At 39.8% G+C, this 128,739-nt stretch overlaps 7 protein-coding genes across 8 annotated transcripts; 2 read left to right on the top strand and 5 right to left on the bottom strand.

Moving 5' to 3' along the window:
• Positions 1-19,834: 19,834 nt before the first annotated feature.
• On the top strand, positions 19,835-31,535 carry acanb (aggrecan b; the record flags this gene model as incomplete). Its single annotated transcript, XM_080028510.1, has 18 exons — positions 19,835-19,907; positions 20,343-20,726; positions 21,300-21,474; positions 21,832-21,959; positions 23,385-23,678; positions 23,983-24,183; positions 24,579-24,753; positions 25,069-25,196; positions 25,594-25,887; positions 26,571-26,681; positions 26,856-26,972; positions 27,431-28,525; positions 28,839-28,943; positions 29,461-29,619; positions 29,931-30,013; positions 30,092-30,236; positions 30,558-30,740; positions 31,444-31,535. 18 exons carry the CDS (start codon positions 19,835-19,837, stop codon positions 31,533-31,535), a joined length of 3,942 nt encoding a protein of 1,313 aa, XP_079884636.1.
• A 3,975-nt stretch (positions 31,536-35,510) lies between these two features.
• Positions 35,511-40,684, bottom strand: hapln3 (hyaluronan and proteoglycan link protein 3). Its single transcript, XM_080027828.1, has 5 exons — positions 40,637-40,684; positions 39,743-39,889; positions 38,824-39,222; positions 37,520-37,822; positions 35,511-37,023 (listed from the first exon to the last, which is right to left on the bottom strand). The coding sequence occupies exons 2-5, from the start codon at positions 39,876-39,878 to the stop codon at positions 36,746-36,748; spliced, it is 1,116 nt and encodes a 371-aa protein (XP_079883954.1). The 5' UTR covers positions 39,879-39,889; positions 40,637-40,684; the 3' UTR covers positions 35,511-36,745.
• A 10,417-nt stretch (positions 40,685-51,101) lies between these two features.
• Positions 51,102-78,871, bottom strand: LOC307250677 (lactadherin-like). Of its 2 annotated transcripts, XM_080027823.1 has the most exons (11): positions 78,696-78,871; positions 68,093-68,215; positions 67,663-67,794; positions 66,554-66,586; positions 60,180-60,293; positions 59,122-59,303; positions 58,526-58,681; positions 57,976-58,120; positions 56,084-56,268; positions 55,494-55,649; positions 51,102-54,802 (listed from the first exon to the last, which is right to left on the bottom strand). In XM_080027823.1, the coding sequence occupies exons 1-11, from the start codon at positions 78,763-78,765 to the stop codon at positions 54,659-54,661; spliced, it is 1,440 nt and encodes a 479-aa protein (XP_079883949.1). In that variant the 5' UTR covers positions 78,766-78,871; the 3' UTR covers positions 51,102-54,658. The 2 variants fall into 2 exon arrangements, with proteins under 2 accessions (XP_079883949.1, XP_079883950.1); XM_080027824.1 differs by lacking the exon at positions 66,554-66,586.
• A 5,469-nt stretch (positions 78,872-84,340) lies between these two features.
• LOC307251247 (monoacylglycerol lipase ABHD2-like) lies at positions 84,341-99,242 on the top strand. Its single transcript, XM_080028567.1, has 11 exons — positions 84,341-84,407; positions 85,082-85,154; positions 86,416-86,648; positions 88,455-88,630; positions 89,502-89,669; positions 90,025-90,208; positions 90,768-90,860; positions 91,151-91,252; positions 91,376-91,445; positions 93,146-93,230; positions 96,335-99,242. Exons 3-11 carry the CDS (start codon positions 86,437-86,439, stop codon positions 96,538-96,540), a joined length of 1,296 nt encoding a protein of 431 aa, XP_079884693.1. The 5' UTR covers positions 84,341-84,407; positions 85,082-85,154; positions 86,416-86,436; the 3' UTR covers positions 96,541-99,242.
• A 2,000-nt stretch (positions 99,243-101,242) lies between these two features.
• Positions 101,243-106,314, bottom strand: rlbp1b (retinaldehyde binding protein 1b; the record flags this gene model as incomplete). Its single annotated transcript, XM_080028148.1, has 7 exons — positions 106,229-106,314; positions 104,579-104,707; positions 104,037-104,241; positions 103,084-103,262; positions 102,393-102,551; positions 101,798-101,908; positions 101,243-101,371 (listed from the first exon to the last, which is right to left on the bottom strand). The coding sequence occupies exons 1-7, from the start codon at positions 106,238-106,240 to the stop codon at positions 101,243-101,245; spliced, it is 924 nt and encodes a 307-aa protein (XP_079884274.1). The 5' UTR covers positions 106,241-106,314.
• Positions 106,315-110,613: 4,299 nt separating this feature from the next.
• On the bottom strand, positions 110,614-115,451 carry LOC307250972 (apoptosis-enhancing nuclease-like). Its single transcript, XM_080028257.1, has 4 exons — positions 115,395-115,451; positions 112,813-113,475; positions 112,121-112,321; positions 110,614-111,571 (listed from the first exon to the last, which is right to left on the bottom strand). The coding sequence occupies exons 2-4, from the start codon at positions 113,443-113,445 to the stop codon at positions 111,368-111,370; spliced, it is 1,038 nt and encodes a 345-aa protein (XP_079884383.1). The 5' UTR covers positions 113,446-113,475; positions 115,395-115,451; the 3' UTR covers positions 110,614-111,367.
• Positions 115,452-116,612: 1,161 nt separating this feature from the next.
• pdia3 (protein disulfide isomerase family A, member 3) lies at positions 116,613-126,530 on the bottom strand. The gene is made up of 13 exons (XM_080027274.1): positions 126,191-126,530; positions 124,955-125,033; positions 124,722-124,839; positions 124,346-124,450; positions 123,550-123,679; positions 123,328-123,444; positions 122,080-122,205; positions 119,535-119,717; positions 119,042-119,150; positions 118,560-118,688; positions 118,041-118,120; positions 117,624-117,681; positions 116,613-117,430 (listed from the first exon to the last, which is right to left on the bottom strand). Exons 1-13 carry the CDS (start codon positions 126,322-126,324, stop codon positions 117,314-117,316), a joined length of 1,485 nt encoding a protein of 494 aa, XP_079883400.1. The 5' UTR covers positions 126,325-126,530; the 3' UTR covers positions 116,613-117,313.
• Positions 126,531-128,739: the final 2,209 nt, after the last annotated feature.

Raw genomic sequence — 128,739 nt, 5'->3', positions numbered from 1 at the left:
CTGCTATGAGTACTAGGCCCTATGGCTGAGCTGGAGTTTTACTCTATAGATACCATGCGAAGGTTGTGACCTTTAAACTATGATGGCGGCAGTAGAAGCCGACACCGCACAACACGAGAAAATGCTGAGTGATGGTTAGAGACACCTAAAGAATCTCAGATAAAATGTCATTCCGGGCGCCCTTAGCTCAGTTGGTAGGGCACCCCCCCCCCCCCCCCCCCCCGGGCCGGGCCCAGAAGGAGACCCGGGTTCGATTCCAGCCCACGGTCGTTCTCTGCATGTCACTCCCCTCTCTTCCCCATTTCACCTCTGACTCTCTGCACTATCAATAAAGCATAAAAATGCCCAAAAAGAAATCTAAAAAAAATTAAAAATGTAATTCACTGATTAAATGGTGTCATGATTGGCTTTAACACGCTCGTCCTTTAAAAAGGTAGAGTCAGCAATTCTGAAGAACGATTGTTATCCAAATCACTTTGTCAAAATCAGTGAAAATATCTCCTCACGATCCACTACCTGATCATACTGTGTGTGCTGAAAACAATTATGGTGTTAATACACTGCCTAGGCTCTGTAAACTGGTATGTAAACAAAAGGGGCCCACTTGTAACTAGAAGCAACATGCCAGAAAATATGTAGAACGGGGTAATATGTCACACGGGTTGGTTGTCACAATCGTTATATCTCGGAACCAGAAGGAGGTGTCTTTGAAATTTTGGTATGTAAATATCCAGAATTGGGGATCAGAGGTCACCTACATAGTCTTCCTTGGAGTTAGACTGCTGAATTTGAGGTGAGAGGACTGTTTGTGTTTTTCATGTCAAATTGAAAATATTTAGCTCCTAAGTATTTTTCTTCTAGGCTTTTACACAATGGGTTTATAACAAAACACTTGTTACCCATACAAAGTGTGAAGGGTAAACTATAGTTTAGATTGTGGTTAGCAAGCTAATTAGTTGTCAGATGGTTGTTGGCCTTGATGCTAGCAAGAAATTCAAGTTAGGGTTGGTCGTCACATTTTTTGGGGGGTTGGTTGTCACATGTTATCCAAACGCTGCAGCCACAAAAGGAACCCATTAACGAAAAAAATTGTCAAGCTGTATCCTCACTGACACCTCAGAGAAGGAAATAATAGAGCAGGAAAAGGCAGCTAGCATGCAAAAGAAAAAAGGGCAACAAAATAAAAACAACCCAGTGCATCCCAAACTAGACCAGCTGCTAAGGCTACAGTAAGTTATGTAGGCCTATTTGTCATCTTGACAATGCAATTAAACTTTCAAATTTAGTTCTGCTTTCTTGCCTTCTTTTTAAGATTATTCCCATTAAGATAACATTGTGACAAACAACCCCATAGTGTGTGACAACCGACCCCTTGATGGGGTTGGTTGTCACAATGTGTAAGGGTGTCTTTGATGATTAATTTCTTCTTTATTACAATAAGATAGAAAAAGTGAGGGGTACACATATCAAGCCAACACCTTAAGCTTCAATTTAATGTAGGAATGAAAGGTGTTTATGTGATGAGCAATTCTCACTAGAGTAAAAAGTGTGCCTACTTACCCCGTTCTCCCCTACATTAATCTAGCAAGTTAGTGCTCTCTGCCCTTCTGTTAAAGACACTAAACTGTACTTGGTTGTCTCAGTACTCTGCGCAATGACAACAAAATGTGCAATATAAAAGAATGACTTTCATAGTCCAAGCCTTGGTAGAGATATTTTTTGGACTCAAATTTGGATCGATGCGAGTCATAAAATACTGAATTTCCCTTTTCAGTGAGGACACGACAGAGCCGAGGACAAAAAGACGGTAGACATAGGAACCAGATGCAGTCATCGAGTCACTGTTCTGTCTTCTGTCGGCTTTAATGTTCCCCCGCAAAAATAATAAACTTTGGCATCACCCATGAATGAATTAGAAGCCTGTTTAGTAACCCCCGCCCTCCCCCCCAGCTGTCACCTGCAGAGCTGAGTTGCTTGCGTCATCAGTGCAGGGCCAGATATCGCCAATAAAAGGCTTTTAACCTTTGAAACTGTCTGCCAGAGCGAGCCTGTGTGTGTTAGTTTTATGACTATGAGGGAAGAGCTGGTCATTAGCTGCTATTCACTATCACATCTCTGATAAAGATGGAAAATTAGATAGATGACGACAACACACGGTGCAGAAGGCAACAGCTTGCCTGTAAAATTATGGATTTTTACTGTGTGGATTGATCGAATAACAGTCATTTCTAGGAAAGAATTAATTATTGACATTATGATTTGATTGTGACCTTTATTTTTAAAACCCGATGATAAAAAGGTAATGCATTCATGTAGCTTAGCCTAGTTTCTTATCAAGGTCATTCTGCACAGGTGAGCAGCTTGTTATCTGAAGAGAGAGTTCAAGACCAAATCATTAACTCAAATGATAATTATTATATTTGATAAAAACCCTAATGCTAAAGTGCACAAGTTTGTTGAGTTTGGACACAAACACCAGCAAAGAAATAGTACCCCCAACCTCTCACACCCCTAACAGATGCTCAGATAACTTGCAGGTGATAATATTAGTGCAAATGTTACATAGCTATATGACATAAACTTTTCTTCAACGTTGTGATACATTTTCGTAATGTCCAATGGTGATGTTGGTGCTGCATCAATGTTTTTCTTGTTGTCCCATCCATCTAAATCAACTGTTTCAATATTTTAAGTAATACAAGTTCATTTTTTTTGTACACCTGGCATGTTTCCAATGCAAAACGTGCTGCAGTCTTTGTCAGCTGTTGTTGTGACAGTCACCATGTCAGCTGATTTTAAACAGGAAGTATAGCAGTCACACATGTCAAGGTACTAAATGGTAGCCTGATATCAGGACATTTTAATACATAGACAACAAATAAAACACAATAAAAATCATTAAATTTTAAATTTCACGTAAAAAAATCTTGTCTGTCGTCTGCGACAAAAGATTGGATATTTTTATAGGAACAAAGCCACCTTCCCGTTGTTCAGTAGGAAAAGGATTATTGAGGCAGTTTTTATGTCTGTCCTTGATTACGGTGATGTGGTTTATAGGCATGCATCTCAATCATGTCTTAAACTCCTAGACTCCGTTTTTCACTCTGCCTTAAGGTTCATTACAGGAGATGCTTATGACACTCATCATTGTCTTTTATATGAAAAGGTTGGGTGGTCCTCTCTTAAAGAGAGACGTGATGCACATTGGCATATTTTTTTATATAAAGCCCTGACCGGAAAGCTGCCACTCTATTTGACAACAATGCTGCATATTTCAGATGGGCTTTATCAAACCCGCTCAACTGAAATGCTCATGTTATATGTTCCATACGCCCGGTCTGACCTTGGTAAAACTGCTTTTAGCCACAGTGCCCCTGACTCCTGGAACAGCCTACAACATCAAATTAAAATAAATACACTCATAACTGTTAACAAATTTAAAGTTATTATTTTGAATCAGCCCCACTCCACTTGTAACTGTTTTAATTAGGCTATTGTTCTGTTTTATTCAATTGATCTGAATGTTTTAATTGTTGTTGTCTCTTTGTAAGCTTGTTGTGTATTCTCATTGTATATTGTGTATCTGTCTCGACGTCATTGTAAAAGAGGGTAACCCTCAATTGATCATTCGAGAATAAATAAAGGAAAATGAATTAAAGGGCAAAAGTAGGCTATGTAGTTATAAAAATATATGAATGCTACTGAGCTATGTGTAGGTGTCACCTTGAGTTTTTGGATTTTATGCGTTGGACCTTTTTTATTTTTTACATAGGCTATCATTTTCTGAGCGTTTATAGACCAAACTATTAATGTCTGTAACGGCCCTATAGAAAACAGCACTGTCAACATTAAGAGAGCATGACAGCCTCGGCAGCTGCAAACTTGCACAATACATCGCACCCACAAAACACGTCACTCTCACTGTGTACAGCTTCAAGCAAGTTAGATGTAAGACCCCTTTCTAAAATTCCACTCAAATCAAAAGACAAAATTAAAATGAACAAAGAATGGACTTAAAAACGTAGTAGCCTCCAAATAAAAGTATAGGCTAAAAATGACAAAAACTTCTGACACTTTATCCGGTAGTGCCTCAAATTTAAATGGATCATTCATTCAATTCGGTGCTTTTTAAAAGACCTCCTTAGCATCTCCAAGCACCCTGTTTTAGCCTAAAAGTATCCTATAGTCATACTATGTGATGAGGGAAGAGAAATTCCCTGCTCTTTTTAGTGGTAAATAGGCTATATACACTATATCATTCCAGCAGCCTGTTTTAAAGCCACAACCCCATTAAAATCACTATCGAACACAATGAATGAGTCAGATGAAAGTTTAGTCGTTAAAGTCCTACAAAGAAAACAGCTCCAGTCCTTAAAAAAAACCGCACTAAACAAACAAATGAATCAGTGCGTCAGCCCGTTCGCCGTACATAACTCCTAACATACGTAGTAAAGATACAAACCCTTATCCATTAGCAAAATAACAAACCAACTTCTCCCCCGCAATGACACACCGCCACGCCGTGAGGAGACAAAGTAGCCTAATCATAACTGGGACTTACCCGGCGGAAAAGCCTTGGAAGTCACTCAGCTGCTCACTTCCTTGTTTCCTCTGACAGAAGAAGACTGCAGCCGCTACTCTAGTTCAGTCGTATTTAATTATCTATTCTCTTTAGACCCTGAGTAAAGTTGTAAATTGTGAGTTGCTTCACGCGCGCGACTTCAACCCACAACCTCCTGTCACCGCGTCATAGCTGGCGGTTAGCTGCTGGCTGCTGCTCTTGCTGCCGCTTCCTTCCCTTTCTTTCTCTTTCTTCATCTTTTTTGTTTTTTTACATAAAGTTTTGTAATTGTTATTTTTTTCTTCAAAGCCGTGTCGTTACTGCCCTCTAGCGGGCGCAGTTGGGCATTGCATCATTGCACGCCTAGATGACCAAAAAAAAAATAGTAAAATAGTGGACTTGGTTACTTGTAGCCAATAGCCTACTTATATGGTAGGCTGCTAGTAAAGAATTGTGCAGGTCCAGCCCTAGACTTTTGGGGGCCCATCATTGGTTTTGACTTCAGGTGCAGTGTGATAAGGGAATTGAAGTTTTTCAGAAGTTTTTCAGAACAGACTTGGTCGATATAGAATCATATAATATTAATTTTTATCCTAGTAAGTGTATGATCGCTTGAAAATAAAAGTAGTTGTTTCTTTGATCACCTTAGATTAGAATGAGCATGAACACACTTGTAAAAGCTGCAAGATTTGTGAAAATGAATGTACTACTTAGAGATGAATGTTTCCCAAATTATTATCAAGTGGTATGATATATATTATTTTGAAATAGTTCATTATGCATAATAAGAACTTTTATTTTTGGTTATTTGAGTAGACCTACTCCTTTTTTGCCTGTTTGAGTAATTGTCCAATATGCAGGGTATTTCTGCCGGTTCAGTAGTAAAATGAAACTTCAGGAAAATAGAAAGCCTTTGTCAGCCACTGTAACTGTACTCACTGTGCTTTTTAATTCTATTTTGGTCTGTACCAACTCCTGAGGGAACTGGCTGTCTCTTCAGCTGCTGAACATTCAACTTTGTCCACCAGCTAGTCCCTATTTTTTATTGTCTGCCGTTTGGCACTAGTCAGGTTACATTCACTGGGACTTTTTGAGTTTTTCTTGATTTACCTGATACACCTGAAAACGACACTGATTAAAACAATGAGAGAGAATGGTAATGTTGTTGCAGTGAAACCCAAATAATGTGAGTCCCTAAGTTCATCACTACTAGATTAAAGTCGGATTTATTTTTGGCTAAAGCAGTTTAGAGGAAAGTATTTAGGGATTTAACTTCAAGCCAGAGTGCGTAACTTCTTGTCGCCCCGATGAGGAATTCAGAATAATTACAACAACAATTTCGGTGCATCTACACGAGGTTAAACCTTCGTTGATCGGGCATGGATTTTATTCCTTCTGCTGTACATTTCTTAGCTGTATAATCAACAATTGAAACATTTTGTTGACACCTCTTAGGATTTTTCTGAGCTCCTGTGCCAGTGTCTGGGGCGACACCAGTTTGTAAACGCTTCAGATAGAGAGTTTTGTGGAGCTGATGGGCTTAATTAACTTTGTCATCTTGTTTGGCGATGGCTTGAATGTAACCTTCATTCAAATATGAAAGTGTTACGCATTACAGCTTTAACAGGCTTTTCATTCCATTAGGTGCAGCAGTTATTCATCATGACCTGTCGCCACACACAGTCAGCTGAGGTATGAAACCAGCCTTACATAGGCCTACTGTAGATTTTCCCAAAATCCCACAGTTCCCCCTTTAACTTCCCATTGAGCCATTCCCAGCATCGGGTCACTGCCAGACGGACGGACGGCCCCGGTGTGGCTGATGTGAGTCTGGCAAACCGTCAAGAATATTTGGAGCTCCCATGATGCAACGGGGCATGAGAGGTCACTCTGTCCTGTGGCATAAGGAAGTAGTGTTCACTCAAAAAAAAAAAACGTTAACCACCTCCACCTCATCTTCTCTCTCTCACCACCAATCCAGCATCCAAAGAAATCTCTTTTTCCCCCATTCCAACACTTAAAATTATGTAATGCATTTAAAGAAATATATATAAATAAATGTTCTCTGAAGCACTCTGTCTACACCAGTTTCAATGGCCGCACTATCTACTTGGCAGCCTGCTGACAAATGCGCCTTTGTCCAATTATTTTAGGTCGCATTCAGTTTACAAGGCGACAGAAACAGAGAGGAAACAGAGGTGAAGAGGTCTGTTTTCAGGGTGCAAAGCTGTAACTTTAGACGTATAAGATTGTCAGCAGTTAAATTAGAATTGACACCTATAGAGAAAAAGCTAGTTAAACTGTGTGCACTATGACTCATTTAGCTAAGTGTACAAAAGTAAATAAAAAAGGAAACTTTCCTTCATGTAGTTTCCATGGATATTGAATGTGCACAGTCCACTTATGATGTACGCTGAGGTGAACGGGTTCACAGAGTGTCTTTCTGCGTTACAAATACCGTTTATTTCCTCCTCTATATCCTACTAACTTTCCCACACCGATTTATTGTAAAATGGGTTAGGGTTAGTATATACATAGGGTTATGTATTCTATAGTACTTCTTCGTCTTCAAACGAGTGCATTTACGACGGACACGCGTAATGTATAACAACTTGAAAGGCCATTAGGTTAGTTTCTGTTCTGTGCTACCGTAGACTCATGTCGGTGCAACATGGCGGCCTCCTCAATCGCTCCTATGTGGAAATTGAACGTTCATTCTAAGTTAATAAAATAAACAACAACACAATAAAAACATACTTGTGAATATTATATTAAAGGTGCTCAGAGGAACTTTCAGTTTGTGTTCATTCTTGCACCCCCTTTGGACAAAAGGGGTAGTGTTTTTACTACGCCAGCTGTTGGAGCGAACCCATGACAAAGGCATAAAGAAAAAACATATAAAAATAGCATTCTTTGCACTGATGGTCTCGTCTGCTGTTACATGTCATTTAGGATCATCAGAGGAAAAATTAGACCGTTTCAGAAATATTTAAAAGTTCCTCATAGCACCTTTATATGTATACAAAGTATATACTGAAAAATTCCAATAAATTTTACACAGTGTTCCCAATTAGATAGTCTACTACAACTCAATTAGATAAAACTTCAACAGTGCCAGAATGATGAAATGCTATCAGTGTGGTTCATATAGTCACACCTATGCACATTTATATATAGGGAGCGAAGCCTGGCAGCCATAAAGCAGCTATTCACCTCTATGAGGACGCTGTTAAGGAAAAATGCAACCCTCTCTCTTGATAGACTGCAAGAGGCTGTGTCAACACACGCACACCCATAAGCACACACACACACACACACACACACACACCCATAAGCACACACACACACACACACACACACACACACACACACACACACAAGCACACACACACACACACACACACACAAACACACACACACACACACACACAACCTCCTTCCCTTAATGGATGGTAGGAGGAGATGGCCACCAGGACTGGTTGAAAGAAGGCCTTATGAGAGGGAACACACACACACACACATGTAAGGTAGCCTTCATTTTAACCACCTGCAACGACCATCCTGTGTAAAAAAGAAAGTATGCATTTGACAGTTGCAGGATGACAACAGAATGATAGTATAATAAACAGTATGATCTCACTTTTATTCTAGTGCATGAACAGAGAAACCCCTCTCCTGGTGCCCTCCACTGGTCAAGGAAAGAAGTTGCAGGATTCTCTGTAAAAAAATATTTCTGCTCAGTGTCTGAATCATTGTCACATATCTCACCTGTTAGATTTTTTTTTGATTCATCCGTCTGTCTGATGACCTGTCTGTGTGTGTGTGTGTGTGTGTGTGTGTGTGTGTGTGTGTGTGTGTGTGTGTGTGTGTGTGTGTGTGTGTGTGTGTGTGTGTGTGTGTGTGTGTGTGTGTGTGTGTGTGTGTGTGTGTGTGTGTTGATTTACAGTCAAAATAAGGTAAAGCCAGTAAGTTGTGGAGATGTTTTGTGTCAGGAACTCTGATTTACAAGCCACTGACATTTATGAAGTAATATATTCTGATATGGAATATTTGCAAGTGCAAATTAGGTGGTTGTGAATAATGTGTGTGTGTGTGTGTGTGTGTGTGTGTGTGTGTGTGTGTGTGTGTGTGTGTGTGTGTGTGTGTGTGTGTGTGTGTTGTGTGTGTGTGCAAACGTTAAAATCTTGAGTTCTGACTTTACAGAGATGTATTTGTAATTATTCATCCCTATAGCTTCTAAATCTGTACGGTATGTGCAAATCTGTGTCTTTGAGTATGTTTTTCTATTCCCTGATTTACGTGTGTGGGTGCCGTCAAGCTTTCTCTGAGAAATGCTGCATGTTATATAAGAAGGAATTAAATTTTTCTAAATAAGCAGTGTTGCCGTCGGCGAAATGCTAAATGTGGATGTGTTGGGTTAAATAACTAAGTACTAGACACATTTAACCCGAGGTATCACCAAAGTCATCATCCTTTTGGAGGGACACGAGTGTCTGCACTGAATGTCATGTCGATTAATCCAACAGCTGCTGTGACATTTCAACCAAAATCATGAAGGTGAACCTCATGTTGGCTTTCAGGGGGAAATGTCAATGTATAAACCAAATGTCAAAACTAGCATGTGTCAAAAAATGTCTTCAAAAGCTGAAAATGTCAAAGTCTTGGCGATGGGAAGTGAAGCGATCAACACAATCTTATTGCCATTTTTAGTCCACCCAATAATAAACAGACAGGCCGACATTGTCATTCCTAGAGCTGTTAGCAAGTTTACAAATGTAATAGTGGCTGAAATTGTATGTTTTGGTTTGAAGAGAGAAGCCCACTAAATCAATTTCCCAGTGGTGTGTGTGTGTGTGTGTGTGTGTGTGTGTGTGTGTGTGTGTGTGTGTGTGTGTGTGTGTGTGTGTGTGTGTGTGTGTGTGTGTGTGTGTGTGTGTGTGTGTGTGTGTGTGTGTGTATGTGTGTGTGTGTGTGTGTGTGTGTGTGTGTGTGTGTGTGTGTGTGTGTGTGTGTGTGTGTGTGTGTGTGTGTGTGTGTGTGTGTGTGCTTGTTTGCCTGTGTGAACACAAGGCGAATCAACCCATAAATCTAAACAGACGCCTCAGCACTTTTCTCGAGCTTGAAAATGTGTCACCCTCAAGAAAAAGCCTCAGTCGGCTCAAGCTGTGTCCAACCGACTACCTGTGTCAGCAATATTTCCAGCGTGTTTGCAGCGTGCGGCCGCTCATATTTGGATCGTTTTTAGGGCGTCAGAGAGCGAAACACAAGCGCCTCTGTGTTGACCTCGCTCGTCCACTCTGTGAGGGCTTTCAGGTGGACACTGCGCTGTGTAGTTGTAAGTCAGGTTGCACTCACACAGACTGCAAATGAGCCACGAGCGCTGGTTTGGGTGTGTCGACACAAAAGGCACACAGATAAATACTCACACTGACTCGAATACAGGAGGATGCATATGGGGTGAACATTTTTGGCTCCTAAGTCAACTCAAGTTAACTCTTAAAAGAAACCTTTTTAAGGACAAAAGGGGCATTCATAGTTAAACTAGCATGGTTTATGGCATAAACTGGTGAGCAACCGGATATAACAGTCATTTACTATGTAATATTATGATATTATTGTGAGTCAGCTCAACACTATAGCAATGCACAGAGTTTCTTTACGACGCAGACTGTGAAAACAGTGAACACACTACCTGTCTAAGGCTCATTGTGGACATTTTAGATAAAGTTCACCCCAACACATAAAGCTTACACAGACTAAACATTTTTAACAACCTGGGTGCAATTTCAGGTCGATGACAGTTTAACATAGTGGAGGGGGTTTTCCTGCTGCCTGCCACAGAGCACAATACACAGTCAGTTCTTCAAGCTCCACTTGAAATAATTACTTTAGCCATTTGTTTAGGGGTGCTACGAGGATCTTTTAAATATTTCTGAAACAGTCTAACTTTTCCTCTGATGATCATATATGACGCAACAGCAAACGAGACAATCAGTGAAAAGAATGCTATTATAGTTCTTTTAAATGCCTTTGTCATGGGTACGCTCACCCAGGAACTACAGCTGGCGTAGTAAAAACTCTACCTCTTATGTCTAAAGGGGCTGCTAGAATTAACTCAAACTGAAAGTTCTTCGGAGCACCTTTCATCAAATTCTTTTATTTCGTTTTCTGGACTTAACAGAGTATGCCACTTTACAAGCAAAAACTAAAAAGTCAAAAAGGTGTCATGAAGGTCACTTCAGAGCTGCTATATGGTCAATAATGGCCACCCATAACCAAACACACACACACACACACACACACACACACACACACACACACACACACACACACACACACACACACACACACACACACACACACACACACACACACACACACACACACACACACACACACACACACACACACACACACACACACACACAGCCTTATTAGTTTGGCTAAAGGTGTTAAAGCAAGCCACTGCAGGTGAATAGGGTCAAATGTATGCTAGCATTATGAATCTTTGCCAGTTAATTAATTACATTAAAACAATGATTTTCTGTATTATACTTTTTCAGGAATTCTTGAATAAATATGCAAATGTATATATATGCAATATCCAACTACTTGTATGTGTGAAGTTATAATATGAAAGTAATTTGTGTCCCATTACTGGCGTCATAGTTCATGGATCACCGAATCGAATTCTTAGTCATACCAGATGAATCAGTATGTGTGTGTGGATGAATAAGTCACAGTAGTTCTAGTTCTTCTACAGCGTATAGAGTGGAAAAAATAAGCCTGGTTCTTGAAAACTCAGTAAACTGTTCCTTTGTCTAACATTTAATATTTCTTTCATGAGCTGTGGAGCAACTGTAGAACTTGGCTGAGAGTCTTGGCTGACTTTTCCTTTAGACATACAAACTCAATATACTTTAAAAAAAAGTGCTCTAGTAGTGAGTAATATGGTTATTAGTGAGATTTTCCAGAGAGTGGCTCGCTCATTGATACGTTGGAATTAGTCACTAACTGTCAGACATCTACAAGTGAATAACGACTTCTGTTGAGCCTTTGGCCTAAAGATGGTGGGAAGCTGAAAGAGGGACATTTGAGAATTCCCAGCCTTTAGGAGAGTGGGAAACACGTCATCCTCGTCACCTGTTGAGACCTTTGCTCAAACATTTTCCAATGGAGCTGCTAAGCCACCTTTACAGAGACAAATTCAATAAGACACATGTGTTGTTAAAATTAAATGGTAAATGGACTCCACCTATAAAGCACTTTTCACTGGTTACAGCCACTCCAAGTTATAACTATGAATGTGAAGTTGGAATGTCCCTAAATAAAGAGTGAAGCTAGCTTTCCTAAAATAAGCTACAACATGAATCTATAAAATAGTTTGGAGGTGGAGTATATAAAAACGTTCTAACTATATACTGCTCTTTCAGATATGTTACCATGCAACAGCTGTTTGACATGAGTGATGGTGAGTAAACTTAATGTTACTATTTCATCTGTGTGCCGCTGCTGGATAAACATGGCGTCTGCAAATAAGCACAAAATTAGAGCAAATCGGGAGCTAATAAGTTTCCCTCTGAAGATGTAGACCAGGGGTGTCCAAACTACGGCCCGTGGGCCAACTGCGGCCCGCGGCCCGCTTTTTATTGGCCCGCGGACGATTTTAAAAATATAATGTAATATGGCCCTTTGAAAAAAAAAAAAAAAAAAATTTTTTTTTTTTTTTTTTTTTGCATTGCAGAAATGTGTCCCATAAAAGAAAAAGAGCACCAAGCCCATCCCAGAGGACCCTGCATAATATTTTATTTTAAATTAATAATATTATGGAAAATCTATGTGTCCTTCTCCAATAGCTTCTAATTCATCTGACACAGTGTCTCAATTTTTTTCATACAAAATTCTTCAGATTTAGCCTCTTAATTTTCCTCTCAAAGTGCACCAGATTCATGCATTTCACTTTAAAAACTTTAACAAATCTCCCGGGGGGGGGCATACCCCCGGACCCCCCTAGGAGAGTCGGGATCTCAGCTGGCTACTATTTTCACCCAGCTGGACATTGGACAAAAAAGCAGAAAACACTGGGTGTATCAATGGCATTTAACAAGAGGGGGAATGTATCTGTTTAATGTGCAAGGAAAGTGTTGCCGTGAAGAAGGATTACAATTTACGAAGACATCAGAGCAGCAATGAAACTAAACATCAGAGCAGCTACATGTCCTGATAAATGTGTTATTTTTGCAAAGTGGCCCGGCCCTTCGTAGATTTTTCTGTATATGGCCCTCAGTGAAAAAAGTTTGGACACCCCTGATGTAGACGGTAAGTGTGCGTCAGTGAGCGCAGCGAGCACACAGCCGGTATTTACACCTCTGAATAGCTAGGGTTCGGTGGGAGACGAACGTGAGACACGCCTTTCCTCAACCTCAGGCCAACATTAGCATGTTTAACTTTAAACTGAATGCACACAGACACCGACGGCAGCAGACACATGTGCCAGTATATGTGCAATTACATTTCTTTTACAATTATATTGAACTTTTTTACTGCATTTGGCATTGAATCACGTTTGCATAAAGCACCTCATTAATTTTACACTGAACAGTAAATCTAATATTTCAATATGATGAAAGAATGAAAAGGTTTTTGTTTCAAAGGGACATACATGATGTTTTATATCTAACTAACAAAAGATAATGCGACAGCTCCGGGATTCATTTCATCATGGCCTTCCTAATTTGTCCAAATACAGAATCAATATAGCCTAATTTGTTTGGTTGCATTTCTTCAGACAAATAAACCACTTACCAGCTAGTAGGATGTTGTACCCTAGCAAATGACTTGTATCTGATTGGTTGGCTGGTGTTGGTTAAAGGGACTATGAGGAACATTCACTTTTTGTTGATTCTAGCGGCCCCTTTGGACAAAAGCATTAGTGTTTTTACAACAACAAGGGCCTGCTGTCCTTAAAATCTTTGCTAACATTTGTTAAGGACACGAGTGAAAGACAGACGGCAGGCTGCATTGCGATGAAGTAAAACACTGTATTTATATGGGACCATGTCGGATCAATAATGGTAATATGACTATGGTGAAGTATTTGGTTTGGGGAACACAAGCTGTTCCTGTCAGCCAACTGTAAATTGTTTTATCCAAGTTTGCGGAGGAATCTTCTCAAGCATGGCATTGATAGAATAAGCAATCTGTTCCCTGAGGGTCTTGTTTGCTGTTACATGTCATACATGACCGTCAGAGTAACGATAAGACCTCATAGTCTCTTTAAATATTGCATTTTCTTCGTAGCAGCAGCAACCAGCATGCAAGCCAGTAACTCCAGAAAGACTGAAATAATCTGGCTTTGGCCTAGAGCAGCAAGTATCTTCTCTCAAGCTATTTTAAAAGGTTTTTGTCAGATTTTATGCTTCAGTTTTGATACCCAAGGCTGTGTGTATGACCTCACCTATTGGCAGGAGAGGACCAGGCCTACATCTCCCAGTCTCTCTTTCTCTCTCTCTCTCTCTCTCTCTCTCTCTCTCTCTCTCTCGGTCTCCCCCCCCCCCTCTCTCTCTCTCCACTCCACCTCTCCTTTTCCAACATCTAAATGTGTGGTGTAGTTTGGATAAAGCTTCTTTTGCTCTCCAACTCAGGCAGCAGTGAGAGGCCCCTGGAGTCGCCGGCACTGGGAGCTTTGGAGCATCAACGGTACGTTTAGAACTCACCACCGGAGTCCTGTGCAAGGAATTATTATTCATTTATGCTTTAGGGGATTTATTTGATACATCTTCTTTTGCTTGTGGGACAGGTAATTTGGTTGAGGTCATTCTTTTTTCTCAGAAGTCAAAGCAAAAAGGTAACCGGAGTTTCTTTGTTCAATATCGAGCATTTTCTGATCACTGGGGAGTTTAAGATATTTGAACTCTAGGTCATTTTTTGTATTATTATGGTCTCTGAGTTTAGACTGAGTTGACTTTAGTGAAGTGTTATGTAATGGAGTCAGGTTCTTCTTACATGTCACTGATTGTTGTCGTTTGTTGATTGTCCTGTGATTTCCATAGTGATTTAAAAAGTATAATGTGGCTAAAATGAGATTTTCTTATAGAAAAATTGTTCAAATTGAATGTGGAGGATGGAAATGAATCATAATTATTGGTCAGTTTGAATTATAGATGGATCTCAGTGTCTGAATTGATCATGTCTTAAAGGGCCAGTTCTCATTTTAAAACGTTCTCTTTTCCGATTGATCCGTGTTGTGGTCTGAACCTTTTACGGCTTGAGACTCGAGCTCTACATAACCCTCATCAGTGCTTGCATATGTCTACTAGTTAAACCATTCCAATCAAAAATTACTTTGTTTTCTTGCTTTTAGTCCAAAAAGTTAAATTACACATAGATGGATCCAAAGATGAGAGGAAAGTCTGAACATTTTTAATTGTGTGTAGCAAAAAGTAAATTCTGCTTCCCTATCTTATAATTTTGCAACCCTTCAGATTCATAGTGTGATCCCTTATAGGGGGTCTGACGTTGCTTGTGGAAACAACTCAGTCAGTCTTTAAAGTCTTAAAAAGAAATAAGGAGCATCAATGTTTCACCTTTTATTTTGAAATAAAATTCTCAGTTGAGCATGTGAGTAATAGCCTATAGGAAACGGTGTTCGATTATTGGGGAAAACAATGTTTCTGGTCGCAATGTAGGAAACTGCTCTCAAGAGTGACATCCTGTTACTATGGTAACATCAGCCGGTGCAAGCGCACGTAGTGAATTGTAATTTTCAGATGTTGGAAATGAAAAAACTATTGACAAAGGGTTCAGTTACTCTAATTTTATTTTGGTGTGTGTGTGTGTGTGTGTGTGTGTGTGTGTGTGTGTGTCTATACGTTAGACACATTTACCTTATGTGTAGCCTACATTCTGCTAGGCTAGTGAGCAGAATCACAGCCTGCTGAGCCTACGTAGGCATGTAGGCTACCGAGGCACACAGAAGCACCTGTGGATATTAATTTTTCCGTTTCACTGTACAAGAGTCCGTGTGTGTCTTCAAATACAGGCCTTACAGTGTGTGTGTACAGAAATATGTAGCCTACACACACACTCCGATGCATTTTCCTTAACCAGGAGCATCGGACATGCGCTTTCACACATCCCCTTGGTGATCTATGAGAGTTTGTGTGTATGTGTGTATGTGTGTGTGTGTGTGTGTGTGTGTGTGTGTGCGTGCGTGCATGTGAGTGTTTAAGTGTGTGTTTGTGTGTGTGTGTACAGTATCAATGTCAACTCTGTTCGTCTAACTGAGTGACTCTGGAGGTTTGAAGGAGGAGCGTGGGTTGTGTTTACCTTGGCAGGGTACCGGGCCCCCCCACCCCCTAACAAGGCCCGGCCCCTGTCCCGTTAGTGGAACAGACCTCGGCCTTATTGCCCTACACCTCAGCTGGGAGCGGAACAAACCACATTGGGCGTACAGGGGAGCAGCACTGCAGCAGGCACCCCACACACTGAATGGGCGCACTGTGCACTATGCGGTCGCCGACCTGGCCTGGCGTGGCTCGCTCATGAATGCTATAGAGAACATTATGAAGTGGCCACAGTTTCAATGATGCATTTTATAGAGAGGGGCCGAGGAGCTGCCTCAATGATCGAATGGTCAAGGTTTTGGTTGGCTTGGCCGAAGTGTTTTCTGGCATTCTATGTGTTAATACATTATGTGAGTGTGGCTACAGTTTGATTGCTAGCTGGTTGTGGCTATACAGAATTCATGAAATCATGGCAATAATGAATTACTTTACATTCTTTACACATAGTTAAAGGTAATCTAATGGCGAAAGTTCTAGCTTGCAAAGCTTGCTTGTCCGGAGAATTTACAGCTACAAGGTGGCCTTCAAGGATGAGAAGCCAGTTACTAAAGATGGCATCATCCACCACCACTGTCTCAAGTTATTTCACAATATCAAGTGATGAGGTGTAGATATACAGTATTTAGTTTTTTATTCTATAGTACTTCTTCTCCGTCTTCCAAGAGACACATTTCCAGCGGACACCCACTAGGCCTATATACGTATAAAAAGGTGTGAAGTCGTAAAGTTTGTCCATTCTGTGCTACTGTAGGAACATGGCAGTGCAACATGGCAGCCCCACTCTTATGTGGATATAAAAGGCTCATTATAATGTATTAAAACAACTTTTATTCTTAAGCGATTATTCATTAGTTAAACATACTTATGAACATTACATTCCATTTCTACCAAGTCGGTTTTTAAAATGCCAATATTACACTACTACACACTGTACCTTTAAGTGGACTAGTGTAGTTGATTGACTGTTGACTTGCTCTTTAATTATTGGAGATATACTTTATATAATGCTTTGGCTGTGAATATTATTATTTCATTGTTTTAGACGTTGTTGTAGGCTGTAATATTGTGGCACAAAGGTTGTCACACAGGCGCAATAGAAAAACATAATAATGTATTAATTAAAAAGTAGCTTTTGGTTTGTATCCCTTAACATCATCAATCATCACTGCGAAACTGTTTTCTTGTTTCTACATTTTAAACCCATTTTAAACTATCATACAAGAATAAATCCACTGTTGAAGAGAAGTACATTACAAGTTGTTTTGGGGGAAGTCATTTGTGGAAAACAGAAATGAAGTAATATTCCAGAAAAGTCGGAAAAAGTTGAGAATAGGCCAACACAAATAGTCAATATACAGTATCTATAAAAGTTTTGAAGCCATGAAGTCAATACTAAATGAGTCAAGATTATTAAAATACAACACAAACGTCAGTGAGTTACAATACGTCATGGCAAGGAGGTTCCCGGGGTGGGGTCTATAGTCGACATCACACACTCATAATAAAAGGAAATCTGTGTTTGATTATTCCACGGAGGATTTGTCCATCGGTCTACATACGGCGTGTGATATTATGTGTTTCCTCCCAAACTGGGCCAAGATTCACACTCAGACATCAGCGCAAATATTAGTTCATCATCTACTGGATGTGCTGGATCTGTGGAACTCCGGGAATGCTAGCAGCCCACGCACACACACACGGCCACACACACGGCCACACACACGGCCACACACACACACACACACACACACACACACACACACACACACACACACACACACACACACACACACACACACACACACACACACACACCACACACACACACAGGGAGAAATCCAGTATAGCTACATGTCAACACAATAATTAATCTGCACAAACTCTGTCATACATTGCTGCCAGTACCCAACAGTTTTTTATGTCTTTATGCTGAGTCACTTCAGCTTGAAAGCTCCCTGTATTTCTCCTCTGGCTTTTCACCAGGCTGCCAACTTCCGTTCAGCCACTGCAAACGTTTTCTGACTACGAGTTTCAGGATTATTGGCCGTAAATGTCTCCGTGTGGCTGCAGCCCGTTACTACAGCACAATGAGGGTTCAGTTGAGGGAATCAGAAACAGTTTGCACTCGTTTGTACGTCACTCAAAGCAGAGGGAGGTTGTGAGAAAATAAACAATGTGGCGATAAGGGTTTGCCATATGTTGGCTTTGTGATACTGAAGTTTCCAGGTTCTGATAGTCAATTATATTCATGCTCAATTTAGATTGTTGTGGCCAAAATTAGATAAAAAATGTATGATTAAAACATATATATGAGCTATATATGTACTTTTGTGTGTGTGTGTGTGTGTGTGTGTGTGTGTGTGTGTGTGTGTTAGCAACTTAAATTGTAGTTAAATGCCAATACCTGCTTGTTGCATGTTCACAATGACAACACTAAGATACAGCATGAAATGATCACCAGTTGGTGCAATCCATCCTGAGAGCTTTTTTTCCATGGCAAATCCTCCATGAGACATTTCATTCCAAACCACACATTTCAACCTCATGTTGGGGAACTCTGGGAACCAGGAATGTCTCTACAAAATGTTTGTACCAATCCATCAGTTGTGGAGATATTTCTTTTAAAGCCAAAAATGTGAGGAAAAAAATATGCTTTATCCTGTGTGCATGGTGTGGCCCATACATGTTTTCACATTAGCAGGTTTTTAAGAGAATTTTAAGTCTGACCTAGTTGTAGGGAAGCCCTGGAAAGACATGCTGTAGTTTTTTTCCAATCTGTTGTCTCGTGATCACGGGATAATGGAATAAAAAATATATATTCAAAAATATAACTTCCGTAGTGGACCAGCCATCCCTACTTCACCATTCCTAGAGCCGTGATATTGGCTTAGCTTAACAGGAACTCCTTCCAATAGAGGCACATATACATTTTAACTTTACAGACTCACTACAAAATGTAATTCCACAATTTTCTATATCAAATACTGCTATTGGCTGGTGCATATTATAGAATGTATGGGATTTGTTTAAGAATATACATATTATATAATTCATTCATAGCACAAAGAGACAAAGGCAAACGTTTAATTATTGATGTGTTATTAAGATGGAAAGAATGCCTCAATTCAACATTCATTTCTTCATTAGTTTTCAGGAACTGGAAAAGCATTTGAGATGAATGAATCATACTTCTTATTTCAGTACTAAAGACATTTCGTGTGCCCAGAAACAGAGCAGCTTTCATTCCTCTACGGGGGCATGTTTGGTATTTCTCCTAAATGATACTGGAGACTCTTGACGACATCCTGTTTCCATCTCAGCTTATTACAAGTCTGACGTAATAACCCAACGCAGTGAATGTACTGGACAACATGGGATATGAATCTAAGCGTATACAGGAGTTAGGAATAAAACACAGTGGCATTCAGGGGTAGTGGGAGGGAAAAGATAACACACCCACCACTTCATACTAACACTCGGTTCACTGTTCATTCACTGAGAACGTTTGTACAATTTTTAAATGACCGTTATATACTCACTTTGTTTATTATTTCGATTTTTCGGAATGTATCCAACTGGTGATCAATGAGAACTGTATTGACAGGGTTGAAAAGGTCAAATATCCCAATGAACATTGCAATGGTTTTCAGCTTTAAAGCTCTAGTGGCGTCACTGGCGCAGGTCAGGAGCTCAAGACATTTTTCAGTTATTGATTCTACTGCTAAGAAAAACCCTTCATGTACAGAATAAGGTATACAATCACAGAAGGCTCATGCAGCTGTGCCGACAGGGATTCTTGTAATTCCCCAGAATTCCTCATGGGGGTGACAGAAGTTACGCACTACAGATTTAAGGTCTTGAGGTCTTAAGTTCATTTCTTTCATTAAATATTTTTTGTGTGTTTTTTTTAATCTTTTTCCAGGTAACGATGACCCCCCTGCTTCTGCTGTGTGTGTCCTTGCCCCTCATCTCAGCAACAATAACGTTTGAAAACCATGACGGTAAGTTTGGTTCATTTAAATCGATTATCTGGCAACACTCTACAATAAGGGTACATTAATAAACTGTTAGTTAATGCTTAATTAAGGCTTAATAAGCATTTACTAAGCATTACCTTACTGTTAAGAAATGCTTAGTAAATGCTTAATAAACATAAACTAAGCTCTAACTAACTGTTATGCTTAGTTTATGCTTAACAAAGCATTACTTAACGAAGCATTAACTAACCCTTAATATCATTAACTTAGCATTAACTAACAGTTAATTAATGTACCCTTGTTGTAAAGTGTTACCGATTATCTTATCTTTCACATTCTTTTATCATTGTACAAAAAAGTAATAACTGCCCCAACCCATACAAAGAGAACAATCATTTTAATCTGTAATAAAATGTAAAAGACTTAAATTTTTTTAACCTTGACTTACCTTGACGTTAGACTTGGACGGCACATTGCGTGTGAGCATTCCCCTGGAGCAGCCACTGCGTCCCCTGCTGGGCAGTAAGGTGGTGGTCCCCTGCTACTTCCAGGACAACACCGTGAACGACCCCGGAGCCCCCACCGTCGCCCCCCTGTCCCACCGCATCAAATGGTCCTACGTCACCAAGGAGAAGGTCTCCACCATACTGGTCGCTTCAGAGGGGAAAGTCCAGGTGGAGACGGAGTATTTGGACCGAGTGACGATGATCAACTACCCGCTGGTGTCCACCGACGCCACTCTGGAGATCACGGAGCTGAGGGCCAAAGACTCCGGAACCTACCGCTGTGAAGTCATGCACGGCATCGAGGACAACTATGACAACGTGGAAGTCCAGGTTCAGGGTATGTCACAGAAATATATTTTTTTTATAAATAATTTTTGGAGATTTTTATGCTTTTATTAGACAGTTTGGAGAGACAGAGGTGAAATGGGGGCAGAGAAGGGAATGACATGCAGAGAACGACAACAGGCCGGATTCGAACAAGCCTCCATGGTGGCAAGCCCTGCTTTTATGTAGAAACAAAAGGCTAAATCTAAGGAAATAAAAGAGAAAACAACTTTCAAATTCAAGCGATTATACATTATTTAAAACACACTTCTGAATATTATATTCCATTTTCTATACCAAGTCTGTACTGAAAAATGCCAATACATTTTACACACTGCACCTTTAAGATCTAAAACAAAATCGTGTGAATGTCGATAGTTAGCCTGCTATCGGTGTATGAATGTGTGTGTGAATGGTAACGTGGGAAAGGAAAACAGGTCTCCTTTGTAAAAGAGTCTTCGGTCTCAATGGGATTTACCTGTATAAATAAAGGTTAAAAAAAAATAAAAAATAAATAAAAATAAAACTTGGTGTAGTAATATGAAATATATGTCAATACAGCGTTTCTATCTCACGTATCTCACAGGTATTGTGTTCCACTACCGAGCTATCTCCACCCGCTACACCCTGTCGTATGAGAAGGCCAAAGCCGCCTGTATGCAGAACGGAGCCACCATCGCCACTCCAGCACAGCTGCAGGCCGCCTACGATGACGGATACCACCAGTGTGACGCTGGATGGCTGTCAGATCAAACTGTCAGGTATAAGGCCTGAGGATGTTGTTTGTTTGTTCAATTAAAAAGGCGGATTGTAATTTCTCTTTGCGATTAGCTGTACATTTGGATGTATATATTGTTAACTGGTGAATAATCTTTGAAAAATAAAGTATACAAAGTAAAGAAGTGCCTATACTTCCGACATTGTTTATTTATACAATTGTTTATTTATTTATTTATCCATCTACTTACTCCTATGTGACTTGTTATTTAATTATGTAAATCCCTTTGTTTTACCCTTTTGTATTCAAAAAGTGTTGTAAGAATAAAGAAATAAAAGTCTTTACCATACACCAGTTACTTGACCCCTGTGTTGACTGACCTCTGTCTTGACCTCTGAAGGTATCCCATCCAAGAGCCACGGGAGCGTTGCTATGGAGACAAGGAGACCTTCCCCGGCGTGAGAACCTATGGCGTGAGAGACGTCAACGAGACCTACGATGTTTACTGTTTTGCCGAGAAGATGTCAGGTACGCTCAACTAGTTTAAGTTAATACTAGGGCTGTCAAACGATTAAAATTTTTAATCAGATTAATCACAGGATTCTGTGGATTAATCACGATTAATCACGATTAATTTTAACATTCGAAATATGCCCAAAAAATTCGAATTTTCTCTGTATATTGTTGTAAAGATAAAGGACAGAAGGTGGATGTACATTTAAATTTAGAATTTTTATTAATTGAAAATCCAAATGATGGTTTTAATACTAAAAATTAATTTAAATCAAACTAAAATATATACCTACCACACCATAATGCAATTGGTCTGTCTCTTTACTATGTCTTTGGGCAAATATAGGCTATATAATGGCATTTATTTGGTGAATCTATAGGTTGTGCATTCTTGAATACAACTTACAGTCCGCGGTGTGTGTGTGTGTGTGTGTGTGTGTGTGTGTGTGTGTGTGTATGTGTACGCGCGAACACGTCCTAGGGGACTGTTCATTTGTGCCAGGAAGCCAACGTTATGTTGATGTCTACTCACACACCCCTCTGAAAACTGCAGACGTTTGTGTCATCGCGGGCTCTGAACAGAGCGGACAATGTTTCTCCTTTTGTTGCTCCCGACATCAACTGTCACCCGCGGCAGTTGATTTTATATACTATCTATGCCCCCGACACAGACGTGACCATTAGCAGTTTAAAACACGGCATGGGCTAGCGTGCTGTGATGTTTGGCTGCGCGCAGCTACTGATCCTGGGTCAGCTGCAACGTTTGAGTGGCTCCGCGGCAGTTGATTTTATATACTATCTATGCCCCCGACACAGACGTGACCATTAGCAGTTTAAAACACGGCATGGGCTAGCGTGCTGTGATGTTTGGCTGCGCGCAGCTACTGATCCTGGGTCAGCTGCAACGTTTGAGTGGCTGTAGTAGGCTACAGAGCCGGTGGGATGTACGGGGCGGATCAATCTGCACATGCGTTAATTGCGATAAAAAAAATTAACGCATTAATTCCAGAAATTAATCACCTTGCGTTAACGCGATAATTTTGACAGCCCTAGTTAATACATAAAAACTCAAATGAAAGTTACAACACATTTGCAGTTATATCCTACAAATGGTTTCAGTTATATGTACTCACTCTCTTCTGTGCTTTCTGCTCATGTTTTCTATATGTTTTACACAGTATTCCAATCTACTCAATTTTATTTGGTAATTCTATTCAATTAATTTACTGAGAAAATATAAGTTAAATTTACTCATTATTTATGATTTGTTTTACTTGATTTCAAAGCAATCAGTGAAATCAACTCAGTATTCATAAAATGTTTCACTATTTAAATTTAATTAAATAAATAAATGAAATGAAAAGCATTCACAGAAGATCAGGGAAGATAAGTAGACATAGTCATCTCAACATGTCTCTCTCCCCTCCTCTCTCTTACCAGGCAGAGTCTTCTACTCCATGTCCGTGGAGAAGTTTACCTTCTACGAAGCAGGAGACCAGTGTGCCAAACTGGGGGCTCGTCTGGCCTCAACAGGAGAGCTTTACCTTGCCTGGAAGGGCGGCATGGATGTGTGTAACGCTGGCTGGCTGTTGGACAGGAGTGTTCGCTATCCCATCAACATCGCCCGGCCCCAGTGTGGAGGGGGGCTGCTGGGAGTGAGGACCGTCTATCTGAACCCAAACCAAACCGGATACCCATACCCAGACTCTCGCTATGACGCCATCTGCTTCCAAGGTATATTCATTAAAAAAAATAAAAAATTTAAATTAGTTATGTTCATGCATCCTGCAGTCTCTCTTTAACTCACTTTCAAAACAAATGCACATGCCACCGACATGCCCCATCAAAGATCTTTATGACAGCAGGCACTGGTGTCATAAAAACACGACCGCTTTTGTCCAAATGGTGCGCTAGAATCAACAAAAACTGAAAGTTCCTCGTAGTCACTTTAAGCTCAACCATAGACATTAAATTAGAGTTAAAAAATCATTTCAAATGGTCATGTAAATCAAGCAATTATGTCATCTCTTCTCCTCAGCTGGTGTGGATGGCGGTATCGTGCCCATGAAGACCACCCCTTTCCCAGACATCATCCGCATGACGCCGTCCCCCGGGCTTTACCCAGGCCTCAGCCCCACAGTCAGGGGAGAGGAGAGCAAGGGAGGGCAGGTCGACATCATCTCCCCACTGCCTGTCCCACCCAGTGACAAGGGCATATACGCTCCCATGGGTCCCACAGGTATGTTGGTTATGTTCTTAATACAAATTAATAATTTATTTTAAAAACTGTAAAAGACAACAGTATTAGAACTGTTGTCTCTGGACTGTGTATCCTGTTGAGGATTGAAATATACCCCCTTCCCAAAATAAGTGAATAACATTTTTCCTAATGTGTATTTTATTATTTAAATATTTCTAATGCCATTTCTAACTAAACATTTCATACTGTAAACAATTTTCAGTATAAATGAATGACCACAATCTGTACAATTATGAAATTCATAATGAGGAAATAAGATGACTGAACTAGTAGGCTAAACTTGAATTAAAATAAATGTCAAAAACTTAGATTTTCTTTCTTCTTTTTTTCTTCCTAATGTGTATATTTTCCCCCTGTCCCGTCTCATGTCCCAGGTGTGGTGTTCCACTACCGCCCCATCACCGGTCGTTACACCCTGAGCTTCCTGGAGGCTCAGCAGGCCTGTCAGAGTGTCGGTGCGGTCATGGCCAGCACTCTACAGCTGCAGGCCGCATTTGAGAAGGGCCTGCACCAATGTGACGCCGGGTGGCTGCGTGACCAGACTGTCAGGTTAGCTGGAGGCATGGGAAGGATAGAGACAGCAGGCCAATATACTGTATATTAATATAATATATGTACCACCACAATAACGTACACTGGGTTGATGTGATTTGTTCTAATCTATTCAGTTAAGTAGTATCATAATATTTTTACCCCACCAAAAAGCTTATTCCAAAACATTTTTTTTCCTATTACTGCCTTTTAACACTCTGATAAGAGCTGAATGCAAGTACTCAGTGGAATGACAATAAAGAAATCTTGATCTTGATATGATGGCAGAGCAAAGCTTTGATACCCTGTACCAACACCCTCTCTCATGTTCAGGTATCCCATCGTGTCACCCAGAGAAAACTGTGCTGGTAATCTGCCCCACCTCCCAGGAGTCCGATCCTACGGCCTGAGGCCAGCTAGCGAACTTTACGATGTTTTCTGTTATGTGGAACGTCTGCGAGGTGAGGAGCCTATCTATCTATCTATCTATCTATCTATCTATCTATCTATCTATCTATCTATCTATCTATCTATCTATCTATCTATCTATCTATCTATCTATCTATCTATCTATCTATCTATCTATCTATCTATCTATCTATCCATCCATCCATCCATCCATCCATCCATCCATCCACCCACCCACCCACCCACCCACCCATCCATCCACCCACCCACCCACCCACCCACCCATCCATCCATCCATCTATCTATCTATCTATCTATCTATCTATCTATCTATCTATCTATCTATCTATCTATCTATCTATCTATCTATCTATCTATCTATCTATCTATCTATCTATCTAATCTAATCTAAACTAAAACTCTTGTGAACCTCTTTGAACGCTTCTCCAGGCGAGGTCTTCTTCACCAGTGACTATGACAGCTTCTCGTACGAGGAGGCGGTGCAGCACTGTCACAAGCTGAACACCAGCCTAGCCACCACGGGACAGCTGTACTCTGCCTGGAACCAGGGCCTGGACAAGTGCCGCCCGGGCTGGCTGTTGGACCGCAGCGTGCGCTACCCCATCACCACCCCAAAGTCCCACTGTGGAGGGGGACAGGTCGGGGTGCACATCATCTACGCCTTCCCAAACCAGACAGGGTTCCCCGACGAGCACTCACGCTACGACGCCTACTGTTTCAAAGGTAGGAATGGGTTAGGTGAGAGGTTAGATTTATGTCTTTGATGTCATTGGGAATAAAAACTAGTAAATTTATAGAACTAATTCACAAAGGGATTTATATGAGAGAGGTATGTGAAAGGGAAAAAATAGATTAAAAATGATAATTGTTTTGCTTCTCTTAAAGGTGCAAGAAAGGGACTTTTAAATATTTCTGAAACAGTCAAATTTTTCCTCTGATGATCATAAATGACTAAACAAACAAGACCATCAGTGCAACAAATGCTATTTTTATGTAGTTTGCTTTTGTATTGTATTGTATTGTAGGCGGCTGGGCGCATATGTATTACAAATATACAACATAACATAATTCTTTTTTTTTGTATAATTCTTTTTATTTTGTTTTTTTTGTAACAATAATCAAACAAACAAACAAACAAACAAACAAACAAACAAACAACACCAGACAATACATACAAACTAAGAAAAGAGAGAAAAAAAATTAAAATAAGAAAAAGGACAAATGTGTATGTTGTTCATTATTGCATGATCACACACACACACACACACACACACACACACACACACACACACACACGTAACATTTAAAGACACAACACATAACATAATTCAGCATAAAAATCTGATAATGTATTGAAACATTGAATCTGTTTGAACTAATCTATGTTCTCATTTTGTCTTCTAAAGCTGACGTTTCTGTTGTCGACTTTGAAAATGAAACCAGTGTGAATCTGACGATAGTGACAGTGGACGTTATCAACAAAACGACAGTCACAGTTGATCAGTTTGCTCCCACAGGTAAGACAATTGCATTAAGATATTGGTCTTGTAGTTTTTAAATATCTTAAGGTGCATTGTGCTAGATATTATCTTGAATTAGCCAAATTGGATTGTTAATTAAATGTATCATTGACATTTCTATGCATCTTTATTTTCATCATCTAAGTTCTGTTTTGTTTTGTTTTTTATCAGTTGAACCTTCTGTAACCACTGTGAGCTACAATGAAACTGAACCCAGCGTAAACATTACTGAAATAGAGGAATTCATCAACGAGACAGTCATCACCCCGCACCATGTTGCTCCCACTGGTAAGATAGTTTGAAAGTGTGAATGGAAAGTGCCTTTTACACTCCCTTACATTTTGTAATATCATTCACATGTATATTATTACTTCAAATTTGACCACACTGATATACAATATTTACATAAAGGTGCTACGTGGAACTTTTAAATATTTCTGATATCTAAATATGTCTAATTTTTCCTCTGATGATCATAAATGACATGTTACAGCAAACGAGACCATCAGTGCAAAGAATGCTATTTTTATATAGCTTTGCTTTATGCCTTTGTCATGAGTACTGAGGAACAACAGCTGGCGTAGTAAAAACACTATCGCTTTTGTCCAAAGGGGGTGCAAGAATTAACACAAAATGAAAGTTCCTCGGAGCACCTTTAGTTAAAAAAACAAATAGTAAAGAATCTAATATACTCTATCTGGATTCTTAATATTCCCCCACAGTGAGAACGGGTCTACCTCCTCCAGTCATTGTTGACGTGTCCGGCTCTGGTGGCTCTGGTTCAGCTGATCATTCGGCCAGCGGGTCGGGGGAGACTTCGGGCGAGTCCGGCACCTCCTCTGGGACCTCTGGTACCTCCAGCGGGGGCGCCTCTGGCTCGGGACAGGGCGTCACCTTCAGCGGACGCCCGGACGTGTTCTCCGGAGACCATTCCGCCTCTGGGGGTCCACAGGAGGCCGAAGGAGGAAGCGGTCATGTCATCTTCACGTCTGGAGAGTCTGGCAGCGCTCCTGGGTCTGGGGAAGGTGGTCTTCTTGAGGGAGGACACTCTGGTTTTGGTTTATCAGGGTCGGGCGCGTCAAGTGGAAGTGGTGACGTCATGAGTGGTAGTGGTGTTGACACAGTAATCATAATGGTGGATGGGAATATGGTGGAAGTGACCAAAACTCACCAGAAAGGCACAGAGCAGGAGTTAGGACATGGAGGCATCGACATCACCAGTGGTTCGGCTTCCGGATCGGGACAACACATGTCCGGGTCCGGGTCCGGGTCCGGGTCCGGTGGATTCTCCGGCATCTCATTCGTGGACCAGAGCGGCGTCGACCTCACCATCCAGCCCTCCGGTGAACAGGAAGTGTCTGGCTATCGACCAATGGGATCAGGCCTCCACCACAGCGGCTATTATCAATCTGGCGTTTCAGCAAGTGGATCTGCATCGGGGGACCTTTTCCAGCAACGTGGTGATGTGGTCTACCTCACAGACATGGACCTGATTGAAGTGACCCACCCGCCACTGGTGCGTCAGCCCGAGCGCGGCCGCGGGGTGGTGGAGGTCAGCGGAGAAGGTAGCACCGGTGGCTCAGGGTTCCATCATGAATACAGCAGTGGAGCTTTGGACCACAACGTGTATCACCAATCAGGAAGCGGAGAGCCCGGGACATACAACGATCACATGACATCCAGTCTGGGCCAATCAGGGCATGAGGAGGAGGCGCAGGAAAGCCGTGCGGGACCCACAGATTATGTGGTCACTCCAGAGGCAGCTTACACCAGCCCAACCACAGCACCGTCAGTGTTGTTAGCGACCCCCGCTATGGTGGAGCAGCCTGCTGTAGTGGAAGGTATGTGGTGTAGGTCTTTTACTTTGATGATATTGTTCTGATTCATTATTCATTATGGATGATATAAGTATATAAGTTATTCTTCTTCTCACCCCTTTTTGAACATGTAAACAAAGTGTTTGATAGTTTTTTAGCAATTTACCAATGTATCAACAAAAAGGCGCAATGTTTCACATATTCAGCACTTTGATGAATACACTAATTTGTCCACTAAAGAATCTTTTCCATGTGACTCAGAACCATTGATGAACTGGAACTACTTGTTGGTCTCATATTCAAAGTGTCTTTCTCTCTGTGCCTTCAGCCTCTGCAGACCCCTGTGATCCAAACCCCTGCAGTTCTGGAACCTGCACGGTGCAGGGAGAGCTCGCTGTGTGTCAGTGTCCGACCGGTTTCACTGGTGAAGACTGCTCCACACGTGAGTCACCAAATTACCACAACAAAAAAGCATGTTGTCATGATGCCATTTCAATGAAAACCCAGAAGAAGTTGCATCCCAGTAACTATTTGCTAAAGTGAATAAAATAATGATGCTTCTGGGGGCGCCCTTAGCTCAGTTGGTAGGGCGTCCCCCCCCATGGGCCTCGGCCAGCAGCGGACCCGGGTTCGATTCCAGCCCACGGTCGTTCTCTGCATGTCACTCCCCTCTCTGCCCCATTTCAACTCTGTCTCTACACTATCAATAAAAGCATTAAAAAAATATATATATCTTAAAAAAAATAGAAATATGCTTCTGCGGTTAACAGCTCTTTATAGTTAACGTTTTTAACCTTGCCTTCTTAATCTTTGTCTCCTAACAAGTGCAGTTAAGAGTTGGATATTGTTATTTAGGTAGCTAAATATTTTGTAATACTTTTAAGCTTTCTATGTATGTAAAACTAAACATGTTGTGTGATGTGGTGTATGTTTGTGTGTGTGTGTGTGTGTGTGTGTAGCTGTGCAGGGCTGTGCGGAGGGCTGGTTGGAGTTCATGGGAAGCTGTTACCTCCACTTTGCGGAGAGAGACACCTGGTCCGAGGCCGAGCAACGCTGTCAGGAGGTCAACGCCCACCTGGTCAGCATCGGCTCCCAGGAGGAACAGCAGTTTGTCAACTGTAAGTAGCTGTGTGTGTGTGTGTGTGTGTGTGTGTGTGTGTGTGTGTGTGTGTGTGTGTGTGTGTGTGTGTGTGTGTGTGTGTGAGTGTGTGTGTGTGTGTGTGTGCTTTTAAACTTTCACAGGGCTATAAATGCTCTATCGCTCCACTGTAAAAAATAAAAATAAAAAACAAGTTAGGAAAACTCAAAATTTTAAGTCAACTGTCTGCACTACATTTTTGGGTATTGAGGCCAACAAAAACTCTTACGTTTGAAGGAAAACTGCGTCTGAGTTGCATCAAAGCTAAAAATATTTTTCCTTGCAATGCAGCCAATGGTCAGGACTACCAGTGGATTGGACTCAGCGACAAAGACGTGCAGAATGAGTTCCGCTGGACAGACAGCAGTCCTCTGGTAAGTCTGGTTACTTAACATCATCTACAACATGGTCTGTTTCTATTGTATCTATCTATATCTGCTTATCTTCTTTAGACCTTTGAGAACTGGAGGCCCAACCAGCCAGATAACTACTTCAACTCCGGGGAGGATTGTGTGGTGATGATTTGGCACGAGGGCGGACAGTGGAATGACGTCCCCTGCAACTACCACCTTCCCTTCACCTGCAAGACTGGACCTGGTAGGTTGATACTGGGAGGAGAAATGTCTGTCCATGAAGGGATTTTACATATGTTCTCAACTACATACTGTTTAATTCATACAGTAGTGTGGTTATTGTGGTTGGAGAAGATAATTTCAATCAATACATAGATATTGCCTTGTAGCTCAATGGATGAACCACACTATTACCTACACATACGCTGAATTCACACCACATCTTCAAGACACTTCAGATTATGAAACAAATTCAGAAAATCTTTCCATGAAAGCACCCAGCAAGGTCCATAACAGTCACTTAAAGACTGTTTTTTAATAAACGGTTTATTTTCTCCTCCACCAGTCATGTGCGGAGCTCCCCCTAATGTGGAAAATAGCCGGCCAATGGGCAGCAGCAGAGAGCGTTACCCTGTCAACTCTATAGTCCGCTACCAGTGTGACCCGGGCTACACACAGCGCCACCTGCCTGTTATACGCTGTATGACAGACGGACAGTGGGAGGCACCACAGGTGGAATGTACAGAAGGTGAGCTTGTTGTAGGGATATGCTAAAATATGAATGTAATGCTCCAGCATTCACACTAATAATGTGTATTTTCACACAAGAGCTACATCAAAGATGTTGGAGAAATACTCACTAGTGTTCTCCCTATGATCACCACTCTGTCACAGGGAACTGATTTAAACACTGGATTCTATGGGTGAAGTCTGAAGTAATGAGACAAGCTGAAATAGAAGTTACCTCAATGGAACTCCAGTTCATTGTTGGTGGCTTAACCCCCTGGGCTACCTGGACGTCCCAGGGAATGTTTTTAAATCACATTATTCTTGATCAATGTGAAAACAAAGAAGGGCCAAGATTAATGTAGATAGATTCCAACCTTCAGACAAACCGGCCATTAATTGTAAAGCGTGTGAAACTCTGCATCAGTGAGGGGTGTGCAATATGTTGTACAAAGAAAACACACCTCCTGCAGATCTAACATTACTTTAGCCACACTAGTCACTCCAGGGTAATTTATAAGCCTTTTGGCAAGGCAAGGCAAGTGTATTTATATAGCACAATTCAAACAAAAGCGCTATTCAAAGTGCTTTACAGGGGGCATAAAAACACATCAAGATTAGACATGTGAGAATATTGAAATTGCCTTTAAGAGATACTAAAAAACAACTTGTGTTTACATGATGTCATCAGTATTCGTACCTTTTCTCCCCCCCCCCCCCCGCAGCCGTTGCCAACGGTAACCGGCTACACAAACGGTCCCTCAGAAGAAGAAGTAAAGGAGTCAGCAGCCAACGGCAACAGAGGAAGCTGCTCTGAGCGGGAATGAATGGGACATACAACAGAGCGCCACAAAGGACCCCTCTTGTACAAGAAGCATGGACACCAATGCAAATGCCCAACCAAAAAGATAACGTTCCCCAACCATGTATATACACACACACTAAAGCACATTTTTTTAGACAGCGGTAGTAAAATTGTTTGAAGACCGACGTTTTGGATCTTTGAGTGTCACTCTGCGCCTTCTAAAGGCAATTTTTCTATGTATTTATATACCGTCTAATTTATAGCTGTGACCCAATATCTGGAAGTATTATCTCAATGCACAAGATGAAAATCAGTTCAGCCAGCACTGCACACAGAAGCAAGGTAGAAACAATTGTTCAAATAGTTGAGAGGGCTTCAGAGTGACACACAAGGTCCAAAACAGCACCATTAAAAAGTGTTTTTGAATGCAGCTGGATTCTCTGAATTAAAACACAATGTTACATAGACTTTTGCGATATTTTAGGGTATTTTTCTAGTTCTGTGTTTCTTAGAGATTCTTTTTATTTCTTTTTATTTGGTCTTACACTCCAAGGACTACAATTGTGTGCTTCAGACTGGTCTCGCATTACAGGCGAAGACAGTGTTTCTCAAAGCTTTTGGTTGTGACCCTTTTCAAAAACACAGGAATGAGTAGACATGCTACCTACCATATGGAGAATGGGAAAATTAGGTTTTGTTTGATTTGAATGATCAAAATTATCATTTGAATACTAGCAGGGGAATAAGAAAGGGAAATAGATTTGACTTTTTAGCATAAAACATCTTAATCATAACCCCAAATAATTTTTGTCACAACCTCAAGTTTCGAGAACCACTGTGCGACGACACCACCACAGTATCAGACATACTGAAAGTGATTGTGCTGTTCCATTCGATGATGAATAGAAATCCAAGTTTAAGGCGTGATAGGAAGTCACAGAACAGACTTGGGTTAAAAAAAAGTCAGCACTCGTGCACTTTTGGGAGTCTTCAGTCACTCCTGTGCTAATCATTTGAATACAGTGCACCTTAGAAAAAAACACACACGAAAACCCAATCTTCACCTATCACACAGGCAAGGAAACCCTATCGAGTAACAAGTGAGATATATGTACAGTATGACATTAAGAAGTCCACTTCATTGGGCCATCTGTTGCAAAAGATGTACACCCAGTTTTTGCAGGGTTGGCGATCATATTAGTGACTTCTTCCGAGAAATCAATGGCATTTGTTGGCACCATCTGATTTGAGAAGCATACTTTATAAGAGTTTTGCTCAAATGAATGAGCTTCTCACTGTAAATAATCTCTCTACAACTTTCTGAACAGCAGGATCTGTCAATAACTTACCTCATCATCAACCTGATGTTGATTTGTTATTTTAAAGCTATAGTGCAGAACTTTTCCATATAAATGAATGTCGGTTACATTCAAGTCATTGCCAAAAGAATTGACAAAAAGTGGATTAAGCCAATCAGCACCACAAAACTTTCAGTTTTTCTCAGTATGGCAGCGTTTACAGACTGGTGTCGCCCCCCGACACTGGCGCAGGAGCTCAGAAAAATCCCAAGAAGCGCCCGAGAAATGTTTCAGTTGATGATTCTAGTGCTAAGAAAAAACCTGGGCGTAGAGCAGAAGGAATAAAATCCATGCACTACTCAGAATCCCTCATGGGAGCCGCAGAAGTTACGCACTACAGCTTTAACTAACTGGCATGTTGCAGTTATGAGTTACCCATCAGGTTGACATGGCTGATTTTCACAGCCAGTGTAACATAAGACACAAATGTCATTTTCTGTACATCTTTGCAGAGGTTTCCGACGATGTTTCATGTGATAGGATCTTATCAACACAAATGTACGTGAGAAATGAGTATGACACAATTTTAGTGAGAAGAAGCTGTGAAAGCAGTAGACATGTATAAAAAACGAAGTGAAAGAAGATGGAGCCGGTTGAGCTGGATGAGGAGATTTAAAAACGTTGACCATGACCTTTTAAAGGTCAAGATTTTCCATATGCGACTTCCCACAGAACAATTCACAAACACTGAAACAGCGACCTAACCTGTACTATCACTGAATATTCAGTAAATATATGACGGAGTATGAGTGTGGATGACCTATATAGCCTCACAACGCCACAAAGTGATACACCTAGCAAGCACAAAGATTTTTAACATTTCGAATGCATTAAACAATGAAATAAGTCGATTGGAGGCTCCTGGCGTGTGCTGTTATATTTGAATATATAAAAGAAAGAAGAAAATCAGCAAAGTACTGGTCCGCCTGTGTCAGTGTTTGTGATCTTTTGATTCTTCAACAAACCAACTTCTACTTTGACAAATAAATCTAAATATGTGTGACGTTGCACACAAACAATTCTCTTGTGACTTCAGATCCCGAATCCTGATGTGAACATGCAGTATACTGTACTGTGCTGTGCCAAATAAAACTTGGAATCATTCGTCTCTGCGAAATTATTCTACAAAAAGTCTTCAAAACTATCCAGCAGTCATTGACATTTTGTATAAAGCAAATACACTGGGCTCTTTGCATTGCACACATTCCACACACACACTGACTTTTTCTGTCGTTTTCTGGGAACATGGTCGCTCCCTTGAGCTGTTAAATTTGAGGTAAACTCTCGGAGCCAGAGGTACAAACCTGGCATTAAGTTTGTTTTTACCTTTTCCTGTGGAACGCTAACCGTGGGCAAACATACAGTAAATAGCTCCTTCATCAGCAAATACAGCGACTACCTTCATCGCTGCATTCACCGCAAACAGATCTGCTCAGTGTGTGTGTGTGTGCCTCTGTGTGTGTTTGTGTGTGTGTGTGTGTGTGTGTGTGTGTGTGTGTGTGTGTGTGTGTGTATTAAGGGGAGTAGCCTTGTATGTATATAAGGACATGTGTGGTTGCATGTTTGTGTATACACATCTATGTAAGTCACACTGCACATGTGTGTGCATTGACCTGATATGTATGTGGCAGTATTTGTCTGTGTGTGTGTGTGTGTGTGTGTGTGTGTGTGTGTGTGTGTGTGTGTGTGTGTGTGTGTGTGTGTGTCCACTAATGTTTGGCCGGCAGGTATAAACAGGAACGTGTTTGGCCATATAATCACTGGTTCTTCTGTTCCCGTGCGGATGCAGGAGGGCGTTGAAACGTGTCCGACTCCACTCATCTAAAAGAGCATCGCGCTCAGACAGAGTGAAGCTGTTTACATACAGTGGGTGTTCTGTGTGGGTCAGTTAGTGACCCATCTCACCTCTTTAACCGGGCATTCCTGTTTAGATTGAAAGTGGGACTGTATCGCACCTTGAGTGCACAGTATTTAAAGGTGCTACGAGGAACTTTTAAATATTTCTGAAACAGTCTAATTTTTCCTCTGATGATCATAAATTACATGTAACAGCAAAAGAGACCATCAGTGCAAATAATATTATTTTTATATAGTTTTTCCTAGAGCCTTTGTCATGAGTCCCTCACCCTGGAACTATAGCTGGCAGAGTAAAAAAACACTACCGCTTTTGTCAAAAGGGGGCGCAAGAATTAACAAAAGATGAAACTTCCTCGGAGCACCTTTAAGTAACTGAACAAAAATCTGAGAAAGTGTTTTGAATCCAGAATTGACAGGACAATAGGCATCAACCAATATTTCTTAACATGTTATTCATAATCAATTTTTAGCTGTGACTCTATGTAGCCTGTTAGTGAGTCCAATACATATCTCTTTATGTACTCAACCTAATCTAACAAACTACTTCGAAACAATTCTAAAAAAACTTCTCGGTTTGGTTTTTCCAAAGCACAATTTACAAAAAATTGGACATCGAAATGATAGTTTTCCTAAATAATCTTATTTCTTCCGACAGGCATATCTCATATAAAAATGTCTTTACAGCGGTATTTTTATTAATTTGTAGAAAATAGTACAAATATGTAGACATATATAATGGAAAAGAAAAAAAAGGTACATGTTTATAACCAAACACTGCTTTCTTCTTCAACGATGGATGTAAACAAGGTACTTTAAATATTACAACAATACAGATACTCACGCATAACTCCTGCTTACTCCAGCACAGACCGCTACCCTTAATCACCCCAGAGAAATGAAAAAGAGATGCATTTTACTCTATAAAATGGGATACACACAGACATTTCAGGAGACGAACAAGGACTCCAGTATATATTTCACAGTGTTACAAGGACAGAAATAGCCTGCGGTGAAAGTAACCTACAGTTACTGAATGTACAATCATGGACTGAGTGGAAAGATTTGATAGGAAATTAATGAGAAACACTCTCCACTCCCTCAACCATCACGGTGCCCTTTAGCAAGGCACACAACCCCAACATTTGTATTTGAAATTTGAAGCTCCCAAGATTTATTGTTTAAATGTTTGTCGTTGTTTGACTGCAATGGGAGGCCACTGCTGAAAAAGACAACATAAACAGTCGGTTGAATAAATACAGAGTAGATGAATAATTTAAGACCATTTTAGAGAGCAATCAACTGAAACAGTAGCCATCCAACTGGGCTTTGTTGGGCTATGAGTATTTGTGAAATAATGTAGACCCTAAAACGTCACAAGTTGCAGAGAATTTGATGCAAGATGAAAATTTGCAGCGAAAATAACCAAAACTACAAACCATCTATGGGAAGAGATGTCTTCTTTTCCTACAGGGTGTCATGGATAACTGATAAACTACACGGCCAATAGTATGTGTCCAGATACTTTCATTGACTTTTTATTATAGTTCTGAGACTGTTTTACATGGCCAAGGTGTGGCCCATTAAGTCCAATTAAGGGTAAACTTTATTTTATTTAGCATAATGAGCTCTGACATATGCCTAGAACAAATTCCTGTAGATAGAGTGGAGGCTGTTATAGCAGCATGTTAATGCCCATTGGGTTTCTGCATATGGGTGTAATCTTCGCATTGTCCACATACTTCTGGCCATAAAGTGTAGACAAGAACAAGTGGCTTCACATGATGGATGTACATAGTTGAACAGTTGTTGACTGGTAGTAAAAGAGACTACAGATAAAATCTTATGGAAGTGAACCCAAAAAATGATTTAACCCAAAAAGTCTCAAATATCTCAGAAAGGAACACACTTGCAAACGGGTAGTTTGCTTCCAGGCCAAATCATCCTGATAGCTTCGGACCGGTGCGCTGTGAGAATGCTTTTCTTTTGTCTTGTGTTGAGCCGAAGCATCTACCGGTAACAGTAGACGCCAAATTTCATGTTCAGAGGCGGGAAACCAAAACTACGCACCCCAGGCTCTGGTGGGCCACAGTTGGCCCGGGCTTTTGTGATTGGATAACGGACACTTCCATCGGCCAGCCAGCCCGCATCACAACGGTCCAACCCCTTCAGCCTCCAGGCGGCGTACAGCTGGCCCACTTTGGCCATGTGACTTCCATCACTGCAACAGGCCTGCACCGCCTCTGTGAAGTTCAGCTTGGTGGCGTTCTTTAAGAAGTACACAGACCCTAAGAGAAGAGAACCATAAGGGATGTTAGTGTCAGGCAGTGATCCATTCAGGTTTAAGGTGAGACACTGCAGGTGAACAGGGTAACATGTTTAACTTATAGATATCATGATGTAACTTTACCAGCTGATTACTTACATTAAAACAATTGTTTTTCAAAAAATTTCAAAATAAAAATGCTAATTTAGCAATGTCTTATTTATTATATATTATAAAACCAGAGTTTAAATCTTTATTTAATTCTTAACAACATACTAGTGTCCAAAGTCTTAGTAACAGATTTGGGATTTTTTTGGCATTTTATGAATCAAAGGATACCATTTGCAGGTCTTAAAAATTCATTTTTTAGCATATTTTTACGAACAAATTGTATCATAAATCAGACAATTTAACAACATATGAGCAAAACGTTCTGTAATAAACTTCCGAATAGTACAAGAATGACTATGGAAAGTTGAGTTGATGTAAGTGCTTTAGAATTTTTTTCTGGTACCGACCCTTGACATTGGCGGAGAAGCAGAAAGCGTCATAGCGGTGTAGGAAGGGGTGTCGTTGTCCGTAGCTTCGCAGACCAGGAGCTAAGTCGACGCCCCCACAGCCGGCACGAGCGATTGTGATTGGATACTGCACGGTGCCGTCAGCCATCCAGCCCGCGTTGCACCAGTCTAGCCCCTCCTCCCACTCTGAGAAGAGCTGCTCAAACGTAGCCAGAGTAGCGTCCTGATCCTGGCACGCTTGTTGGGCCGCAAAGAAGTTATAATGGTAGCGGCCTTTCTGAGAGAAGTAGGGGAACACCACTCCTAAACAGAGAAGAGAAAGGATTTTAAATCAAAACTAAAATTAATAAAAGTTTGTCCCAGCTGTGTTCATTCTTTAATGTCCCATGAAAACAGTTAAAATTTTTGACTGACCATTTTAAAAATGTCCATATTTGATTTTCTTTCATCTTTTTCCTTGTGTTCTCATAATTGCTTTGACCAGTGACCTCATGGTTATGGTCGGCCCTCTTTCCTCTAGTCTAGGTCATCCTACCAACCATATATTGTGCAGCATCATCACAAATCTTTTCAGTTCATGTCCCTGGCCGCTGTTGCTACTCTATTCTGACTCAATAGTTTTCAAAAGGATTTCAGCTTCACTACAAAGAAACTCACAAATGAGTTGAGTGTCCTAGATTCCCAAACTCTTTCAAATCCTCACACATACACACGCCAATATTGCTGATCTGTTTAAACATGGCCGTACTGAGAAATATAGAGAGTTTTGTGGAGCTGAGCTCAATTTTGTGTCAACTGATTTTGCATTGGCTTTTTTTTAAAGACTCATACACTAACCTAAATACTGTGTACACCTCATTCTAATCTGAACCTTAAAACCTAATCTTAACCCTCTAACATCCTTTGAAGGCCGGCCTGTCCCAAAGTGAGAACCGACCAAAATGTCCTCACTTTCTGTCTCTACTCTTAAGGTCTTTCACTGTGACATCACAGTAATATTTACAAAGTACGTTTTTTTTAACCCTATATTTCTCTTTCTGTGATGTCACGAGAAAGAGAAATATAGGGTTAAAAAAAACACTCTTTCTGCCTTTTCTCAGGCTAGGATGAACCGATTTTAATTTTTTTTGCACATTTATACTACATAGGATCTCAGAATTCAATACACCTTCATATTCAAACCAGTGAAGTAGGCCTTTAACTTAAAATCGGTTCTCACAAAGATAGTTGTACAATACTAACACACACAAATACACATACACCGACACGCAGACACACACACACACACACACACACACACTCACCCCTCAGGTCCAGCTCCACCGTCACACTCTCGTCCTCCAGTCCATCGATGACCTCACAGCGGTATGTTCCCGTGTCGTTGAGCTGCAGCTCGTTGATGACCAGAGACATGTCTCCCGGCGCCGAGCGCCGAAGACGCACACGCCCCTTGAAGCTGCCGTAGCTACGGTGACGGGTGCCCATAGCGACCATCACCTCGGTTTCCCTGGCGGAGGCTTTAGTTTGAACAGGTGCAGTGATGGCGTTGGCTGGAATCCAGGACCATTTGACTCTGGTCCGTCTGGGTTTGGCCAGTTCAGGCTCATAGTGGTAGTGACAGGGCAGCGTCACACTGCTCCCTCTGGTGGCAGAGACCGCAGGCTGCTGGGACTCCACGAGGAGACGCACGCCATCGAAATAGACTACACACAAGAATCAGAAAAACAACATGAGCTGAGCAGCAGAATCCCAACTTGTGTTCTTTATTTTGTATTGATGGGGACTCAAATGAACTCATTCATATTCAAAACGCATTTAGAAACAGAAGGGGTGAAAAGTAAAAAAAAAAAAAAACTTTTACTAAAGTTCTGTAGCCTACTTGTGAACGTTCTAGGATGTAGGTCTACTTGTAAATATTGTACATTTTACCATTTAATTTGATGATAGTACGTTGACTCAATTCTAAATGCAGGGCCCTTATGGAATTAGAGTTATCTTGTAAGAATCAAGCAAAATGAATAAACTACAAAAAACAAAAGCAAAACTTAGTGCTAACTAATTATTTGTGTATAACTGTATAGGCTACTGTTGTTTTTTTGCTTGTTGGATAGCCAATATTTTGACAAACACACACACACACACACACACACACACACACACACACACACACACACACACACACACACACACACACACACACGCACACACACACAGATGACTTACTCTCTCCATTGCCGTTGCCATTGCTGATATCCTGGTAGTGAAAGCCGTTGTAGTAGGCGGGGAACCTGCTCTCTCCTCCGGGCAGCAGCAGGTACAGGCAGGCGGCGGCCAGTAGGGGGCGCGGTAGACCGAACATGGCGCTGTCCTCTGTGAACCAAACGGGCAGAATAAATAACGAAACTCTTTCACTCTACTATCCAGTCATAAATACCGGCAGGAGGAGACACTGTAAAGATCTCAGGCTGGAGGCTGCATTGTGTGGATAACACTAATAGTCACCATTCATTTCAAGCCCAACGTTATTTGAGCACAACCACAGAAAATAGTAAAAAATGAATGATTGTCACACCTACAGAAACCAAAATAACTAGCCTGCAATAGCTCCATCATATGGCTCAAGGTAGACTTTTTGGTTATGATGTTATTGCCCATTAATCTAATTTCACAGCATAAGAAAAGCCTTTCATATCTTGTTTTATCCTCAAAAAATGTAAATCGACAAAAGGTATTTTTCTTTCATAGCTGTTTTTTCTTATAAACATGTATTTATGGTAATGAAAAAGATTCTTCTTGCAGACTAAATATAGCGCTTTGTAAACAATCAAATTCTATGACTTACGACGCCTCAGTAGATGGTAGAAAGTCAGAAGATAAGCAATTATTAGATACATCTTAGTATTTAGACAAACGTGAGGAAATTCTCAGGTAGCCTATAACAATGTATAACCCTTTATTTAATGTCTTTCTAACGCGGGTTGTGTCGCCTTCCGAAGCTCTCGCCTATTAAAACTCTATAAAGGTCAAATAAAGCAAACCATCTCCGTCTTAAATCCCCCTTACGGGCGTCTGTTTGACGGGGTTAAAATAAGTGTAAAGTCGTTAAAAGTCACTCACGGTTTAGCAGTTGTCCGCCCGGCGCGTCTTCAACTCATCCTCTGCTCCTCTCCGCTCACCGGAGCCTCGCGACACTCGGGAGGAGCGCGCGCAGTGACGTCACGGAACGAGGCATCCCCTTTGAAGTGAACGGAGCGCCTACTACGGTTAACTCATCATGCACGAGCCCCATCCAAGAGGCATATCAGACAGAGGAGCCAATACTAAATACTGCAACAGCAATAATAGATAACCCACAGCCCAAAGTGATGCCTTCACAATTTGTGTTTTGTCCAACCAACTGTCTAAACATCTAAATGATTACAAAACGGTTTGTTTTACTACGCACTTTCGCACTTGAATTTTGTGAATAAAGTGGAAGTGTCAAATGTTACCTCATTGCATATTTGCTTCGTAAGGCAGACAATGGACTTCAACAACCTCCCTTTTACTGAAAAGAGACTCCTCTAAGATTGACGACTTATATAAATACCTGTACAGATAATAAACCCCCTCATGCACCCAGATGCAATATGAAATCTATTTACATCCTTGTTAAAAGTTTACTGGGGTCGAGTCAAAGCAGTTGACCTCTTTCATGACCTCAGCTCCTCCCATTAAAAGGTGGTAAAGCCAAACCTCAACCTTCTGATTTGATCTTCAACCCAAAAAAAAGGCAATTTAGAGCAGGTAGCCTACATCTGTAAAGCACAACATTTATCCAAACTGAAAATATGAACACACAAACAAAAGAACAAAAATAAAATAAACAACTAACATGGCATACTCTACTTAACAGGTTTCTCAGGACATTGTTTAAACTAAAAGGTGAATGTTAAGCAAAAAATACAAAGTCAAAAATCTAAAGGTGTCATGAGGGTCACTTCAGGGCTGCTATTCAGGAAAGGTTGCCATATTGAATTAATTGGTGCCTCGAGTTGATTGAGCAAGAGTGTATGCTTCAAAGACACTTAGCCCTGGGGCGCCCTTAGCTCAGTTGGTAGACACTTAGCCCAAGCCTCTGCTTCTCCTATTTCGCTCTCCCAGGACTCCCTAAAATGCTGCGTGGAAGGAGCAGTGTGATGCACAAACAAGTTTACAAACCTAGAGACTAGTTTTTTGGTGTCTGGTTTATTTATCAGCAAAGACTGGAGTTCAACAGGGGGATTATAAATTGTACAATTCCAAATGTTACCTCTGACATAGTTCCTTATTTGCAGGTATCTGAAAAACTGGGATGGCTGTAGTGTGGATCTATCCATCAGCTGAGCAAATGAACAGAATACATTGTCAGTGTACAAGTCCTTAATAGTAACAAGACCTCTGCTTTTCCAGAATGAGAAAACAGTATCTATTTGCGAAGGGGCAAATGGAGGCAAGAATGAAGAGTCTGGGAATTTTATTGGGTTATTTAACATCAGAGGAAAATCTCTTTAACAGTTAACAATGCAGGTGTACTTTATTGCCTTTTCTCAACCCCGGGGGTCTTAGGTGGGTTACTATTACAATGCAGGTTCAGAGGAGGGGGCTTTGTTTACATTTGCAGAGCCGGCAGTTAGTTTAAAAAATATATTTTCCCTTCACATAATTCTTATTATTGAATAATTCTAATTATTCTTTGCGGGAAAGCCTTGTGATCTATATGAGTTGATCTACTAGAAAATACTTGGATTACTGATATGTACTGAGTGTTCATTTGTATTGCATGCCTCAATAAAAAATAAATTATAATAATAATTATTAAATAATTCTATCAAATTCTGTAACCCCCCCTCCTCCCCCCCCCAAAGAAAAATTTTAAAAAAATTGCAAATTTGATCAATTACAATCATGAACCATATTAATGGAAGGTTATTTAATAGTTCAGTCTATTGTTGCAACTGCTTTTCCAGCTTCTTGATGCCAGGTATGCTGAGGCTGACGGAGCACATTATATGCCCATGTTTTGCCATGGCCTCAAGTAACATGGCCATTATTCATTCGTCGTGAACTCATATTTCAGTCATTGGCTGAAGAAAATAGCCTCTGCCATGGAAAACAAGAGCAATTCCAGTTCTCCGTTGGGGCTTGAGAGAATGTGCCTTTTCTGCAGCGTCGCCCGAGTATCTTGAGTGAAGGTTGGTCATCACAGTACAGATGGAGGCTGCCCTTTTGACACGGCCATATGGAGAATACTATAGCTGAAATACGATGTTATTGGCAGTTGTGGACAGTAACAAAGTACATTTACTTGAGTACTGAACTTAAGTACCTCATTTGAATATTTGTACTTTACTTGAGTATCTGCCTTTTTTTTGGAAACTTTCACTCCATTACATTTTGAAGAGAACATTTTTACTTACGGCTACATTTCTAGTCAGGTGTTTTAAGTAAGGTGGTGATGGACAACAATACGCCAACAAATCAGAGCTGCAATGGCCATATCACTAGGCATTGTTCGAAAAGGAGAAGAAGAAAAAAAGTACTGTTTAGACTACTATATTTAAGACACAGACAGACAACATCTCTGCTTTCTTAGATGTCATTTTATAGCATTTTAATCTGAGTGAAATATGTGTTGCTACACTTTTAATTTTTGCCTATATTTAGCAAAAAATACACCTTATACTTTTGAATAGGCTACTTAAGTATTTTTAAAAGCAAAAACTCTGGTATTTTAACTTGTGTAAAAAATGTGACTGGACAACTTTCACTTGTAAGTTGAGTAATATTTGACCATGAGTATCTATACTTTGACTTCAGTCGGCTACTGGGGTTGATTACTTTGTCCACCAATGTCTGACATGATCCCAGACGACCTATAGTCTTGAGCTTCTGTGAGTCCTGCACGCGATGCTTTCCTCTGCGGTCGCCCCTGATGTTTTTATAGTGACTTGACTGACACCCGGCCGACATAACAAAAACACAAGACTACCAATATTTCAGCAGAGGAGGGGGTCAGGGTGGTTGGTTTTTCGGGATGTTGAGGAAATAGCTGCCCACAGCTCCTGGAAGACAACCAGGATGTTGAGGGTTTGACTTAGATTTGCTGTTGTGGTGAAGATTTAAGGACTCAGTCACATGCTGATCGTTCTTACATTCACAATGTTAACATGCTGATGTTTGGCAAAAATGCTGTTTACAGTGTCACCGTGACAATATAATATTCATAAGTAGTTATGTACTATAATCACTTGAAAAATAAAAGTTATTTATTACCTTAGAATGAGCGTTTTAGATCAACGTGAGCCGCCATGTTGCACCGCCATGTTTCTACAGTAACACGAATGGACAAACTTAACGTCCTTACAAGTTTTTACTATATTTTTATTATATTATCTATGGTTTTTACATATAGGCCTACTGGTTGTCCGACGGAAATGCACCTGTTGGAAGACGAAAAACTTCTATAAAATAAATAACTGAATACATCTTCACCTCATCACTTGTGGAAAGGCTTGAGGATGATGCCATTTTAGTAACAAGCTGCTTGTCTTTGAAGGCCACCATAGCTTCTGAAAATTCTCCGAACCGGAGCGGTAGGGGTAGAGATAGAGCGATGCAATCTAGAACTTTCACCACTAGGTGACGCCAAACTACACCAATATTACACATGTAGCCTACCTTGAAAACTAAATATCAACCAGAATGGGGAAGAAAGGGGGTTTAGGTGACTTTGAACATGGCATGGTTGATGGTGCACGGCAGGATGGATCCATTCTTTCATGTTGTTAACGCCAAATTCTGAACCTGCCATCTGAATGTCGCAACTGAAATCAAGACTCATCAGACCAGGAATGATTTTTCAATCTGCTATTATCCAATATTGGTGATCCTGTGAGAATTGTAGCCTCATTTTCCTGTTTTTAGCTGACAGGAGTGGCACCCGGTGGGGTCTTCTGTTGCTGTAGCCCATCTGCTTCAAGGTTGGTCGTGTTTTGCGTTCAGAGATGGTATTCTGCATACCCTGGTTGTAATGAGTGGTTATTTGAGTTACTGTTGCCTTTCTATCATCTTGAACCAGTATGCCCATCCTCCACTGACCTCTGGCTTCAACAAGGCATTTTACGTCCTCACAAATGTCGCTCACTGGATATTTTTTCTTTTTCGGACCATTCTCTGTAAACCCTAGAGATGTTTTAGAGTGAAAATCCCAGTAGATCAGCAGTTTCTGAAATACTCATACCAGCCCTCCTGGCCACCCTCAACATTGCCATGTTCAAAGTCACTTAAAACCCCTTTCTTCCCCATTCTGTTGCTCGGTTTCAACCTCAATAAGTGTTCCCATCCAGGTCTACATGCCTAAATGCATAGAGTTGCTGACATGTGATTGGCTGATTAGTTATATGTGTTAACAAGAAAATGAACCGCTGTACCTAATAAAGTGGCCGGTGAGTGTATATCCTCTAGGTTAATGTTACTTCTACATTGATTGTGTTCAGGATCTGACCACAGCGAATTCTTTGTATGTGAGAACGTACTTGGCAATATTCTCATTCTGACTCTGCCATCCAACCACAACATACAAAGAGGACCACAACCCTTCACCACACTTAAACAATTCTCCGATTCTTTATGTAACACTTGAAGGTATTTGAACTTCAGCTTGCGTTTATGTAACCTTGCCAACAGTCTAGCTACATCAATGTCAAAGTCACGACTGAAAAAACGATAATCATCTAATGGCAGAAATCCCAGATCCGGATCAAAGACAACATCTCATTAGTTGCTATTTTGCCCAAAGCAGAGCCCCTCTATACCAGTGTATCCACAGAATCCATCCTGTGGTGTATTCTCCTCCTCCTTCTCCTCCCTCTATCCTTGCTTTCTTTTCTCTCCAAAACCACAACTACTGTTTGTTTATGTTTGACAACAAAAACATATTTTTTTTATTGTGTACTTCCTCCACAAAGACAGAGTGGAAATTCCATGGTAAATTCCGATGATGACGGGATGATTCATGTTAGATTCACATCAATGGACGTAAAATGAAAACATATTTTGCACAATAGTCGTGAAAACAAGATGTTACACTGTACAAATTGAAACTATAAATTGTTGGACTAAAAATTAAAAAAATATGTTGTTTTTAATTATATCAAAGCAACTATCTTTCATTTAGTTTCTTGGGTAAAATTGGTCTAATTTAATACTTAAGGCGGCAACATTTTGAATGATAGATTTGAGACCAGTCCAAGTTTTTGTTCTTGTTTATGATACGCGCAAGAACTGCCTACAACACAAATGTAGGCAGTTTTTTTTTATTTTTTTAAAGATATTTTTTGGGGTATTTTTATGCTTTATTGACAGTGCAGAGAGACAGAGGTGAAATGGGGCAGAGAGGGGAGTGACATGCAGAGAACGACATGCAGAGAGGCGCCCCCTAATATAGGCAGTTTTAACCTCACAACCTATCTATGCTCACAACAACCTATTATTTACTATCTATGCTCACAACTCAAAAATCTAGATTGGTGTTCCTTCTCCCTTTTACTTCATTTGTTTCCAAACCCACAACTACTGTTTGTTTATGTTTGGTTAAAAGAAAAAAAAATTTATTGTGTTCTTCCTCAACAAACACAATGTGAAAATTCAGATGAAGATGATATGATTCATGTCACAGTCACATCACAGGACTCAAGATGAAAACATATTTTGCACACTAGTCCTGAGAAAAGCTTTCATTTACTCATTCAAACCAGCTCCAGTTACAGCTTTGGGTAAAGGGTTTAAATATTTTACATCATCACTCATCACCATTGACTCTGTCACCATGCAGCTTCTAAGCACCCACGCTCACTCATCTTCCTCTCAACACTGCCCTGTACTGTCTTCTTTACCATCTCAAATATGTCCCCTTTGAAATTAAACATCTAAAGATGGATATAAAAGAGTGCTTTGCTTCCTCGCCTGGGACTTCCTTTGTAGCCGCTTGAGTCACTCCAGGGATGGAGGTGTTGGTTGGTCAGTTCACCTCTTGGTCCAGACTGAAATATTTCAACAACAGATGGTGAAGAAATTGTCCACAGTAACGTATGATTCAGAGAAGATACATTTTTAAATTTCTGTAAAGGATTGCCATTATATTTGGAACAAAATGTTGTTGCAGAGAGCATAAGTCCTTGTGGCTTTGTTGATCCTGTCTGTGACAACTATAGCACCACCAGAGGGTCACATTTATTTTAATACAGTGAAATATCTCAACATGTACTGGATTGACTGGCATAAAACCAGAAGATACATTTCACTGCCTTCAGTGATGCCCTGATTTTAACTTACTGCCACCACACAGTTGGGGTCAAGCGTTTTCATACCATCTCAATGTCAGCAATTACTTGGCTACTGCGTAGTAGTACATGCAAACCAACAGGTACTGTGAGCATGTCAATTAGCATTTAGCTGAATTAATAGCTTTAAGATGCGTGACATTTTCTCAATGAAAATAAAGCACTTTGTCTGTTTTCACAAAGTATATAAAGACAAAAATAATGCAAACCACAAGCAAATAAACTTGTATTTATGTCAGTATAAAAAGCTAGTCGGATTAGCCGAGAACAGCTCCTAAAACCTTGACAACTCCTTTCAGAGAGTGCTACCGTCTGCAGCCCCCACTGTCAGCGAGTGTGACAGCAGTTTCCCCTCCCTGTGTGTCTGTAAAGCCATTATCTCTCAGTGTGTTTGAAGAGACCCGGACGACGCTCTTCCCAAAGCCCCAGATGAAAGGCTTTGGCCTGGGGCCCCAAATACCAGCAGCTCCTGGGAACTGCTGGGTGACCGGAGCGCTGGAACAGGGCTGTAATTTTTCTGCAAGGCAGCGACATTTAGTCCCTTTCTTTTTGTCTTTTTTTTAAGACTTTGTTTAAATTGCAAACAGCAAAGACAACAAGATGACAAAACATTCTGAAAGAAATAAGAAAAATATATGCATATTGATAAAGTTTTTTAAAATACAGCAAGCGCAGACCATAAAAAACCTTTCTGACAACTGAGGAGCCGTGTCATCATATACCATGGCAGTTCCTTTCCTAGAGAGGCGAGCATAGTTGAGACCTGGAACCTGGACATGAAAGAGGAACAGGTGAGTGTGTATGACTGTGTGTGTGTGTGTGTGTGTGTGTGTGTGTGTGTGTGTGTGTGTGTGTGTGTGTGTGTGTGTGTGTGTGTGTTTATGTTTGCCTGTTTTGGCTGAAAGCCCGGCCGTAGATCGTGTCAGTGTTTGCAGTCACACGCTGTCATTACCAAAGGCTCCTCATTGAAAAGTTGGTTAGTCACAAAGGGTGTGTGTGTGTGTGTGAGTAAAATAATTACAGAGGAAGACTTCAATAAACGACCAACAGGAGAGTGAACTGCAGGGCGCCTGGGTGACAGTTTCCAGCTTGATTAAAAGAAAGAACGTAAAATGAGCTGTTATCACAAATAAACACTACAATTTCTACTCTTTTTGATACTAAGTTTAGCACCATTTAAACGTGTAAAATGCTAAATAAAGGATATATTTAGGATCATCACAATGTTAAAAGCTCTTTATCACATGCCAAATAAACAGTTTCAGACATTTATTTGAGCTGAAATAACATGGGATTTCCCCTCTTTAACTCCTATGGCCTTATGGCGAGACATTGCAGGTGAATAGGGTTACATTTTTAATTCTAGATATCATGAAACTTTGCTAGTTTATAAAATACATTAACTATTTATATTATACAACAACTATTATGTTATGTTTTTTTTACAACATATTACTGTCCAAAGTTTTTACTGGACAGATCTTTACAGCCTTTTTTTTTAATTTGATAAATCAGGCAATACTATGTATACCCGTCAGAATAGTGATACAATGATTGTGGTTGATGTTAGTGCTTCAGAAGTAGAGCTATTTGATTTGAAAAAAGAATAATAATTTTGAGACGACACAACAGGACGAGGTTTGGCTAAAATAAACACCTACATGTAGATTTTGGAACTTTTATTTATACTAGTAAGAAAAAAAGACACGTTATAGAAGCAAAACAGCCCAAAAATCTCAAAATTAACAGTATTTGAAAAAACTATGTCTGCCAGCCATGTCTCACCTTGAACAATTCTAATTACGGGATATATCTAGGGATTACCACTATGAAAAAGCCCTCTATCAACTGACAAATCAGCACTTCCAGACATTTATTTGAGCTGAAATAACATAGGATTTCCCCTCCCTCTCACTCATCGTGCCTGGACATATTGTCTGTGTTGGAACAAATACCTTGATCTGAAATAGCCAGTTGTTTTCCAGGAGTGGATCCTTCCTGTTTGAAAGCCCTCTGTGGTGCTTCCAGTTTCCTCCGTTGGCCCGCCGCCCCGTCCCCGTCCCGGGACAGCTGTCATACCAGGAAAGCAAACAAGCTTGGCACAGGGCTGATCAGTCGGCTTAAATTCCTCATACCTTCCAAGAAAACTATTGGAAAGATTATGTAGTAGTGTGTCATTTATATTGGTCCATGATAGCAAAGCACAGTACATACATTAAAAGGAAGATAACAAAAAAACATTGTCCAAAAAGGTGTAGGCTGAAGTTGAGGCTTATTATGTCTATACCCTTTTAACAGGGATACATTACATTGTGTTCAATGACCCTGGTAATGGCCTGGTTTGGGTAACATTCAGTTGACACTGAGGGAAATAAAGATGCATGTTGCTGTTAAAAAACAGATGTGCAAGTGTTCTATATTACAAATGCTACAGGAAAAAATATAGAAGTTTTGGGCATTTACCCATTTCCTGTAGGTATCATTTCATTTGCAAGTGTCACAACATAATTTTTGTTTAGTTTTTTTTCCCACGGTACAGAATCCTTCCATATTAAGACATCTTGTATTTCTTTAGACCTCCTATACTGGAGCAGAATGTTTGAAAAAAAAATTGTGTGAAGAGATGCACAGTGTCTGTTAATCATGTGTAGGAAGACTTTATCTCCAAATGCTAAACATTCATAATCTAAGGAATTTCTTAAACAATAGCTTTAAGATTCTCTACACAACCTTTAGTTTTTTTTTGTCAGACAAAAAGTATACTCATTGTCTTCTGTTGAGGAGATCTGATCATTTTATCTGAATGTAGCACTATAGTCAAAATTTTAAATTCACAACTAATTTAACTGAAAAATGCGACTGAAAGTAGTGAAAAAGTTCCGAAACAGAAAGTAAATTGGACCTTGTATTGTTTTGCATTTTAATCACTATAGTCTCATTTAAAAAGAGACAGTTTCCTTACCAGGAGAATTTTTCAAAGCATCCGGAATTCATGAAGCAATACTTGCACATAATGGCACTCCAATCATTATAAAAGGTAATAGGTGTAATTTAAGAAGGAGCGGTGTATAAACGCCAGCCCTCCTCTGGATACTAGGCCCAGTAACCTGGCAGAGAAATGACAATAGGGTAAAGGCTGGATGAAGAATTGGAGGAGACACAGAGGAGAAAGCTGTCATTAGGTTCTCAACACTTTAAACTGCAGAGGAGAAACAGCTGGTCTTCTGTCCGTAACTATGACATCATCTGACAACTGTGTCTAACGTGATATACAGCTGGTATTTACCAAATACGCACAAACGGTGAAGTAATCCGTTGGCAAAACAATATTTTTCCTCGAATACTACGGCTGTGCTCAAACCGTACACAAATATTGAACTGGTTGAAGGAATTCCTCCATAATTTAACCTTCAGTGTCACAGTATGAATGTAGCTATAGTGTGTGACGTCTGTTGCCCCCATGAGGAATTCTGAGTATAACAACAACAGTGTCGGGCGCCATCTACATGAGGTAAGACTTTGGTGATCACACATGGATTTTATACTTTCTGCTGTACGTCCAGGTTTTTTCGTAGCAGTAGAATCAACAACTGAAACATTTCTTGCGATTTTTCTGAGCTCCTGCGCCAGTGTCAGGGGGCGACACCATGTGTAAATGCTGCTATACTGAGAAATACAGAGAGAGTTTTGTGGAGCTGATAATAGGCTTAATCAACTTTGTGTCAACTAGTTTGCCGATGGCTTGAATGCAATGACAATAAACATTCTATTCTATTCAACCGATATTCACTTATATGAAAAAAATTACACACTATAGCTTTAACCTTCACATAGTCACAACATGAAAGCGTTTTCTCTTATGGACTGTGTTGTTAAAACGTTCCAGAGGGATTTCTCCACTTCAGCGTGACCTTCACAGCCTCTAATGAGACTGAGAATGGGACGTCACGTACCTTTGGAAGATTGTATAAGTGGCATAAAGGGAGATTAGGCCTCTGGGGTGTTTAAATGCTAAACAGGCAAAACGACCCTCTGTGCTTTAAGTCTTCTGATCTTCCACCTCTTTAAATGGAAAACAGCTCCAATTAATTCTGCAGTATGATTAGTAATATAACCTAAATATTCCATCCAGTGATATATACTGTATAGAGTTGCAGACGGTTTTTCTGTGTTATTCAAGGCATTTCGAGTCAATACAATTTTTAGTTTTTTTATTCTTTATTTATTTTTCATTTTTAGATACAAAGGCCAAACATAAAGGAATCCTCGTAGAAACACAATACTGGAATACAAAAAACAACTTCAAATCCAGTCAAAATTATGGAGGTCATATAGCAATAAACCATATACTCATATAATACCATGAAAAGACATCAACATAGTACATCGTTTTACTTAATCATATAAAACCTGAACTGTTGGGAAACAAGATATCTACACTACTTTGAATGTACTTAATACACATCTATGGGGGAAAATCTGAAGCTACACTATGTGACCAATAAATTGAAATTGTTTCAACCTAAACTGAATAACATTAGTCAATACAACGCATGCAGACGTGGAGAAAGAGGGCGACCGCTTATGGAATAGTCTGCAGCAATAATAAATATTGTACAGTGTTTGACACCAACATCCATCCATCCTCGACCTCTTAGTGGCACTGCTATCCCCTCATGCATTTTTTAAAGGATATTGAATTAATATTCATTGTTATCAAAACTAGCACAGTATAATATTGCACAATCCCATAATTCATAATTCATGGGGTGGAAAAGGTTTATAATACTGTGACGGGGGGAGGGGGAGGTGGCAGAAGCAGTTGATATGGCGGGTCGTGTCACATTGTCCAGTGCAAGCGTAAAAAATCTGTTTTAATTTGGTTTCTCTCTTACAGTCTTATCAGCGAGGTCTCAGCTTTGAACTGGAGGCGTAATGTTGGACCCTAAAGATATAGATGTTCTGTAGCAAACATTAACATCTACTAATATGGACACATCCCAGTACAGAGGTACTGTAGGGATGCATGTGACATCATCACACTTAAAAACAAAATGGATTCCCCCCCAGACTGTCAAAGTTCAGTTTAACCCAACAAAGAAACTGAACTGCCAGTAGATTATTATTTTTTTTAATACTTAAGTCTTTTTAATGACTATTATTATCGTTTGTTCTTCAACACACAATATTGATTTTATTTTTTACACAACTAGGAGCACAGCGGAGTGAGTCAGTAGCATGGACTGTACATAAGGAGCAAGATCTGCTTTGCCCTGAGACTATAACATCCATCATGAATTACAAACTAGTAAAATCTCTCTGTTTATTAAGATAACCAATGAGTAATAGACAAGATTGGATTATTATTGATTTAATAATACTGCTTGTGGTCATTGCAAGGCTCCTTTTGTCACTTAAAAAGGCAGATTATGCAACATTTGAATGAAAATATAAATTATAGTCACACAAAAATAATCCCTCTCAATGATCACTTCTGCCCCACTAGAATATGTGGTGGTGTGTTTATCTGCACAGTCCTCCTCTCTCTGGCTGTATTTTACATAGTAACGTTTGTTGGTATTGTTTTGTAAACAGAAGACTCAGGTATAAGCTCCTCCCAGCTCCCAGAGCACAGAGCAGAAGCCTCTCCACTTCTCCCTCCACCGAATGTTGGTGCCTGCTCGCCTGCTAGCATCGCCCCTGACTCTATAATTCAATTTCTAATGCAAATGTTGCATAGTCACCCTTTTAGAAATGGATTTGAAGTGGTGGCGTCCAGATCTGAGGAGTTTTTGAGAAAAATTTCAGCCCCATGCTGCTTTCTATAATAAATCCACAATTAACTATAAATCCATAATTTTTAAATGAACCACGTCATGAAATTCAATACTTGTCTTGTGCTGTAGCAGCCAATAACAAAAACTGGAATAACTGTCACGTGTCATGTGAAAAAATACGAAAGACACCCTAGGCCTAGGGTGAAATGATTTACTTAGGGATGTCAGATTGAAAACAATAGTTATTGTATATAATGCCAGCAGCTTGTGTGAATCTCACTACACAGCTATTATTCATTTCCTCAAGAGGAATAAAGTGTTTTTTTTTCATCACTTACAATGATGTCAAAGTCTTTTTGTTGTGGTTTATGACCTGCTGTCTGTCAGCGAGGGCGTCTCCACTGGGCGAGATCACATCTGTTTAGCTGTTAAACTGACGGATTCTGTCCCACAGCGAATGAGATTTGATCTTTTGTTCTGAGGTGGACTGCCATTTGTTATATTTTTTTCTTTATACTCCCACTGAGACACATATCTTTGGGTGTGTTTGGCACAAGATGAGTTGACGACTTTACACTGATTTTGGCCAGAAGCCTTTCAAATGTAGCCGTGGCCGCACACTTGGTAAACGTTTGAATAGGCTTTTTATGTGTAGACATGTTCAGTAAAAAAATTGAGGATTTGTGTAAATAGTGGGATGTTCACTCCGTCTGTTATTGGCTGCAGCATGTATATGTTTTTCCAAGAGTGAAGACTGTGTTTACTCTATGGATGTTAAGCCTCCGAAGCAGTTCAAACAAATGCACTGAGGGTTTTATTTACAAACTGTTTTAGAGAAAATACTAATTATACTGAAGCACACAAAGCGGGACACATTGATATTTTGAGTATTTTGAACACATTCAGAAATATATTTCTTGTAAATTGGTGTTGTACTGTATGTTGTAACTTGCTATTGTTTCTGTTAAGAGCAGGACACAAGTTTCTTACCAGATTTAAATCCGGACAATAGCTTTTTTTCACAATTCCGAAATCAGATTGTCGTATGTGTGGACTCACTTTTTTGTTAAACAAAAATGATCAACCATAAGTGTCAGTGTTACGATGAAGCATTAGGGCCACCTTGAGGAAAAATAAATAAATACAATAATTAGGAGAATAAAGTCGTAGTTTTAGGCTGTTTGTTATTGTATCATGTTTTCCCCTGTGTTTCATTGAGGAATCTGGTGCATCTACTTCTTTTTTACAAATGAGGAAATACTTAATCTTTGGGCAAATCAGCACCAGGATATCATAAACTGCTGTTGACTGTGTGTAGCACGGCCCGACACCTAAAATCAGGACTTTATTCTCACAAAATAACGACTTAATTCTCTTTTTTTCCCCTCTGGACTTGGCCCTAATACTCTGTCGCACAGTGTATCCTGTAAAGATAAGATATATTCTGTGTGTCTTGAGGTGAAGTGTTGGGTTAAAGGACGAGTGCAAGCCGCTAAGTGGAGCGTATATGTACATCACCAGCCGTTGGGTCTTGGAGGTTCAATGTTCCAGGTAGAACTGATCTCGGGTCAGAGTCCAAGCAGCACCAACTGATACGGCAGCAGCAGTCCCGTTACCCTTGACCTCTGGCACAGGGACCAAGGAAGGAGACGCCATCTTTGATTTTAAAATCTGACCCCAGGTCTGCTCAGCAGCAAAATAAGATTTATAGTTGTTTCTTGAAACGATCACAGATTTGGTTCAGGTGGAAAAGGACAAGCGATCAATTCAGGATATCAACAAAACTGGAACACTATGAGCTTTACTCAATCAGGGCCCTGGTAACAGTGGTTAAGGGTAACATCTCCCACCTCCACACAGCATGGGTTGAGGGGTTGCTGGCGTAGTGCTACTCTGGTGTTTGCTGCCCCCTAGGGCTGAGAGCAAGGCAGTGCAGGCGTGGCTCGAGAGGGAAGGAGGGAGGGGAAGGGGAAAGGGAAGGAGGTAGAGAGAGGAGAATGTTACTCGTCACAGCCCAGAAGCTCAACTCGCAGGGTGATGCGCTCGTGCCACTCCCAGGGCAGGATGCGAATGTATCGGCCATAGAACGGAGGCTCAAAGATGTTCTTTTTGTGAATGTTGTTGTCGCTGTTTCCCGGGAAGATCTGGACAGGGAGTAACAAAGATCATAGACGCCTTAAAAATCCACATAACAAAATAATTTAACAACTTAAAATGTTAGTTTACTTTTTAAGTTGGCAGCATTTTCATACCTATTGTGTTTAATTCATAAGACAGTACATTGTGCAGATTGTAAGAGATAATTTCCAGAGGACAGATGACCCAAAGTTAGCTTAACAGTAATAGATATTTCATCGGTTAAATCAGGGGGGAGAAATGTTCCACATCCTGGATTTAACGACTTCATTTGGCCGTACTGTGGTGCACATCTGGCAGGTGAAGCCACTGTCAACATAACTGGTTCCATATGTTTAGATGAGTGCGTCAGATACAAACTATGACTTCTGTTTTATAGAATTGTTTAAGACCACAAAAACAAACAACCCAAATGAGTATTTTTTTTTCATTAATTCAAAAGGACGTTTCTCATTCTACACAATGTATTATTATTTGAACCAAGCATTGTCTTCTAGTGCTGGATTCTACCCATCAGGTGTATTTTTGTTTGTCTCAATGTATCAAACATGTCGGCATTATGTTCTTATTTTGTCTACGTAAAATGTATATTCTGTTTTATTCCTTGCCTTAGTATTTTTGTTTCCATAATTGTCATATTTTTTACTCAACATTTGTGAGTAAAAATGTGAAAATGTCTGTGGCCTGAGCTGGCCTCACCTTGTCTGTAAATGTGGTCTCGTCCTTCACTATGGTCCAGGACTGCCCGTCGTTACTGTGAGCCACTTTAAAGGCCGTGACGAACTGGATGGAGCCGAAGTCTTTGGCCCCCTGCGTGATGATGCCTGTGATCTTCTTGGGCGACTCCAGGTCCACCTGAGCACACAGAAGAATTTTCACTTTAAATATCAAAGCAATGTGCAGCTCTATCCTGCATTGGAATAAAATGCCTCTTCAAAAATACAAACAAACAAAACTTTCTTCCTATTTCACAAGTATTAAATAAAAAAAATGGTGTGTTACTGTAGTAATACGAAGAGCTTTTGTGTCATAGTAATAAGCCAGCCTTGTAATCCTTATTTTCAATGTCCATATATATATATCACAGAATTTAATTTTTTTAATACATTTTTTCTTCTCCCTTTAACCCCGGCAGGTCATTAAGAATTTAGAATGTGTATAAACAAAGGCGGCAATGTTAAAACGTTGTTTGTTGTGACTCATATTAAATGTCATGAGATATTTTGACTAGGACTAAATATACTTTATTTTTAATTTGTTTTGCAGTATGTCCCTCCTGCTGCCCTTACCTGCAGCCACTCTGATCGGTTGTTAGTAGCAGCGGTCCATGCGTTGGTCTTGCCCTGTTTGTCCAGCCGGGCGTAGTGCGGGTGCCAGGTGAAGGCCTCGATGCCCCAGGTGCGGAAGGTGCTGGAGGCCGAGATCTGGCGGTTTGTCACCAGCCGAGACTTCAGGCCCATCGGCTCAGAGCAACCTGAAGAAGTGTTTGAATACACTGTGGAGGTGAGACCAGGTAGAGAGAGAGAGAGAGAGACACACACAAGAAGAAGAGGAGACAGAAAAAGAGAGAGATGGAAAGAAAGAGAGAAAGTATGATAGACAGGGGACGGACAGGAAGCAGCCCAGGCCAACAGCCAGTGGTGAAGTGAAGCAGCAAACAGACAGACAGCCGATGATGTGACGAGAGCAGCAGATGCAAGGCGGCGGATGTAAGGCGTACGGATGGACATGTGCAACTTTAGATTTAGCTCACATGGCGAGTCTTAAAGAGTCATTTCAGCTACCGTAGGTTATATAGTGATCCTCCAGAAGTTTGTCTTCAAATACTTTTCTGTATAATTCCATTTCATGTGCGCATAATGCTGTAACAGACTTTTCTAATGAGAGTGAGTTAGTGAAGCAGCTTAGCCATGCAGGTCAGATGACGGAGACAGAGGGTAAAAATTCACAAAACATTTGCAAACGTTCAGCTGCACTGTTGCTGTCTGGAATCATATAGCTGTTGTAACATTATTATTTCATGTTGATATCACTGTTGTCCACTTGATGGACTGGAATATATTACGTTGGTATTGAAAACGGGTAAAAAATGTCTTTACAAAATTTCAGAATTTGTATTTTGTGTATTATCTGTGTTTAAAACAAAAGTGCCAAAACTCATGCATGTTGGCTGTGATCTCATGCCCCCAAAAAACAAACGTGCTACAAATATAACACATTTGGAATCATGCACAAACTGAGAGGCGAGACTGACGGGGGAAGAACAGACACTGATGCGATAAATGAGACAACCGCCAAGAGAGACGGATATTCAACACAGTGTAATGAGGCCGGCGTGTTCCAAACGCACGGCAGGCTTCACATTAAAGGAACAGTAGGATGGACAGACACTGATGCAATACAGAAGACTTAAAAGAAGTATTATATTTGCCAGATTTGGTGGCAATTTTTGGCCTATTGCAGTAAAAAAAAATCCTTAGCAACTAGTGCAGTACGCTTGCCAGTAGTATTACTAAAGTAAATTTGATCATATGGTTTTGATTAAAGTGCGTCTATGTTCAAAGAAGTAGAATTTTCTGAGTAACATCCTCTGAAACTTGATCAATCACTGAGTGTAGGGCTGAAAACTATTAGAGAGGAAACAGAAAAGATGACTGTTGTGTTGGATGACAATTTTTCCAACCTGGAGTTTGAACGACTTAAGATGTGAACTAACAAACCAGCTTTAAACCTGCAGTGTGTAGAATTTTGGGTTTTATTTCCTAACAGATTTTGTAGAAAGTAATTATAATATCCATAAGTACATTTAATTTAGTGCATAATAGCTGAAACATTTTTTTTAAATTTTTTTTTCCCCCTCAGAAAGGGTCTCATATATGTCCATATTTCTGCATATTTTGGACCAAGGCCTAGTGCCGCCATCTTGAAAGTGTCATAGTTGGAATGTCATCAGGTGCATTGTTTAAAATTTAGAATTGTTCTTGTCCTTGAAGGCCACTGTAGCTTCTGTTATTATTCTAAAGGGATGGGGTTACCCAGGGAGCGTTGCATTCTAGAACTTTGTAGAACTTTCTTGATGATGTCATATTACACACTGCACCTTTAACATACCAACCATGTTTATGTAACTGTTTTGTGTGTGTGTGTGTGTGCGTGCGTGTGTGTGTGTGTGTGTGTTTACCGTTGAGCTCACATCCCACCAGCTCCATGCGCAGGGTGCAGGCTTTACGACAGACCACCGGGATGATGCGGATGTACTGGCCGATGATGGGAGGGTCAAACAGGTTGGTCTTGGTGCTGTCGTTGTCCACATTGCCAGCGAATACCTACGGAGAAAGGAGGTGTCATCAAAATGTCAAATGTACTGTTCATTTATTTTTCTTAACTGATAATTGATGTTTAGTGACAGTTGTATGTAGATTTATGTTTTCTACACATAACATAATAATTGTATAAAACATGATGTAAGGATGGTATTGTTATCGCAAAACTTTAAGATTTTTTTTTTCTTTCTCTTAACTATTTGTATAACACAAAAATATCACTGGATGAAAAGTTTGTTAGTCACTTTCCCACAGTTGTTCATTCTAACTTTAAGAAACCAGGTGATGGGTTATATTGAGTTTGAAGTATCTTGACTTGGATATATTTGAATGTGACTAAGGGGATAATAAATCAGTTTAAAAACAACCAAAGTGTACTGCTTGGTGCTGTGTTGTGTGTCTCCTGACCTGGTCCTTCCTCTGTCCGTCTGTCCTGTACATGGTGTAGGTCTTTCCGTCCAGACTGGAGGCCACCTTGAAGGCCTTGATGAACTCGGCCGTTCCGATGCGACTGGCTCCCTGCGTCACGATGCCAGTGAAGCGCATCTTTCTCTGCATGTTGATCTGAAAATTGTGGAAAGCGAGCCAACGTTTGCCAATTAAGTTTGTTTTTCGGAATAAAATCTAACCAAAGACTCTTAAATGTCAAAACAAAAATAAATACAAGTGCTGAGCAAAAGTCTGTTCATGTGTGCAAACCTGCAACTTTATTTTTTCAATTAAGCAAGTTATAAGAAATGTTTTCATAATATATGAGTGATTATTGATTTTTCACTATGTAATCTACTTGTACTGGGATCGTCTGTATTTGTGGTTTTTGTTTTTATTGAGTCAATTGTGAATTTTCTTTAAATATCTTGTTTATTCTGTTATACGTTCAACATGTATCATTCAATTATTTCTCAATGATATAATGATGGCGTGAGAATAAACTAAACTAAAACTAAACCAGCAGGGACTACCCCACTTAACGATCTAAACACCTAATGTGTCTCTGGCCTGACCTCTATCCATGGGTTCTTGTCGTGTGCGGCGGCGCTCCAGGCGTTGACCAGTCCCTTGTGGTGAAGGCGGCTGAGCTCCGGGCCCCAGCGCTGCAGACCCAGCACCGTGTAACGCACCGAGGAGGCCGAGATCTGGGTCTCAGCGATGCCCCCTCCCTCCATACCCAGCAGAGAGATACAACCTGGAGGGGGTATGTGTGAGTGTGTGTGTGTGTGTGTGTGTGTGTGTGTGTGTGTGTGTGTGTGTGTGTGTGTGTGTGTGTGTGTGTGTGTGTGTGTGGAAGGGGAGAGACAGGTGGGGGGTAGATTAGTCTCTGACGTCAGTGGAAGATTTCCAACTGTGGCCCTGATGCAAATTTTACACACAACAGCCTTTCAGAAACCCGATTAAAGGTTAAGCACTCATTTCTTTAGAAGGAAAATTCTCCGCATCAATTGCAGCATTTTAACCGCACCTTGAAATTCTGCTACTGTTTGGAAATCTAGATAGACTTTTACACTACCGCTGTAGGGAAAAATTCAGAGTGCACAATTTGAACAACTGATACTAATAAGAAAGAAAGATGTCACATACATAAAGACGTAATCAAAGTATAATACATATTCAGCCATAAATCTTACTTACACAGAACTGTCTAAGCCAAAAAGAGCTTTGAATCCACTTAAACAGAATAAGATATTGATTCCTCTTTTGGCTGACTCTCTGCTGCCTATTGATCATCCTAAAATGCAGCACTTTGGCCACCTGTCCATTCTCAATAATAATTCATCTCTTCCTTTAATTGTGCTTTCAATTATTATATTTAATATTGGCAATAGTACACCAATCCATTACATAAGGATCCAGTTAGTCTGTCTGTCTGTCTGTATGTCTATCTGTATATGTGTGTGTGTGTGTGTGTGTGTGTGTGTGTGTTTCTTACTTAATTTCATGTGAAATTACTTAATATATTAAAATCACAAGTTGTACAGAGTAAAATTTGTTTAATTCAGATGACAGTCATTTTTTTTTACATTACGTCATTTCTATCCATCCATTAAAGACTGGTCACACTTACGCAGTTGGCAGTGTTTCCCCACGTAAGGGCTCGGGCAGTGGCATTTGAAATCTCCGTCCAGGTCCCTGCAGGTGCCTCCATTCTCACATGGCTGGCCGGCACAGTCGTTCACATCTACAGAGAGACAAAATCACACCATCGTCACTTAACTTGTATTCAAACATTAATAGCTTATTGGTTGTAGCTTGGTCTGAAAGCAGATCACAGTAGTGTGTGTGAGTTAGCATCACGTGTCATGCTTCAGAGACAGACAAGGGGGTTTGAGATTTCTTCAACTGCTTCACACTGAGGTTAGTTGAAGCCATGCCGACAGGACCGGAGCTGTAGCAGAGAGAAGGCTAGAGAGAGGGCACTGCTTGTTTATTGTCATTAGACGCCGATAGATGTAGCCTCAATCAAGATATCTGAGAACTAGTTGCACCAGGAGCTAATATGTTCAGGATGTGGAGCATATGATGTAAAGATCACGTGAGTGAATTTGTTTGGCTGGGAGAGTCAGTGTGAAGGAAATGTCATAATACAAAGAAGAGTAAAAGATCATTCGGGGCCATTTCAGACCCATCTAGGATTCATTTAGTTGTAATTCTCTGCATTGCCTCTTGAGGGCGCCCCCACCAACACTATCTGTTCAGCATAAGGTCTGTGATAAACCCATCAGGGAGAGGAAAACGAATCAGCAGCATAAAACTGGAATGAACTCAAACTCCTTTTCATCTCTCACCCACAAGAACTGTCACTGTGACATAACCGGCTTTGAACACGCTCCACATTGACCACATATGCAAAATTAGCCGGTTGTATAGATGACTGCACAGTGCACACACACACACAAAAAAAAAGAGGGGGATTTATGTGAGTCGCTGGAGCTTTAATCCTTGGTGGTTGGAATAAAATGCACACACAACAACCAAAGCATACTGTGCGTTTCTATGTAACACACACACACACACACACACACACACACACACACACACACACACACACACACACACACACACACACACACACACACACACACACACACACACACACACACACACACACACACACACACACACACACACACACACACACACATGGCAGCATCTCGCTACCCACATGCTACCTCCATAAATAGCTCCGTGTCCAAAGGTTCATTTTCACACAGTCACAGGAGGAATAAGTTGTTTTGAAATGAGCATCCACCGACATGACACTTCTGTTTGTCACAGCTCATTCTTAATCACATTAAACAGACTATTTATAGCATCAGCTGAATATTTTAAACATCAACATCATGATGCTCTCTGATCCATTTCCTGTCTTGAAAACAAGTCAATAAGTAGTAACCTACCCGGGCGCGTATATATAGATACATGTTGACATATTCATTATATCAGGCATCTTCAGGTTTTAATAATTTATGAAAGGCTTTTTTAAAGAATAGGTAGTTTAAAGTGCGCCGCATCCTGTTGGCACCATAGAGAGATAATCTAGAGTTCAGGTTCATCTAGACAAAGTATTCTTGGGTCACCGCTTGGCATCTGGACCAAGATCTCCCTCCCATGTGAGAGAATACACCCTGCTATAACCCAGAGACCTATATCAGTAATTGGTAACAGACTGACACACATTGGTCGAGTCATGCGTCAGCTGGTGGCTGTCCAGTAATAGGATTGGGCACCAGGAGCAACATACTGGGCTGGTCAGCTCCAGTGTCTATATCCATTTATCTGACAACCGGAGGAGGTCAGGAGAGTGAGGAGCCTAAGGAAGCACATAGCTGCTCTCTAGGCAGATAAGATATGATAACACTTTATTGTCAGTTAAAACGAAAATGTATCTCGTGTAAGACATCCTATGATCCCAGTCCATATGTTTCTGTGTGTGAATGGGTTGGAGGGTGAGTATGGTCACAGTCCCACAGTCAGTGTGTGGGGAACAAGTCGGCTGCTGGTAGAAGAACAGGTGGATACACAATGACAGCAAAGGCCTTAAGGTTTGTTTAATACCTGGGTTACGCATGTCTGAAATAAATACACTCATAGTTGAATGAACTTATTGGAAGTCGTTTTGGATAAAAGCATCCGCTAAACGAAATGTGATATGATGCCCCGACATACAGAGATGCTTCAGGGGATAGCTTTACAACTTTAAAATACCAACCAAGAAAAACAATACTGATATCCAATCAGCTGTTAATACCTGCTAACAGTGCACTGTTTGCCTATGAATATAGATCGTCAGACAGACCATGACATGCATACACACAGAACACCACCACCATGGCTTGCATCCAACAAAGCCTATAGCTTACAACTGAAACAGTACACAACCACAATATTTAGAGCGTCAATAACTGTCCCAGCGTGAAGCGAGATCCAATACAAATCCAATGTGGCTGACTCAGATCAATGCAAAGCCAAGGTCAGCAGGCGGGGCATGTGGTGATCAGCAAATCTATCTACGTACAGGATCTGAAGCCAGCAGGATTTGGGCCTTTAAAAAAAAGGGGAAAAAAGGTGCAAGTCTGCATCTAACAGCCTTTATCTGATTTGATGTTACTATGTGAAAAGTGCGGATTGTGTTTTTTAATACGTAATGTACAGTATATGATGAAAACACTTTCCCATATAGTCTAGAGAGCAGTAACTGTGAGGAGTTAAGCTAAGAAAAGTTAAGAATCTATTGTTCCCATAAAAAATGTGTCCAACAATGTATTAAAGATCTTAATTTAAGGTTTAATTGTTATGTTATTCATCAATCTTAACACACAGAAATTGCAATGGGACTGTTGCAGAGAAGAAAAGCCTTTCAAACAATAACAACGTGAAATCAGGAAATTGCATATTGTTATATCACCACTCTCCCTGTTGCCATGATACAGTAACCAATGGGAGGTGTTCTGAAGGCAGTATGGTCACTAGGTAAAAACAAAATGGCGTTATTAAAATAAGGTTTCCAGATGTATAATTTTCTGTGTACTGTGTGGACTGGCTACAGTACAACAGGGAGCGCCGGGTAGCACCGAGAATAGTCTTGGATGGGATCTTTGCTGGAGGGACGCACAGCTTTGAAATGAATCTTCTGATGTCATACAAGTGTATTTACAGAGCATAATATTTAAAGTTGTTTCTAAGCGTTCCCTCTGAAAATATCAAGTACTGGTGACATCATATTAAGAGTACTGGTAACCAGTATAGCTGTGGTTCTTAAAACTGATGTATGCAGCTTTTTAATAAATGTATTACTATAAGTCTGCAGTTTTAAAAAGCAGATAATCTCGTCTTAACGCGATAAGTACATTGGCTGAAATAAGTTGGATTCCCTATATGAATGCTGGGTTGTAACACATTTACAGAAGAGACTTTCTGAACAGCTTTGTCAGTTTGATGCCACTTTAGTTTACGACTTGAAAGTCCTTGTAACATAAATAGAAAAAGGGAATCTGGAAAGTTGTAAACGATGGATTTCCCCCTTCTGAACATATCATTTATCCAGCACCGCACGATGGTTACGTATTTATACAAACGTGGTCGGTATTGTTTGTTTCTGAAGGATCCCAAGCAGGTGCTCAACCTCAAACTGCTTAGCGGTCAACAGAAGAGTCACAGATGTGAATAAACAAAACTTAAACCAAAGTGCTGATATAAAAACAGTTTGGAATTGAAAAAAGGAGGATTTGAAAATTCCATCAACTAATTTGCTATTTAACGAAGCAACGCGGAACTTTCACTAGTGTTTTTACGACACTAGTGCCAGCTGTTGTAAAAATATGTGTTACGGCGTGCCGCTGGCGCATTCATTTGTTTAGGAAGTGAGTGAAAGAGACAACAGGATGCAGAGTGATGTGGTAATGTATTTATATGTGACTATGTCAGATTAATAATGGTAATATGACAATGGTGCCCGCTGAGAGATCAGACCCGAGCAAAGGCTTTAATATTTACTTTTCACTGATGGTCTTGTTTGCTGTTACAGGTCATTTAAGATCATCAGAGGGAAAATTAGATTGTTTCGTAAACATTTAAAAGTTCCTCGTAGGCGGTTTAAGTAGACCTTGAAATCTCGGAATCAGGCAAGTCAGGATAAAAAAATAAAACTTGATGTCTAGTCTCAATAATGAACCGTTTAGTTTCCCACAGTTGAAGGCTGTAGAGTTCAGTCATATCAGCAGTATTTATTTCATGAGACCAGCCTCTGTGGTTAATTGTTATTACAGCTTTAATAGACATGTTGCCGTTTCCATGTTGATGTTTACCTGTGAATGTTCAGTGTCGCCAGGCAAAACTACTAACAGCTGCGTCTGCTATTTACGACCTTGTTGTGAGTCCAGGTAAGCAGCTTTGAGGATCTAATTGGACAATCTAGCTTGTTTGATGCAGGCAATGGTGAACCAGAAAATGTATGTAAGGGTCAGATTCATGACAGCAGCAACACACACACACACACACACACACACACACACACACACACACACACACACACACACACACACACACACACACACACACACACACACACACACACACACACAGGTGGCATGGAGCCAATGTGCCCACACTACCACATCCTGGGAAGAGCTGAAAACTCTCCCAAAACAACAGAAAAAGCAGCACAGGGGCATACACAACCCATTCAGCGATTTCCTGGAAGCAATATTAACCCTGCCTTAATCTGCTATGAAAATCCTGGATTCACTGTTTCCATCCATCTGCCTTGGCCCAAAGCGAAGTGAACAGCATTGACTTCTCTCTCTCTTTCTCTCCAGCTGAACACACACACACACACACACACACACACACACACACACACACACACACACACACACACACACACACACACACACACACACACACACACACACACACACACACACACACACACACACACACACACACACATACACACACACACACACACACACACACACACACACACACACACGCTCCTTCCCTGCAATTCCCATAAAGGCTTTCAGGCCAATTTGACAGGACAGTCAGAAGTGCTGCAGTCAGACTTGAGTAGAGAGTGTGACATTGTCAGGAGGGCAGACTTGATTCACGGTTCCGCCTCCACGTTCACTTTTCCGCCCGGCAACAGAAGCTGCGCTGACGTTGTGAGCGCTCAGCGTGGACCGCCACTTTCTGTTGGCTAGGCTGGCACAAGGGAAGAACCGTGTGTGTGTGTGTGTGTGTGTGTGTGTGTGTGTGTGTGTGTGTGTGTGTATATGCTAAACAGTCTGTATATGAGATCATGAGCTTTGTGTGTGGTGGTTCATGTGGGTTGAGCGCCGCACACGTGATAAAGCTTTTTCCAGTTAAGATTTCCGTGCTCCCTTGATTTGTTTCTCAGAGGAATTTCAGTCCTTCAGCTCTGGAATATACATTGTAACTTCGTATTGATATAAAAACAAAAAAACTGTTTTGTTTCAACTTATTTCCCATAACTGACAGTAGGGCTTGAAGAGGAGGATTGTGCTATTTTAGATACTTTATTCTATTCCCAAAATAAGTCCATCTTCCACTTATTGTGGGCTTACCACACTCAGCGGTTTTCTATAGCTGTTGTCCTTCTCTGTTTCACACAAACCATAGGAACTGGCTGCCGTTAGCCTCACTCCATGCCCCCCCACCCACACACACACACAAACACACACACACACAAATTAGGGAGCACTTAAACTGTCACAACACAGTCATCAGTAGCTGTGAATGGAGGGGCGCCTCCCTGACCAAGTCCTCAACGGGGGTTCTCATAAAACAACCCGGTCAAATAAATGATCCTTGAGGGATTATGTAATTAGTGTAAATGCTTTCTCTGCAGAGGGCTCTTATTCTGGCAGCCAAGCTAAAAGTAGCTGCCAAATGACTTGTGAGTGAATATAAGGATCCTAATGAGCTGTGATTTGTGGTCCTCTGAGGGTAAAAGAAAACGCAAGAAAGATAACATTTTCAAATGATAATGTTTAGAGCATAAATATGAGCTTGGGGATTCTAGATAAAAATAGATGGTAGCTTGGAAACAGCTTAACGGCCTCAGATGGTGTATGTGTAGTTTCACTAAGGTTTGAAGCAAAGATGAACGGCAAATCTTTTTTGTGTGAAAGGGCAACTTCCTGGCAGGGTAAAAAAGGCGGTCAAACGCTGATATCACCGTTGATTTTGCTGCTAGCCTTGACTCAGAAATAAGAAGTGTAAATGCTGAGGGTGTGTGTGTGTGTGTGTGCGTGTGTGTGCGCTTGTATGTGGTTGCATTTCTCAGCCTCAGCATGCAGCCAAGAGAACAGAGAGCACCTAGTTCCAAGAGTTAGGACAGACACGACGGCCCAAAACAAGAAACACAAAAACAAACACAGACATCTTTCTCTCCTCAAATCCCATTTGCTCTGTTACCTTGTATCGAACTTAAATCTGCCCCTTGGACACCTAGGGTAAAAAGGCATCATACATGATCAAAGAAAAAAAGAAATAGGTTTTTCTTCTAAAGGTGGAGTCACAGATTCTGGAGAAAGCTTGTTGTCCAAATCAGTGAATATCTCCTCACGATCAGCTACCTGTCTGTACTAATAATCCAGTGTTAATACACAGCCTAGGCTCTGTGAACGGACATGTTGCTATAGCTACGGTGTGCTCCTTTGTTTACATACCCGTTTAAAGAGCGTTGGCTGTGTATTAACACCAGTTTTTTTCTGTTTCAGCACACACACATTATGGATAGTGGAAATATTCACTGATTCTGACAAAAAGGTGATTTTGACAACAAGCGTTGTCCAGAATCGCTGACTCCACCTTTAAGTCCCACTAAATGACTTCTGTGTGGACACGTGGCCACTGTTATTCCACCTCCTTGGAGCATAAACAGAAGCCATCTGTTACTGTGTGCTTGGCTGTAGGCGGTCGGAGGAGCACAGCACATGTTCCCACGCATTTGCTTCCCTGTCTTAGTGCTGACCCTGAATGAACCAACCTGCCAACCTGGTGTGAGTGAAGTGTGAATGAAGCTCCCATAAGGACAACATCTGTCTGTCTGTCTGTCTGTCTGTCTGTCTGTCTGTCTGTCTGTCTGTCTGTCTGTCTGTCTGTCTGTCTGTCTGTCAGGTGAGCAGCACTCACAGCAGCTGTCTTCAGTGTGTCAGGTTAGATAATATAAACAGGGACTTCATTAGGCCATTTAATTGTATAGGAATGTATATGTAGAGTGGGTAAAAAAAGGATGCTAGTATTTAAACGCAAATTAAGAAATTCACTTGATGTGCTGATGTAGTAGTGAGCTTAAAATAGTGAGCATGTACTGTAGTGATCTAATACAAGAATGGTGGTGTTTTCCTAGGATTATTCTGAATAATATTTAATCAATAATAAAGAATTGTGCTCTCAACACCTCTACAAACAATCTTAATGACACTGTCAGATGTATAACCCAACCCAGGAAACACTGATAGCTATTAAACATCTTTCAATATAATTCTGTTTAAGCCATTGAAGAGGCAGCAGAAACTTACTGGTCTGGCAGTGGACTCCGTCGTAGCCCGGCTGGCACTTGCAGACGTACTCGCTGAAGACGTCTCCTCGGCGGGACTGACCCGTCAACTCGCACACGGCATCGTTATTGCACGGGTTGGGGTTGCACGGCCCTTTGGGACAAAAACAAAGACACAGAAGAGGAAAGAGAGCATAGGACAAGATTAAGGATGGTTGAGCTGTGCAGCATGTCTACCTTTTTGTCCCCCTAGGAATGGGTTTAGGGAAAAGGATTGGGTTGATCCATGTACATTTAAAAAGATATATAATTAATCTATTATTCACGACTATTTAGCCTTAGAGGTGCAAGTCACTCATTTTCCAACCACATCATATTGAGCACCATTAGTTATGTATTTATTGGTCTACAACATTGTCATTGTCTGACTATATCTTAGAGGCTTGGCTCACCAGTTTCAGTCTCATTGCAGGTTTCTCCAGTGAAGCCATCAGGGCAGATACAGATGAACGGCGCCCCTGCCCCGGTCACACACGTTCCACCATTAATGCACACGTTCACTTTACAGTAATCACCTGAGGGAGGGGAGAGAGAGAGAGAGAGAGAGAGAGAGAGAGAGGGTTACAAAGTGACTAATACATTACACAACGCAAAGGCTTAAAGAAGATAGAAGGAAAAGGATTTGGCTAAGGGAGGGCGTACTAGATAACTGGCTATTAATCCTGTTTGATCGAGCTGGGGCTTGTACTCTTCATTTTCCTGACAGCTCAGCATTTCCTGTCAAACATCTGATATTTCCAGTAAAGAGTTTCAGAACAGGAAGAGCACCATCAGATACTGTAGCAGCAGTTGTGACTTGTGAGGCACAGTTTGTATCCCTTGTTGTACAGTATTTAGTCCATTTGGGCCCTATGCAGTTTTTAGATACCAGTTTAAATGTTCAGTAATAAAGAGTAACAACTGGACTATGAGTGAATATCTTGTTTTCTCCCATTATTACATTTTCCACTTCATTCCCTTGTTGTGCTGGCGCATCCAGACTAAACACTAAACCGCCCGCTTGCAGGTTGGATGTGTCGGTCTGAACAGCTGAGTAAGCCATCACTCACACAGTAAACACAACAACACAAACACTGGATGCTTCCACCAGCTTCTCCGATGTCCGGCCTGAACCCCATAATGTGGCAGTTCTTTGGGCACGAGGGAAATCATGTCAGCGTGTGGTGGGTGAAGTAAGAACGCAATCAAGAGGAATGTGGTGACATTTAAAAACAAGAAGACTGAATCACAGTCAAAGAGACTTTTGATTTACAGTAAAAGAGGGTTCTGCCCTTTGAAAAAAAAACATTGCCAAGAAAATCTTCCTGGTAAAAAGTGGAAATAAGTGACGCACACAACATTTTGGAATTTTAGCATCTGGTACATTCACAACATAGGATGAACGAACTACTCATTACTTTTCTTCTACAATATATAGACGCAGTGTAGCTTTTTTGGAAATGGACTTCACAATTATACCTTGTTTTGACAGTTAGAGTATAGTGGAAGGGTATTTTAAAACCTGTGAAGACGGTTTAGGCTTTTGCGAGTTAACACTTCTCGTTTGGATAATTGTTAAGGAAATTGAGGTTGGACCCCAAGTGTGAAATTTGGCGGTTTAAGTAGCAGTGTCTGCCATACATACTAAAAAGGAGTTGTTACCCCTTCTTTTCAGCAGCTATCTCTTCGGTATACCTCAGACAAAGCAGACCCGTGGGAGTAGATAAATATATATTTTTTGAGATTTCTACAGGAAAGAAAAGTGGCATTTTCGTCCTGCTGAGGGTATAATTCACTGAGGCCACGGCTGAAAATGGCATTTTGAAAGGCTTCCAACTTCCTGGGAATCGCTGTGTCCTCTGCCCATCCTTCTAACCCCACACTAAACACACACACATGCACGCGCAGTCGTGCACACGCACACAGACTTGTTCTCAAAACACTCAAGGATGAGAGCATTCTGAGTAGACTATTCAGTGCAAGCTCTTGCCAACAGTACAGCATTGTGGAAAAACCAACTAGAGCTTCAAAAACTAAAGGTTTAAAACATTTGTTTTGTCTTTTTTTTTTTTTTTTTTTTTACAAACTGAATGCCTGTGGAATGCATTAACAGTTCTTTTAGCAATGGGAAGCTAGGCCAGCAAACTCCCTAACTTCTTCTAAATCTCAGTTAAAACTAATGCATTTCTTGTAGTTTTACTACGAGTTTGTGTTTACATTTGATAAAACTTTGTTCTGGTTATAAGAACTTTGTTTTAATGAATTTTTCTTGCCAATTTTACTTTTGTTTTGTTTACATTTTTTTTAATCTTCTCTGTAAAGAACTTCTAATCTTTGAAAAGTGCTATACAAACAAGGTTTATCATTATTATTTTAACCTCTGATGTACAAAATCTTGACTCTATTTGTTGTCCCTTAGTATCTGAGGGGATGAAGGGAGATTTGTGTCATATTCACTCAGAGAGAAGGAATGAGATCCACTTTGCCAACATCCTGTTTGGCTGTTTATCCTGTGAACTGCACTTCCCAAGGATGTCCAGTGTTTTCTTATCAGTGCTGTATCCAGTGTCAGGGCCTACAAGTGCATTCATATCTCATGGGACGGCTACAGGCAACGGGCCAGGCTGGCACCGCCAACACATTCTTATCCAGAACTTGCTGCCTGTTTACGTTTGGGAGGGAACACAGCCTCCCTTCCTATACTGGCAGAGGGTCACGGCTCCCTCAAGAATGTCTGAATGCCTTTAGTGTTGAGGATTAGTGTTGTATCAATGACCTTCCAGGTATATTTCTAACTGGTGAACCTGAAATAAAAGGTTTAGCAAATAAACACCTAAATGTAAATGTTGGATGTTTATATTAAATACTAAAAATAGACAAAAAACTCAAAATTTAAAAGGTACTTGATTGAAAAAACAACGTTTTTGCCTGTAGTGTCTCGCTGTAAACTCAAAATAAAGATAAAGACCCCACTAGATTTAACTGTCTCTTTAAACGTAGCTTCGCTTATTGTCTGCCCTGACTGAAGGGTAATTTAGCTGGAAGCTTCCTGGGTTTATTGAGGAAATTAAATTTGCGATACATTTAGTCAAGGTGGTCAGCCAAGACAACGGTCCAACCACTAGATCCTCCATGAAGTTATGCCACTGTCTGCAAAAACCATGTCTGTTTAAAATTACATAAAGAAAAGGGTGATTATTACAGGTTTTTTCCACAGTCCTGCTTTGCACAAGGGTCACGAGACCAGACACACTCAAACAGCCCAAAAAACAAATCTGAATTTAACCACTTAAGAATGATGCAGTCATCTTTCTTTGTGGTTTTCCACATCTCAGCACTGTATAAGCTCTGCAGCTGTTTCAGAGGAAACCAGAGATTCTATCTTCATTCAACAGCTGACCGTCTAATTCAGATTCAGATACGCATTAGTTTATGACGGGGAAAATCCGTGACCGTTCCAGTGTTTATGCACCACATATCTGGAACAAACTCCCAGAAAACTTGAGGTCAGCTGCAACAACTTTCAGCAGACTTTTCTGTTTCCCTTTTAACCTTTAACTTTTTACTTTCTTTGTTTTATTGTCTTTTAATGCAATTTATTTTAATTTTCTAACAGTTTTTTAATCGAACTTGTATGCCCCTGTAAAGCCCTGTGAATTGCCATGTGTCTGAATTGTGCTATATACCGTAAATAATATTAACATTACGTTTATTGATCACAGCAGAATTTGACTTTCATTCAATTCCAACTGACACACCACAGTTTTTGTAAGTTTGTTAGTATCACAAAAAAAAATAGTAATATCTTATCGTATAATATTAATATATGTGCTTTGGGATGCTTCTGGCCTTTTGCTATCGCCGGCACGGAGGCATACCAATACAAGTATGAGCATGAAGCATAAGTTTGTCCACTGACCTCAATGATAACCCTCTTCCTGAAGTAATGACTCGTACATCTCTTTATTACAAGAACTACAGTCAAAACAAGCCTGAGCATGTAAATGTTTTCTTGATAATTAAGTAAATGTGCTCCTGTTTCAAAAGCAATAGTATATCAAGTGTTTTCAGTATGTAAAACACACTGATATTTATTTTCAAATAAATTGCATCATAAAAGAGTCATCCGGGGATATAAAAAACATGTTTATACGCGTGTCAAAAAACAGCAGTGTTAAAAGACCCAAACATGGTGCCCCACTTTGTCGTGACCACAGTGACAGAGCAGAAAGGCATGTGGAGTTATGTTTGGCAGGACAAGCCCTTTCCACAGGGCATTGTGCTTTTCTCTCTCTCTCCTTATGAGTCATGGTCTGTGCCTTTCCTGCGAGGCATCAGTCCAAGAATGAGCTTCAAATATGATCCAAAAACACAGAACAGTTCAAACCGGTCACATGGTCATTCAGTGTCCAATGAGACCCAACAACGAGAAGGTGTGTGTGATTCTGCAAAAAGCTGGAGCTCAACGACACAGCTAGAGTTGGGCGTGTGGAAGAAGTTTTCACTAAAGTCCAATGTGAAAACAAATCTTTAGTTAGTTTCAAAAGGCAATACAGATGATTATGTTCAGCATTCATGCATGGAGAGAAGACCAGCGCATCCTACTCAGAGCAATGCCAGGGTCTTGACTGAGTTGTATACACAAAATTAGCTGCTTTAAACCGAATGGTTGACATGGTACCTAACTAACAGAACACAGAGGGTTTCCTTTAACGGAAGCCTCTCAAATACAAGACAGATACAGTGTGGGATTCCGCAGGGTTCTTCACTTGGACCACTGCTCTTCTCGATTTTGACAAATGATCTCCCACTTGCTTGTAAGGAAGCCTGTGTGTCTACGTACGCAGATGATTCGACAATCTACACGTCTGCTCGAACAGTTAAAAGAAATTACCTCAGCTCTCAACAAAGACTTGCAGACAGTATTTAACTGGATCACTGATAACAAACTTGTTCTGAACATATCCAAGACTAAGAGCATAGTATTTGGATCAAAACACTCACTAATCTCTCAACCTCAGCTGAATCTGGTGCTGAACAATGCTGATATTGAGCAAGTACAAGAAATAAAGCTTCTTGGTGTAACTTTAGATAGTAAACTGACATGGTCAAGACATATAGATTTAATGGTGCAAAAAATGGGGAGAAACATATCTGTTGTCAAGAGATGCTCTTCTTTTTTAACACCACATCTGACCAAACAGGTCCTGCAAACCTTAGTGTTATCACACTTAGATTACTGCCCGGTGGTCTGGTCAGGTACCACACAAACTAATCTAGGGAAGCTACAACGGGCTCAGAACAGAGCAGCTCGCCTTGCCCTTCAGTGCACAATGAGAGCTAATATAAATGTCATGCATGACCAACTCCTCTGGCTAAAAGTAGATGAGAGGGTAAAAGCTTCCCTTCTCTCATTTGTGAAAAATATCAATGTACTCAAAACCCCTGATTGTTTGTATAGGCAACTCACACTCAGTTCTAATGCACACACATACCCCACTAGACATGCCACCAGTGGAAACTACACTATTCCACAAGCCAAAACAAATTCAAAACAACGTACAGTGTTGTATAGAGCTATGGTTGAATGGAACTCCCTCCCAGGGCATATCTCTAAAAATCTGAATAAAACTGGGTTCAAAAAACATGTGAAACAACACCTAATTGCTGTCCGCATTAGAGATTAGAGACCTGCTATTTTTATATTTTTAAATGCTTTTTGTTTTTTTTTATTTTTATTTTTTTATATGTTTTTCTTTTTTGTATATGTTTTGTGTGGACCCCAGGAAGAGTAGCTGATGTTTCTGCATCAGCTAATGGGGATCCTAATAAAATCAAATCAAATCAAATGGTCAGATAGGTAGAATAACAATGGGACAATCAAGTTTGGCTCTGGATGACTCGATGCTCATTTGAGTCTGGGAGCTTCCAGGATGGCCCACACCTAGGGTGTCATCAGCCCCCATCAGACTGATTTAATTACAATAGAAAGTCCAGAGAGGATACATAAATGAGAGGGAATACACTTCATACAATGATCAAATAATGAATGTAAAGACAAGAGTAGAATTAAACTAATCAATGTAAAATTGGCTTCCACAGGCGTCATGTCAATGCAATATTTATAATGCAAACATATCAAACAATAACAAATATCCCAAAATTATCGTGGTCATGATTTTATCCATAATCTAGCAGCCCCGCCTCTGAGGACTGTATGGTACATCCTTCTCTAGAAAGTCATTTAAGGTCTCTGCCGCGCTATGACTGCAGATGAAGACAGAGGAGCCAGTTCAGGACATAGAGGATGGAGGGTGGATGTAAGGACACTGACTGCTATTAGGGCCCATATTAGAGAAACAGCGAGTGCTTATGAAGATAAAACTGCACTCTGTCCAGTGTCCGCATAAGAATCACCTCGTTATAAGTGAGCAGACAAACCATAATCAGTTTAATGCAAAACAAAAACATCTGGGCTCAGAGGTGTTTTAGGGTTTACTGACAAAAACATGCTAACGACAAAACATCACCATTAGAATTGTTTTAAAGTTAGTTTCAAGATTCAAAACCATTCCAGCAGTCGTTGGCATCGAAATTCTTGAGTCTAAGGCGGCTCCCTTTTAACAAAGCAACTATAGGAATACAATTAATAAGAGAAACACCGAAGTGAAGAGCAAAAATAACATGGAATTGAGTATGCTAAATGATTGCGCTAAAATAGTTTGAAATGGCTGTGAAGGAACTAGCTTGTTAAAGGGATTTGTTTGAAATTAGCTTAAAAAGTCAAGTTTATGACAAGTCCATAAATCTGCTCCATACCTGCCTGTTATGGCTGAGAAATGCATGCATGAATTTATACAACATATTTAAACATGTACGTGTGTGTGTGTGTGTGTGTGTGTGTGTGTGTGTGTGTGTGTGTGTGTGTGTGTGTGTGTGTGTGTGTGTGTGTGTGTGTGAGTGTGTGTGTGTGTGTTGGTGCTGTCATGAATTTGACCCTGGTATGCACCTGGCATGTGTGGTTACGTCAGTGCTCTTAAAGCCTTAAAACAGTAAACGCTGTCATGCAAACACTGGCATGCTGCTGGAGCATATAGGCAGGCAGGCAAGTATGGGAAAGAAAAGTGCCACACAAACACAAACACACACACACACACAGATAGAGAGAGACACACACACACAGAGATAGACATCGAGAGACAGAGAGAGAGAGAGAGAGACACACACACACACACACACACACACACACACACACACACACACACACGTCTGACCCTTGTTAAGGATGTGCTGGAGCATAATAACAAGGCTTGAGACCAAAAAACATATAACCGGTGACCAACAGAATGATGACCAGTGCAGTCGAATGGCAACGTACTTGTCAGTCTTGTAACAATTAAACTTTATTCCCGTTATATTGAGCTATGACTTTCTTTTCTCGTAAAATTACGACATTATTCTCATAATTTATTTCGACTTTTTCCCTCAACGTGCATGGCCCTAATACTCCGTGGTAAGATGAGTACTGAGTGTTGGTTATATAAAACAGAAGGTAACTTAAGGCCTAAAATAACCAGAGTCTGTCAATATTAAGATCAGCGGGACTCCAGCTGTATAGGTTAAGCTTTCTGTAATCTGTGAGTGCTACTCTAGAGCAAGACAGTCTGTGCTGCTGATGCTCTAAAATAAGGGCTGGCCACTAAAAATACACAAACTCATCACCATCAACACAACAACAAGCTCCTATACGTACTGTCGCTAAAGTAGAGAGAGTAGAATAGTCTTTATTATTGTCATTGTACATTTACAACCAAATTGGACAAAGTCCTACCCGTGCAAACAGTAGGTTAAAAATGTTTTTTTTTAATATATAAAAATATTTTTAAGTTTCTAAAAACTAAAGTAAAAACACAACATACGGGGCGCCCTTAGCTCAGTTGGTAGGGTGTACCCCCCATGGGCCTCGGCCAGCAGCGGACCCGGCTTCGATTCCAGCCCGCGGTCGTTCTCTGCATGTCACTCCCCTCTCTGCCCCATTTCAACTCTGTCGCTACACTATCAATAAAGCATAAAAATGCAAAAAAAAAAAAAATTTGAGAAAAAAAAAAAAAAAAAAAAAAAAACACAACATACCACACATACAAGACATGCATTGCATGGTTCATACTTGATATTGCATTTTCAAGTAGCATTAAGTGCAGAATGGCTTTTGGATAAAAAAAAATTCTTAACCTGTTTGTTTGTCAATAGTATGTTGTACCTACAAATCAATACTATCAATAAATTGTCAATAAGTCTTTGATATGAACCAACGTTTGGTGCAAACATTTCTACTAATTGGATTTAAGTTCTACCAGTTTTGTCTTTGGCTCACATGACAGGCGCGTAAAATATTAAACGAGGCAGATTGGAATGTGGGGCGACACAGACACTAATAAAGTGGCCAAAATTAGAAGATACTCCATATTGCAATGAATCATTGATTAAGGAAGCCATTCAAAATTCAAACGTTCCTGTCCTGAGGGATCTGGTGGGAAAAGTAATAATAAAGTCATCAGTGTTCAAGAAGATCCAGATGGTAAGAGCTAGATTTGTCACACACACACACACACACACACACACACACACACACGCACACACACACGCACACGCACACACACACACGCACTTATTTGTACGACACCAGCTCATGCCGTCCTAAAGATCTTTGCTAGTGCGTGCCGGCGATGCGTGCATTTGTTTAGAAAGTGAGTGAAAGAGAGACGTTAGGATGCATGGCGATGAGGTAATGTATTTCTATGTGACTATGTCAGTCAGATTAATAATATGACGATGGTGAAGGTATAGGTAAACTTTGATTTAGTGTCGTTGGGGAAATATTAAGCGACTTTGAGTTTTCAGAAAAGCACTACATTAGTTTACTATAACTGTCAAATAAAAAAGGTGAATAAATACCCAATCATAACTTTAAAAAATAAAAATCCTTGTAGGAGGTTTAAGTCAATCCAATAATTGTCTTATATTTTGTCAATTAAATGTCATTTTACACCAACAATTAAATGTGTACCAATATTATCTGAAGGGTTTTCATAAGCACTGGCCAACATGCACAAATTATACACACACACTGACACGCTCCTGCCACGCGATTGGCCCAGCGCTTGGCTATATTTAGCCGTGGTTCACTCAGTCGCCCTAAGTCGTGTTGTTGTGAGAAAAGATTGCCTCAGCGCGGACACAGAAAAAGAACAACATTTTCTTCTTCTCTCTTCTCGGCAGCAAACGGACAAGTGAGTTACAACCTGCTGAATTAGGCCTTATCAGGTTAGACACAGGGGAGCCAAACCTCTGCCCTCAGCTGTTATTCTGCCCTGTAAACATTGATACAGCAGCAACAAGTCACCACCCTCCCACCACACACACACACACACACACACACACACACACACACACACACACACACACACACACACACACAGTCAGAAACGTGACTCAGTGTGGTGGGGTCAATGCAACCAACCACACCTATTCTCCCCGGACGTCCCGTGCACGATCATTCATTAACAAACATGTTGGAATGTGTTCTTCTCTTCAACATAATTTAAACCTTACGAGGGACTTTTTAAATGTTCATGAAACAGTCTCATTTTTCCACTGATGATCATATATGACCTGTAACAGCACAACAGCGGTGCATCCGATGGTCTCTTTCACTCACTTCCTAAACAAATGCACACACCGCCAGCACACGCTAGCAAAGATCTTTAGACCAGCAGTGGCCGCTAGAATCAACTAAAACCAAAAGTTCCTCATTGTTACTTTAAATTTCCATTCACACAAAAAGACGGTTAAAAGAAATAAGATAGCATATCAACATTTATGTAATGCACCATAGATAGTTTTTGATGGTAGTCATCACTTTTGGCCAAGGGTTTCTGTAAACATTTTTATTTTAGGAAAGGTCACATGCAACTTGCAATGCATGAAATGCTTCCCTGCGTGCACACCTTTTCCAATAATTCTATAAATGATTGAAAAAAACACAAGTTGGCTGATAGTGAGCATGGGGAATACATTTCAAAGGTTAGGCTGTGTGTTATCTAAAAGGAAAAAAAGGCAAAAGTCCAATGTTGCCCTTAAAACCTCCTGTCTTTCTCAACCCATTTCATGAGGGCTGCCCTTTGTAAATGTGTAACAAGAACTAAGTGGAAAAGGAACCTTTTTTTCTCCTTTTTTTACATTTGGAAAATATATCTTCAGACCAAGGAAAACATTACTGTGTGTGATATGTGATGCCTCCTTCTCTCCGGTCTGTGAGCAGAAAATGAAAGCAGGAGAATCAGCCCATTTTTACTCCTTTGTCCATCGGCCTTAATGTGTTTTTGATGCATAGAAATGCAAACAAAGCCAACCGCCAATGGCATTAGGTTAACACTGGACAAGTATAATAGCCAGCCTGTATAGGTCATGCTCCAAAAAGGGGCAATGCACAAAAATTGCCCTAAAGCATCTTCTGCAGTGAGGGCATTCCTATGAACTCTTAAAAACTAAATATTTTTTTATTTTAAATGTCTATGAACAAACGTCTATTCTTGGAGCTTCAGTGCCAAACAATGTGCCACATTCCCGTCCACTTCTCCACAAGCATCAAGCTTGAACTTGTGCTGACAGATGCGCACCACACACAGCGTTGGAGATGAAGTGACGGTTGACAGCCAGACTAGTAGGCTAATACATCATAATGTGTAGCCTATAATGAAACATACAGTAAGGGACTAGCGAATAAGACACATGTTGGGGACCAGCACGTGAACAACTACATGTCCACTGAATTGGAAATTAAAAAGGAGAAAGTAAAAATACACGGAAAGAGAGAGAGAGATATAGAGCAAGAGAGAGAGACAGAGAGAGAGAGAGCAACTGTAACATAGGCTACAACTCAACTGGCAACTTAACGGTCCGATGACCTTAACGGCGGCGGCTTGAACTGTAAACAAACACAAAGAAGCAACTTACCGTTCACTGCAAACACGAGACAAGCTGTGAAAAGTTGCAGCCAAAGGAAAAAACTCTTCTCCTTCTTCATATTTCTTGTTTTTTATATTATTTAAATAACTTATTTAGCTGTAAGTCAAAGTTATAACAGACGTGAGTACAGTAGAGGAGGGGACAAGTCTCTCCAGACGTCGTTGCTACTGAGGCTCGAGCTCGTTGTGAAGGCTTTAAAAATCACAGGCAGCAGGCGTAGAGCAGGAGCACGTGCGCATCCGCTCTCAGCCAATCACATCCTGGCTTTTTAATTATAGCCACGCCCCCGCCCTTAAACTACAGTGAGGGCAGCCAATAACCCTGGAAACAGAAGAAGCACTTACCTGCTGCATTCATTTTAATATATAGGCCTAGCCTACTGTATAAAAACGTTTTGCCATTTTATTTGGGCATTTCGTCACTTTAAAGGTGCAGTGTGTAATATGACATCATCAAGAAAGTTCTAGAAAATTCTAGAAAGTTCTAGAATGCAACACTCCCTGGGTAACCCCACCCCTTTTGAATAATAACAGAAGCTACAGTGGCCTTCAAGGACAAGAATTATTCTAAATTATAAACATTGCACCTGATGACATTCCAACTATGACGCTTCCAACATGGCGGCGCCAAGTCCTTGGTCCAAGGTATGGAGAAATATGGACATATATGAGACCCTTTCTAAGGAAAAAAAATAATAATCTAAAATTAAATTTCAGCTATTATGCACTAAATTAAACGTAGCCTTTAATTATTTTCTACAAAGTCTGCTGGGAAATAAAACCCAAAATTCTACACACTGCAGGTTTAAACCTGTGACGTAATTTAGGCATAGCTGTTTTCATCAATGGTGACATGCTTACTCAAGTGGGCCTTCATTCATTCACGGTAGCCTACTTGTACTTTTCTTGATTATTTCCATTGCATGCAACTTTATAAGCCATTTCTACTGTCCAACATCTCAGAGGCTTGTATTGTTATTTTTACTCCACCAAGACATATTTTGTCTGACACATTCTTCTGTCTGTGAATTTATGGACAATAAACACCTCCTCCTACAGTTTCGTGTTCAGCAGCTGCGGCTGACTTTGTTGCAGGGTTACATCAACGCATCTTTAACCCGTAATGTCTCCTTTTGTTGTTGTTACTCTGTTCTTTAATAGTTCTGGGAAAAATTCCCATGATGCCGCCAAGCATGAAATCCTCCTCTCTCTGAAATGCAGATTAAGGCCAAATGTTTTATTGTGAAAAAGCCCAGAGGTTCATCTGTGGGCGTTTCTTAGGCCGAGACCCAGCAGTGGGTCAGAGTGGATTTCTGTGCTTTCAGAAGGAGTGGGTGTGATGCAGAGAATTGTTTTCTAATGGGTGTGAGTTTGAGAGTGATGTCCTAAAACCATTTTCAGTGTTTCAATCTTATCCTCTAATGTGAATAAATATTGGTTTAGCTGTCATTGAAAAGGATATGATACATTCTAAATGGCCTTGCAAGTATCTTTCTGCTTATCTTTCCCTGTGGTTTAAAATTCTACAATAGCAACAACAACATTATTCTCAGATGAGGTCCACACACTTTGATTGGCAGGTTAAAATGTACCATATCTGTAGCCTAGTAACAAGCCCAAGTCATATTAAATGCAGCTTAAAGTGATCTCACGCTTGGCGACCAGCTCAAAATGCACAAGAGAAATGCTGCTGTACTTTGATAGTGTGTTCTCGTCACATTTCCACGCTCGGTGCTTGCTTTTTCCCCTTTGTTCTCAATACATGTTTTAGATCAAATACAAATGATGGATCGGCCCTGAAACTATACGCTGTGTGAAATCTGCAGCCATTCTTCTAACAAACTGGACCCATATGACCTTTACACATCAAAGCTTAATCTAAATCTCCCCCTATATGGGGCGATAGCAGGCTCCTCTTGTATATTCCCACTCATTAGTTTGATTAGCAGAAGGTCAAACAGAGGCTGAATGGATGTACAGTTCTCTATGAGGAGCAAAGGTACTTCAACTCCTACCTGATGAGATAAGACACAGAAGAGAAAGCGCATATTTCTCAAATGCAGGAAATGTTTGTTCCTGTTTCTATCCTTCACATTCCGGGCAAATGTAATTTGGCTACTGAGGCGACATTTGAGCTTATTTGAGGTACTTCCCATCAAGAGAAACCAAGAATAAACCGGGAATATGGAAAGTAGCGGTATCATAAACATACAAGCTTCTTCTTTTTATTCACTATTGTTACATAAAATTATTAATATTGTTAAAATTAGGCTTTTGACTTATCATCGGCCTGTATACAAGCTGATCAACCCGGCCAGGTCTCCTTGGTGACGGGGCACCTCACCCAAAACACCTGATGACCGCCATGGTTACATCACTGATAATCTGTGCAGGTGTTTCACAAAATGTTTTCAACAGACAACATATTAGAAAATCAGAAACAAATAAAACATGGGTAACCTGAAGTCCTAGGGGATTAAGGCCACAATGATGAATTGTTTTCAAGTTAATGTGCTTAAATTGATATTTATACTAATGTATAAAGTACTAACTACTAGGTACTCAATACAAATTGTGTAGAGAAAGCAAGGAGGGTCAAAAGGTCCCACATCTAATCCCCCCCCCCCCCCCCGGGCCGGGACCCAATTGAAGATTAATCCGGCTTTGTCTCTTTCCACTCATTTCCTGTCATATCTCCGCTGTCAGCTATCTAATAAAAACTGAACTTCAACTAAAGGCAACATTTGCATAATATTACATACAGTGTGCAGCCTTTTCCTTTCTTCTTTGAGCAGTCCTTTAAAACCTTTTGTGTATCTCTATGTTTGAATGTAGAAATGTAACATTAAAGGGACACTGTGTAACATTTTAAGTAAGTCATTAGCTAAAATCAATATCGTCATTCATAAATATGTCCTCATTGGTGTAAAATCACCTCTGCCAATAATCTTAATTATCCTCCTGAGCAGAGAATTACAAAAATGAATGTTACATTTTGTCCATTGAGCGGGCAAGTCGTATGGAGGAATCCATGTTTTTGGAATGTCATCAGGTGCATTGTTTAAAATTTAGAATTGTTCTTGTCCTTGAAGGCCACTGTAGCTTCTGTTATTATTCGAAAGGGGAGGGGTTACCCAGGGAGCGTTGCATTCTAGAACTTTCTAGAACTTTCTAGAACTTTCTTGATGATGTCACATTACACAGTGTCCCTTTAACAAACTAAGGATTGATATTGCATTTAGCCAAACAAAACCTTAATAAATTCCTGATGATGCTTTTTAGGAACATGGGAAAAATTTGATGTGACAACTTAATGCGTGGATCAGATCATTTCCTGTCCCATACCTACAACGTGTCAATTTTCTGCTCCCCAAATCCAAACAAATCAAATCAAATCATATCAAATCAAGTTAAACTTTATTTACATAGCCCCTTTTCATACACAAAAAGGAAGCACTAAGTGTTTGTGCTCACCAGTTTGTAAACGCTGCCATACTGACAAATACAGAGAGAGTTTTGTGGTGCTGATAATCAACTTTGTGTCAACTCATTTGGCGGTGGCTGGAATGTAACCGACATTCATTTATATGAAAAAGGTTTCGCACTATATCTTTAATTTAAAAAACCTGATACTAAATGAACTGAGGAAACACTGTCAAAGAAAACACCATAGAGCAAACTCCCAGCAGTTGAAGAAGTAAAAATACATCTTTAAAATGCTTCCATCATGTTGAAGTGAGCTACAGAAAAGATTCTTAAACCCCTCTTGCCTTAGAAAAAAAAGAGTGTCAGCAAAAATCCATCGTCTGTGAAACTCGACATGCCAAAAGAATTAAACTGATTTATCCTTAAAGTCGTGACACCATAAGAGCAGATCTCTCACACACACAGTCACGTGCACTGTGGGCTGGTTGACATGAAGCAGACGTCAAATGTGGCCGGAATCCACGATGGCAGAATTCCCCCTGATGTTCCTACTTTATCACACAAAGCTCCTTCTCATGACTTGGTTAATGATGGTTAGATTGAACTTGAATGTGACAGAATCCCGTTTGATCCTAATCCCCAATGTGCAGCGCAGCATAATCCGGTAAACTCAAACCTTGTGAAAATGTGGTCTAGTAGCCAAAAAGGGGAACGCTAAAAACTAAAGAAATGCGTCATAGAATTCCTAAATCTATACACAGCTGTTGGTGAGTATCAAAGCATTTTCACTTCCGTCTTCCTCCCTAAAAAAAACAAGATCAAGGCCCTTTCACTTCTGTCTCTGTGTTGAGATATGAGCCGGGGATTCACATTTGTAAACAAACCCACAGATAAAGAAGTGAAAAATGAGGGGAGTTTTGTACATTCCTGTGGCTTCTTTTTTCTGGAAGAAGAAGAAAAAAGTGGGCTACAGTTGAAATGAAACTGAAACCTAATTTTGATCTTCATAGTTCATAGCCTACATCTGTTTTTGCTCACAACGTCCATTGTGCCAAACCAAAAAGGTGCAACAAATATGAGCTGAAAAGTAGTCTCTCTGGTTCAAGATTGACAGTGTATGTTTTTTTCTTTCAGTTTATGATGTTTTCAGATTAGTAAAACATTGATTTCTTGAAATGAGTGGGGTGAGATTTTGCGGCTGTATTTGTAAAATAAAACAAAATATGTAGGCCTCCTATTTAAGAGCACTACATATAAATACATTGTAACTATGTCATTAATATTCATATTATATTCATATATAATAAACATACAGTTATATTTAAGTATGATACTAAAGAAGGACATATATTTAAAGCATTATTGACTAGCTACTATGAATGTCCCACTCATGGTACCACAGTCAATCATGCTGAATGCTATTAGTGGATGGCGCCCTCCAGTGGTTTAAAGTCCTCACTGAAAAAGGATCTGATTTGATCTGGAGAATGATTTATTCTCTGTGTATAAGAATTAAACCAGCTTTAAACATACAATAATGTATAAAATAACAATAATTAGGCTGTAATTGTATCACATTTAGGCTACACTTTGCCTATAGCTTAGAGGCTATTGTAATCTCTTGTAGAATCACAAAGGCCTATGTATACACTTACAATAACAAATATTTACATAGGCCTATACAATAGTAAGAGTAATTTGAGTAAAAACTGCCAGAGTAGGCTATACCTAAGTTTAGGATTTGTGATAGCCTACGCTTGATGGTATTATTGTGGGAGGTCATGCCAAAAATGTCTAACCAAATATTTATTAAATGTTAGCCTAAAATGGTCAACAAAAGGTGTGCGGTTCAAACCGCACTATGACACATATGTTGTAACTGTAAATTAGCCAGTTAGTTTCTCAGAAATAGGAAGTACGGTAAGCTACACCGTTGTTTGGCATGCTGCCTTCACTTGCTGTCGGACATCTTGCTCTTAAAAAATCTCAGAAAGCGGGAACTGAATTCAAACATAGGATACGACAACTGATTTGTGAAAGTGTTGAACAGTCAATAGCTAAAGTTGTGTAACGTAGAAGCTGAAATATGTTATTTTGCATTGTTTGTGTATTAACAACTGGTATTTGCATATATCCGAGCTTTTAAAAGAGCCCCTGAATGCACCCAGAGCTCCCTGCTGGTCACTCTGCACTGTTGTAAACAGACGGTGTTCAGACAGAGGCAACTCCGGGTGGATCAGACCAGAACCGGGACAGACTGCAAGAAGACACGATGGTAAGACCGGAAATATCCTCCGTAGACTTTAGAAAAGCTTGTTTTATACTTTGTAAGACGCCCGTGTAGTGTTTGAGTTTCACCTAGAGCTTCTTCGGGAAGAATTTCTTTTCTTTTCACCTGAGTGACAAAAGAAAAGAGTAAGAAACTGAGACAGACACTTGTTGTGACTCGCATTGAAGCTAACCGGAACACAGCCGCTGTCTGTAGTAATCTTTTACATCATATTTTACTTAATGTTGTTCCGGTTTTATCGTGAATGCATCATAAATGAACCTAAACTAAACTTTTTCCTTTCTTCAGACTACCTAAGCCTACTACTGTAACTTCTGGCGCACTACACTAAACCTCTTTAGCTTTTTCCTCTCTACTTTAGCACATCTTACTGGTATTGGCACACCTTGACCCACGCGACTTACATGTCATAACTTACTTTTCTTCATTCATGTTAGAACTTGTGTTTGACATTTTTTCTCTATGTTTTGTAAATAGGCTATGGTAGCCTATGTGATCTATCTATCTATCTATCTATCTATCTATCTATCTATCTATCTATCTATCTATCACAGCATCATTATGACATGACATTATGTTTTTGTATTTAGTTTAACTTTAACTGCTTAAGTCTTCCCTGAGTCCAGGAAGTTAAAAGCTGTCTTACACATGTTTTCCAGCACCAACAAAGTTGACTGGATTCAACAAGGAGCGGCAGCAACCAGTGTATTTTCTTCAAAATCAGACAACAAGGTGGGTGAAAACAGTTTAATTAGTATTTGAGTTTTACAATAACTGTATCAGTGCTAATGAGTTGAAGCAACCAAACCTGCCATTTTGTGCCAAGAGAAAACATTTAAACATTTTATCCTAGAGAGAAAAAAATGCAATAAGTGTGTGACTTTGTTTTGCCTATGAAGTAACCTTTTTAGAAATATTCAAAATGTATTCAAAAAATAAAGGTGATAACAGTTCTACAGACTGTATTATGTAGATGTTGTCGGCTAGAAATATACAAAGTAGCAGCTGCTTATGTAATATATTTTTTAAAGTGGCCATTAAAGGCTTACTGATACACAGTGTTTGCACAGAAAGGGCAGAAACCGACAAGCATGAATCAAGATATTTAAGTTGAGAGAGCAAAGTCCAATTACATTATTCCAGAAAAGGGCGGATATGCAAACAAAGTATAGGGCGAACCCAACCAGGTAAGAGAGAATCAATCAACTCTGGAATTCCTAATCTCTGATGCAAAATACAGTATCTGACAGTAGACTGTAGCGGAAACGGGCCAGTATTTATACTGATGAGGTCATGTTGGGAGGGGGATGTGGCGGGGCAGGGAAGTGAGTGAGTGGGTGGGTGGGTGGAGCAGGTCAGGTGGAATGAATGGATGAGTAATCCTTCAATCATAGCCATAATACTGTACTGTTCCAACTCCTACAAGCTCTTAATAAGTTTAATAAGTAACCACTATTTTCTCAAAATATGTTTTTTTTTAATACTCTCAACCAAAAACCTCAACTTCTCAAGTTACATCAACTCAACTTTCTACAATCATTCTTAGCACTATTATGAAGGTTATTACAGAAGTTTTTTTTCACATGTTGTTGATGGTCTGATTTATGATGCATTTTAAAGACCTGCACATAGTATTTTTTCGATTTATAAAATAAAAAAAGGCTGGATCCTAAATCTGTTCTTTAAAAACTTTTGACACTGAAATGTTGTCAAAATATTGTAAAAATGAAATAAAGACTTTAACTCTGGCTTTATCCCACATCTAGAATTTAGTTTCTTGATTCAAATCCACGCATAATGAGTTAGATATTGCCAAAATCACATACTTATTCAAACATTACTGAAACAATTTCAATACAAAATAATAATTGTTTTAATGTAAATGATCAACTGGCAAACTTTCATGGTGATACCTAAAAGTTCATTATGTTTCCCCTATATTAACCTGCAGTGTGACTCACCTACAGTGCCTTCCTCACTGTTCTGTGCCTAGGTCTTGTCCTGTGTTCACACCATGGCCACCCTGGAGGACTGTGAAATGGACTCCTTCGGCCCGGAGCTGCCGGCCATGTTTGACGGCATCAGGCTGGCTGCCGTGGCGACGGTCCTCTATGTCATCGTCCGCTGTCTCAACCTGAAGAGCTTCACGTCTCCGCCAGAGCTCACCTACCAAGACACTCCGCTCAGCCGCTACCTGCTCAAATGCTGCCCCATGCTGACCAAAGAGTGAGTCTTTAGCATTCTCTTGTCCCAGTGTGAAAGACTTTGAAAACACTGGATGCCGTCTGGTGTGCTAATTTGGGTCATGGTGACTGATCACCTGAGATACATAATTAAATTTCTACCTTTTAAAGTAGCTATGAGGAACTTTATATTTTTGTTGATTCTCCCTTTTCTTTGGATAAAATCAGCAGTGTTTTTTTCCGACACCAGAGCCCAAGCCTGTGTGTTTGTTTAGGAAGTTAGTAAAAGAGCTCCTATATTTAAAAGTGACCACATAAGATTAATAACGGTAATATGACGATGGTGAAGCAGCGAGGTAAACTTTGATTTAGTACCGTTCATAAACACAGGATGTTAAGGTCTGCCTGCTGTAAATCATTTTTGTCTAAGTTCCCGGTGAAAAATTGTACCTCTGCAAAGGCATTAATAATAACTATATAAAAACAGTGTTCTTTTCGCTGATGCTCTGGTTCGCTGTTAAAGGTAATTTATGATCAACAGAGGAAAAATTTGACTGTTTTTATTAACATTTTAAAAGTTCATCATTGGAGCCATAACACTTTAATCCTACAATATAACTAGACTCCAATCTTCCAACCCTGACTGAAGGGGGGAGGTGACGGAGCTCATAATGCCTGGGGGTGAGGCTGTCACAACAGAAGAGATAGACGATAGATTACATACTGGTTGTGTCACTTACATGGATTTTCAAGACTGTTTTGAAAAGAAGTAATAAAACACCTGCCAGAAGGAGGAGTGAGAGAAATAGCTTTTAAATTTGCACTGGAACTGGTTTTTCACGTGTAGGACTTTACAACAACAACAATAATGACTCAGGCTTTTCCTCAATCCTCAAATGTGTCCTTAGTAACTTAGAGGTCACCCGAGGGAATTCATTTTCACTCGACTTTTTTGTTGTCGTTGCAAGAGACACACCATAATACTGTAGTTTGGAGAACGAGCAGAAAAACAAGCATAATGGATGAAAATAATGGAGATTAAACAACAAAGTAAAACAGAAACATACTTCATGTAAAATGGCTAATCAACAAACTTATTTTTCCAAAGTAAATACATTAATAAAAACTACAGGGAATGTATTAAAGACAAATGACATATACAGAGAGGTTAAGGCCTGGTAAACTAACTCCTTTCAATCTCCATTTTATCTTTTCATTTTCAAACTTGTAGTCTTCCTCACCGAATGTGCAACTTTTCTCCACATATGTAGCTGCGCACACTGAACACCTGTAAACACACTTTATTATGTAATATTGATTGAGTTCCCTTTCAAAGTTTCTGCTCTGCACTTGCAAAGTAGGCGTTTATTTATCTTAGTATCTACTTAGCGATGTGTGTATCAAGGTTAATGCTTATGCTGAGGTTAATATTTATATTTGTGCCAAACAAACCTCTGCTACTTGTATTTGAACGTGGTTGATGAGTCCTACGTTGACTTCATCAAACAGTTCTACATCCTGTGAACTTGTGTCTGTAACGTGATTTTAAAGTTGTGCAAAATCCTGTTGCCTTCGAGCCACATATTTCAAACACATTCAAAAGTTAATGGGTCTTAAATAACTTGACTGACTGTGTGATATGAAAATAAGCCACACTCTCTCTCTATACTAGTGAAGAGTCATTTAACAGACCAGCCCGGTCAGCTGGGTTGGATTTGATCTGATTTGTCTGCCACCTCCTGTAGTTGGAGTGTTATGTCTGTACTGTGATCCTCTGTGCTGGGACTGTGTTGACACATCTGTAAAGGTAGAGTTTACAGCTGTAATGTAATCTGCTCCTTGTCTTCAGATACATTCCCCCCCTGCTGTGGGGTAAGAGCGGGCATCTGCAGACGGCTCTGTACGGCAAGATGGGCCGTGTCAACACCCCCACGCCCTGCGGGGTCCGCAAGTTCCTCCCCATGCCGGACGGGGCCACGGCCAGCTTCGACCTGTTTGAAGCCCTGGGAGACCACAGCACTGGAGGTAGGGGGGAATCTGTTAAAGGTGGAGTCAGCGATCCTGGAGAACGCTTGTTGTCAAAATCACTTTTTTTGTCAACATCAGTGAATATCCACCATCCAATCTGCTACCTGTTTATACTGTGTGTGTGTGTGCGCTGATAATAAACCAGTGGTTATACACAGCCTAGGCTCTGTGAACGGGCATCTCGCAAGCTGTAATGGTGGGCCCCTTTTTTCGCATACCAGTTTTCCAGAATCGCTGACTCATCGCATTGTCATCTGACAATCACACAACTAGTGATTTTCCTTCGTTAGACTTCTAAATCTTATTTTATTTAATGAAGACTTGACTTCACACACGATATTGATTTGCTGAGCTGTTTTTTCATTTGCCCATTCTCTCTTCACATATTGTATTTGCCTGTTTTGGTGAGCATTCATACTGCAGTATGCATGAGCAGGAAGACCGCTAATGAACTCCCATGACAGAAAATACCAAGCATTTCAGCTGGCAATTAAATCCACACACACACACACACACACACACACACACACACACACACACACACACACACACACACACACACACACACACACACACACACACACACACACACACACACACACACACACACACACATGACATCCACTATTATCACCACACATGACTCTACTTTGAATGTTTGTGCTTTAGACCACATTTGTTTAGTGTGTGTGTGTGTGTGTGTGTGTGTGTGTGTGTGTGTGTGTGTGTGTGTGTGTGTGTGTGTGTGTGTGTGTGTGTGTGTGTGTGTGTGTGTGTGTGTGTGTGTGTGTGTGTGTGTGTGTGTGTGTGTGTGTGTGTGTGTGTGTGTGTGTGTGTGTGTGTGTGTGTGTGTGTGTGTGTGTGTCAGATGACATTACCATGGTAATCTGCCCTGGGATCGGTAACCATAGCGAGAAGAATTACATTCGGACCTTTGTGGATCACTCCCAGCGCCAGGGTTACCGCTGTGCCGTGCTCAACCACCTGGGAGCTCTGCCCAACGTGGAGCTCACCTCGCCCCGCATGTTCACCTACGGTAACCAGGGAACACACACAAAAATGCAACATATAAACCCACGGTTTGTAGCTTGAAAATGAATGGGGTAACTGGACATATTTGTAACCCATTTAGACTGGATGCAATGTCATACTTGTATTTTTTTATCACTATGCAGTTGTAGAAAATGAAACAAAAAAGTTCCGGATGGTCCTTAAATGATAGAATGTTGTTTGGATTATAGTTATAAAATTGTTTGATCCCATTCTAACTATAATCCAGGTCTTACTGGGGGAATTAAGATGTCTGATCTAATGTCATACTTTTTCTTATTATCAATGTCATACTTTTTTGTATCACTACCCAGTTGTAAGAGTGTGTGTCTTTCTGTCAGGTTGTACGTGGGAGTATGGGGCCATGGTGGGCTACATGAAGCGGGCGTTCCCCCAGACGCTGCTGGTGGTGGTGGGCTTCAGTCTGGGGGGAAACATCGTGTGTAAGTTCCTGGGTGAGAACAGATCCAACCAGGACAGAGTGCTGTGCGGTGTCAGCGTCTGCCAGGGATACAGCGCCTCCAGGTTGGTAGAACAAAGGCCAGACTGATGGACTGAATCATGAGTGGATATGAGGAAAAATGCATAAGAGTAGAAACTTTAAGTCTCATAGTTATTATTATTATTATTATTATTATTATTATTATTATTATTATTATTATTATTATTATTATTATTGTCATTATTATTACTATTATTATTATTATTATTATTATTATTATTATTATTATTATTATTATTATTATTATTATCATTTTTGATTCTGTAATTTATTTTATGTTTAAAATTGAATTAATGAACTTTATCATAATAAAATGTGCTTATTTTTTTTATAAATATTATTTATCTATTTTCTAATTTAATTTTCGAACCTAATCATTTTCATATTTTTTTTTTATTTTTCTCCTTTTTGTCCAATTTATAAAAGAACAAAAAGGTTAAATGACTTGTTCTGAAAGCACTCTGAATATGCAGTAAATGTATGTTATCATAATAATTTGTCCTCCGGTCTAAAGTCTGTGGGTGTATCTCATACCATAGTGTGTGTGTGTGCATGCCTTCATGTGTTTGTGTGTGTGTTTAGGGCCCAGGAAACATTCCTACAGTGGGATCAATGCCGTAGAGTCTACAACTTTGTTTTGGCCGACAACATGAAGAAACTCATCGTGTCACACAGGTAGAGACACACAGCAACAGTTTCTACTGTTACACATTAACAGGAGATTTTGCATACATTTGCATAAACTGAAATACTGTCATGTGACATCTTCTTTATGGATTTTCAACCACATTTGTAATACATTTGTTGTTCGTTGAGTCTTTTAATTTCTTTCTCCACATCAATTTCTGCAGCAAAAAGTGATTGAAAACACAGCAATATTGATATAGTCAGACAGGTGCTACTAGCCAAACAAATATTGAGCTATCTGCAGTTGTCTAAATACCGTTGTGTATTTGTTCAAACAGTAGCAGTTTGCTTGACCTGAAGTCCAGTAACATCGGTGAAGCAGACCTGAGCCTGCTGTACGCTGCCACATCGCTGATGCAGATTGACGACAGCATCATGAGGTGAAGTCTGTGGTGGATTTTCATTCCCAATATCTAACTAATAATGCACACACAGTACATTCTTTCTCCAGACATTTCTTATCGCTTCTGGCATTGACGTTTTCTCACCATTTGTTTTTGCAGAAAATTCCACGGTTACAGCTCCTTAAAGGAATACTACGAGAAGGAGAGCTGTGTGCAATACATCCACAAAGTAAGTGAAAAGTGAATGAGAGTTGTTACATTAGGTTTGGTATACTGTTATATTGATAATACTTTACCTGCTTTTACCCCTTCAGTTACTTCCTACTACTTTAATAATGATATGTATAGCATCTTCATACAAGAAATGCAGCTCAATTTGCTTTACAATGATAAAATGACATGCATCACAAGTTTCACATTTAAATAGACATAAAATGAACATACAAAAAAATAAGATAAAGTAGGAATAGAAAGGCGCTGCAAAGAAGCAATGTGTTTTTTTTTAAATAAATAGAAAGGTATTTAAAAACCTTAAAGGTGTAATTCAATAAAATAACTCAATTACTATTTGTACTGCTACTTCTCTCACTACTTTCACTACCTCTGCTGCTGCTGCTACGACTGCTGTACCACACATTTCACTAGTAGCACCCACTGCTATACTTCCTCTATTAAATCATCTTCTTTCACTATTACCACTGACTGCTAATGCCTCAACAGACAATCCATCTGTTGGTATAACTGGTTGTACGTGAAAGTAAAATAACCGACTAAAACTAAATACAGTTAAAGTGTGATCCAAGATTATAGGAGTTCAGCAGAAAGACATGGGCACAACAGACGGCTGAGAAGGCAAAAAAAGAAAAAAATCAGCCAACCAGATCACATTCTTTCCAAGGAATTTTCTCTAATGCCTTCAGGCGGACATTACAATGTGCCCCTAATAACAACACATTGTTACTCTACGTCCTTTTATTCCTGCTGCTATTTAGCTGCTGAACACAGGCTTTCATTTCATTTCATTTAAATGTTAATTATTTATTCCTATTTACTGTTTCTAACCAGGTCCATTTGTTATCAGACAATTCACCAGATTTAAGTTTTGGAGAGAAAAAAAAATACATTCTTTAGGGAGTTAGATAAAAAGAATGATACTACTGTCTTTGTGTGAAACGTGGAGCTAGAACTAGGGATGTGTTTAGCTTAGCGTAGCTTAGCATAGCATAAAAGACTGGAAGCAGCAGGTGGCAAAGAGCTATCACTCCCCAACTAGATAAACAACATACCAGAGCCTAAAGCAGTAAGAGGTTAGCAGTGTGTATCTTGTTTGTTTACCTTGAACACAAACATACATGCCATAGGGTGTGGTGTTAGAGGAAGTTACATGCTGTATTTATTTATTGCCACAGTGTTTGTATACAGTGTCTCTGCTAGTTGCCTGGTAACTCCACTCACTTGGTACTTCCTCTAAAAATGCACAAATTGTTATCTCAAAGAACGGACATCGTATTTTTATTTAACCCGTATGTAGAAGCAAAAAATTCCTAAAATGTCAAACTACTCTTTTTTTTTCATGAAGAGTGAATTCAATTACATAAATACTGCTTTTCTCACCTTCTACTACTAGAAATTGTAGTTTTCATTACAGTTGCTCCAAATAAAGAATATAAATATGGATGTGAAATATAAAAATGCACACAATACAAAATATTTACACAATAAAGGCAGTAGAAAACACATTAGGAATATATGAAATATGGAATGTATAAAAATAATTTACTCTTGCTACGGAGTAAATTACGGTAGCTACGGTACTACATTGGGTAATCTGTAACCTCTCCTATTAACACTAGCCCACTTCTATTATTACTGCTACTGTCCCTTTCATACGCACTGTGTAACCGGGCCTTACTGTTGTTTCACCTGCAGGTCACTGTTCCGCTGATCCTGGTCAATTCCTTAGACGACCCACTAATTCATCAGTCTCTACTGTCTATTCCACGTACACTGGCAGGTTTGTGTTTAATATACAAGACTCATTTATTAACAATAGTGATAAGTTATTTAATTAATTACTTTGATACTATAGGGGATGGATTCACAGTCTAAAGGCCAGTCGTGAATTTGACACAGTAGATTTTCAGTAAAAGCGTGGAGGGGTTATCAAAATTGTTGCAGTAACAGTTATAGGGGAGAGTGGCCTAAGTTGTGCATTTTGGAAGTTGTGCCACCCCTTGTTTCTAGAAAACCGTGGAAGAAATTGGAAATGTGACCACATATTTAAGAAGAGCCATCCATTTGACTCATCCTGTAAAGAACGGAGACACAAGGAATAAGATATAAGCACATTTAAGCTAAAACAAACTGTGTTTTGCCTTTCAAAGTAAAATTTCCATGATCAAGGTTTTTTGATTATTGTGTCTGAACACTTATAGACAAGTTTGAAAACATTTGACACATGTTTTAGTGCTTTGGTATGCTACATTTTGAGTCTATACAGTTAGCACGATGTCAGCCCTAAATTGCTGCATCATGCTTATTATCCAAATTTCTGGGATTGGGGTGATTTGTGCCAAAGGGCCTAGGTGAGTTATAAGTAAGTAAGTAAAATGTATTTATAAAAGCACATTTATGACAGTTTGCACTGTCCAAAGTGCTGTACATAGTGCATTCAGTAGGTAAACAATGAAGGTAAAATAACAATAACCAAAATAAAAGACGTAAAGCCCATACATCCACATAAACACAGATAGTAGTGCAGAGGTAAGATAGTTAATGGGGAGGAAACACCAGGGTGTACATATGGGTTTTGAGCCTTGATTTAAAGGCAGAAATGTAGAGGGAATCACATTTGTCAGGTGGCAGTTGGTTCCACAAGCACGGAGCAACTAGTGCAAAGTACATTTCTGAGAGTTGTGCCAGTGGCATGGCTGTATACGCTGGTCACCAAAAGAAAGTGATTGTCTACAGTAGCTCAGAAGAGAGTGACATCTCAATTCCAGTTAACGACACCACTGATGAGAGTTCAGATGGCCAGAAAGATGATGATGGTGACTTTGTCATTGTGAGCTTTGCAGGTAAAACCATTAGATCTGCTAGGCCTTGTTTAAGAAAATTGTCCTTCAATCTTTGTCAACTATTTACTTTAAATACACCTTAAATAAGTGATTGTCTAATGGATTTGTCTTGCATTACAGTTTATGAGATATATATAGCAATGGCACAATTTACCCCATGGTATTCTCTCCAACCGCACAACTTACACCACACCGGGGGCAAGTTGTGCAACAAGACAACTTTTTTTCCGAAAGCTATATTTCTTCAACAGTTTATTCCAGATCCAAAGTTTTTATTGCCAGGGATGCACAACATCCTTACTTTAAAGTCACTTTGAGTGAAAAGTTGCACAACTTAGGCCACTCTCCCCTATCATTATTACAATTTTTTTTTGTGTGTGTTTTCCAAGAAATGGATGACTACAGTATAACAGGTAAACCATTGTCCTCATAATACAAGGTCAGACCAGTGCAGAGCAACTGAACCCGCTGTCCCTCCCCGGAGGTGGACACTGGAGTCAGAGTCTTAAGCGTTGATAAAATCTTGTCAAGCCAGACGGTCTTGTTGAATTTTTCAGGGCCATGTGATCCGCCCGGGCTGTCGGATTATATATAGAGCTCTCTCTGTGTGTGTGTGTGTGTGTGTGTGTGTGTGTGTGTGTGTGTGTGTGTGTGTGTGTGTGCGCTTGGGTGGGTGGGTGTGCTTGGGTGGATGGGTGTGTGTGTGTGCGTGCTTGGGTGGGTGTGTGTGTCTTGCCTCAGTAGGTAGTCACATGCAGTGCCCCCTGTGTGTCTGTAAATCAGTGTGTGTATCGACTTAGACCTTTGACAGGTGAAATTCTAAACGTGTCCTCTACTTAAAGGAGACAGACATTTTTCTTAATTAAATAATAAAAATGTCATGCACATAGTAAACCCTCTTAAAACTCACCAAAGGTTTTTGTTGAATAGAAAAAAAAATTCTTACAAATATTGAGGTGTGTAAGTTTGTAAATGAACACACAACACACACATACTGTAAAAATGAGAAACTGTGTCGGTGGTGTGGTGTAACAGTAAGTGAAAGAGGATGTTGCGTTTCCGTGCGGAAGTCGATTTTAGCCGATAACCCCGACAACACAGGAGAACTAAATAATTTACTTTCACACGCTGACAGTGATCAAGGTGCCTTTAGTTACAGAGATGGGCAGAGGTGCTCGGCTGGAACACCAATGTGACACGATGGAAGTGCGAAACATTCTGTACTGGCACTGAATGTTTCTCTGATAGAGCCAAGGGCGTCTGTAATCTCAAAATATCCTTGTGCAGGTTAGATTTTGTGGCCTGGGTTCATTTAATTGTTGCCAAGACAGCACTGATTAATTTATATTTTTTTTCCAATTCATTTATAATCTTTTAATAGCATTTTAAAGATATTTTTTTGGCATTTTTATGCTTTATTGATAGTGTTAAGAGACAGAGGTGAAATGGGGCAGAGAGGGGAGTGACATGCAGAGAACGACCACGGGCGGGAATCGAACCCGGGTCCGCTGCTGGGCCCGGCCCGGGGGGGGACGCCGTACCAACTGAGCTAAGGGCGCCCCCTTTATAATCTTTTTAATGAAAAAGAAATAACAAAGTCAAAGTGCTGAACCCATATAGAGCTAAAACTAACTTTGAAGCTAGTTTTAGCTCATCGGTTAGTTCACTGCTTTTCAAATGTACATGGACGGTATGATTGACTCTATTGTTACTGCTCTTATCAGCCCCTCTGTGTAAAACTCAGGAAGCTGCTTCCAACAAACACAGTTAAACACATAATGTGTGCAGTTGGCAGAGTAAACAAGTTATGGTGGAGCAAAATGTGTATAAAGACAACAGTACGCTCACTAGTTTGCCATATCAACTATATAAGTGCTAATGTGATAGTGTGGTGTCAGCAACTTGTGCCTGCTGCTCCCAAGTGGCCAAACAATAAGGTATTGCAGCTTTAAAAAAAATTAATAACCAAACCCTGTAAAAGATTGATCAAATAAATAAATAACAATAAGTCAATCATCTTCCCTCTCCTTCTACCCTATAGAAAAGATGCCCAACGTGATATTCGCGCTGACCCAACACGGGGGCCATCTTGGCTTCTTTGAGGGCGCGGTGCTGTTCCCTCAGCCCCTCACCTGGATGGACAAGGTCATCACTGAGTGCACCGACGCTATCTGCCACTGGGAGAAGAACCAGCCCTCCTGTCGCAGGAGCACACACCAGAGCACTGAGGTGACTCCCAGTGGGTGACACACACACACACACTGAGAGATGTGTGTGTGTGTGTGTGTGTGTAGACAAAACAACTAAAGACCAAAACTGTAAACACAGGCTGGCACATACTAAGCCTACTATATAATTGCCCTGCTTTAGTACTAACGGTCCTAACAGTTTAGTATGTACAGTTTAATTCTGCTGGGGAAATGTAGAAAATCACTGAATGGGTTAGAAAATGCAGGCTACGTATGAAGTTGGGTTCTCCACGTCGTAAATCCCCCCCCCCCCCCACCCCCACTCCCACGAGATAATAATACTGGAAACTGTAACTTGACCCCGAGGTGAATTGTTCCCGGTTAACCTCGAGTGTAACATGAGGTGACCCTTTGCTTGGTTTTTTGGCAGCTGCTGCTTCTTGCGTCGGCACCTTTGTGTGATATGATGACGTGTGGGACGGGACACACTGAATGTCACCTTTCACCTGTGTATAGAAAGAAGAAAATATTTATATGTGTATATTTCTTTCCTTGAGTATCTAGGTAAATGTTCCTAGTAGATACTCAACATTTTTTTATAAGTAAGCCGGCGTACAAATGTAAGACTTGAGTTTAAGGGCCATCTTGAGGGCGAAAGAAATTCTGAGACTTCGACAATATGACAAGAATAAAGTAGTAATTTCACTAGAAAAAGTTTGTCTATGTACCACTTCAGTATAGGTTTAAGAAATACGGAAATAGAGACAAACAATGGTTAGACAAGGACGCTGCCATTAGACTGCTCTCGCCCTTGTTTTGCAAGTTACTGGAAATATGTTTTGCAGAATTTCTTTCTCATAAAGTTACAATTTTATTCCGTCTAAATAGGCCTATATTATCGTTATGTTGTGACATTTTTAACTAAATATTAAGCTATGACTTTTCTCGTAAAATTTCCATTTTATTCTAGTAATTTCATTATTTTTTTTCCTTGACGTGGCCCCATTGCTCCGTCGTACAGTTTAGACTTTGAATATAAAAGAAATCGCTGCAGAAACTGGAAAACTTTGACCGTAATATAATTTCGAATATACCTGTTGATCAGTTGTATTTTCAAGCATATTGTGGTTATCTATTTAAAAGATGGAGCTTGTAAAGTTTACGACCAGATTTAAGTGCCTTAATATAAGTGGGGAAACTGTTGAGCTACCTCCGAGAAGCAGCAGTAAGGACGTGATTTATAGTTTACAGTGATTTCCAGCTATGGTGTTCAGGCAGACTGTGCTCTTAAATTCCTTTATATGATATAACTTGATTTAGTTCCTTTCCATTAGGACAATTTTGTAGTTTTATTGCAAGAAAAATAACAAACTCTTTGATTTATTTATATATATTGAGGCTATATTTTGCTCTTTTTGAAACCTTTTGCGTTGTTATTGTGTGCGTTGGACCATCAGCCTGCATTGTTGCTGCTGACCTTTCAAAATAAAAGGCTTCAGGGTGTTATGTTTTTTAATAGGTTTAAGAGATATTAAACTATACACACACAGACGGACGGACATCTGAAAAGCTAATCTTTGATTTACTGCTGCCTTTCTAACTGTCCTGTCTGTGTTGTTACTGTGGTAACTAGTTATCATTGTACTGCTCCAGACCCAGCTTGTCCTATTTCCCAAAATACTGTAGAGTGCCTTAAAACCAGCAGGTTGCAACACTTTTTGTTATTTTGACCTGCCCCATAGCATGTGGACAGTGAAGTGGTTTAAATGCTGCTATTAACTCTAAATTATTACCACATAAAAAGACTGTCCAGGACAGATCTGGGTCAAACTGTGTTTACAAACACTTTGGACAGAAAAAAGAGAGGAGAGTGCAAACGGGACACACACACAGTACGAGTATTCAATAAGAAATCCAGTTATGGATTCTGAATTGTATGCACTTACCAAACAAACGGACCAAAGCACTCTTCACCTTTCCAAAAAAAAAAGGTACCTCAACTTTGTAATTTTTATTTACTGCTGAATTTTGGCCTCGTGTGACTCCGTATAAAAAAAAAGCATACATGGCTTTGGGCCGAATACAATGGAGGTCTCATATTAGACATTACTTTGAACAAAGAGTTATTGATTCGTTTTGTAAGTGACCAAGATTTTTTTTGTTTTAAGCTGCTTATTTGCTACTTACTAGATGGGTGGATTTTGCCATGTAAAATATATGAATAAAAACAGTAAAACAGGGTAGAAAAAGAGATGGAAACCATATAAAATGAATGCTCTGTCTCATCTCATTAAAGTGTACTGTATTTCCATGAGAAATGTACTGAAAAAGATCTCAAAAGTCAGACAAAATCATTTTTTTCTTCCTTTTATTTTGGGTCCTTTTCCTTTGCTTTCATGTGAAGTGCCTGGGGTGTGTATGCGTGTGTTGATGTTAGTCATAGTTTCCTGTGAGTAACATCCTGTCAGACGCTGTAAGACCAGTGGACTCCACCCAAGTGCATTCTTGTCTTATTAATCAGCATTTTAACCATTCGACTTGAATCTTAATCTGCCTATTAAAAGCCGATTCTAACTTGCAGCAGCCCCACTGCTGTGCCTTTATGTGCAATATGTGCTGACTATTTGAACCGTTACTGTCTTTTTACAGTTCCTGTTATTCTGTATAATGGCACTTAAGTGTGTATCAGCATATGGGTGAAAACATTCAGAATCTAATCATAACATGTTTTCATCTGATGCGGTGCACGGCCATGACTCACCCTTTAATAAAGATTTTTCACAAATACTTTTTTTGTCTGTTTATTGATACTTTTTATAGGTTTTTCTTTTTTTAGCTATGCTTTTGTTTTGAAATGTCCATATACGCTGCTCTGTCAGACCACTTTTTTTGTTTCGGATTGAAATATCTCCACAACTCCTGCATGGATGGCCAGGAAATGATGTACAAACATACATTGTCCTCTAGTTTGTCACTGGATGAAAAGACATGAGGTTGACATGTTGCTTTCAGGGAAAAACACTGTTGTTTTGGTTCAAACATTTATTTGCCTGGTAACAAACTACGACTGTACGTACTTTGGGTAAAGAGTCAGCTTAATCAAATATAATGTAATGTATAATGACAAATGGGGGTTGTAATTTAAGAGGCAAATTCAATTTGAAGTTGCATTATCCTCAGACCAGTCTTAAAATTATCTGTATTTCTATTTGTGGGGTGTTTTTGTGGAATGGTCTTGACGCTCAGGTCTGAAAAATATAAGTTATTGAAAAGGTACATAAGTGAAGAAGGATAATGGTAATCTCACTCATGTTAATGGTGTTTGTTTTTTCTAAATAGCTTGATACAGTATGACCTAAATTGTAGTATTTTTTCTTATTTAAGTTGTCTGTTGAGCTTATCATTATTGGATTTTGCACCTTTTTATGGTGAAGAATAGGGGTTGCACTATAGCCTTGAAATTCAGACCCACATGAACAGGCTGAGCAAGTTTAAATTTGCCAGTAGCAGGTCTGGATTTCCAGGCCAGGGTTGGACTTGGTCTACCAAACCCTTTTCAAACTACTGTGTATAGGCTAAAGTTGCAAATGGCTTTGGATTATTTTTTTAAATTTGTATTATTATTTTCTCTATTTTTAAATTGTTCTAAATGAAGATTTCTTTAATTCATTCCTCTCCAAACAAATTGTAATAATTGGTTTAACCTCAAGTTGTTCCTGCAGTGCCATCATCAGGTTAGAAAAGAACATTTGTATGAATAGCTAAGTATGGTTGTAGGATTGTCATTTCATCTGTTCGTCTGGTTCAAATTTGGAAATTGATGCAAAGACTAAATTACAAATTATATTTATATACAGTTTATTGTACATTTATTGACATTCTTATTGGTGCACCAGGTAGCACAATGGGTAACACTTTAATAATATTAATTTTGAAGAACAATCAAAAGAACACACGAGAGACAGGCACTTGTTGGAATACCAGCCTTGTACTTGAAGGAGAGACGGGAGGGCAGAGAGTGGAGACGGTGACAGCTGGAGCCTGCCAGTGTTAAAAGAAGCTGTGTGGGTGAACTGTGGTCCAGACAAAGCACAATAAACCAGGTAAGAGGCAAAGAAAACACTCAAGAAAGTCTGTTGTTCAAAGCTTAGGCGATTTTCTAAGCACTCTCATTTGTCTTAATGTGGGTCAGCCTGTGTGTTTATTTTCCTTTAAGAAATTACATTTAAAGACTTTAGTCTGCGAAAGACCATTTTATATTTAAAATAAAATGCCTCCTGAATAGCCACTGGCGTTGATTCATTTGAAGAGTTTTTCAAATGAACTTGCAAAGCCTTGAAATGCATTTAAAATAGGTCATTCACCACCGTGGACTTCATTTTTTGATCAGCTGCAGTCATGCAGTTTGGTCGTTCATTGTTGAATGTCTGATCTTCTTTGAACAGACAAACATAAAGATTTAAAACAGTGACTGTCTGAAACTGCTTGACTGCATAAAGAATAATGGCACCGTTGTGATGAATTTCCTATTTCAATGTCTTAACACTTAGAAGGTTGATTGGTTGAATGCTTTGTCAGGACCTCTGGAAAAAAATAACATCACTTAAACTATCTCACACATTCTTGACTTTCATTCATAACTTTTTTTTCTTCCTACAACCACACAGCTAGATTGGGCTTTGCGTCTCCACAGTCTGTGGGGGTAAGTGATATTATACGGTGGCTCTTCTGGTTGGCCCAATGGGAGAGGTGGGAGGTTTCTAGTCGAACAGTTTGGCGGATGTGGCCTTGCCGTCGTACTTGGAACCTTTTCCATCGAACTCGGAGGGAAGGATTTCAGGGTCGAACTCCTTGTGGTAGCTTTCCAGCTCGTCTCCGTGCACGAAAACCTAGGTCAAAGACAGAAGGGTTTTGAGACAATCCAACATATACATGAGTGGAGAATAAATTTGAGTATTTTTTTTATTATAATAACATGAGGTTGGAAGTCTTTATAAACTCATTGCAGCAAAGATTCCTCGTTACAAAACTGACTCCTTGATAATTGTGAAACTGAACATTGATAGTGTGTAATGTGAATAGTTTTTTCTTTCTTTTAGTTGTATTAATCATCTCTTTTGTTTTCTGAACACAAAAAACTAAAACATAAATCTACAAATTGGATTAAATCTCTATGTTCCTAGTTTTCGGCTGGTACCATTTTCTTTAACAACTTAGTCTGACAAAACCAGTCAACATGCCAGGTAGATAGTTTACCTGTAATCATCATCATCATCATCATTATTATAGACTGAATGACATTGTGTGTAACTCACTCTCTCTAGCAGCTTGCCCTTCATGAGAGGTTTGACCACGTTGTAGGTGGTGGTGAAATACCAGGGCTGGTGGATGAAGTGCACAGCTTTGAAACGGGCGGGGAAGGAATCCTGGAAACAACAAGGAAAGAAGTCAGAGGGTTTGGTAATAAACGTTTTTTTTCAAAACAAGTAAAAAGTAAAAGAAGAAAGCATGTTGATTTTCCTGGAGTTTTTATACTCTGCACTTTACAACTTCATTTTTCAACTGCTTTACTTAAAAAACATTTTTAACATTGAGGATCAGTGTTCATTTTATCATCGTAAAGCTCTTCCAAGTTCAATTAGAATTGAAATGCCTTGCTCAACAGCATCGGGGTGTTGCGTGCAATTATGAGAAATATCTGACTACGGTAATATATCTTACCATGCAGAGTATACAGTCTTTAAAACAAAATCCATCTGAAAAACTAAAACTCAAACTTGGCTTTGAAAGTGAAGTCCGCTATTCTGAGAATGCTTGTTGTCATTTTGGTTTGGAGTTTTTTTTACATTTGTATAATCTCTCATTCATAACCTGCCCTAGTCTCTGAAATGGATTTTAGATTGTGTTGACCTGCAACATGTCCACCATCTTCTTGAGCTCGGTGGGTTTGATGCCGGACGCCTGCTGCATGGTGAAGCCTTTGAAGTTCTCAATGATGCAGAAGCCGTTGATCTGAGTCTCCTCGTTCTCCAGCAGCTTCTCCAGGATCACACAGTACGCACGCAGAATCTGAACACACACACACACACACACACACACACACACACACACACACACACACACACACACACACACACACACACACACACACTGTATCATTGTTGATTTGTTCATATATTGTTAATTGTCTGAGTTATATTACATTTCGTTCTAAAAAACATGACAAAAATGCATTTTTAAGACCTGAACAATACAGAAGCTGTATTCAAAATATGTTCTATAAAAACGTTGGACACAAATATGTTTTTAAAATTGAAATAAAGATTTAAACTCTGACTTTAACCGACATCTATTGATTCAATTACTGTATTTCTGAAAAATATGTAATGCAAAAAATAATGGTTTTAATGTGAGTAATCAGCTGGCAAAGTTTCATGATGGTATCTAGAAGTACATTTTTTTACCCTATTCACCTGCAACGTCTCACCAAAATGAGAAGGGAATTCATATGCTATTGCCGTTCCAGTGCTTTGTGGGATACGTAGTCCCACACAAAACCACTCACTCAGTCACTCAGTCACTGACCGACTGACTGACTGACCTCATCGAAGGTGATCTCCTCGTAGTCCCAGTTCTCGATGTTGAAGAGCAGCACCACGCGGCCGTACTTGTCCCGGCTGTGCAGGATGCCGGGGTATCCCGCCTCGATGGTGCTGCGGACCGCCTCCGGGGTCAGGTTCTCAAACAGCTCGGGGTAATCCTTCCTGAAGCGCACGTAGCCTGGGGAGAAACACAGGGACAGCTATGGTCACACCAGGCTGAACATTTGATTTGGTATTAAGTATTGACTGGTCATTTTAGCCATTGATACAACAAAACAGGTCCATCTGGAAACATAAGAACCAGAGTTCCATTTGAATTGTCCACTAACACTCATATTTATTCATAATTTACTCAGGGACAGGGGGTTCTACCGTCACTAGGGCTGTACATTTCATTTGGTATGAAGTATTAAAGGTGGAGTCAGAGATTCTGGAGAACGCTTGTTGTCCAAATCTCTTTTTGTCAAAATCACATCAGTGAATATCTCCTCACAATCCGCTACCTGTCTGTACTGCGTATTTGGTGGAAAAAATTCTGGTGTGAATATACACAACCTAGGCTCTGTAAACTGGTATGTAAACAAAAGTAATGTAAACATAGACATAAACATAAACATGCCTACAAAAGGCATGTTTCTAGCCCATTGTAGCTAGAAACATGCCTGTTTACAGAGCCTAGGCATTGTATTAACACTGGATTTGTTTTGGTCAGCTCATATTTACATGTACTGTTTAGAATGCTTTTTTTATTTTGCATTTTCAAGCTTTATTTGATAGCACAGAGTTGAAATGGGGAGACAGAGAGAGAGGGGAGATGACCGGCAGTAAAGGTCCACGGGTCGGATTTGAACCTGCGACCACTGCAACGAAGGCCGGAGCCAATATGGTACACGCTCTATCCACTATGCCACCTGGCCGCACCATAGCATTCTTTTGAAACTCTTTGTCTCACCCTTCATAAGCTCGAAGGCTCTGGGCACGTCGTACTTCCGGGCGCGGATGAATCGGACCAGCATTGCGTCCGGTTTGGGTCCGAACGTGTCCTGCACTCCTTTGGCCAGTTCGTCTCCAGCGTCAGCCTTCTCCTTGATAATATCTCTGAGCTCCTTCACGGCCGCCACGCGCTTCTCATCCGTCTCATTCAGCTCATCCTTGGCCTGTAGCGGGCGCCACAGCACACCGTTAGCTCAAGTTATGGACTAAAAATATACTGTCAAAACATACATGGAAAGTTTTTTTTTTTTAAAGCTATATTGTGTATCTTCTGTCGCCCCCCATGAGGAATTCTGAGTAATTACAACAACACTGTCTGCGCATCTACATGAGTTAGGCCTTCGGTGATCAGCATTACATTTTATTCCTTCTGCTGTACGTCCAGGCTTTTTCTTAGCAGTACATTTTACAACTGAAACGTTTTGCTGAGAAACTGAAACTCCTGCGCCAGTGTCGGGGGTGGAGGAGGGGGGTGACACCTGTTTGTGAACGCTGACATACCTTCTGCTTGGTGTGGTCGGGCAGGCTGGCGCAGGGCCCAAACACTGGCCCGTGGTCCTTGACGGTGAGACGCTCCAGCTTGGCCCTGAGAGCCTGCTCCTCCTCCGACACCATGCGGTAAGTTCCACTCTGTACAGAGAGAGAGAGGGGGGTCAGGGTGTTTGGTATAAGGCTGGTAAGGCTGGGTTATGCACTGTGGCCTATAGGTGTGTTATATAGAGAGAGAGGGGGGTCAGGGTGTTTGGTATAAGGCTGGGTTATGCACTGTGGCCTACATGTATTTTTCAGAGAGTTTCCAAGAACAAATACCTTGCACATCTGAGTGAATTTTGAAAAATGATGACGTGTTTGACACGTGTGTGTGTGTGTGTGTGCGTGTGTGTGTGCGTGTGTGTGTGTGTGTGTGTGTGTGTGCGTGTGTGTTTGACAAGTGACAATATCTCACATGAGTCTTGTTTTAAGCAAACTGCTGTTTTAAGCAAAACTACCGTGTGCTATCACGTTCAAGTAGTTCATTCTACTTTTATTGTAGGATTTAAAAAACAAATATGTAGCACAACCACATAGACAGGACTGGACATTTGATTGTAACATAATTCGATGCCAAAAGACTTCTGAGGTTCGATCTATGTCCGACCACACGCAACCATAGGTCATTTATAGTAAGACTATAGTGTGGTTGTTTGGGCCCTAACTTCTTTATAAGACCAGATCAGTGAAGGCTCAAGTTTTTATTTTCCTCTATTGCATGTTGCTTTGGACAAAAGCTAAAAGCCTAACAACGCCACACTAATTCTCTCACAAGACTTTTTGTTTACGCTCTTCATCTAATCCATGTGATAGAAAATGCCTTTCCACCACTGTTTGCAGGGGCATAATCAATAGGCCTCAGTGTGTGATTAATCTCCCTCACATGGATCCAGTAAAGCCTCTAAATATGTAGTAAGAATGAACAGTAGACCTGAAGCAGGGATCAGAGATTAGCAGCTAATGCTACTATACTGTAGCTCTTTACAACATCCACAACAATGGGCTTTGGTCTTGAGAAATGTTGAGCTGCATCAGAGTTCACACAACTAGAACATGAGTTAGGTGTTTGTCTTCAGGTATTACTCGCTCACAGGCCTTAAAGCCTCTGGAAAATCTAAAATAGTTCAAATTAATATATGATGATATCAAAGTTGGGTTTCTTAATAAGCTTTTACAAAAGTCTGATTGAAAATAAATGTTCATAAAAATTATAAAACAGTTTTTTTTACTGGCGCTTTTGAAAGGTCTCCATGGCAACAGTCATTGTTTTTGTAGAATGTTCTGGCAAAGAACTGCCGTGATTGGTTTAAAATACCTTTAGTGTCATAAGAACTAGCGCATATCTCGCCTCATCTAAAACCAAATGTCTGTAAAGTTTATCAAACTTAAATGACAATATCTTACATTTGGATTGATAAATATGCATAACTCTTTTCAGATGCTTTACTATGATGCACCCAACTCCCCAAACCTACATAGTTGGAAGGATTTTGTGCATTTGGGTTTGAAGGGGCTTTAACCCTTTAGTAGCAGCTTAGGAATGCATGCAAAACCCTTCTTTGATTATCTCTTCTTCAGAGGACAAGTTTTAAGGTAGTTAGTAAAAGTGCAAGTACTTACAACCACAGCCATGTCTTCTGCTCTTTATATCAACTTTTTTCGGTGCTGGTGGAAAAAAATTAAAAATGATTTGTATGCGATTCATATTGAAACAATTGACACAGTGTATTTCATGGTAAATCCCTCTCCATCCCACCCGCTCTCAGATCACACGGTACCTTGATTTGGCTATATTTAGACGCTTGTACATTTTTGGAAGATTTAAAGTCGACCATCTTTTTTTTTTCTTAATCAACAGGCAAGTCTTTGGTGTTCTGTTCTGTTCTGTATAACCAAAGATGTTCAGGAATTCTGTGATGAATTCACTCAAGTAGAACAACTGTTCCCTTAAATCTCCCGTAAAGTAGATAACGAATCCTCTTGATCTAATACTAATTGATCAAACCACTGACAGACAATTTATCTGACAATTGTGAAAATCGATATAGCATACAGCCGCGCTCAGCCTCTTATTGGTCAGTAGTAAATGTAATTCAATTGGGTTGTAGACGATTGCTCAAACTAAACATGCAACATATTTAGTTAACTGGTTTTTTATGTTTATTATGGACCAAAATGATCAATTAAGGAAATAACAACATACACAACAATCCATAATGAATTGCCTAATTAAAAAATACATCACACTTAAAATGAGTGCCGTGGAAATCTACATTTCCCTGTTTTCTTTGAAAACCTTGAGAATCTCATGGGTTTGATGTGCAGACAAAATAATGTAAGGTCTACACACCAGCTAAATGCTATGAAAAATACTTTAGCTTTTTCAAAGGAAGCCAAAGGCACACACAACTATTATGTCAACAATATGGCCTTCCTCAGGTGATAACATTATATATGCTCTCTTAGTAGAAGCCTAAATCCAAAGCTGCAGTATACCACGAGCTCTGGCATTTTTTGGATTGTTTGTCACAGTGGGAATGCAGCTCAGAACTTTGCCAGTGTTCGTCCCATGATGCACCATACTGAGCAAGTTATGAGCAACAATAAACTTCCCTTAATTAAATCAAAATTTAGCTCTCAAATACCTCGAAATACTAGAAGACATGTTTAGTTTGGGAGTCAAATGAAGCCAAATATCCAAATTTGTTTGTTATTTATGCTACGTTGTGAGAGAACACCAATGTGAATGGTTTAAAATCAGGGCTATTGAAGCAGAGTTTGTACCACATCCCATGGAGAACAGAGAGTGTAGGCAGTGGAGGAGGCTGAGTCTTACCTGACACAGATGAAGGTCAAGTTGCTGTCGAAGTGTGTGTGGAGCGAGGTGGACGGGACCCATCATTTGTAGTGCTGGGATTAGTGACGTCACAACAGATTACATCCGACAGATTTCCTTTTTTTTTTCTCTTTTTCAATCAACATAAAAGTGGCAATAGCAGGACTGGGCAATAGCAAAAGGTTTTCCCAGTGTTGAAAGGGCAGGACGTGCATGATGTAATCTTGAGTTTACACTTTAAGTTAGAGGTGGTGGTTGGAGGGGATAGAAAGGGGGATTTTAATTCGCATTCCTGGGAGACTTGGGAGTGAAAAAAGACCATTGTGAGGGTGCTGAGTCGCTGATTGATTTCTGCAACGTGATTATCACACTCGGGAGGCTGTGTTCAAATGGTCTGTTTCACATGTTTAGAAGAAAGATGTTGAACGGGAGAAAAGACTTTTGTGAAATTTGGTTTTATAATTTTATCTCAATGGCAAAAGGAATGAGTTGGTTTTATAAGTTTTTAAAATTGAAAAGCCAAGTTGATTTTCTGGACTCTGAAAACTATAGGCCGGGGATTTAGAAATATAGCCTCTGACTCCATAGTTTTACCACGCAATATAATACGCAACCCACATCCGTAGACTACCAGTAACGTCTAAACATTTTTTAAACAATAAACATATGATATATAAACTATATATAAAGTCTCACCATTTGCTCATTCATGCAAACATGAATTTGAACATGCAACAACTTCATTCAGCAACATGTGACTACTAAATAACTGGCAAATATTTGATAATAAGTTAATTATTCCAGTCCGCAAAAATGTGTACTTCTGCTTTTTTATTTTTTTATTGCTGTGAATTGAACATATTTGGGTTTTAGGCTGCGAGCAATCTGAAGGCGTCAAATCAAGCTCTGAGAAATATCTTTAAAACATTTTCTTTTAACATTTCTTAGACCAAAAGATTAGTACAAACAACTTTTCAAATGTGTAAATAATGGCAAGGTAGAGACTTTCCGGCAAAGACAATTAAAAACATGAAGAACATGTTGTATGATGTACGTGATTGGACCAGTTTTTTGCTGTTGACATTCACAAGTCACATGAGATCTTTGCCGTAAAACAAAAAAAAAAGCTTAAAAATTTACTCAACATCTCTTGTGTTTACACAAACGCACGCACAAACGAACGAACACACACACACACACACACACACACAATATTGGATTTAGACTCCATTCATATCAGTTAACGTTTGTGCTGTAGTGAGCATTAAAGGTGTTAGAGTGAAGGTTTATATAATGTGATCAAATGTGGGAGCACTTCAACTAATCGGACACATGCACGCACACACACACACACACACACACACGCACACACACACACACGTCTAATAATAACTGAGTGAGATTATGATAGATTGTATAAAAAAATCTCTAGATTAAACTCCAGTGAGTGAGCACAGAGAGGTGTGAAAACATATTAGCAAAGAGCCACTGGACAGTTGTTCTTAATGCCTTTGTCATGGGTACGCTCATCCAGGAACTACAGCGGGCATAGTAAAAACACTACCACTTTTGTCCAAAGGGGGTGCAAGAATGAACACAAACTGAAAGTTCCTCGGAGCACCTTTAAAGAAATGTTTTCAGATGGAGTCAGATTGTCGGGGCCCAAAGCATAAGAGGTGAGGTGAGCGAGGAGCCTCATTTACCTCCTGTTGTTTCATCTGTTAACAGCCATCAACAGTCTATGGACATGTCACCGTTAAGTTATTCACAAGTTCCCCCCTCTCTCTTTCTCTGGGGCCTCCGTATCGCTAACGTCACCGACACGTTTTCCTCCTGATGCAACAGTGAAGGAGCAGGCGGCCAACCACTAAACCTGCTAAATCCAGATCTGCTGAATAAAGCGATTTGGGGAACAAAATTAGATGGATTGGGCAAACAATGCAACTCTCTGTTCTCTCCTTATAGCCTGAGCTGTGGGGCCAAGTCCAGGCTTTAGATGTGTGTGTGTGTGTGTGTGTGTGTGTGTGTGTGTGTGTGTGCGTGTGTGTGTGTGAGAAATAACGAGGACATTTACAGAGCAGTGGAGCATATTTGACAAACTATGCATCTCCACCAGCAGCTCACTGTTTCATGTTCACTTAATGTGAGTGAAATTTGACAATGAGTCGTAAACTAGCGCAATGCTCTCATCTTTAGAATAATGGCTTTAGCTTAGAACATATAAAGCTGCAGCATTTCAACTCAGTTAGTTATGTGTTTGTATTTTAGATCAGGGTTCCTACAGCTTAACACACATGGATCCAGGAGTTTTGTAATGCCATTGAGAATTAAATTCAAGATAGATTTTGCCAAAACTAAAAAGAAAAGGGTTGTTTACTTAACTTTGATAATTTTTTTTTTGGTATTTTATTTCACGTCATTCAAAATCAATCAATCTTTATTTCAGACTGTCAAATAGGATATGTACAAAGTAAAGAATTGTATTAGATATATATACTGTACACACAATATACAAAACATCAGCCATTTTAAGAATTTGTGTGCAAGCCGTCATGCAAGTGTTTTCTTTACTGATAAGTATCTAAAGCAGCTTTGTTAGAATCTAAATCATGCTACATACCTTACTTTTATATTTTTTATGAATTGAATGCCTTTCAATACCTTTTAAAGGATCTGCAGGACTGCTTTCAGTCAATGGGATTTAACTGGGAATGCTAGGAGAGAAAAACAAACACCACAACCTTTCATTTAACTTAATGTGTTTTCATACTCTTTTGGGTCAGCCCTCTTTTACAGCAGTGGATTTCTGTGACCTTTTCTGGACACGGTGCCATTGGATGATTTCACATCCTGATCCAGGGTCTGTGACACACACTCTAAACGCTGGGTGATCCTAAACAACAGTAGCAGAGCCGGTTTCACCCTCTAAATGCTACCGCTGCTGTTAACAATGCTGCGTTTAATGCTGATGTGGCACTGGATCAAACATGGCGTCATGGTTGGGATATTTTCCAGTGAAATTAGTAATGATGCAGGGCAAGCCCACAGACGTAAAAGGATATACAATATAAAATAAATGTAAGCACTTTCAAATGTGTTAGCATTTCTTATAAAGCGACATTGGATGCATAATAATAGACACAATTATTAGTGATGGTGTTTCATTTTAACACGATGCCATTTTATTAGGACATTTAACAGCAGCTTACAATGAGGTGTGATTTAACGGCCATTACAATTCAACACAACTGTAACAATGAAACACTCAAGGCCACAATTAGACGGAGGTAACTGCAAGTGTTTGAAGATGAATAGGAAAAGAGTTTGAACTTGTTGCCCTCAAGTTGTTGATTTTTAAATGCCTTTTTGCCTAAACAGTGGAAAACATTTTAAAATGCTACAACTTGTGCATTTTAAGAAACAAACTCAACTGACAAACTCAGCTGTGTTTTCAAAAGTAGCTGCATCTGTGGCCTAAAACCAGCATTCATGTTGAATTTGTAGTTTATTTTTTTACTTTTTCGAGTAAGAGCAGATAGTAAGAAAACCCTAAACTAACTGCATAATATATTAAGTTAGTAACCCAGACACTTTATGAGCACCAACACATTATCATTATCAACTCTGTCACACTAACATCTCTGCAGGAATCACAGCAAAACAAATATGCTGTTATAAATCCAACCATGTTTAACATGTTTAAAATGAATAAGTTAGCATTTTCATCAAGCATTTAAGTTCCCCGTAAGTGATAGAGTGAATCTTCATGAAACTATGGAGATAATCTCATCACCTTCCCCACCAAAAATGACCCTTAGTACTTTACTTTTCAGATCATCTTTGACTAACAGTCACATTATTTATCTATTATCTGAACCTGCTCACATGGATGTATCGAGGTATTTGTGATAAATACTCCTCTCTCATTGGCTGTCGTCTATGACATCATTAGGCCAGTACTTGTCCTGCATGTAGTGGTTATAGGAGGCAGATTGGTTTGGTTCGTGTTGAGCGTTGTTGTCGGTCAGTTTTTCGTGCAGTTCCCGTTCCCACTCGCCCTCCACCAGTTTGTAAAGGTCCAGAGAAGCGCGAGCGTCTTCCACCGAACAGTGGCCTCTGCTCCCCACCTGCAAACACAAAGACACACACAGACACGTTCAAACCAAACCCAAATCATAATGGCCTTCTACACTTTAGTTACGTGTAGATACCAAAAGAAAAATAACACTGAAGAGATGCTTGAAATGATGAATTTCTGATTTCTGTCTTCCAATTTTCCTTAAGAGAAGATACTGCAGGTGAATAAGGTAATCATGTTTTACTTATAGATAGAACACTTGGACAGTTGAATACTAACATTAAAAAAAATTTTGCAGACATTTTTAAATAAATATGTATATTTGGCAATATCTTACTAATTGTCCATACATTTGGATCTCTTTAAAAACCACAAATCCAGATGGTGGATAAGCCCAGAGTTAAAGTAAAATGTTAATGTTTTAGACTTGTGCACAAGACATGTTGTGAGCACGGCTTTGAACAGTTGGAGAATTCAAACTTCTCAGTGCCCTCTGGTGGACAAACATCATGGTGACACTTTCTAAATGAGTTCCCAATTTTTTTTTTTTTTTTTTAAATAAAACATTTACAGTTTATGAAAGCTGAAAAGGACTGACCTGTATTTTCCTGTTGAGCAGTTTACTGGCCAACACTTTGAGTGAAGCGCAGCGGCCGTGAGGGAAGCCGGCCAGTCGCCTTAGTAACCGTGTGGTGATGGTGTCTCTGACCATGTGACCCGGGTGCATCAGGTCCAAAGCCTGGAAGTCGTTGTAGACGGAATGACCCACGACCACTTTGTCCTTTAGTATACTGAGGATCTACAGGGCAGGAGCCAGGCATGAGTCAGGAGATACAGGCAGAGGATTGGGTTCAAGAACACAACTCTAAAAGATTCACAGATAGCAGCTTTGTCACTGCAAATCTATTGTGACAATTTTTTTTTTAAACCAATAAACAGTTGCCTTTATTTTCAAGTTTGAAAGCAGCTCAACATGGTGCAATACAATTTTGGTAAATAAACACTATACATCTCTTCTGTATTTCACTTTGGACTGAAACAGTCGAGACATTTAATGTATGCTGCCTATTTTAGTCATCTTCTTTTGAAGCTACATTTTATTTCAAGACAATTCATTGTATGACTGAAGAGGCCGACTGTTTGGCAGGAGTAAAACTAATTATTTTAAATTAGACAAAGAGGAGAGTCTTGTCCTGTAAAGTTATATTAGGGTTTTGTATTGAGATAACAAAGTCATAAACCATCTACGCCTTAACCAAATAAAGAGAGAGTTCATAGTTTTGGCCTCACCTCGTCCCGGGCCTGAGCGAAGGGCGTGGCGTTGAGCAGGTGATGTTTCCTGATTCCGCTCCAGCGTGTCCTGTAGTCCGTGACGGGCTGAAGCGGCCGCACGTACCGGTCATACAACACGTTGCCATGGTAGTCTATGATGCTGCAGCGGGCCAGCTCACTGCAGCGCCCGCCCGGCCCCGTCCCAACCATCTCACAGTCTAATGCCACCACAGCCATCGGGGCAGAGCCAAAGCAGGGGGAGCTACGACCGCTAGCCGGGGGGCTCAACTCTGAGAAACCACTGTCCACCTCCCACCTGTCTCTGAGGGCTCTAACTAAACTATGTTGCTCCAACGCTTTAGATTCAGATACACTGGAGCTCTGATTATCACAGTTCAATGTGCTCTGACTGTATCGTTCTGTATCGTTCAATTTTGTTTTTTTAAACAGTTTATTTGTATCCAGCTGTTCGTTGTGGTTGTCTGTATTTTTCCTCTTCATGTCAGCAATGATCATTTTCTGCTTACATTTTTTCCTGGTTCTGGCCTGTTCCAAAGCACGGAGCATCATGGTCTTTTTGCACAGATATCGGTAGTTGCTGAAAAGCCCCCGCGAGGTCCCTCTAGTCCTATTTGACGCCTCTGCCATCATCAACCAACGACGCTGGCACTGAAGTCATCTCTGAGGGAAGGAAACAAAAAATCATCATTAAGGAAAGAAATTCAGTAGGTGATCACTATTGTACAAAATGTTTTTATTTTAAAATCTACCAAATTTCTTCTGGGCAGTTTAGCATAATCTCAGTTATTTTCTCACTGAGTGTGTGTACTTGCAATATGAGGTAAACAAAGCAAAATAGAAAAAAGACTTTAATTTTGAATTAATTCATGTAATAATATGTATATAGTTTCAAATCAATCTTTCAAACAACAGTTAGACATTGGACGGTAGGTATTTATCAAGGTTTTTTCAGATATTTAAAAAAATTAAAATAATTGGTAGAATATACTTTTAAAAAATATATTAAGAAATGCCTCTTGCATTAACATCACACAGATCAGCATGACATGATGTGATATGCTCAACATTAAACATTTGAGTGACACACTTATTGTTTTTTTTTAGTTGTGCATTTTGAATGAAATGAAATAGAATAATAACAAACCAAATTTAAAAACAAACAAACCTTTTAAATAGATCATAACTTTGTTTTATCCTAAATTGACCCTAACCCAAAGTAATGATTTTCACATTTGAATTGACAATTTTGATATTTGTAAAAATGGTCATGCTGAGTGGCATTAAACCTGCAGTGTGTAGAATTTTGGGTTTTATTTCCTAGCAGATTTTGAAGAAAGTAATTATAATATCCATAAGTACATTTAATTTAGTGCATAATAGCTTTAGTGCTATTTTTTTTTATTATTATTTTTTCCCTTAGAAAGGGTCTCATATATGTCCATATTTCTGCATATTTTGGACCAAGGCCTAGTGCCGCCATCTTGAAAGTGTCATAGTTGGAATGTCATCAGGTGCATTGTTTAAAATGTAGAATTGTTCTTGTCCTTGAAGGCCACTGTAGCTTCTGTTATTATTCGAAAGGGTTGGGGTTACCCAGGGAGCGTTGCATTCTAGAACTTTGTAGAACTTTCTTGATGATGTCATATTACACACTGCACCTTTAAAAGTCCAACATGTAACTTTGCTGTGCGAAGTGAACCATGCAATAAAAGAGAGTGACATTAGTTACAACCGTAGCCTGTAAAACGGTACAACCTAAATAAACGCAATTATTTCACAGCCCACGTGTGATTTGGCAGACGTGGCCTCGCAGAAATGTCAGTTGATTGACAGCAACACATTAACAACAGCCCAGCCTGTAACATACTGTACATACCGTCACAACTATACGTAATGAATCTAACAGCCACATAACCTAATTAATGTTTATTTAAGAACGTCTTGAATATATTTAAGGGGCATATAAAAAGTTACAGTGCAACCAAACCAAAAATACAAGCACTTCGATGTTTCTTTCCTTAACAGCAACTACACTGTACACATACCGCGCTCGAGACGCCTTCCTGAAAATGTGTGTTATTATTTTTTAACTTCAGAGACAGTTAGGACACTACAAGTTTAATGAAGCTATACGAGTAGGTCCGATGAAAACAACGTTAGCGTTATGTCATACAGACTCCCACAGCAAGCTTTAGATGCCTGCCACGTTGAGCAGGCCCTGATAAGGAGCGGTGCGTGTTTTGACCAAACTATCGTTATAAAAAGCCCGTGAGGTGTTTATGAGGTCATTTCTAAATCAGGCCGAATATAACAGTAGCCCCTACGTGTTCAGAATCATCGGACATTTGTGTTTTTGAGATGTTTAAATGTGTTGGCAGTCAAGGCAAACTTTGATTGACAGATATTTCAATGCAGTTCGATGTTGTCTTGTGAAAATACGTATAACGCCACATTTAACATCACTACGCGGGTAAAACATGTTTCGTAAGACTAATGTGAACATATGAGACTCGTTGACTAAATAAAACATGACAGAAATCCATAACATCTACTATAAAAATATGAATTTTCTAGATTACCTTCTGCAGCACGTGTACTCGCTCAGACTGAACATGTCTGGACCGACATATCTCCTCTACTCGCCTTCTGATTGGTTGTTTCTCTTCTTCGTTTGTTTTTTGAAGCCTTCAACACTAATACCGAAGGAGTCGCCGCCTATTAGTTCTAAAGCGATATTGCACCAACAAATTATATTATATTCAACATTTCATTTTTAATCACTTTTAAAATAGTACTTTTTTTATGATTCAGATTGTGACAAATGGTTGATTTGAATTCAACTAATTAATTCATATTTCATTGGTTTAAAGAAAAAAACTTGCTTAAAAAATCAGTTGTGGTGCAGTTTTCTATTCTGTTATGATAGTGTATGTGGAGTAGTTCTCTTTTTTGTGTTCAAAATTGTTGGTGTAATAATCAACAGATGTAAAATATTATTCAGTATAAACCTATTTGTACTCAAAATGACCCAATTAATATTGCTGCAAAAAAGTTTTTTTTACACACAAACAATAAATAAACAATATTGTAAAATCTTGTAACACAAAACTTGTATTTATTTTACACTTTTGTTATATTTACTAGTTGAATATATTTAAGTTTTATTTTGGCTTGAACAGAACAAAATATTTCAAGGGTTTGACTGTGTTTTATACTTATTATATGTCGAGATGGTAAAAGAAAATAACCCCAAGTTCCCAAACAATTAATCAATTAATTGAAAGAAAAATAATTACCTATAAGAAAATAATCATAGGTTGTAGTAGCCCTATGTCTAAGTTTAAACCTCGTAGAGCTTAAAGAATCTTCTTCAATTTGACAACACGTGTGCAGCATTCAGAAAAAGTGCACTGCAAATACCACAACTCAACAAATGAAGAAAAAAGAAAAGCACCGCAAATAGTTTACAGCACAATGGAAGGGTTTCCAGAGGACACTTAAAAGTGATGCACTCAGTCTCTTTTTGGTGAGAGGTTTGGGATTCATGGTTTTATTGTAGTGCAATCACTGTCAAAATAAAAAAAAAACTTCCAAAACTTTAATAACACCCTATGAGTTCTGCTGTATTTTCAGCACGTTTTCTAAATGGTGTGTATGTTTTATCAATTTTGAGGATTGTCGAGCTCTCAATGCCAGTGTAAACCTCTTATAAATTCAAAATATTGTATAAAGTCGTTACATTATTGCTTAGGCATTCTGATAAAACATTAGGATTCATGAATAAATCACACAGGTCGTTTGGTTTTGTGGGCCTTTTTATTTCACAATCCTTCCAAATGTACAAAAACAAAGACGTGATACAAAAACAGAAAGAGAAAAAATAAAAATAAAAAGTTAAGGAATTCACCATCACCATTAATCCCCTGTGACGACGACAACAAAAACCATAGCGACAGATGCCTGGAGATGGCCGTCAAACCAAAGTGCATCAGCCTGTGGCGTGGTAGACAGACAGACCAGGGGAAATAAAAATCTCAATTGTCAGAAAGCTGTCCCGTCTTCCCTAAAAATTATGTTTTTGTTTCTAAACATCGGGCAGGCCCCGGCCACCACCACCTCTCCACAGTTTCCCCGGAGCAGCGGAGCAGCTAAAGGGAGCGCCGCGTCTTTTTTCAACTTGGCTTCAGAGCATTCGGTAGTTCACTAAGAGAGTGGAATATAATTTAGTTCATTATTTGCGTGGATTGTCCCCAATCCTCTCGATGCTGCTCCAGTTGTTTGAGTATGTTTCCATGTGTGTGTGTGTGTGTGTGTGTGTGTGAGGGTGTATGTGTATAAATGGGTGTATGTTTCCATGTGTGTGTGTGTGTGTGTGTGTGTGTGTGTGTGAGGGTGTATGTGTATGAATGGGTGTATGTTTTCATGTGTGTGTGTGTTTGTGTGTGTGTGTGCGTTTGGGCGGGCTGGGGGCGCGTTGAGTAGTTCCTGATTGGAGCTTTTATAGCTCGTCGACCTTCTTCTTCTTCTTCTTCTTCTCCTCCTCTTGCGGCACCACTAGCGGGTTGGTGGCCTCCCGTTTCAGGTAGGCCAGGAAGTCGCTCACCTCACGGCCTCCCTGTAACACAAGACATGACACGGGACCATTTCAAATCACCAATCAATCCATACTTATTTATATTAGCCCCTTTCAAACAAGTCACTTTTAGTTTAAAGTGCTTTACATTGATTGCAATATTGGAAGAAAGCACAAAATGGATGTAGCAGAACCACGACTTTGTTTTAACAAATCACTGAAGCCGATGACTCACCTCGTATTTCTTTGGGGTTGTCTTACGTCCAGCTGGGGAAAAGTACAACGTGGGGAAACTGGAAAGAGAAAAAAAGGTGGAGGAGATTGATAAGAATTCATATCAGCACCATGTTGTAAACATGATCTACAAGACTATGTTCTAAACCACACAGTGTTGGTCAGAAATCACTCCTTTAAAAAAATATATATTTTGTAGAAATTTGTTCTCAGTCTTCGAAAGGGGGGAGCCAGTGGTCTAGCTCAACCCTTCTGCAAACTGAGGTCATTCTGGCACTGGATTGAGATAGGAAAACCATGACAGAGGAGGTCCAGTCACTTGGCAGTGCAGCAAAATTCACTCTAGAGTTCGACTGACAGGATTTGAGACTGACACCAATAAGAATGTTTGAGAGTTCTTGTTGGTGTTTTGACTCACCCGCTGACTTCATATGGAGATGGCACATCATTGGCTGTGGCGTCCATCTTGGCGATGACGACATTGGGATCATCAGCAAGCTTTAAAAGGCAGAGGCGAGAAACCGTTAATGCTTTGCAAAGCAGCTAAAAAAAATAAAAAATGTACTTCAAGAGTAAGTTGTCTGGTTCTTGGTTTGGGGTTTGAACACACCGAACCACACAACAACCAATCCAACGTTGGCTTATTGCCTCATATCACTAGGGTATAAACTGGTTTCTATGGGGCATAGAAGTGTTTATATTATTTTACATATAAAAGTACAAAACTGAAAATAATCACTGACAACAGGAGGATCCCTCCACTGTTCAACCTAAATCTACAAGCAGTTGATGATATTCAAATCGGGTCTTTTTAGGTTTGTTAAGTAAACAGACACTTTAATTATTCTTTAAAATGCTGCTTTAGTTCATAATATTATCTTAAACCCGGTAAAGGAATATTCTGGGACAGCAGAAGTTTACGAGTCCATCCCCTCACCTTGGTTCCCAGCTCGTCGAACTTTGGCTCCAGGCTCTTGCAGTGTCCGCACCACGGAGCGTAGAACTCGATCAGAACGTCTTTGCTGTCGTCGTTCACAATATCGTCAAAGTTCTCGGCCACAACCACCTGAAAACAAATTACATCATGGATTCGTGAGAAGCTTTCTCCTTACAACATCTTTGCAAAATATTCATACACAATTGGGAAGCACAGTTTAACTATAGGCTCTCAACAAGCACTGTACAAAAGTAAGAAGGCCGATTTACGCTATTAAAATGTTATAAGTGTTTTTGATTAGCATCGCTGACTCTACCTTTAAATCTGAGGATTTTTTTTTTTTACACAGCACATGAGGTAGGGAAATATGGACTATTTAAGGAAAATCAAGCATTTAAATTTAGAATAAATACAAAACAGCACTACAAAGGATAAGCTTATGAAGCAGAAATGAAGCCTCTTCCTGGACGTTATCTCCTCACCTTTACAGGGCCGTCGTTGCTCTCGGGGATCGCCTCTGACTTGAGGTAACGCTTCAGAGAGCCGTCAAAGTAAGCCTGCAGGAAACGCTCCAGCGCCTTTCCATCACGACTGTGAGGAGAGAAAAGAAAAATTACTTATTTAAGTAAATCAGCAGGACTCCAAAAAAACGAAATATTGTTAACATCTAAATATGTATCTGTGAAGTTAAATACCTGACTGTCAACATTGTCATTCAGTCAAACACAAAATGTCACTGATCCTCATGAAGCCACATTCCAAATACATTTAAGAAACACCGCCACATTGAGTTAGGCAGTGAGATATCAAGTAGAAACATCATTGGCTCATTTAAAGCCCATTAGCAGGCCAAAGGGAGGGTGTGTGCATAAATAAATAATTCATAATGTGTATGCTGTGTTGTGATACGCTCTGATGTTTGAAATGCACAAGTGGCAAACAAGAGAAAAAAAAAATCCTTTGAACTATACTCACGAGAACTCCTCTGCCATGACGTATTTGTCTCCCTTGGCGGTGCGGATAGCGACCAGAGGCAGTTCCCCTGAGCTCCCGTCCATACCGAACTCTGACACGTCGTGGTTGAACTGGTTCTTACTGGCCACGGCAAAGTTCAGCTTCTGGCCCTGATCCAGGAAGCTCTTGGCCACTTTCATCACCCTGTCAAATGAAGATATAAGATCAGTTTGGTGGGTTCTAAAAGGTTGTGCTTTTGAAAATGAAAGTTGCATCTTAAAGTCAAAGGCTGAATTTAGGGTGTGAAACATTTACCTAAACTTAAAGGAGCACTGTGTAACTGTGGGTGTGCCAGAGAGCAGAACATTTTCTAAAGGTATATTCATGTAACTGAATAAATACTAGAGGTGGGCATAGATTAATTTTTTTAATCTAGATTAATCTAGATTAATTTTGAAATTAATCTAGATTAATCTAGATTAAAATGGCTCATTTGAATTCATTCATAATATGTGTGTGCTCCTAAATAATGACTCAAAGTAAGTCTTTGAGAACGTGTTTCTCAAGCCAGGTGGCGCATCAGACCAGGGGCTCATCTCCTGTTTCCAACATGCATCACAAACTGCTTGAGGAAGCTGTTCTACTATGATAATTGGTGATGAAAATAAATAATGTTCAACAAGATGTACTTGTGTTTACAAACTGTTTATTCAGTTAAACATGAACTTTGAACTGTAGGCCATAAGAGGTAACGATGAATTGTTTAGGGCTGCAACTAACGATTATTTCAATAATCGATTAATCGGTCGATTATTTTTTCGATTAATCGATGAATCGGATAAAAAAAATAAACATTTGTAAATGCTGCATCTTTATTCAAAAACTGAACATTACTTCAAATTCACAGTGCACACTGAAGTGTCAAAACACCAGGTTATTGCTCCAACGTCCCGGAACTATTAAAAGTAATATTAAATGATAAAAAATTAATAATAAACTTAACTGGGATAACACAAAAAAAAACATACAATGTATGATATACATTTATACAGTATAAGGGATGTCCATGGTAAACCAGTCAACCGATAATATTTTTAACCGGTAAATACTAACGGTTAAAAAAATTAAATCATCTTAATTTCTCTCAGATGACAGGAGAGTTAATTTGTATTGATATTGATACCATTTTCAAGACTCCTTAACGATCCAAGTCTTTATTGATATCAAAATTGATAATTTTCTATTATTTTGTTGAAATAGAACTTGTATTATTGCTTTAATTGCTGATATGATCATAGCTCTAGATAGGACATTAAACAGGTCATAATTCCATTCCATCTTTACTATCTATTTTATCTTGCTGGGAAAACAAGTTTCGCCAAAATCTCAAATTTCTTTTTTTTTGCGTTGCATTTGAACACATCAATCATATTACTGAGCCGGCCTGAACACATCACAGTTGACATGTTTGCTACTTTTTTTAAGCTATCTAGCTTTATATCCTTCCGATTTTAACATGGATTTAAAATCTGGATCACTATTTTTAACTGACGGGACTTTCTACACCGTTCGGTTGTATGATTACTGCCGCTGCATTGAATGACTGTTGATGCGCCGATGCCGATTCTCCGAGCACGTCTGCACACCGTCTGCAGCAGCAGCTGACAGAGTTTTTTTGGACTAGACGGATACTGAGTTGATGGAGTTTTTTTTAACCCAAAGAAAGCAAAGGTACAACACTTTTATATAGGCCTGCAGTCCAGTGTTAGATATGACCAAAATACAAGCTGTGGCCGCTCACACTATAGCTTTCCCGCACGTGAAGCGAGCCTTCACGTGCGGAAGGGGGTTCACCCCGACGGCGAACAGCATCTCCCCTGAGCCGAACAGGAGGTGGAATTAAGAGATTAACGGCGATATTTTTTTTATCGCCCGATAAGAGTTTGGCGTTAACGCAGCCGTTAACGCCGTTATCGGCCCACCACTAATAAATACACTTTCCTCATAGGAAAATTGGACCTTGGAACACCGTTTGAAGTTTGAAAGCTTTCTGAAAATGTATTGTTTCACTGTAGTTAACAGCAGCAGGGCACACAGTTTGATTTACAAACATATTCTAGTCTTACGCTTGGTTCAAAGTGTCTCAAAATAAAAAATGTTTGATTCATGATAGAATAATTAAATAATAAAAATTACTTGGAGAAAATATGTTTGTAAACTAACTACAGGCTCTGAAAATGTAAACAAATCGCCTCCTCTGAAACTGCATAGTGCACCTTTAACTACAAGAGGAGTCTGGTAGATAAGAAGTCTGTTTATTGTAGTTTGATCATTATATTTCAAATGGGTTTACTGCATGGAACATCAACCAGCCAAAAGGACTAAAGATGTAAATCAGCCACCAACTATACTATGTGTTAAAGGATGAAGTTAACTGGAGCCTTGGAAGTTGCCTAAAGACCTAAATAAAATCACAACAAGAAGCAGAGATTTGAGCTCAAAGTGATTTAACAGCCACTGCATGTTACTGAGAGAAACACCCCGGGGTGAGTTGTGCGGCCCCTACCTGTTCCTCCAGTAGTTGGAGCCCTTGGGGTTCTTCTCATAGTCCACATCGTAATAAGCCACCAGCAGGTCTTTCCCCTTCAGCTGGTCTTTGTTGTCGTCCGTCATGTGTGGGCAGATTCCAAAGCTGAAATCAAGATTAACGTTTGATTGGATCAGCAGGCAAACCAGTTTAACCAATCAGAGTGCAAAGATTGTGTTCGTTTAAAAAAAGAATCTCATGGCACTATTCCAATTGTTTAGAGAAATAGCAACACACTGATGTCATTACATTTCATTAAGTTCATTCTTTCATCCTAAAGGCACTTCAAATTAAGTGAATTCAACCATGAAGGTACAAACTCAGAACAGCAAGAATCCTGTGAGTACATTAGCTTCAATTAAGCTTCAACTACAAAGTGCCAGATGTACCAGTAAGTCCAATTTCTTTTCCTTACACAACATGTAAGAAAAGCCGACTTTTATTAATCTTAACCCTGTGAAAACTCACATCACTGCAACATCAGACAATGCAATTTACTTTTCCTGCTTCAGTTGCAAAGAGAACTCCACCAAACCCAAATCATAACCATTATGGCCCATTTATCTGGATACTTAAAATGCCCTGACTGTCGCATTGTCAAGCCTGCATGCCAAATGAATGTCATGCAGTTTGTCTTGACACAAGAGGTGAGGCCCGGAGCAAAGAAAAAGTGAAAGTAAAAAGGGGAATTCTTCTGTCACGTAAACAAAAAATACTGGAAAGACACAAACAAGCTTTGTCACACAACTGTTAACAGTAACAATGCAGTTTCAGTCTGCGTCTCAGATAAGTAAAAATGTTTTAAACATGGCAAATGAGTGTTTTTAAATATTTACAATAAAAACAAAATTCCCATTTGCTTTAAAAATACCAGGAAACCAGATAAATAGTCCAGTATTTGTTAATCATCACAGGTAATAAACACCGCTCGTTAACACCCTAGTTAACGTATGCATTTCCTTGGTTTATTTAACACTGCTCTGGGAGTTGAGTAAGCTCTGACTTTGTTTACAGAGTAGAGACACTGCCTACAACACCATGTCCTGTTGGCACTTGGCATGAGGCCATGCATGACTATACGGGCTGTGTGACTATGCAAGATCAACTACTGGGGATGTATCGCTTTGAAAAAAAAAAAAAGCAACACCTTCCTCTACTGCTTAAATGGGCCATAAGGTATACAGTGTGTCAGATGTCAGATGAGGCGTGGAATGAGATAAGACTCACATGTTGTCCTGGATGAACTTCTTGATTTTGCTGTTGGTGTATTTGTCCTCGCTGTATGCCACTGAACTGTCTTCAAACTTGTTGTTGAGTCTTGCCGGGCGGAACAGAACGACTCCCCTGTTGACGGACACACAGGAAATGTCAGTCATCTCGTCAAATGTGTAAAGAAGTTATTTTCACTTTGATGACTCGGCCATAAGGCAAAACAAAAATGTGACTTACTGTGCGTCGATGCCGTTGCTCTCGAGCAGAGCCTCGTTGTTGGTGTGGGCGAAGCGGTAGTCGTCCCTCAAGGTGCTGGCTGACTTCATGAACTCTGTCTGGGCCGCGCTCTTCTCATCAGCAAAGAACCCTGGGAAGGAACAGATGGAGGGTGTTAAGTAGGGGTGCACATGTGTAACAGGTTAGTAAACTATACATTTTAGGAAAAATCTAAAAAAAATTACTTGTTGGAAATAAAAAAATGTAATGGTTTCAATGGTTTTTTGGAGACACGTATTCATTCATTTCTCATCAAAAAGAACAAACTATTTAGATATGATAAAAGCTAGTCTGAAAAATATGTATGTTGTGAGCGTGTGTGTGTGTGTGTGTGTGTGTGTGTGTGTGTAAGATAAAGCGTTGCAAGAAAAAAGCCCAAACTGTATCAACATGAACATATAGAAAAAAAAACATTTGAATCTGCTCTGAATGTCCACAGAGTAGAAATCAATGAATGCTTGACTCACAAGCTCAGCACACTAGCTCAGCAGCTAACGTGCTGAAGATGTACGGTTGTGTGCCACAGTTTGTCTTTGACCGTGTTAAGTGTTTGGATAATCTGGGTGTGTGCTATGTGTCGTTTTAACATTTATTTGATTGTCTTTTCAGCCGCCACCCCCCCCCCCCCCTCTCCCTTCAAGAGGCCTTTGTCTTTAGCGTGACTGTCATTGTAAATAAGAATTAGTTTTTAATGACCTGCCTGGCTAAACAAAAGGTTAAATAAATAGAAGAACACATAATTGAAACAGTAACTCACCAACAACACTTGCGCCTTCTGCGATGTACTTCTGCAGGTCTGCGTCGGTCTTGAGCTCCACAGAAGCCGGGCCCGCCTGCTTCTTAAGGAAACTGACAATACCATCTACAGAGAGCAAGAAGAAGAAGAAGATTGAAAACCTTATAATAGCACCTTATAAAATGCTTAACAAAAGGATATACCAATACAATACAAATAATAAAAACAACCCAAATAAAAAGTGCTCTACATACTTGAGACACAGAAACATTAAGAATAACCAGTGACTTATAACACCATATGCAACGCTATATAAGCTATATTATAAGCAGATATAACGGGGATTTTTTCCACATGTGAAGACCTTTAGGACATTGCAAACAGACAGGGCACATACCTGCTGATCTGGGACCATCATAGGGACCAGAGTCTTCTCCATCCCTGAAGATCTTGAGGGTGGGGTAACCACTGACGCCATATTTGCTGCAAACGTTGCTGGCGACTGTGCAGTCAACCTGAGGGCAAAGAAAATCATTCACTATTTTTGGAACTACTACAGTGCAGAGTGCAGAATAAAAAAAACAGAGGCTAGAGTGGACAAAGTTAAGTGGACTGTGTGTTGTGCAATACCTTGGCCAAAGCTACGATGCCTTTCAGACGTGTTGCGGCCACCTCGTACTCAGGTGCTAGCCGTTTACAATGGCCACACCTATTGGGACAGAGGATATGGATCAGTCAGACAGGGGAACACAGTCACTCTTGCTGTATTTATCAGGTTTCAGCTTGGGGGGGAGAGGGTGGGGGGGGACATCCGGAGGGAGATCTGGTGATTTCACTGTGTGGAATTTGATACCTCCAAGCAAGGTGATTCATTTGGGTTTGTAAAGCACAAAACGCTCAACAGTTCAATTAAAAGTAAAAGACTCGTGATTTCCAAGCCTGAAAATCATTTAACTTTTATTTGGGTGCAACTTAACTATTACTATGTCTTTTTAATTTTATATTCAATAAATGGCTTGGTCCATAAAATCACAGCAAATACATAAAACATTTCAATCAGAATGTCCCTTAAGTCAGAGTGGGTCTGTTAATATAGCTTGTTACGCCCGTGTTATAGTACAAGACCAAACTATGTCTTATGTATTCAAATCAATCATATCAGCAAATATTCACATATGATTAACTGGATCCAGTGACTTTGGGGAATTGGGAGGAAGAAAGTTCTATCAAAGTGTTTGCCTTCAACGTTTGAATCAATACTAAATAAATAATACTTCCATGATTTCCCTTCGGAGATAAATAAAGTCGTTATTAAACTATTTAACTTGTATTTCACTGAAGTTTGTCATGGTGGAACACGTCACAGTTCCTCTTGACCAATCAGAGAAAGACACCAAAACTTATCTAGCGAATCAGAGCGTTACAACAGTGAAAGGACACGCCCACAGCGTTCTCATATCCGGATTTATGCGTATTCCAACTAAAAGAAACGCTTCAAATAGAAGACACCTAATTATCTTTCATTTTTACACTCTTTATGTTTATTTGTACAATAAAACTGTCGCACTTTTTGAATCAGTACTGCGCTTAAAGACAGCCAATACAGCGTAGTAGTTTACACCTTTCCGCTTCCAGCTAGCATGCTAACAGTTGGCTATTGGCCATAAACGTTAAACTAGAGCCATTTAAAGTGAAACCAAACCAGTATTTTAATGTTGGAAACATACACATGTGCAACTTATAAAGCGGACTAAATACTTTTAAAGATGCATTCGGGGTGTTATGTCAGTGAGCTAAACTGCTCCACACTATTGTACGTCTACAAAGAGATAATCTGCATAAAAATGTGGGGAAAAAATTACTCACCAAGGAGCGAAAAACTCCACCAAGATCATCCCGTGGTCTCCGATGTTGTTATCGAAGTCATCATCGCCGAAATCAAGCACATCGCTGGCCAACGAGAGACCAGCCAGAGCGGCTAGAAAGATTAGCTTCTGCATGGTGCACACTAGGGAGGGCTACACGTCCGTTCACTTTAAATTGTAAAAAATAACAAAAAAATAAAATGCAAAGTGTGTCCGTCAGTGGCAGCCCCCTTATTTGCTTAACTTGAGATCCGCACAGGTTGCTCGCTGTTCGGACAGGGCCAGATGCAGACTGGAGGTGGATGGAGAAAGAGAAAGAGAGATGGAGGCGGCGAAGAATGATTTTCCGACAGGCAGCGCCGAACCGCAGTGTGGCAGCCTGCCATTGGTCGATGCAAAGCGTCACTCTGTTCCTCTCAGCCAATGAGAAGCGCACTTACTTCTACCTCATCGATAGATAGATAGATAGATAGATAGATAGATAGATAGATAGATAGATAGATAGATAGATAGATAGATAGATAGATAGATAGATAGATAGATAGATAGATAGATAGATAGATAGATAGATAGATAGATAGATAGATAGATAGATAGATAGATAGATAGATTATACATTATTCATCTTCAAAATAAAATCTTATCAATTAATAGCCTATGCCTACTTATGATCAAAGACTATAAGTTAATCAAAACATTTCAAATTAAACCTCTCCTGGCATATGGTAATACTGGTCTCTCATGTTTTTGTTTGTTTTTACATTTGAGACTTATATTTTTTGTTATCAATATAGCTAGCTACTACTTTTAATTGTTTATTTTTGTAATCTTTCCTGCATGATCCAAATGGTTACTTTTAATTTACACATGAGCAATATCTATCCATCCATCTATTCATCTATCTCTCTCTTTAGCACACATATTCAAATGTTCCTTAGTTTAACTACAAATAAAAGCAACACAGTCTCATAATTGGAAAGAGTTTGGTATATTTGCATAATTACAAGTCACACATTTCTCCCCATGTTGTTCTGCAGGTTTGACTGTCTTTGTGCCACGTGTCTGTTGTGGAAAAGAACTAAGCCCTCAGGATTTAGTGTGCTGGAACCATTTGTGATATTACAAACATTTCTTAGAAGTTAATTTCCATTACTAGTGGTTTGTTTTTCTTTGGGCTTTGTATCTGTTCTGTCGACCCACTGAAGGTTAACTAAACAACAGGTAAACAAACGTGTATATTGCCCTCATTTCAGCAGCAAAATATAAAAATTGTGTAGATGCTGTAAACACTGTCCATTGTGATTCAGGCTGGAAAAAACTTCTGGGCAAAGTCTTCAAGTGTCTGCTGATTTCTGTGATTGTATTCATGTGTTCATTTTGCAGCCCTCAGAGGTGGAGGCAACAATGATAAAGAACGTTTGTTGTTAAATCTCTTTTTGTCAAAATCAGTGAATAAATACCTCCACAAGATCCGCTACCTGTCCATACTGTGTGCGCTGGTTTGATGGGTTCCATACCAGTTTACAGAGCATAGGCTGTGAATTAACACTAGATTATTTTAACACACACAGTATGTACCTTGACGTTGATGTATAGACAGTACCTTGACGTTGAAGAGATATTCACTGATTCAGACAAAAATGGATCTTAAAACAAGTAATCTCCAGAATCACTGACTCCACAATATACAATATTAAAAAGTGGGTCTTCTTTTATTAGTTTATCTTACACCCTGTTTTGTCAAATGCTGTTATACTATTGTTCTATTTAGTGTAAATTGTGCTCACATGGTGCAAATTCCTAAACAAAGTTATGACGAATTAATGAATTCATTAATTACCACTTACAACTGGTACACAGAAGAGAGATCATAGGTCAGGTTGTATTTGAGGAGTATAGCAGTTGCTATTTGAAGTGAGCTGAGATTATGGGAACCTGGAGGCATAAATGAGCTTTGTCAATGTACAGAATGTGGGACGAGGGAGGGGAACGAACAAGGGCCCAACAGCAGTTGTTTGCCTCAGGAGGGAGACAGTAACAGGTTAATCTGGCTGTGATTATAACACTATGTAGGCGTCCCTGTTTCTTAAACTCCTTGTATAATCTCATTAAAGGGATTCCAGAGAGTTCTTGTTGATATTTGAACTAACCACCGAAAATCAATACACCCCTCCCTTTGTGCACGAACACAACACTATCTGATTGATAAAACGGGCTCGGTCCGACTCCCTTCGTATACATATGCATTTACATTTAGCCAGGGCTTTGTATTAACACCAGATTATTTTCAGAGCACCTACACAGTAACCCCTAACCTCTACACCAGGTAGCAGACAGTGAGGAGATATTCACAGAGCTTGACAAAAAAATAAAAGGTATTAGAATTGCAGTCTCCACATCCAACTGTTGTTAAAGCTTTTTAACATTTCTTAAATTAACTGAAATGGTAAAAAGTACCAGGTGAATATCCACCTCCAGTAGAGAATCTGGTTGTGATATACCATTTAAAAACTGTGTAATACATTTGAATTATATGTTACATGTAATATA

This window comes from Ammodytes marinus (genome assembly GCF_949987685.1).
Source record: "Ammodytes marinus genome assembly, chromosome: 5".
Lineage (NCBI taxonomy): Eukaryota > Metazoa > Chordata > Actinopteri > Uranoscopiformes > Ammodytidae > Ammodytes > Ammodytes marinus.
This window is presented reverse-complemented; position numbering and strand designations above follow the sequence as displayed.

What these genes read in the sequence shown, in the direction of transcription:
- pdia3 (XM_080027274.1), bottom strand. Translation starts at nt 126,324, where the DNA reads ATGCAGAAGCTAATCTTTCTAGCCGCTCTGGCTGGTCTCTCGTTGGCC. An exon ending in GTGGAGTTTTTCGCTCCTTG is followed by an intron (nt 125,034 to 126,190) that starts GTGAGTAATTTT and finishes CTGTCCCAATAG; the next exon opens with GTGTGGCCATTGTAAACGGC. An exon ending in GCAACGACGGCCCTGTAAAG is followed by an intron (nt 118,689 to 119,041) that starts GTGAGGAGATAA and finishes ATTTGTTTTCAG; the next exon opens with GTGGTTGTGGCCGAGAACTT.
- LOC307250677 (XM_080027823.1), bottom strand. Translation starts at nt 78,765, where the DNA reads ATGAAGAAGGAGAAGAGTTTTTTCCTTTGGCTGCAACTTTTCACAGCT. An exon ending in ACGGACAGAGGAAGGACCAG is followed by an intron (nt 58,121 to 58,525) that starts GTCAGGAGACAC and finishes CTTTCTCCGTAG; the next exon opens with GTATTCGCTGGCAATGTGGA. An exon ending in GGTGGGATGTGAGCTCAACG is followed by an intron (nt 56,269 to 57,975) that starts GTAAACACACAC and finishes ACACTTCTTCAG; the next exon opens with GTTGCTCTGAGCCGATGGGC.
- LOC307250972 (XM_080028257.1), bottom strand. Translation starts at nt 113,445, where the DNA reads ATGATGGCAGAGGCGTCAAATAGGACTAGAGGGACCTCGCGGGGGCTT. An exon ending in TCGCTCAGGCCCGGGACGAG is followed by an intron (nt 112,322 to 112,812) that starts GTGAGGCCAAAA and finishes CCTGCCCTGTAG; the next exon opens with ATCCTCAGTATACTAAAGGA. An exon ending in TGCTCAACAGGAAAATACAG is followed by an intron (nt 111,572 to 112,120) that starts GTCAGTCCTTTT and finishes TTGTGTTTGCAG; the next exon opens with GTGGGGAGCAGAGGCCACTG.
- LOC307251247 (XM_080028567.1), top strand. Translation starts at nt 86,437, where the DNA reads ATGGCCACCCTGGAGGACTGTGAAATGGACTCCTTCGGCCCGGAGCTG. An exon ending in TGCCCCATGCTGACCAAAGA is followed by an intron (nt 86,649 to 88,454) that starts GTGAGTCTTTAG and finishes CCTTGTCTTCAG; the next exon opens with ATACATTCCCCCCCTGCTGT. An exon ending in CAGGGATACAGCGCCTCCAG is followed by an intron (nt 90,209 to 90,767) that starts GTTGGTAGAACA and finishes GTGTGTGTTTAG; the next exon opens with GGCCCAGGAAACATTCCTAC.
- hapln3 (XM_080027828.1), bottom strand. Translation starts at nt 39,878, where the DNA reads ATGTTCGGTCTACCGCGCCCCCTACTGGCCGCCGCCTGCCTGTACCTG. An exon ending in GGTGGAGCTGGACCTGAGGG is followed by an intron (nt 37,823 to 38,823) that starts GTGAGTGTGTGT and finishes TTCTCTGTTTAG; the next exon opens with GAGTGGTGTTCCCCTACTTC. An exon ending in CTTCTCCGCCAATGTCAAGG is followed by an intron (nt 37,024 to 37,519) that starts GTCGGTACCAGA and finishes CTCTTCTCTTAG; the next exon opens with GGTCTGTGTACTTCTTAAAG.